Source organism: Anomaloglossus baeobatrachus, chromosome 4, assembly GCF_048569485.1.
Source record: "Anomaloglossus baeobatrachus isolate aAnoBae1 chromosome 4, aAnoBae1.hap1, whole genome shotgun sequence".
In the NCBI taxonomy this organism is placed as follows: Eukaryota; Metazoa; Chordata; class Amphibia; order Anura; family Aromobatidae; genus Anomaloglossus; species Anomaloglossus baeobatrachus.
This window is the reverse complement of record NC_134356.1, coordinates 439,057,328-439,201,506: the sequence shown is the minus strand read 5'-3', so window position 1 is coordinate 439,201,506 and position 144,179 is coordinate 439,057,328. Positions and strand designations below refer to the sequence as shown.

The window sequence follows — 144,179 nt, the reverse complement described above, 5'->3', positions numbered from 1 at the left end:
TTTTTTGGTGTATGTCTTTATTTTCTTTATCTTACAGGTTAATCGTGGAAGGTATCTCGGGGAGACGCCTGCCATGATTAACCTAGGACTTAGTGGCAGCTATGGGCTGCTGCCATTAACTCCTTATTACCTCATTTGCCACCGCACCAGGGCAAATCGGGATGAGCCGGGTACAGTCCCGGGACTTTCGCATCTAATGGATGCGGCAATTCCGGGCGGCTGCTGGCTGATATTGTTTGGGTGGGGGGCTCCCCATAACGTGGGGCTCCCCACCCTGACAATACCAGCCTCCTGCCGTATGGCTTTACCTTGGCTGGTATGAAAATTGGGGGGAACCGCACGCCGTTTTTTCTTAATTATTTATTTAATTTACTGCACGATACAGACCCGCCCACCAGCAGCTGTGATTGGTTGCAGTGAGACAGCTGTCACTCAACGTGGGGGCGTGTCTGACTGCAACCAATCATAGGCGTCGGTGGGCGTGGAAAGCAGTGAATACTAGATAGAATAATGAGCGGCCGGCTTTTTCAAAAGAGGAAAAGGCGCCGGAGCTTTGTGACAGCAGTGCAGCGCCGCACTGGTGATCGGGGATCGGTGAGTATGTGAGAGGGGGGGAAGAGGGATTGACCGACATCGACAGACCTCACTCATTTCCAGTGTTTTCTGCAACATGCGATAAATGTATTTAGAAAAACGCATGTCACTAGGAGGGTGTGTGTGCCGTCCATGTAACATTCGTTTTTTTTCACGCACCCATAGACTTTCATTGGAGTGACTCGCACGTGAAAATCTACAAAATGCAGCATGCTGCGATTTATTACTCAGTCCGATTTGGACTGTAAAAAAAATAGCAGATCGGAGCTGCCTCATTGATTAATGATTGGTCCGAGTGCAATGCGAGATTTTCTCGCATTACACTCGTGCGAGTTAATCGCAAGTGTGACTCCAGCCTAAGCCAGAGCTTGGAGTGAGGAGGCTCAAGAGGATGTGAGCAACGGGTAAAGAGTAAAAAAATGTGCAGAGAACCTGACAAGTGGGTTGCGGGTCAGCAGGTCAGGTGAGCGGTGAGGTTTTTATTTTGTTTTTTACCTTTGTGGATCAGTTTTCTTCCATTTTGCTAAATTATGGCGCAAATTACAAATAATCCGTATTCTGAAAAATATGATGTTTTGTAAAATTTGAGGAGAATGAATTCCACTCAAACATATTTGCTTATTTCTAGCCTTGTCATTAAAATGTACATTACCATAGTTCAATGGCAGCCTGGCTTTCTTATGGCCAACTTTAAGTAGGACCATTCCGGTTGGGTACACCTTGTTGCGGTGGGATGGCTTTTAGGCTTTTCTGATCAAAAGAGCATTAACTAAGTACCCTTTGTTCTTTACAAGTACTATTACTGTTTACTTATTTTCGTACTATAGAGGTATATGCTCAATTTGTTTTTTTTTTCTTGGGTTTAGTCCTTGAGTCAAGGAGAATACTGTTCTTCACTGTCAATTAGCAATAATGAACTTGGCCATGGTTATTTAACTTTGTACGTACACAACTGTACACTTTTAGCTAGGCCATGAATATTTATATAAAAGGGCTTTTATTTTAGCAGACGCCTATTTCTCTTAACCTCTTATAAACATGCACTGCCAGAGCAGGAACACCTCATTCTGTGGAAAGCTATATAAATTAAATTCCAAGCAGAACTAGCATTTCTGCTGATAATAGGTGGCTCACAAAAAGCCCCAAAATCTTTTGCAATGTAATAGCAATTATGGTATATAACAATCCATGTAATATTTAATATTAATATATAAATGTAAGTTTTGTGTGTTTCCTTTTGGGATTACAACCAAAAAAACTAAACTAGAAACTGGAATGTGAACAACATATATATGAATCAGGCATCCTCAATTGAAGTCAACGATTGAATCAATAAGAGTTGAGTTTGTAAGGCAACGGTACGAAACTATTCACACAACAGGAATCCTCAGAGAAAAACATTTGTACAACTCTGCGACTTGCTGTTGGGCAATTTTTCTCTCCCTTTTCTACACTAAAATAAATTGATGTCACACTGATGGTAAATAAAACAAAAAGGCAAAAAAAGTGGATGAAAATCTGATCCAGAAGAGTGATGAAAATCTGTATTTTTTAACAGATAAAAAAGAACATTTGAATAAGATCTTATACTTAAAGGGAAGGTTCAGTGAAAAAAAATTAAATAACTGAAAAAATGTAAAGTATTAATGTTTTGTTTAAACATTATTTGTTTTTAATTGAGCAAAATATAAAAAAAAAATTAAAAGTTTGATATTTTCTACTCTTAAACACTAGGGGGAGCATCTGCTGAAATCCTACAGAAATCCTACTGTAGAAATAGCTCACATTACAGCTGCAGTAAAAATGGGCAGAATCTACTCTCATATGTGTGATGTCACGGCCCACTCTCCCGTTTTGGGTGTTTCCAAAAGGATAAGACTTAGGAGGATGAAGTTTAGGGACACAGTGCGGAGCCATTTTGTTGGTGACCGCAAAGTGATTCTAATATGTCTAAAGTGTCACCAAGGACAGTTGGCATAGTGCTCCACTGTATACTGTGCTCCAATGTATACTATGCCCTATATACTCTGCCACCATATTACTGTGCTCCGGTATACTGTGCCCCAATATTCCTGTGTTCCACGTACTGTGCCCTGATATTTCTGTGCTCCCATATTTCTGTGCCCCAATATTCCTGTGCCCCGATATTTCTATGGGCCCATATTTATGCGCCCCATATACTGTGTCCCCATATTTCTGTGCCCCCATATTTTTGTGCCCCCATACTTCTGTGCCCCCATATTTCTGTGCCCTGATATTTCTGTGTCCCCATATACTGTGCTCTGACCACTGAAAGGAGAAATAGCTGACACACTAGGCTGACATGAGAAGCTGCCGGACGGGATTGGAAGTGCAAGGTGATATGCGGCGAGGTGGTGCGATCTGCAGCCTGAGCCCGGCACTGCACTACAGATGTCATGCTGCGATCACCACTCCCAGCCGCAGGCACTCACCTTAGACCTCCGCCCCCAGCAGTCTCTACTGTCAGCCTGGTGTCTCAGCTGTTTCTTCTGTCAGCGATTACAGCACAGAGCAGTGAGGAGCGGAGGTGGTGAAAACACATGGGGAGGGTGAGCTGCTGGGGGAGCGGTGATCGGAGTGCGACTTCCACAGCATACCAGGATCAGTTATGGTGGGATCACTGCTGCCTGCCAGTGGTACTCAACCCATTCCAGATCTCCGCTCCCGGCACCCCTCCTCCTGTGAGCCTAGTGTCTCGTCAATTCCTCCTGTCACAACTCGACTGGCGCTGAGCACAGAGTGGGTGACAGGGGGAAAGTGAAGCACACAGCATATGCTGTGGGATCCCCAGAGGTACTGGTGGTCTCCTCCCAGAGCTGTGATCTGGACAGCCCAGGGAGTGTGTTCAGGTCACAGCAGGGAGCAGACACAGTGTAACAGATAGGGTTGGACACCAACTATCAGCCCTTATGCCCTAGGGCTGTCGTATTTGAGGTGAGTACCTGTCGTTGCACACTGCAAATCCAAGATGGCAGCCCCCAGTGTTTGAGTAAAAATAAAATAAAATAAAAACTAAATAAACAATTAATTTAATTTTGTATTAAAAACAATTGATTCCATAATCACTATTATTAATACAAAACTAAAAAAACACTGTACCTTCTCTTTAAAGGGAATCTCAGCAGGTTTTTGCTATGTAAGCTGATGATAGCATGCTGCAAAACATAGAATTCAGAGATGCCTGTCTTGACAAGGTTCGATGTATTGTTTATTGGCTATGTTTGTTTAAGCAGCAGGACTTCTCATTGCTGGGACTACAATATCAGGTGCACAGCAGCTGACACACCCCCTCCTCTAATTGGCACCTCACTGTCAATGTACAATCTCTATAGCGAGCCTGGTGTGGGCGGGACAGAACTCTCAGCTCTGCTACATGGCTAAGGCTCTGTTCACACAGTGCATAATTTCTAACCACAAAGATGCAGCTTCCAGGTGTCAGACCCCCGCCAATGTGATACTGATGACCTAAATCCTGGACAACCCCTTTTAGTAATAGTAACCAGCCATTCATAAATGAACCTATGTAGAATACAAGCTACACGGCATAAACCACACAGAGATCTGGGTTTTCTGCATTTATACATTTAAAAGCATTATACACTATTAAAAATAATGTAACAAAGAATAACATTTCTACATAGAAACACTTTCAAAGTAACATTAATGATGGCATCCATAGTAATAAAACTACTGGTATGTGCTCATTTAGTTTGTTTAGTAGAGCAGGGAAAACACTGTAATGTAAGCATTTCTGCTCATACAAGTCCTTTATAGTTAATTTGTGCAGGTGAACACAGAATAAACAATTATGGTTCCTTGAACCACATTGTCTCCTGTGGAGAAGAACTGTAAATGTTAAAAGTGCAGTATGAATTGGAGCATATCAGCCAGTATCATCTGAATGCACAGCATCCCGCATTGTCCACAATCATGGGCCCTGGCTGCCCCTCGGCCTCCATCTCCAGCCTCACATGGAAGCTTCTCAGGATATGCTGCTTCTCCTTCTGGTCTGAATTACTTGTCTTCTTTCTGTGTTATCCTCCACATCACTTTCACAGTTTCTCTGAAACGAAAGAAATGAGAACAGTGCTTCAAATATATAAAAATTGATATCCTCTATGTAAATGATTGCTGTTATTCGACTATTGCTGCTTTATCTAAATTTCTATTATAAAGTAACAGCTGTTCATGACGTCCACCATGTAACCATTGCTAACCACTGAGGGGAAAAATCCACCAAACATACCACGTGATATTTCCAAAGACTTCACTTAATAAATACTGATTTATTGTTTAACCTAAATATGTTTGGGCTCGTAAGGAGGGTAATTTGAGTAGAACCTCCTGGGCATGGCAGATTCTTATTTACTGAAAATATATCCTTGAACTGTTCTGAGCCAGTGAACTAACTGGCCACACTAGTTGATTTACTGCATAATGTTTTGTGTTTGTCACTGGCCCTTTAAGTGACGGTCATCTATGCTGGAATGCCTGTCCACAGCCCTCATGAGTGATAGTGGAAGAGACAAACGTTCTTGTTATGTCATATTTAACATTGATTTTAAATTTCTTTACCACAATCCTAAAGTGTAACTGCAAAGCCTTCTATCTCAATTTGTGTGCCATACCCATGACTCTAAAGGTACCGTCACACTAAGCGACGCTCCAGCGATCCCACCAGCGATCTGACCTGGCAGGGATCGCTGGAGCGTCGCTACATGGTCGCTGGTGAGCTGTCAAACAGGCAGATGTCCACAGCGATCAGAGATCAGCCACCAGCAACCCATGTAAGGACGCTGTGCTTGGTAACCATAGTACACACCGGGTTACTAAGCAAAGCGCTTTGCTTATAGTAACCCGATGTGTACCTTGGCTACATGTGCAGGGAGCAGGGAGCCGGCTTTTGAAGCTGCGGACACTGGTAACCAAGGTATATATCGGGTAACCAAGCAGAGCGCGTTGCTTGGTTACCCGATGTGTACCTTGGTTACCAACGTCCGCAGAAGCCGGCTCCCTGCTCCCTGCACATTCAGATTGTTGCTCTCTCGCTGTCAAACACAGCGATGTGTGCTTCACAGCGGGAGAGCAATGACCAAAAATGGTCCAGGACATTCAGCAACGACCAGCGACCTCACAGCAGGGGCCAGGTTGTTGCTGGATGTCACACACAGCGACATCGCTAGCAAGATCGCTGTTGCATCACAAATCCCGTGATTCAGCAGCAATGTCGCTAGCGACGTCGCTTAGTGAGACGTGGCCTTAACTGCACTAGCCTTGAGAGGGGTACTGTATGTTCGGCAAAAAGCCACACACAAAATTGACTGACTTAGAGCAAAACTGGGTGTGGTGTATACAGAGATGTAGACCTCTATGTTCTTGGGAAGTAATGCATGCATCCCTTACATTCCCTGAAATTGGTGGCAAGGACATCAAGTCCATTCTCGGTCCAGGGCCTGACTAGGAGTAATATGACCATAATACCGCAGCAGCAAAAGCAAAGGAATCCAGAAAGTGACTTCATGACTTACAGATGGCATTTTATTTTAAGGGGTTCTCCAGGAATAGAAAAAAAAACAACTAAACTTGATTGTAATAATAATAATAATAATAATAAAAAAAATCTTTATTTCTATAGCGCCAACATATTCCACAGTGCTTTACAATTCAGGAGGTTCACATAAGACAAAAAAAGACAACCCTGTCCGTGAGAGCTTACAATCTACAATGCCATGGGGGGGAGGAGGTTCAAGTGCTTATTTACAATGGCAGTCCAGCCATCTCAAGGAAATGGGGGATAGATAATGGCTGCCTGATTGTGACTCACATCACACTGCCCGTACCGGCTGCTAGTCCTTCTGACAGGAGCAGGTCAGCTGCATGTATTTCCATGCGATGTGATGTGATCCTTGCGCGAGTCACATGCCAGTGTGACTCCAACCTTAGAACGTAAAAGGATTTGGTCACTTCATCAGCTGTTAGTGCAGCTTTCCTCACAAACTGCACTTTTGTCCATAAAATTGGTTGCGGATGGAGAAACATGCAACCAGACCACTCCATCAGCCTCCTCCAACTGTAAAACACCTCACACTGCTTTTCTATCTATCAGATTGAAGCATGTCTCTACTGAAATCTGATCCCAGATCTCTTCTACACGTTCACAATGTTGCTGCATACTGGTCAACTAACTTGGGTATGTATACAGTTTTTTCTTCAACTCTACCCACAAATGTTCAATTAGGTAAAGGTCTGGGGACTGTGGGGGCCACTCCAGCACCTCTACTTCATTGTCATTGAATCATTTTTTCACCAATCTTGACATATTCTTAGGTTCATTGTTCTGCATGAACGCAGTATCGTCCTTTTCATACCCATAGTACGTGAGTGTACAAAGTAACTTGTCTTGTAGGATACTCACATATAACTCAGTACTGAGACCACCATCAATCTTGGTCAAGTATCCAACGCTTTTAGCTGTGAAACAATCCCATACCCTCAGGCTTCCGCCACTAAACTTGTCAGTTCCTTCAATTTCTCAATCAGTTAGCCCCAGGGCCGTATTTACCATTAGGCACCCGTGGTCCCGTGCCTAGGGCGGCAGGATGGAGGGGGCGGCACCTTCTAGCAGTAAAAAAAAAAATAAAAAAAAAATTTTTTTTTTTTTACACATTCATTAAATCCGCTGTATTTTCGGAGGGGGGAGGGGGGAGAGGCGCACCTTTATTTATTTGTATCCGCATCAATTAAGACGCGAATGCAGACAAACTGCGGCGGCCGGGCACCGAGAGCTGATTGACCCCGGAACTGCCGGCACCTGCACTTCCGGGGTCACAGGCACGCCAATCAGCTCCTTCCTCTGTCCTGCATCCAATGCTGTGTGGATTTCACATGCAGAGCTCACAGCAGGACGCCGCAGAGGACGCCGCGATGGAAGCCGGTGTCAGAAGAGGATACTCACGTGAGCCAGGAAGATGACGGCGGGCCCTGGAGCAGGTAAGTGCTCACAGAGCTGAAGATTCATAAGGAGCGTGGAGGTGTCTCAAATGCAGACTGGAGATCTGCATATGGGGTGGGAGGAGAGAGGCTGATACTGGGGGAGACTTGGGGGAAGAGAAGCGGATACTGGGGGAGGCTGGGAGGAGAGAGTCTGATGCTGGGGGAGGCTGGGAGGGGGGAGGGGCTGATGTTGCGGAAGGCTGGGATGGGGGCAGGCTGACGCTGGGGGAGGCTGGGAGGAGGGAGGCTGATGCTGAGGCAGGCTGATGCTGGGGGAGGCTGGGATGGGGGAGGCTGGGATGGGGGGAGGCTGATGCTGGGGGAGGCTGGGAGGAGGGAGGCTGATGCTGAGGGAGGCTGATGCTGGGGGAGGCTGGGTCTTGGGGAGGCTGATGCTGGGGGAGGCTGGGAGGAGGGAGGCTGATGCTGGGGGAGGCTGGGAGGAGGGAGGCTGATGCTGAGGGAGTCTGGGAGGGGGGAGGCTGGGAGGAGAGAGGCTGATGCTGTGGGAGGCTAGGAGGAAAGAGGCTGATGCTGAGGGAGGCTGATGCTGGGAGAGGCTGATGCTTCGGGAGGCTCGGAGGAGAGAGGCTGATGCTGAGGGAGGCTGATGCTGGGGGAGGCTGGGAGGAGAGAGGCTGATGCTGGGGGAGGCTGGGAGGAAAGAGGCTGATGCTGAGGGAGGCTGATGCTGGGAGAGGCTGATGCTTCGGGAGGCTGATGCTGGGGGAGACTGGGAGGAGAGAGGCTGATGCTGGGGGAGGCTAGGAGGGGGGAGGCTGATGCTGGGGCAGGCTGATGCTGGGGGAGACTGGGAGGAGAGAGGCTGATGCTGGGGGAGGCTGGGAGGACAGAGGCTGATGCTGAGGGAGGCTGATGCTGATAGAGGCTGATGCTTCGGGAGGCTGATGCTGGGGGAGACTGGGAGGAGAGGCTGATGCTGGGGGAGGCTAGGAGGGGGGAGGCTGATGCTGGGGGGAGCTGATGCCGGGGGAGGCTGGGAGGAGGGAGGCTGATGTTGAGGGAGGCTGATGCTGGGGGAGGCTGGGAGGAGAGAGGCTGATGCTGGGGGAGGCTGATGCTGGGAGAGACTGGGAGGAGAGAGGCTGATGCTGGGGGAGGCTAGGAGGGGGGAGGCTGATGCTGGGGGAGGCTGATGCCAGGGGAGGCTGGGAGGAGGGAAGCTGATGCTGAGGGAGGCTGATGCTGGGGGAGGCTGGGAGGAGAGAGGCTGATGCTAGGGGAGGCTGATGCTGGGGGAGGCTGATGCTGGGGGAGGCTGGGAGGGGGGAGGCTGGGAGGAGGGAGGCTGATGCTGAGGGAGGCTGGGAGGGGGGAGGCTGGGAGGAGAGAGGCTGATGCTGGGGGAGGCTGGGAGGAGGGAGGCTGATGCTGAGGGAGGCTGATGCTGGGGGAGGCTGGGAGGAGAGAGGCTGATGCTGGGGGAGGCTGGGAGGAAAGAGGCTGATGTTGAGGGAGGCTGATGCTGGGAGAAGCTGATGCTGCGGGAGGCTCGGAGGAGAGAGGCTGATGCTGAGGGAGGCTGATGCTGGGGGAGGCTGGGAGGAGAGAGGCTGATGCTGGGGGAGGCTAGGACGGGGGAGGCTTTTGCTGGGGGAGGGAGGCTGATGCTGGGGGAGGCTGATGCTGGGGGAGGCTGGGAGGAGAGAGGCTGATGCTGGGGGAGGCTGATGCTGGGGGAGGCTGGGAGGGGGAGGCTGATGCTGGGGGAGGCTGGGAGGAGAGAGGCTGATGCTGGGGGAGGCTGATGCTGGGGGAGGCTGATGCTGGGGGAGGCTGGGAGGGTGGAGGCTGATGCTGGGGGCAGAGAGGCTGATGCTGGGGGCAGAGAGGCTGATGCTGGGGGAAGCTGGGGGAGAGAGGCTGATGCTGGGGGAAGCTGGGGGAGAGAGGCTGATGCTAGGGGAAGCTGGGGGAGAGAGGCTGATGCTGGGGGAAGTTGGGGGAGAGAGGCTGATGCTGGGGGAAGCTGGGGGAGAGAGGCTGATGCTGGGGGAAGCTGGGGGAGAGAGGCTGATGCTAGGGGAAGCTGGGGGAGAGAGGCTGATGCTGGGGGAAGTTGGGGGAGAGAGGCTGATGCTGGGGGAAGCTGGGGGAGAGAGGCTGATGCTGGGGGAAGCTGGGGGAGAGAGGCTGATGCTAGGGGAGGCTGGGGGGAGAGAGGCTGAAGCTGGGGGACGCTGGGGGGAGAGAGGTTGATGCTGGGGGGCTGGGGGGAGAGAGGCTGATGCTGGGGGAGATGCTGCTGGTGAAGGCAGGGGAGAGGGGCTGCTGCTGGGGGAATGGGAGAGAGGGGCCAATCCTAGAGACAGAGAACAAGGGTTGAGGGATAGTGCAATGACAAAATCGATGGCGGGGGAGTGTAAGGACTCAGAATGAGAGGGGGGGCAGCATTGGGAGCTCATTATGGAGAAGGGGCAGCATGTGTGGGCAATGTAGGGGAGTCAATATCAAGAGTGGGGTAGTGTGTGTGTGTGTGTGTGTGTGTGTGTGTGTGTGTGTGTGAGGGGTGTCTCAGCATAAGCGTTAGTATGATGGTCTTAGTATGATGAATGGGGCAGCATGGAGGTGTCATTATGAAAAAGAGGAAGGCAGCATTAGGAGCTCATGGAGAGGGTCAGCATGCATGGGACATTGTGAGGAGGTAACAGCATGCATGGGAAACTGAGGAGGGAGCAGCATGCATGGGACATTGTGAGGAGGGGCAGCATGCATGGGACATTGTGAGGATGGGGAAGCATGCATGGGACATTGTGAGGAGGGGGCAGCATGCATGGGACATTGGGAGGGGGGACAGCATGCATGGGACATTGTGAGGAGGGAGCAGCATGCATGGGACATTGTGAGGAGGGAGCAGCATGCATGCGACACTGTGAGGAGGGGGCAGCATGCATGGGACACTGTGAGGAGGGGGCAGAATGCAAGGGACATTGTGAGGAGGGGCAGCATGCATGGGACATTGTGAGGAGGGGGCAGCATGCATGGGATACTGTGAGGAGGGGGCAGCATGCATGGGACATTGGGAGGAGGGAGCAGCATGCATGGGACATTGGGAGGAGGGGCAACATGCATGAGACATTGTGAGGGGGGACAGCATGCATGGGACATTGCGAGGAGGGAGCAGCATGCATGGGACATTGGGAGGAGGGGGCAGCATGCATGGGACATTGTGAGGAGGGGGCAGCATGCATTGGACATTGTGAGGAATGGGCAGCATGCATGGGACATTGTGAGGAGGGGGCAGCATGCATGGGACATTGTGAGGAAGGGGCAGCATGCATGGGACATTGGGAGGAGGGGGCAGCAGCAAGCATGGGACATTGTGAGGAGGGGGGCAGCATGCATGGGACATTGTGAGGAGGGGGCAGCATGCATGGGACATTGTGAGGAGGGGGCAGCATGCATGGGACATTGTGAGGAGGGGGGCAGCATGCATGGGACATTGTGAGGAGGGGGCAGCATGATGTGAGGTCAATGTGCAGATCATATTTCATAATTGAGGAAGGTGTGGTGGGTATAATTTATAAGGGGGGGCAGTGTGTAGTTTATTAGGGGCAGTGTGACAGTCACAGTATATAAGTGGGGACGGTGGAAATATTTTATACTCATGCTATGTTTTGATGTGCCTGTGGTGATTCCCATTGGAGGGGGGGTTAGTGCCCTTCGTTTCTCATTGATACTTTTTCAAGTGTTTTACAGAGTAGATCTGCCTTAAACAGATGTCGTGTGCGAAAACTCAGTGTTACGTTGTCACTAAGGGGCGCGACCACTTAAAGTGCCTAGGGCAGCATGAAGGCAAAATACAGCCCTGGTTAGCCCCTTTCTCCTTTGTTTCTTCCAGACTCCTGTGCACCCATCAGAGCCTAGTCTATTGTCTTTTGTATCATTGCTCCAAATTACCTGTTTCCAATTTTCTACTGTCTTCGTACTTTTTTGAATACTCGAGCCGACGCTTCTTTTTGATATTGAAGTTGAGGCTTTTTCACTTTTTTCAGGCCCCCATGCCAGACTTGTGTAACATGCATCACACAGTGCTTGTATCGACATCTGTGATCTCAATATACGAAACATACGAGCCACCTCTACTGTGGTTGTCACGCCAGAACTGATAGACCTTGTGAGGAGTTGACTTGTTGACACCGATATTTTGCCTGAACGTACACCTCTTGGCTTTTGAATGAATGGATGGATGGACTTCATTTTGTATTCTTCCAACTTTCATGGCACCCCCATAATGCGGTTTGGCAATTTTATTGGCCGAGAGACCGCTATGAGCTGAATGATGCGGTTTGTCTTTTCTTGGGAAATCTTCTTCATGGCTGCTCCTCAATTCAAACCAGCGACCTTTCACTTGGAAATCAATCTAATAACACACTGAGCTGTTAGGGAATGTGAGAACAGGTTGTAATGTGTAGTACACCGGAAGAAAACGATTTTTCCACCACCAGGAGCAAAAGTGACATGCTGAGAATCTGCATAACTAATTATATGCTAAATAGTTGAAAGTCAAATTTATGTATGAGATAGCCAAGATGATTGTCTATAAAAGAATGGTAGTCTCATGTTCAAAGCACTGTGAGGTAGCACGGTCGGCTGCGCAGCAGAAGACACGGGATCCAGGCATCAAGGTTCACAGCACACGGTTTTAATGTCCAAACAAAAAGTCCATAACAAAATACATGTGCCTCTCCAGCAGAGGGCTCAGGAAGTTCTGGTCACTTCCCCCACACCCGGCACACCTGCCCTCGTTCCTGTTTCCTTTTAACCCTTCCTTAAGCCTGTAGGGAAACAGCATTAACCCTATAGTGGATTTACTTTCTATCATGGAGTGAGCACAACCTGGGCGAGACATACCGGCCGTCATAGATAACCCCGGTCACAGTCTCACATACCCCTCCCCTCAGTTCAAGCGTGCGGGGTTGAACTCCAGCCATCAAGCACGGGCCGCGGGACAAGGCATCGGCGTTGCCCTGCAACCTACCGGCCCGGTGTTCAACCGTAAACCGGAAGTTCTGCAGAGAAAGGAACCACCGGGTAACCCGGGCATTCCGTTCCTTGGCGGACCTCATCCAGACCAGTGGAGAGTGATCCGTCACCAAGCGAAACTGCCGTCCCAGCAGGTAATAGCGTAGGGACTCCAAGGCCCACTTGATCGCCAGGCACTCCTTCTCCACTACGCTATAATTCCGCTCGGGAGGGGTGAGCTTCCTACTCAAGAAGGTGACGGGGTGTTCCTCCCCCTGAACCACCTGAGACAGCACTGCCCCCAGGCCGACCTCCGAGGCGTCAGTCTGTACAATGAACTCCTTCCGGAAATCAGGGTTGACCAGAACGGGCTGTCCGCACAGGACCCCCTTCAGGGCCCGGAAGGAGTCCTCGGCCTGCGGAGTCCACCGCACCATGACGGACTTCTTGCCTTTGAGAAGGTCCGTCAAGGGGGCTGATAGTCCCGCAAAATCCTTTACAAACCTCCTGTAGTACCCCACGATACCCAGGAAGGCCCTAACCTGCTTCGTGGTCAGGGGTCTAGGCCACTTCTGGATCGCCTCAACCTTGTTAATTTGGGGCTTAATCACTCCTTGGCCTATCACGTAGCCCAAGTAGCGGGCTTCCGTGAGTCCCAATGCACATTTCTTGGGATTGGCTGTCAATCCGGCTGATCGAAGCGCGTCCACCACCGCTTGTACCTGTTCCAAGTGGGTCTGCCAATCGGAGCTGTAAATAATGATGTCATCCAGGTACGCTGATGCATACGCCTGGTGGGGTTCCAGCACTAAGTCCATCAACCTCTGGAACGTGGCCGGAGCGCCATGTAACCCAAAAGGCAAGACAACATAGTGGAATAGACCCTCCGGCGTAACAAAAGCGGTTTTCTCCTTGGCGGACTCCGTTAGTGGCACCTGCCAGTACCCTTTGGTCAGGTCGAGCGTGGTAAAATATCGCGCCTGTCCCAGCCTATCAATCAGCTCATCCACCCGGGGCATGGGGTAGAGATCGAACTTGGATATTTCGTTCAATCTCCTAAAGTCATTGCAGAACCTTAAGGAGCCATCGGGTTTTGGTATTAGGACAATCGGACTAGCCCATTCACTCCGGGATTTTTCGATGACCCCCAGGCGTAACATTGTCTTTACTTCCTCCGATATGGCTTGTCGTCGAGCCTCCGGTACCCGGTATGACTTCAGGCGTACCTTCAGGTGGGGCTCGGTGACAATATCATGTCGTATCAGACTGGTCCTACCGGGCAGCTCGGAGAAGACATCGGGGTTCTGCTGAACCAACCGTCTGGCCTCTCGCCTCTGTTGCTTGGTGAGGGCTTCTCCAATCCTTACTTCCGGTTCGTCCTCTCCGGAGGTCGCTGGAGCCGGATGTGAACGACCCGAAGAGGAGGGAGGTGGGGAAAAAACAGCCATCAGGCTTTCCCGTTCCTGCCAAGGTTTTAATAGGTTGACATGGTATATTTGTTCAGGTTTCCGCCTACCGGGCTGCAATACTTTATAGTTAACCACCCCTACTCTTTCCTTTATCTCGTAGGGGCCTTGCCACTGAGCCAGGAATTTGCTCTCCGCCGTGGGGATCAATACCAACACCCGATCCCCGGGTTTAAAGGTCCGCACGGTGGCTTGTCTATTGTAGCGGCCGCTTTGCGCGGCCTGAGCCTCCTGTAAGTGCTCCTTCACAATTGGCATGACCGCGCTTATGCGGTTCTGCATACCCAAAATGTGTTCAATCACACTTTTATGGGGGGTGGGCTCTTGTTCCCATGTTTCCTTTGCCAGGTCCAACAATCCCCGGGGATGTCGCCCGTATAACAATTCAAAAGGCGAAAACCCCGTGGATGCCTGTGGCACCTCTCGTATGGCAAACATCAAATAGGGAAGCATCATATCCCAGTCTTTCCCGTCTTTTGAAATCACCCTTCTTAGCATGGTTTTCAGGGTTTTATTGAAACGCTCGACTAAACCGTCCGTTTGCGGATGATACACAGACGTACGCAACTGCTTGATCTGGAGTAGCCGGCATAGCTCTTTGGTCACTTTAGACATGAATGGGGTCCCCTGATCCGTAAGGATCTCCTTGGGCAATCCCACCCGGCAGAACACAGCAAACAACTCCCGAGCTATAAGCTTTGCTGCAGTATGTCTGAGAGGTATCGCCTCGGGATACCGGGTGGCATAGTCAACGATCACTAGGATGTGTTGGTGCCCTCGAGCGGACTTTACGAGGGGCCCCACCAGATCCATCCCTATCCGTTCAAAAGGGACTTCTATAATGGGTAACGGTACCAACGGACTGCGAAAATGGGTCAGGGGTGCAGTAAGCTGACACTCCGGGCAGGTTTCGCAGAACCGTTTTACCTCCCCAAAGACCCCGGGCCAATAGAACCTTTGCAATATTCGCTCCTGCGTTTTCTTGACCCCTAGGTGGCCACTCATCAGGTGTTTATGAGCCAAGTCGAGGACCCGCCGGCGATGCGGCTGGGGCACCACCAACTGTTCTACCCCTACGCCCCGTATTTCATCTACCCGGTAGAGTAAATCCCGCTTAAGAGCGAAATGGGGGTACCTTACCTGGGCACTGGGCAGCTGTGCCACCCCGTCAACTACTGTCACCCGACTCCGGGCATGTATTAACGTAGGGTCCTGGAGTTGGGCTGTCCCAAACGTATCCGGGGACGCCTCCAACTCCGGGATGGGCTCGACCGTCTCAGCCTCTCCTGCCAATACCTCTAGGGGTGACCTATCGGGTTCACACTCTGTCCCTATCATCGTGACCCCTACGGCAGGTGTCCCGGATTCAGGATTGTAGGGCTCAGGTCCCGGACCGACCAATATCTGAGGGGACTTAGGGGGTCCCCTCCATAAAGTCCAAAAATAGGGCAGATCCCTTCCTAGGATCACGTCATAAGGAAGAGTGTTAAGAAGTCCCACCTCATGTTGCACCTGACCGCAAGGTGCTGTGATGGTGACAATCCCCGTGGGATAGTCGTGGCGGTCCCCATGTATGCAAACCACCCCCACAGTGCGTCCTGTGGCCTTTACTTTAGCTCTCAAGGTGGATCGCACAAGGGTCACTAAGCTTCCGGAATCCAACAATCCTGTAACCGGACATCCATTCACCTGTATTTGGCACAAGTGGGGCTCTGTCTCTGGGGAGACCAGGTCAGCGGTACACACCACCTGAGCATACATTGAACCCCGCCGGGTAACCCCACAATCCATGGGCTCCGTGGTCAGGGGACACTGGGCTTCCATATGTCCCACCCGCTGGCACCGCCAACATCTAATAGGGAAGGAAACCCCCTTGACAAGTTGTCGTTTAGGGTACATGGCCTTCCGGACCTCAGGAACGGCGGGCGCGGCCTCAGCCAGGATGGTAGCGGACTCCTGTACCGGTGTCGGCGGTGGGTCCTTGGCCCTAGGCTTGGAGGGGCCGGACCGACGGGCGGTACGCAAAGTCTCAGTGTCCCGTATCAAGTCCTGCGTAGCCACATGCCGCTCTACCAGGGACACTAATTGGTCCAGGGTACTCGGGTCACCCTGTCCTACCCACCGTTGAACGGTGACGGGTAAAGTGCGCACAAAACGATCCACTACTACCCTTTCCACCATTTGCGCCGGGCTCAGAGTGTCAGGCTGCAACCACTTTTTTACAAGATGTAATAAGTCATAGGCCTGGGAGCGTACGGGTTTGGCTTCCTCATAGAACCACTGATTTACCCGCTGAGCCCGTACATAGGTATTCACCCCCAACCGAGCCAGTATTTCGGCTTTCAGGGTCACATAGTCAATGGCGTCCTCGGTACCGAGGTCCAGGTACGCTTTTTGGGGTTCCCCCCGTCAGATAGGGCGACAATACCTCAGCCCACTGCGGGGTCGGCAGCTTTTCCCGCTCGGCCACCCGCTCAAACACCGCCAGGAACGCTTCCACATCATCACCCGGGGTCATCTTTTGCAACGCTTGTCTCACCGCTTTCCGGACGCTGCCGTCGTCACCCGGTCCCGGGGTTGTTGCTGCCGGTCCGGCACGGATCGACTTGGCCAGGAGAACCATCTGTTCTTGGTGCCTTTTTTTCCTGCAATTGTAAGGCTTGCTGCTGACGTGCATTGGCCTGCTCCATCTGTTCTTGGTGCCTTTTGTCCTGCACTTGCAAGGATTGCTGCTGACGTGCATTGGCCTGCTCCATCTGTTCTTGGTGCATTTTGACCTGCACTTGCAAGGATTGCTGCTGACGTGCATTGGCCTGATCCAACTGGTCTTGGAGTTTTTTTTCCTGCACTTGCAAGGATTGGAGCAGGTGTGCATTGGTCTGTTGCTGCTGTGCATTAGCCTGAGCCAAATGCTTTAGTATGTCCTCCATGGCGTCGCCGGGTTTGGGCTGTAGTATAGCCGCTCGAATCCAGGACATGCGCAGCTGGGTCACCAGGGATGGATGCTACACCTCACCGGCTGTCATGCCCGCCGATTCTCCACCATATGTGAGGTAGCACGGTCGGCTGCGCAGCAGAAGACACGGGATCCAGGCATCAAGGTTCACAGCACACGGTTTTAATGTCCAAACAAAAAGTCCATAACAAAATACATGTGCCTCTCCAGCAGAGGGCTCAGGAAGTTCTGGTCACTTCCCCCACACCCGGCACACCTGCCCTCGTTCCTGTTTCCTTTTAACCCTTCCTTAAGCCTGTAGGGAAACAGCATTAACCCTATAGTGGATTTACTTTCTATCATGGAGTGAGCACAACCTGGGCGAGACATACCGGCCGTCATAGATAACCCCGGTCACAGTCTCACAGCACGTAGTGGATGGTGAGATGGAGCCTGAAAGTCAAGTTGAAAACTTTGTTACCCTTTTGCTTGTCAGTGTATTTCCAGTATTAGATCAGACAGACATTGTGAACAGCAGTGAGAACAGCCTCTTCTTACCACTACACCCCTGGTATCTCCAGTATTAGTTTAGATAGACAGGTTGGATAGAAGTGTGAGAAGCCTTTTCTTACTTCAGCATCCCTTCAATAATAGATCATAGCGTCATAGTTTTTCATGTTGAAGGTAGATATACGTACATCAAGTTAAACCTATAGCCTAACATGTTGATCCAGGGGAAGGCAAAAACCCCATGAGGCAGCTGCTAATAACCCCATTTTAGGGGAAATATTCCTTCCCAACTCCACATACGGCAATCAGATTAGTTCACTGGATCACCCATCATAGAATCTAGTAACAATAACCTGAAATATTATATTTTTCAAGAAAGTCATTCAGGCCTCCTTAGACTTTTGTAGTAGATCATCCATTACAATACAGTGGAACCTCGCTTAACGAGTAATCCACTTAACGAGAATTTCGCTTTACAAGCAAAGCTTTCTGTAAATTTGTAACTCGGTTTACAAGAAAGCTTTGCTGTACGAGCAAAATCATCACCGCACAAACGTCCGGTTCCGTACATCCACCGCGCTCTGACTCCACACAAACACACACAAGCACGCACAAGACACATACACACGCACACACATACAATATTATGCTCACCTTACCTTCCGTTCCACTGCCGGCCTCATGGTTCTTGTAGTCCGCCGGTACATCGCGACATCCTCGCGGCGAACTACAAGACCCAGGAGGCAGGCGATGGAACGGAAGGTAAGGTGAGCATAATATGTGTACCTTCAGTTCCATCGCCGGCCTCCTGGGTCCTGTAGTTCGCCGCTCCACTCCAGGCTGTGCATCGGCAACCATAGCGACGAAGCAGGAACTTCCTCTGTCACCGCTACTCAAAGGCAGCATGCTGGCCAATCAGAGGCAAGCGGCTCATGCCTTTGACGTCAGCGCTCTGGCAGCGGAAGTTCCTCCCTTGTCGTTATGTTAACCCGATACACAGCCCGTACCGGAGAACAGCAAGTCCCAGGATACCGGCGATGGAACGGAAGGTAAGGTGAGCATAATATATGTGTGTTTGTGCGTGCTTGTGTGTTTTTGTGTGAGTTTGTGTGTATTTGTACGTGTTTGTGTGTGTTTGAACGTGTGTGGAATGACACAATAGGGGACCAGGATGGGACATTTAACAAGTTGTGGAACGAATTTTCTGCATTGCAATGTTTTCCTATGGGAAATCTTGCTTTGCTGAGAGAGTAACTTAGTTAACAAGCACACTCCCAGAACGGATTGTTCTCGTTAACCAAGGTTCCACTGTATTATGTGGCAGAGTTCCATAATCTCACTGCTCTTACAGTAAAGAAGCACTGTCTGTGACTATGATTAAACCTTCTTTACTCTGGATGTAGAGGATAGCTCCTTGTCACCGTTGCTATTAAATTTCTTCAGGTTTCTGTCAGTGTAACAGGCTAATGGCTATTTTCAATGTACTATGGCGATTACCTCCCAAGGTAAAACAAGTGTTATTTACTAAATAAAAGTATTTAGCAATTTATTTATAGTCCTTGATTCCTCCTTATTACTGGAGAACTCCTTTAAATATACAGGTAGTCACAGCTCTAACCCTCACTAGCATGGCTTGAAAGCGTTAGTGCAGAGTAATGGGAGCTATAAAATGCAAGTATTAATGAGCCTTTACTTCCACAGTAAAAATCTTTATAGGCAGAATATTTTTAAGGCCGGAGAAAATGAATAAAGCAAAGGATAAAAAGAAATTCTGCATCATTTCATGGAACATTCATTAGCAGACCAGAAGATGTGTGGGTGTTTTTCATTTCTTGAGTAATTAAAAGTGGTTTATGATGAACTTTTTAATGAGTCACTTTTAGCCAAAAGGCACTCATGTTTTTCTTACTTGGGAAGGCATACTAATGTAAAAACTTCCATAATAAAGCCAGAAATTTCCTTATTGTCTTCCATAACTTACTCTAAAACAATATGTCCAAGAGTGGACATGGAAAGAAGTGGGCCCCTGTAAAAGAACAGTCTATGGGCCCTTTGCAGCCCAGTAGCTCATCATAATGCACAATTCCATCTGCTTTGGTAGCAAAAGTGGGCCCCTTAGCTTAGCGACCGCCCCAGATTCTGTTGTTACCTAATGTGCTGCACACTTTATTATATGGCAATGATTCTGCAATGAAAGCATTGGAGTTGTGGTCACATCATTAGAGGGTGGGCTGAGTTTCTATTGATGACCCTATTGCTGTATATGACCCTTTCTATAGATACAGGTCAAAGACTGCCCGTGCATGCTCACTATAATACTTTGCTCTGCCCTCAGCAGGGTAGAGCAAAGTGGGCGTGCGCAGGAGAGCAATGGAGGCCTCTGTGTGGATGACGTAGGAAGCGTCAGCCACACTGGGCTGGGCAGGATGACGGCGATGGAAGAAAGATAGGAGGCGCTGGATCAAGACCCGCGACGCATATTGGACTGTCCCACGCCACAGGTGAGTATAATAAAAAATGTTTTTTATGTTATACAGATCGGCCTAGCCTAGGCAGTTATATACAGTATTCTAGAATGCTGTATATAAGAGCTCACTGGTGGTGGCCGCAGGGAGAAATCTTGTGACAGGTTCCCTTTAAGTTATTAGTGGTAAGATCGTAACATTTACTTTACCGTCATTTGAGAAAAATCATTCCCTAACTTAATTCTAAAAGATGATGGTAGTACATATGATATAAAATTAAATTACCAGTGTCATCTTTTCTTCCTCAAGAACTTTCTTCTTAAGAGAACGACTCAGATGATTGCATAGAGATACTACACTGTAAGAAAGCTGGGGAGAAAAATACATATTAAAAATAACAATTCACCAGATATTATTCAGTAACAGCTAGTGTATATCACATATAATAATGCTGCAGAACATTCAAGTACAAAGAATGGCACCAAGAATGCAGTAACTGCCAAACTCATAATCTCCTAGGAGGAAGGTCTCCATGCATCTTCAGTTTGTGGATATGTCAGAACAATTTGTGCATTCCAGCTAGTGTTATATTTATTTTTCCACTGGATTATTGTTTAAAGTGAAGACATACTAGTGTAATGTTATAAATCTATTGTTCTTTAGATTACTAGTTCATCTTCATAGACAAAGATAACACATTGTAAGTACCCTGTTTTTCCAAAAATAAGTCCTCCCCAAAATATAAGCCCTAGCAGGAATTTTCAGCATTTTCAGTCTAAGGGGCACTTTGCACACAACGATATCGCAAGCCGATGCTTGCGATGCCGATTACAATAGTCCCCACCCCCATCGCAGCAGCGATATCTTGTGATAGCAGCCGTAGCGAACATTATCGCTACGGCAGCTTCACATGGACTCACCTGCCTTGCGACGTTGATCTGGCCGGCGACCCGCCTCCTTATTAAGGGGGTGGGTCGTGCGGCGTCATAGCGACGTCACACGGCAGGCGGCCAATAGAAGCGGGCGGAGATAAGAGGGACGTAAAGATCCCGCCCACCTCTGTCCTTCCGCATAGCCGGCGTGAGCTGCAGGACGCAGTTAGGAGATGTTCCTCGCTCCTGTGGCTTCACACACAGCGATGTGTGCTGCCACAGGAACGAGGAACAACATCGTACCTGTCGCAGTCGTGTAATTATGGAATTCCCAGACACTACACCGATGATACGATTACGACGATTTTGCGCTCGTTAATCGTATCATCTAGGATTTACACACTACGATGTCGAGTGCAACGCTGGAAGTGCGTCACTTTCGACATGACCCCTCCGACATCGCACCTGCGATGTCGTAGTGTGCAAAGTGCCCCTAAGGCATAAATATAAACCCTACCCCTAAAATAAGCTCTAGTTGCGGTTCACTAATGAAGTGGCCATGCAGCTAAAAAAAGTTAAATACTTCAGGACACTTCATTATAGAAAGCAGACACTCCCAAAATAAAAAAAGACAGAAGACCCTGCAATCATACTCACCAGACCCCGATCAGGAGGACATGCAGTGGAACGCACAAACGCACAAACACATCAGATCATCCCCACAATCAGATTGCACACAAAAAACATCAGATCACACACACAAACATCAGATCGTACACACAATCACACATCAAATTATACACACACACTCACCACATCCAGCGATACCGATCGCTTCCTAGGCATGGAAGTCAACAAATATTAGCCAAAATATAAACCATTCCTTACAACAAGTTTGTTTGAGGCAGGGATCCCAAAATTATATCAAATTTAAGGGTTTTCCATACAGTGATATTGTTGGGAATCAATGACCAAATGCATTGCAGGTGCTCCAGTCGTGGAACTTCACCGAGGACAGTACAGAATTCTCCTTCTATGAGATTTACAAACACTTGAGAGTCCTGTTAGCTGAACACTAGGTTAGCTGACAGTTATATAATTTGACTTCCCTCTAAACATGTTTACTCAGCAAAGCTGAGAATTTCTGCTTTTTGTTAATGATAAGAGGGAAATAAACCTCTTGCAGAGACCTCTACCAGGTGCTTATTTCTTGAGCAGGGGTTTGGCATGGTAAATTCATTCTCTCCCCTAACATCTGTCCTCAGGGAAGAGTTGAGAGAAGCAAATTTATATAAGATAATGGTTCAATTGAACCAAAATCAGATCAAGCAATCTTTTACTGTTAACTCTAAAGGGTGCTTTACACGCTGCGACATCGCTAGCGATGTCATGCACGATAGCACCCGCCTAAGTCGCTGTTTCGTCATGGGGGTGATCGCTGCCGTAGCGAACAATATCGCTACGGCAGCGTCACATGCACATTCCTCCTTAGCGACGTCGCTGGAGACACCGAAAAATCTCTCCTTTAAGGGGGAGGTGCGTTCGGTGTCACAGCGGCGTAACTAAGCTGCCACCAAATAGCAGAGGAGGGGCGGAGATGAGCGGCCAGAACATGCCGCCCACCTCCTTCCTTCCTCATTGCCAGTGGACGCAGGCAAGGAGATGTTCATCATTCCTGCAGTGTCACACATAGCGATGTGTGATGCCGCAGGAACGACGAACAACCAGCGGCATGCACCACCAATGATATTATGAAAAGGAGCGACGTGTCAACGATCAACGATTTTTGAAGTTTTTGCGATCGTTGATCGTCGCTCCTCTAACTGTCACATGCTACGATGTCGCTAATGACGTCGGATGTGCGTCACAAACACCGTGACCCCGACGATATATCGTTAGCGATGTCGCAGCGTGTAAAGCACCCTTAAGATGTTATGTTAAAAAGTGAAGTCACCAGCTGGACATCACCATGAGATGACTCTAAAGGTCCAGTCACACTAAACAACTTACCAGCGATCCCAACAACGATAGGGATCGCTGGTAAGTTGCTAGGAGGTTGCTGGTGAGATGCCACACTCGACGCTCCAGCGATCCCACCAGCAACCTGACCTGGCAGGGATCGCTGGAGCGTGGCTACACGAATTGCTGGTGAGCTCACCAGCAACCAGTGACCAGCCCCCAGCGGCGCGTGGAAGATGCTGCGCTTGGTAACTAAGGTAAATATCGGGTAACCAACCCTTGGTTACCAGCGCACGCAGCTACACGTGCAGAGAGCAGGGAGCATCGCACACTGAGCGCTGGCTCCCTGCTCTCCTAGTTACAGCACACATCGGGTTAATTACCCGATGTGTGCTGCAGCTAAATGTGCAGAGAGCAGGGAGCAGCGCACAATGCTTAGCGCTGGCTCCCTGCTCTCCTAGCTACAGCACACATTGGGTTAATTAACCCTTAATTAACCCGATATGTCCTGCAGCCATACCTCCCAAGTTTTGAAGAAGGAAAAGAGGGCCAAAGTTTGCGGCGCGCGTAGCGTAAATTTTTTAGGCCACGCCCCCTAACCACACCCATTTCACAGTCACGCCCATATCCACTCCCCATCCACACCCATTCAGCAAACTGAAACTGCAGAAGCTGTCCGTGATCGCTCTGAGCCACCACAGATGCGCAAGCGCTGGCCATATGAACCACATTACCTATTACCGCAGGCGCAAGATTATGGGCGGCGCTGTGATTGTCATCAGCAAAGTCATCCAAGTACCCACCCATAATCTCGTGCCCACGCTTCTCACTCTGCCTCCACCGTTATGCGCAAGCACTGTCCATATGAACCATGTTACCTATTACCGTGGGCGCGAGATTATGGGCGGCGCTGTGATTGTCATCAGCAAAGTCATCCAAGTACCCGCCCATAATCTCGTGCAAGCGGTAATAGGTAACATGGTTCATATGGCCAGCACTTGCGCATAACAGTGGAGTCAGAGAGAAAAGTGCGGGCACGAGATTATGGGCGGGTACTTGGATAACGCTGCTGATGACAATCACAGCGCCGCCCATAATCTCGCGCCTGCGCAATCACCTGAAAAAGCGTTCACATGCGCAAAACTTCGGGAGGACAGTTACATGAGGAAGGCGTCCTTGTGTATGTAAATGAGCAATGGGGGACTGCGTAAAGCGGCAGGAGGGGGAATAACGGACGCTAGACAGCCCGCCCCCGTGACCATAAAAAACATTTGCATACAAAAAGGTAAGACTTCATAAAGTATTTTTGTAGGTCTCAAAGGGGGCACAATAACAACAGGAACCTTTCTAGAAGCAGCCCAGGAGCTGCAGAGGGGAATCTATTACTTTCATTGTGAAATTTCTGCTGACAGGTTCCCTTTAACTGGTTGGGGAGCCAGGATAAAGCAGAGCTGAAGTTGTTGGGCAGCTAGGACCCAGCAGCTCCACAGGCAGGAGACCACTGATCGGTAAGCTAATAGAAGCCTGCAGATGTAACTCTGCATAGGTTATTACTGGCCAGTGCTATCTGCAGGAGAGAGAAGTGTTGGTTGCACTTTCTCCTCAGCTTCCTGATTCCCCGTGTGTCTCCAGCAGTGAGAAGCCGCACACGGGGAGTCAGAGAGAACAGCTGCAGGGAAGCTCCGGGGCTGGGGATGTCGGCTCTGGGGGAGGGGGGGGGTCGGCTCTGGTGCAGGGGATCCACTCCGGGGCTGCGGATGTCCGCTCTGGGGGAGGGGGGTCGGCTCTGGTGCAGGGGATCCACTCCAGGGCTGGGGATATCCGCTCTGGGGGAGGAGGGGGCTCGGCTCTGCTGCTGGGGGGGGTCGCTCTGCTGCAGGGGGTGATTCATACCTCAGCAGCAGTCACAGGAGTTTCAAGGTGCGCGCTCGACTCTGTAATGAATAGAAGGGAGAAACAGCGAGGCGGGGCTACAGTGGGTGGGTGGAGCCACGGGACACTCAGGCCCATGGGCGGGACTCGGGATCAAAGGCTCAAAAGAGGGACTGTCCCGCTGTATCCGGGACGGTTGGGAGGTATGCCTGCAGCTACATGTGCATGTACATGTGTAAATATCGGGTAACCAAGGACAGGGCTTCTTGGTTACCCGATGTTTACTGTGGTTACCAGCCTCCGCAGAAGGCGGCTCCTGCTGCCTGCACATTTAGTTGTTGCTGTCTCGCTGTCACACACAGCGATCTGTGCTTCACAGCGGGACAGCAACAACTAATAAATGGCCCAGGACATTCAGCAACAACCAACGACCTCACAGCAGGGGCCAGGTTGTTGCTGCATGTCACACACAGCGACATCACTAGCAACATCGCTGCTACGTCACAAAAGTTGTTCGTTAGCAGCGATGTTGCTAGCGATGATGCTTAGTGTGACGGGGCCTTAAGCTTCCCATACACTACAGATAGCTGTTGGCAGAGTAATACTTTGGCCGATCATTCAGCTGAAAGCTATCTTATCAGACTCCCCCTATATAGGAGCTCTCCTGTGTTCTCTATCAGATAGCCACTGGCAGGTATCTCTGGTGGCAACTTACCTGCTTTAGAACAAAAGGATCCGTAGTCTGAAATCAGACATGCCAGATCCTAATCTCCCCAACAATCATCTATCTTGGCCAGGGCTGCCACTAGGAATTTCAGGGCCCCATACTGGCAAAAGTTCGGGGCCCCCTTGAGGCTCCGCCCCAGCTCCGCTTCCACCCCATGAATCTTCCACAGTCCCACCGCCACTCTTGGAAAACTTCACTTCTGCACTACAGCCTCACCAATCACACATTAACCCTTCACATTGAACACCGTATCACACACGCAGCCATCAGATTTTATTTTGGCCAAAAAATTTTTTTAAGCCTGCCTCCACGACAAGGTAGACTCTTTTGGCCGGGCTCTACTTTACTCTAACTTTTTTTTTTAAATCTAATTTCTTTGGTATATATTATTTTTCATATATCTATTTTTTTTCTTTAAGGGAATGTGTCACATACAGTTTTTAAACTAACTGAAACCAAATTGTGATAATGCAGACTTGTGGATTTAGACCTAACAACCCCTTCAAAGGGAATCTGTCACCAGGTTTTTAACACCTAATCTGAGCGCAGCATAACATAAGGGAAGAGATCCTGATTCCAACGATTGTCACTTATTGGGCTGCTTAGTATAGTTTTGATAACATCACTGGTTAATCAGCAGGAGATTATCATTACAGGGCTACTTGTCATGTTGCAGGTAGTCCAGCATATTCATGAGCTCTGTATAACTACTAGATCTGCAGCAGAGAAAACATGGATTTTATCACAATGAAAGCAAACAGCCCAGTAAGTGACACACCGCTGGAATCAGGGTATTTGTTTCTACTTTACGCTGCTCTCAGATGGGGGAGCAAAAACCTGCTGACAGATTCCCTTTAAGGCTCTTTCAGCAGATAGATAGATAGATAGATAGATAGATAGATAGATAGATAGATAGATAGATGGATGGATATTTGGCGCCCCTGTGGCTTCAGTCACCACATGGTACTGCACCTCACTTAAGGTGCAGTACTCATCCTGGATCTAGAGGAGGTCGGTACCAGTTCCACAACACAAACTCATATATGCAACCAGGTTGCCCTCCCCATTGGGAACCAGGCTAGGGTCGGGTCTTAAGCTAGTCACCAAACATGGGGGGCGGCCACCCACTAGTGACAGGGAACCGGGGGAGGAGCAGCCACCAGGGGGAGTTAGGAGCTTACACAACAGTTAGAGTGTTCTCCAGCAGGAGGGAACAGGAGTGGGACCGGAGCGATTCAGGGTGCAGAGCCTTAGGGTGGAACAGGCTTCACCTTGTATCACCAGAATCTCCAGGACAGGGGGATTGCAAGTCCCTCTGACCAACACGAGATCCCGGAGCACAGTGCCACATAGAGTCCGGAGTCGTGATTACAGTCAAGCCCCACAGCGGCCCCGCATCACCTACACACGGGACAGGAGCTAACACTACACGAACCGGGATCCCCAAGCAGCATCAGGCCATGGGGATCCATCTGTAAAGGCGCAAGAAGGAAGGGCCCATCGACCACCGTACCGGTTCTAACCTCCAACGGATTCGGGATCAGCTGGAGCCCATCACGGCTGGAACCACAGCAGCTGATTCAGCCTTTTGATTGCCGTCGCCTCGCGCTTCGGCACCAACGGCCACTACTCTCCTCATCATACTCCCCGGAGCCCCGCTCTACCTGTGGGGAGCAGAAACATCCTTGCTGCAACACCATCCACCCCGGAGGACAGAGACAGCAGCTGTGGGTAATCCCTGGCCATGTACCACAGGTGGCGTCACAAGACTATCATCCTCATCATTCCCCACCATCATCCAAATCCCCTTTTATTGTACACCTCGGGGCCAAGAAGCCGGGCAGGGCCACCTGTGACATCCCCCTGACCCGACATCACCGGCCCGGCGACGAGTAACATTTAACTCCTGCCCCGTGGGTGCTACAGATAGATGAGAGACGGAGGGACAGCGGGACGGATGGACAGCGGGACGGATGGACAGCGGGACGGATGGACAGAGGGACGGATGGACAGAGGGACGGATAGACAGAGGGACGGATAGATGGTGGGGGGTCTCACAGCGGGTGGGGGGGTCTCACAGCGGGTGGGTGGGTCTCACAGCAGGTGGGGGGGTCTCAGCGGGTGGGGGGGTCTCACAGTGGGCGGGGAGTCTCACAGAAGGTGGGGGGGTCTCACAGAAGGTGGTGGGTCTTACAGCAGGTGGAGGGGGTCTCACAGCAGGTGGTGGGGGGGTCACAGCAGGTGAAGGTGGGGTCACAGCAGGTGGGGGTGGGGTCACAGCAGGTGGGGGTGGGGTCACAGCAGGTGGGGGTGGGGTCACAGCAGGTGGGGGTGGGGTCACAGCAGGTGGGGGGAGTCACAACAGGTGGGGGTGGGGTCACAGCAGGTGGGGGTGGGGTCACAGAAGGTGGGGAGATCACAGCAGGTGGGGAGATCACAGCAGATGGAGGAAGGTGAGAGGTGGGAGAGGGGCAGCAGATGACAGAAGGGGGCAGCGGCTGATGGGGGAGGGGGTGGCAGATGGAGGGGATGCAGCAGATGGGTTCAGTGCTGCAGCCGGCAGCTGAAGGGTGGGGACTGAGGCAATGGCGGCGGCTGAAAGGAGATAGTGTCTTTAAACTTACCGATCGCTCCCCTCACCTTCCACGGACGCTGGAGTGAAGCTGAGGGGAGTGGTCACCGGCCTCAGATCCACAGTGATTAGAGAGATCGGTCACAAGGCCAATCTCTCCAATCAGAGCTGGGGGCGGGCGAAACTGAGGTCATCCAGCTCCAGCCAATGATCGGTGCTATAGCTGCACTGATCAGGGCTGGATTTTAATGTTTTAGCCATTTTCATTGGTTGGAACATTACAGTGGCTGTGATTGGCTGACGAACGCCGCTCAGCCAATCACGCCCTCCTTAGGTTCGGGGAGGAGACACCACCCCTCCTGAGGTCAGGCAGATGGCCCCTCCTCCCCGAATCTAAGATATTTGCAGCGATCGCAGCCACCAGGGCCACGATCTCACCATGACGTACTGGGTACATCATGGGTCCTTAAGTACCAGGGAGCTATGACGTACCCAGTACGTTTTCAGGCTCTAGGGGCCCGCTCCTGCTTGGGGCCCCTGTGCGACTGCAGGTGCTGTCAGTGCAACGTCCCCACCCCCTGCCCATGGGGCCCAGTGAGCAGAGAAATGAAAGGGGAGGTGCCCGGGCTGTCAGCGTGTCAAGGCCCCGCCTCCTGCTCACTGTATGACCAGCCCGCCCTGCGAAGTGTACTGTCAACGCCCCCTGCGCTGGGGCCCGGGGAGCAGAGGAATGAAAGGGGAGGGGCCTGTCAGCATGTCCGGGCCCCCCCTTCTGCCTGCTGCTCACCGGGCCTGCTACAGGAGTTCCACTAGTAATGCCCTGATGGCGGCCCTGATCTTGGCCCCAATACACAATAGACTAATGTTGATGAGTTTAGTCGACTTTATTGGCAGTCTTTTAGATGAGATATGCTTAATTCATGTTATTGTTTGACAATTATGATGGTAAAACATAAAAATTGTAAAGATAAAGAGTTTAGTACTGGCCTACACTGAACAAAAATATAAACGCAACACTTTTGTGGTTTCTCCCATTTTTCATGAGCTGAACTTAAAGATCTAAGACTTTTTATGCACAGCCATTGAAGAGGAGTGGACCAACTTTCCAGAGGCCACAATTAACAACCTGATTAACTCTTTGCGAAGGAGATGTATTGTACTGTGTGATGCAAATGGTGGTCTCATCAGATACTGACCGGTTTTCTGACCCCCTCCGGACCCTCCCAATACTGTAAAACTTAGAGTGGCCTTTTATTGTGGCCATCCTAAGGCACACATGTGCAATATTCATGCTGTCTAATCAGCATCTTGATATGCCACACCTGTGAGGTGGATGGATTATCTCGGCAAAGGAGAAGATCTTAAGGCTACTTTACACGCTGTGATATCGGTCCCGATATCGCTAGCGTGGGTACCCGCCCCCATCTGTTGTGCGACACGGGCAAATCGCTGCCCGTGCCGCACAACATCGCGCAGACCCGTCACACATACTTACCTGCCCAGCGATGTCGCTGTGACCGGCGAACCGCCTCCTTTCTAAGGGGGCGGACCGTGTGGCGTCACAGTGACGCCCAATAGAAGCGGAGGGAAGGAGATGAGTGGCCGGAACATCCCGCCCACCTCCTTCCTTCCTCATAGCGGCCGGGAGGCAGGTAAGGAGAGGTTCCTCGTTCCTGCGGCGTCACACATAGCGATGTGTGCTGCCGCAGGAGCGACGAACTACATCGTTACTGCTGCAGTAACGATAATTGAGAATGAACCCCCATGTCACCGATGAGCGATTTTGCATGTTTTTACAACGATGCAAAATCGCTCATCGGTGTCACACACAGCAACATCGCTAATGCGGCCGGATGTGTGTCACAAATTCCGTGACCCCAACGACTCCGCATTAGCGATGTCGCAGCGTGTAAAGCCCCCTTTAGGCTGGTTTCACACATCCAGCTCTCCTCCACTTTATCAGGTGCGGCGCGCTCCCGTACAGTGTTTACATTACAATCGCCGCTCTGCAACTTCTTGGTCACATGCTCCGGTCACATGACAGCATGTGATCGGAGTTTGTTGCGCGGCCATTGTACTGCATACAATGTACGGGAGCGCGCCGGATCCGACAAAGTGAAGAAAAGCCGGATGTGTGAAGCCGGCCTTACTAACACAGAATTAAACAGATTTTTGAACATTATTTGAAAGAAAAAGGCCTTCTGTGTACATAGAAAAAGTCTTAAGGGTGCTTTACATGAGACGATCTATCGTGCGATAGATCGTCGGGGTCACGGTTTTTGTGACGCACATCCGGCATCGCTTGTGACGTCGGGCTGTGTGACATCTCTGAGCGACGCAGTATCGCTCACAAATCGTGAACCCCGGGAACGATGACCAGCAGCTTACCTCCGTCCGCGGCACCCGCCGGCTATGCGGAAGGAAGGAGGTGGGCGGGATGTTTACATCCCGCTCATCTCCGCCCCTCCGCTTCTATTGGCCGGCGGCTGTGTGACGTCGCTGGGACGCCGAACGTCCCTCCCACTAAAGGAAGTGGACGTTCGTCGCCCACAGCGAGGTTGTCCAGAAGGTAAGTACGTGTGACGGGGGATAAACGAGTTTGTGCGCCACGGGCAGCGATTTGCCATGACGCAAAAACGACGGGGGTGGGTACAATCGATTGTGAAATCGCACAATCGGTCGTCCCGTGTAAAGCAGGTTTTAGATCTTTGAGTTCAGCTCATGAAAAATTTGAGCCAAAACAAGTGTTGCATTTATATTTTCGTTCAGTGTAGTTTTTAAAAAAGATTTTAAAAACAATTTCCTATATCTTTTCTGCCGGATCTAAATATGTTAGTTATCAGTAAAGCAATGTGGTCACTGCTGTCAAACCACTGAACTTCTCTGTCAAACTGAATCCACCCCCATATGCAACTTAGAATATAGTTCCTGCAAGTAATAAACTGTTCTTAAAAACAGATAATATACCTGAGTACAATGCAATAGTTTACTTACATTTCTGGGTTTACTATTTATTTGATAAAATAGGAAAAATAACACAATCATTTTGATATAAACGGTAAATTGGCTAACAGGTCTGGATTTGTGAGAAAGAACACTGCTTTGTTATGGAATATGAAAGCATAGAACAAGTATTTTGACAAGAAGGCAGGTAGGCCTCCACGCCAAAACGTCACAGCTATATGCTTTTTTGATGTGTGCCATGATATGATTTGATGGTGCCTTGGATCCTTCTTGCATACTTGAATTCTTGAATAGGTATGAGTGGAATGCACATCCAAGGTAAAACATGTCTACCTTACATAGTGCACACAATGCAGTGGCATGTAAAAGTTTCAGGTCAAAATTACCGCTATTATGAACAATTAAGAAAATTGAAGATGCAATGATCTCTAAACTGCATAAAGTTAAAGATGATACATTTCCTTTGTATTTTAGGCAAAAAAAATATTTTTAACCAGGGGCGTAACGATAGTGGTTGCAGAGATCGCGACTGCGACCGGGCCCAGCAGGGTTAGGGGCCCGGCATCTGCCCTGCAGAGAAGCAGCCGGCTCCTTTCTGTGAGAGAGGAGCTGTGCTGTTCAGTGGCAGTCCACATGGCCGCTATGGGAACCGTAAGTCAGGGGGGCCCGGTGCCAACCCCGTCGCCCGTCATTGCACAAAGTAATGATGAAGGATGGAGCGGAGTGCTCCATTCCATGCTTGATCATTCTCCCCCTGTACTTGCGCTCGACATGTCAGGCAGCAGAGTGCGGTGATGTAATTACTGCGCGCCTGCTGAGCTGAGACTGCAGAGAGCGGGACACTGACCAAAGCTGCGGAGGAATGAGGAGAGGTGAGGACTTGTTTATTTTTTTTAATCAGTGAGTACACGGTAGCCAGAGGCCTATGGGGGTGCACTAAACAGTATGGGGGCTACATAATACAATATGAAAGACACCTTATACATAGACTAAGGGGGTGCATTATAATACATGGAGGTCTATGGGGTGCATTAAATGGTATTGGGGCTGCATAATATAATATGAAGGACTATGCGGCTGCATTATAAAACATGGAAGACTATGGGCCTGTATTATAAAACAAGGAGGACTATGGGGTTGCATTAAATGGTATGAGATCGGCATAATGTAATATGTAGGTCTATGGTGCTGCATTATAAAACATGGAGAACTATTGAGCTGCATTAAATGGTATGGGGGCTGCATAATACAATATGGAGGACTGTTTGATACGGTAACCGTGGAAGGTTACAAAAAAAATCCCATTAGTAGAAAAACACCAAGAAAAACAAGAGTACAGTGGAACCTCGCTTAACGAGTGACCCAGTTAGCGAGTATTTCGCTTAACGAGCAAAGCTTGGTGTAAATGTATAACTCAGTTTACAAGCAAGCCTTGCCGTATGAGCAAAATACTCACCGCACACAATTCCGGTTCCGTACGTCCACCGTGCTCTAACCCGCTTCTGCAGTCCGCACAAACACACACAAACATGCACGCACACACATACTATGCTCACCTTACCTACCGTTCCATCGCCGGCCTCATTGTTCTTGTAGTTCGCCGCTACAGGATGTGTATCGGCTAACCATCGTGTCGAGGGAGGAACTTCCGCTGTCAGCCGCTACTCAAAGGCAGCGTGCTGGCCAATCAGAGGCAAGCGGCTCCTGCCTTTGATGTCAGCGCTCTGGCAGCAGAAGTTCCTCCCTCGTCCTGATGGTTACCCGATACCCATCTTGTACCGGCGAACTGCAAGATCCAGGAGGCCGGCGATGGAACGGAAGGTTAGGTGAGCATAATATGTGTGTGTACGTGCATGTTTGTATGTGTTTGAGCATGTTTGTACGTGTGTGGAATGGCACAATAGGGGACCAGGATGGGACATTTAACAAGTTGTGGAACGAATTGTCTGCATTGCAATGATTTCTTATGGAAAATCTTGCTTTGCTGAACGAGTTACGTGGTTAACAAGCACACTCCCAGAACGGATTGTTCTCGTTAACCACTGTAGTTGGAACCTGAGCTGACCGCAATCCCCTAACTATCAGACCACACAAGAAGTAGCCGTGGAGCGTTCCTAAACACCTAGACGCCACGTCACAGCCGGAGAAACTAGCAACACCTCACAGATAGAAATGAGGAAATCTACCTTGCTTCAGAGAAGTCCCCAAAGGAATAGCCAGCCCCCGACATATAGAGATTACGGTGATGTAGGAAAACACGATACACAGATAGGAAAAATAGATTTAGCAAAGGTGAGGCTCGACTACCTAGATACAAAGGAAAGAAAAGTAAACTGATTACGGTCAGCACAAAAACCCTGCAGAAAAATACCAATCTCCTGATAGTAAAGATGGCCCTGGAGGTCACACCCACTATATTAGGTACTCTTGTAAATAATGGGAGAAACAAAATACCAAAAAGAATACAAAAGTGCAAATAATCAAGTTTGACAGGGAGAATCTCCCTTTCCTTGCAGAAGAGCTAGCAAAGGGGGAACCCCCATGATCACCAAACTAGAAAAGCAAATCTTCACCTGCAAGAAAACAGATTCCATACAAAAAAAAAAACAAAAACAAACACCCTAAGGTGTAAACCAGGAAGCAAAGCAAAAGCTTGTAAACTTATCTGCAGAGGTCTTGCACAGGAAAACAGGGAAGGACAGAACTCCAAGCCAGGTTCAGAGACTGAGGATAATTCAACTATCACCAGCACCAACAAGGCAAAAAGTGATCTCCTATATACACCAGGCTTGTCTGCAATAGGACTTCCTTAATTCCCAATTAACGCAGACACCTGTCTGAGTCAAAGACTCAGACTCAGCTTCACTACCATTCCTGGCCACCAGAGGGAGCTCCAAAACAGCACCCACACAGACGACATTCACAACAGAGGACTATGGGGCTGCATTACACGGTATGGGGGCTGCATAATATAATATGGAAGACTATGGAGCTGCATTAAATGGTATGGAGGACTATAGTGTGAAGAATAATATATAGAGGACTATGGGATGCATTATAATATATGGAGGGCTATGGGGTGAATTATGGATAATTATGGGAAGTGCATTATAATAATTGGAGGACTATGGTGGATTATACTACATGGAGGACTATGGGGGTGTATTCTAATATATGAATGGTTATGTGGGATCCATTATACTATATGGAAGGCTATGTTGGGGCCATAATAGTATTTGATTGGTATGGTTAGTACCTACAGTAGTAACACCCCCTTTGGCAAGTATCACAGATTGTAAATGCTTTTTGTAGCCAGCCAAGCGTCTTTCAATTATTGTTTGAGGTATTTTAATCCATTCTTCCTTAGAAAAGTTTTCTAGTTTTGTAAGATTCCTGGGTTATCTTGTATGGAGTGCTCTTTTGAGGTCTAGTCACAGATTTTCAATGATATTCAGATCAGGGGACTGTAAGGGCCATTGTAAAACCTTCAGCTTGAGCCTTTTGAGGTAGTCTATTCTGGATTGTGATGAGTGTTTAGGATCATCATCAATTTGTAGACGCATCCTCTTTTCAATCTCAGCTTTTTTACAGATAGTGTTATGCATTCATCAATATTTTTTAAATTTCATTAAATCCATTCTTTCCTCTACCTGTGAAATATTTCCCATGCCATTGGCTGCAACACAACCCTAAAGCATGATTGATCCACCCCCATGCTTAATGGTTGTCGAGATGTTATTTTCTAGGAAATTCTGTGTCCGCGATCAGTGGTGACATCACTCAGGTGATTTGCGGTTATAGCTGGAGGACCGTGGGAACATCCAGCTGTGACTGCAAATCACCTGAGTGATGTCACCGCTGATCGCGCGGCTCAGTCCTGCCTGAACCTCACAGCAGGCGGTCATGTTCTATGGCTGCTTGGTGTGAAATTCAGATATGTAGCAAAGCTGGAATCGTCGCGGGACCTTGTGTGGATTACGTCGAACCTGCAAGGGTGTTTTGGGGTTAATAAATTGATGAAAAAGAGTGTGATTTTGTCTTTATTTCAAATAAATGACTTTTCGGTGTTTGTTTTTATTAACTTTAACTTACAGATTAGTAGTGGGGGGGGTTTAGACGCCTCCCATCACTAATCTAGGGCTTAGTGGTAGCTGTGAGCTGACATTAACCCCTTATTACCCTGATTGCCACCGCACCAGGGCAATCGGAAAGAGGAGGGTAAAGCACCTGGAATGTCACATCTGATGAATGCGACAATCCTAGGTGGCTACAGGCTGCTATTTTTAGGCTGGGGATGGCTCAATAAGCATGTGTCTCTCCAGCCTGAGAATACCAGCTCCTAGCTGTCAGACTTTATTATGGCTGGGTATCAAAATTGGGGAGGACCGCACAAAGGTTTTTAAAATTATTTTTTTAAATATTTAAAAAAAAAAAAAAGAGCCACATGCGTTTTTTCCTATTTTGATAAACAGCCAAGATAAGTACACGGTTTGGGGCTGCAGCCTGTAGCCGTGGGCTTTATCTGTGCTGGGTATCATAATATGGGGGGACCCTACACCAAATGTTTTCTTTATTTATTTACTTTTACACTACAATAGTGACCCGAAGACAGTGCCTGTGATTCGTTGCAGTCAGACGCTGTGATACAAGTTAGGGGTGCGTCTAACTGCAACCAATAACAGATATCAGGACAGCCGGTGGGTGGGGAAAGCAGTGCATATTTGATGGGTGATAATGCAAGGCCCCAGAAGTGAAGGAGCGGCTGGGCACAGGCCCATCACTCGGGCACAGGCCCATCACTCGGACATGTTTGAAACCACGCAGATCCGCCCATCACTAGCTACAAGCAGAAGAAGTGAGAGAACGGCAGCTCAGTACCAGCTGCTGAATGGCTGCATGGCTCACATGGTTTATAATGGAACATGAACCCCAGCAGAACTGGCACCGACACTGTTGGAATGTTGCCAGTGCAGGATATGAGTGTCATGAGTGTTTCGTGCACATCTGAGACTTCGGGGGATATGTGATCAGAAGGTCACGGCGATTAGTTGATTGCAGATCCTCTTTAAAGGCCCTCATCATTTATCCTGAGTAGGAGCGTATTTATTTCCATTTGTTGCTGAAAGGGTAAGATTTCTTTTCTATCCTGCGGTGACTGATTTGTACCTGTTAATTTCAGTTGCAGCCATGCCCTGATGCTATATAAACTCAATCCTTGCTCTCTCCTATGTCGGCTATAATTCATTCTATACTGACCACTTTGAAGGAGCCTCTCTCTGGAGAAGCTTAAGTGTTAGTTTCAGTTGCATCTGTGAAGTTCCTGCTGGAGACGCCAAGGAGTGCTATTTGTTGTGTCTTTCTCCACCTGTTTACATAGGTAAGGATGGTTGACCTCGGGGAGATCAACATCAAACACCGCGGAGACACCATAACATGTTTCTCGACGCAGTGACACTAGAACAAGGCCCCCCTGGGAAAATATGCAAAACAAGAATGCCGCGGAGACACCATCACATGTTTCTTAACCTTGGCAGGAAACTAGCCAGGTCTTTCACCGGGAAGGAACAACCATGGGAAGGGCAGTCTCCAGTCAAGGAAACCAAAACATGGTATCCATCCACATACAGCTTTTTCTGGTATTTGCTCTCATCAGTGTGGAGTAGGAAACTGGCTAGTGGGAGGAATGCCTAGTATGAACATTTTTGAAAATTTCTCCACCCGTTTGTCTTACCTTTCTCATGTTGTTTTATTGCAGTAGTCAGACTACTGTCTCAGTGGCCTTCACACTAGTCAGAGTGAGTTCAGGGCCAGTGAGGGCCTAGGCACAAGACGGAGCACAGGGGAAGGGCCCATCTAGGGATGTTAGGGAGTGCAGGGATCAGACTCAGGTGAGGGTTAGGTGGTGACCCCATCTTCCCTGGTGACCCCCTCCTGTTGCGCTGCATTTTTTCATAAGCTTGGAACTACTTAATTTAAAAAGGGGTTCTCCAAATAGTGAAAATCCCTTTAATAATTACAATAAATTATTTTTTTATCCCTTTATACCTATTCTGCTTGTTGCAAATTTTTTCTTATATATTTCCTGTATACTGTATCTTCACATGAGAAATAAGGCTGACATTTCACACTTTGACCTTCACAATGTAATCAGAATTTAATCTTTCTTGTTATTAACTATGAGTAAAAGCAATTAGCCATAATCTTAGGGTGAGGCTTGTACTGCTTGCACTTGGCACATTTTGCTTCCCTTAATTGTTAAAGCTCTTATGCATGTTAAAGTGTCTCACAGCCTATACTGTATTCCTGAATTAATACCATTTAATACAATACAGTTTGCCTACATAAACTAGAAATAGTTAACTACAGGCAACAGGAGGCCTATCTGTAATACTTACTTGAACCTGAAGGAATAATATTAATAGTAAAAGGTTTTAACAATTTTATTAAATGGAACAATAATTGCCCACAGGTCTTGATATGGCTTATCACTGTGACAATATTACCAGAGATGTCCATCTTTCAACTAAATTTATCTCAGAAGCTCATCGATGTGTAAAAAAAACAAACTTACCTTTCCAGCGTTGTACCTCCTCCACTGCCCTGGTCTTTGTAGATTAATCGCCGCAGTGACGTCACATCGACAATGTTGCGCAAATCACGGAACTCCACAGCTTGGGCCATCTACATTGGCAAAGCCGCTGAGCTTGGTTATTGGCTGCAGCACTGTAAACATGATGTCACCACTGCAGCCAATCAACAAAACTGAAACGGTGGACAGGTAATGTTGGACCAGGGTGGGTAAGTATAACTCAGTTTGTTTTTTTATACATCATTGTGAATATGGGTTAAAGTTAGTTAAAGAGTGAGCAGCCTGTGTGTTTTAAAGGGAATATGTTATCAGAAAATGACCCATTGATAATAAGGGTGTGCACAACTCATGGGCTAAACGTAATACTGGGTAGTAAAGAGGTCCGGGATCAGATACCAGAAGGGCTCATAATAACCAAAAGAAGTAAGAGAAAAGTGTAGTCAGGTCACGGTCCGAGGTCAAAATTTCAGGAAAGTAGCATATCAAGACAAAGGGGCTAGGCAATCAGGTTTTTTTTAAGTCAGAAGCAAGGTTAAGCTGGTGTCACACGGCTCCCTGCTCTCTGAACTGTGACATGTAGCTGCAGCACACATCGGGTTAATTAACCCGATGTGTACTGTACCTAGGAGAGCAAGGAGCCAGCGCTAAGCGCGGCTCCCTGCTCTCTGCACATGTAGCACAGCGACGTTATGATCGCTGCTTCTGCTGTGTTTGACAGCTAAGCAGCGATCATAACAGCGACTTACAAGGTCGCTGTTACGTCACCGAAAATGGTGACGTAACAGCAACGTCGTTGTCGCTGTCGTTTAGTGTGAACCCAGCTTTAGAGGGCAGGCAACAACAGAACAGATACTAAGCACAGGAATATGGCACACAGACACCACGGAGACCACTGTCAGTCAGCTAAATAGCAAGGTAATCACTTAAAAGGTGACACCTGGGGGAAGCCCAGCAGCTGCAGTCTGTGATAAGGCTGCAAAGTAATCCTCAATTTGCATGGGAACAGCCCAACTCACTCCAGTCCCAGATTGGGCAGTGCTTTGCTGTCATTCAGAATCTTGACAGCCTAGTTAGCCCTTGCCATCTATTGAGGTGGCTGAGCTGTCACTAACAGCGTCCCTGTGACAGTGAGTGGCTGATTTGTGACAATGAGGTTTTATGTTATTTCTATTTCATAAAAATATTGATAACGGGCTTTTTTCAGTCTTTTGTATTACTACCTATAGTTTTTCTACTGGCCATTAAACCTTGAAGTTGACACATTCTTCCTGTTCTGAACTGTTGACTTTTCAACAGTTTCGTTACTTTTACAGACAGGATTAGCCCTCTATAAACAGCAGATAACACAGGATCCACCATTCACAATAGGTAATGTCACAGCTCATTTCTTTCCCCTCTCTTTACAATGACCTTTGCCCAGATCATGAGCAGTAAATACTCATATAAAGGACAATGGGCCCGGTTCACGCCGGTTTTGATGAGGTCGGGTGCTTCAGTCAGATGCTACTGATTCACGTAGAAGTGTGCTATGCCAAAAAGCTCACTCCAGTCAGGTATTGGAGTGAGATTTCTTGTGTATGGAACACCACAGGTCATCATGAATTGAAAAAGCTGTGGCATCCTGGCACCGCCGCAGTCCCGTCCCGAGAAACTTGCATGAAAATGCCAAAAGTCACAACATTTTGTGACTTTTCAAGGCTGAATTCTGGCATGAAATCTTTAAAGGAGTGGTACACTATTTGGACAACCCCTTTCCTTTTCCCATGTTTGTCCTCGTTAAAAAAAAAACAAAACAAAAAAACCCCCCACAAAAAAACTTATCTTGACCTACTGTGCTGATGCTGTTCCAGCATTCTCACTACTGGCTCTCCCGAGGCTCACATGCGGTCATTACGTCAGCCCAGCCCTGCAATCAATCGCCGCCGGCTTCACTGTCTCTGCCTTCGGACGTATAAGTAATTAAAAGAAAGTAAGAGCTCCGGCTAACCACTCACTTCCTTTTAATTACTTATATATTCAAACATAGGGAAAATAAAGCTGGCGCTGATTGTGTGTGGGGCTCCCATGATGTAAAAACTTCTTGTAAGCCCTAGAAGAGAATCAAGTGCCGGGGCTGCTGGAAAGGCACCAGCAGTGGGGGTAAATATAAGCTTTTATATTCTAACGATGGCAAACTGTCACAAAGAGTTTTACTCAAAACTTGCCGACTGTCATGGCGGCATCAGACTCTGTTCACACTACAGATTCTGATACTTCCCACTATGGTTTCTCTGGTGTTTCTGAGTTACACAGACAGACTCGGGCATCGACCAGGTGTGTGCTCATTCATGGTCAAGCTAGTAAGAGTTAACCTATGATAACCTGCTGGTTACCTCTAGAATTACATGTGGTAGGAAACCTATCAACATTTACTCTCCGACTTTTTAAGATGGTGGAATCTGTTTTCCCACTCCAACTTTAGTTTATTGCTGTGTTGGTCTATGTGATGTTGTGTCCCAATACTGCTGGTTATTATATTGGGTGGTGCTTGGAGTTGTATAATTCTCTCCTGTTGTTGTTTCCTCCCTCCTCTTTACCTCTTATACCTTTTTGTGAGCGTGCTGTGAGATAAGTTTTGGTTTTCCCTGTTTGTCTATCTCTGTTGACTTTACCACACTCCTGTCCCAGAACTCCCTTTGGGGTAGGGGGAGGAGTTATAAGATCAGGGCTGACCAGGAGCAGTATCAGACTGACGGCTCAGACATCCTCACCTTTAGGCCTGTTTCAGACGTCAGTGATTCTGGTACGTTTGTGCTTTTTTTTATACGTACCAGAATCACTGACATACGCAGTCCCTTTATAATCAATGGGTCTGCTCACACATCAGTGATTTTTCACTGCCCGTGTTTCCGTGCGGCGTACACGCGTGTCCGTGATTGCCGCACGGAGACATGTCCATTTTTTTCTGGCATCACTGATGTCCCACGGATCACGCAGTGGTGTGATCCGTGAAACATGTGCCAGAAAAAAATGTGCATATAAAATAAAAATCATTTTTACTCACCCGGCTTCAGCGGCGCTCTCTGCAGCACGTGCAGCTTGCTGCTTCTGAGCCGGCTCATTACTGTTGTGCATATTCATGAATGCACGACACAGCCGACCCGGAAGCAGCTGCTGCGGGGGTCAGTGCCGGCCGGATGCTGCACCGCGGGAGCGTTCAGCATCACAGAGAGCGGGAGCGGGCACAGGTGAGTTGATCTCTATGTGCAATCACGGGGCACAGAGAACGGAGCCCGGATTGCACTTAGACAACCCACGTGTGCCGTGAATCACGGCACACGGAGGGACATGTGCGTTTTTTACACGTCAGTGTAGAACGTCTGTGTTTTTCACTGACGTGTGAAACGGGCCTTAGAGGTAACTCTGAGATAAGGGATGGCTGGGGCCCTCCTAGTCTGAGTGCCAGTCTAGGAGCCCCGGTCCCCTGCTCTCCCCAACCATCGTGACACAAACAAGTGGAATGAGAAAGGGCTGTCCAAGTAGTGGACAACACCTTTAATGAATCGAGCCTGTTGGAAAAAGTCTGTTGTTGCCAAGAACAGAAAGTGTGAGTGTAGTATTAGGTCTATTGGCAAATGTGAAAATTGCCAGATTTCTTATTTTTTTATATAGATATGGTAGACAAGATATATAAAATTGAAAAGGATATCATCAGATAAAAACCTGATGTAAACAAGTTTCCTTAAAGTGGCAAATCTGCATGGTGGACTACCCTTGTAACACATCATTTCTAATTTCAATAATTCCTGATAATTTTGCACTGTTTGTAGTAGGTATTAACAATTTGCACTAGGAGCCAGTCAGGCAGAAAAAAAATCTTTATATGTCTCTGTAGGAAGTCGAAGGCATATGGAGATACAGTGGCAAACCATGCAGCTCTGTGGGAGCCTTTATCACAGCTTTGTACAATGAGACCGTGATCAATATAAGGTACTCAGATCCCAAATTATCCAAATTTTACCACAAATCTGAAAGTGATTTCCTTATTCCAGCAAAAATATCCTCATTATAGTCTACAGGTTTTCTATATAAAACCAGGCAAATTAAGCTTAGAACAGCAAGTAGTAAGTAAAAGACATTCAATGTGAGAATCAAGGCAAGTATCAATACAAGGAATATAGTATTAAAATAAGTTAACACCCATTAAAAAAGTCTACATAAATAACTGACTTGTGTGAAGAGTGTATTACCTTCCAGCGTCTCCGAATATATTGCTTTCTTAAATTCTCCAAGTTGATAATGGACTTTTTTCTTACCAGGAGCTGATGTTTATCTTTTGGCTGTGAGATAAAGATGAGTGTCATCAATGTGTTATTGCATTAAGAGAACAACCAGCAGAGATATTATGTGGTCAGGTTACAAGTTACAAAATATATAGCAATATAAAGGTGGCTTTACACACTGCAACATCGCAAACGACATTGCTGTAACGTCACCGGTTTTGTGACGTTATAGCGACCTCCCCAGCGACATTGCAGTGTGTGAAACGCATCAGCGACCTGGCCCCTGCTGTGAGGTTGCTGATCACTACACATCTCTCAGGACCATTCTTTGGTCCTTTGTTTCCCGCTGTGCAGCATGATCCCTAGAAAGTCTCAGGGTATGTGCACACGTTGCTTTTTTTTCCGCGCGGAAAAAAACGCACCCTCTGGCAGAGGGGAGAATAGTAAACAATGCTTTTTGAGAAACAACGCATCGAAAACGCATGCGTTTTTCATGCGTTTTTTTAGGTGCGTTTTTTAAGACTTGGGTACCTATACGTCAGAAAACCCCCACAAGTGACCCCATTTTGGAATCTGCACCCCTCAAGGATTTTAATCAGGAGTATATTAAACATTTTGAATCCACAGCTACTTCCCCCAAAATGTAGCTGTAGCAACAATATTCTCACTGTTGGGCTATGTGGCCATGATCCAGCGACACGGCGTCTAGTACCCAGTGTCAGCCTTCCTGCAGAGATGTGAGTGTTTCCCACGGGAGAACGCAGCTGCCCATGCCCACGATTTGGGTTCAGGCTGCTGTGGAGCTCTATGCTATGTGAGGTAGCGTGGTCGGCTGCGCAGCAGAAGACACGGGATCCAGGCATTAAGGTTCACAGCACACGGTTTTAATGTCCAAACAAAAGTCCATAACAAAATACATGTGCCTCTCCAGCAGAGAGCTCAGGAAGTTCTGTTCACTCCCCCACACCCGGCACACCTGCCCTTGTTCCTGATTCTATTTAACCCTTCCTTCAGCCTGTAGGGAAACAGCATTAACCCTAGAGTGGATCTACTTTCTATCATGGAGTGAGCACAACCGGGGCGAGACATACCGGCCGTCATAGATAACCCCGGTCACAGTCTCACAGCTACCTGCAGAGAACACTCATCTACGCAGCATAAATTGACATGCTGAGGCTCGGGAAGCTGCGCCACCGGTCGGTTTATGCTGCGGAGAAAAGAAGCACAGTGGGCATGAGATTTCTAAAAATCCTTCCACTGTGCTTCTACTGCACAACGCAGCGTCATGGACGCAGGGAAAACAATATGCGCCCAAAACGCTGCAAACCCCGATTGTGGGCATCCAGCCTAAAAAGCGTCAATGGAGGTCAAATATATATACAACGTCCCACCCCCCCCTGCATATTCTAAGCTGGCACCTTTAGTACCTTTCATGTGGCACTAAAGGGTGCCTAGCCTAGTTTTTATCACAAAAACAAAAAAAAAAATGGCGTGGGGTCCCCCCTATTTTTGATAGCCAGTCAGGGTAAAGCAGACAGCTGTAGCCTGCAAACCACAGCTGGCAGCTTCATCTTGTCTGGTGATCAATTTGGAGGGCTCCCCGGGTTTTTTTTTTTTATTTATAAATAAAAATAATAATAAAAAAAAAATAACATGGGGTCCCCCCAAATTAGATCACCAGCCAAGGTGAAGCTGACAGCTGAGGTCTGGTATTCTCAGGGTGGGAAGAGCCATGGTTATTGGACTCTTCCCAGCCTAAAAATAGCAGGCCACAGCCGCCCCAGAAGTGGCGCATCCATTAGATGCGCCAATCCTGGCGCTTCGCCCCAACTCATCCCGCGCCCTGGTGCGTTGGCTAACGGGGTAATAAATGGGGTTGATACCAGATGTGTAATGTCACCTGGCATCAAGCCCAGCAATTAGTGATGTCACGGCGTCTATCAGACACCCGACATAACTAATTGACAGTAAACAAAAGCAAAAAAAGACAACAAAAAATTTTTTATTAGAAAAAACACTCCCCAAATCATTCCCTTGTTCTCCAATTTAATAAAAAAAAATGGGTCCGCAGAAATCCATTTGGATGTCCCACGTCGGCTCTGGACCTTCTAGAATATGGGGGCACGTTCAGGGAACGTATCCCCCATTTTCTAGGAGGGCAGACCCTCCATTTGAGGAGAGTGGGTGCAAAAATCTGCACCCACTCTCCCCGGGTCACAGCTGCAGAGTGCCGAGCAGCCAGCACAGCTCACACTGAACACAGTGCTGGCTGTCAGCTGCTCTGCACATGTGACCGGCCAGCGTCTGCTGTGAAGGAGGAGGGAGCCGCGGGGGATCAGCGCTGCGACCGGACAGGTATGTATGACACCGGGGGGAATTGGGGTGAACGGGCAGGGCCTGGGTGCATTTTTCTGTCGCATGTCTCAAGGCACATGCGACAGATAACATAGGAGCAGGGCGGCCGGTGCGCTACTGTGCGCGCGGCCATGTTGGATTTTCGGGAGGGGGGTCGGGGGTCGGGGCGGGCACTTTGGCGACACCGGGGGCTTTGCCAGGAAGTGAGGTCAACAGGAAACCTCTTGACCTCACTTCCAGGTAAATGCCTGCGTTCTGGCGTGCCGACAAAGCCCGCGGACCGCAACAAAAAAGCAGGTCCATGCGGTGTAGCTGCGTTCTGACCCCACATCATTGATTTCAATGGGGGAGAGAACGCAGCCACAACGCACAAAAGAAGTGACATGCTGCTTTTCTTTCCGCACCGATTTTTGGCATCCAAAACGCTGCGGAAAGAAACGCAGCATGTGCACTGATTTTTCAGCTTTCCCATACACTTTGCTGGGAAAGCTGAACGCATGCAATTTGCCACTGAAACGCTGCGGTTCAAAACGCAGCGTTTCCGCGGTAAAAAACGCAACGTGTGCATACAGCCTCAGTGTGTAAAGGGGACTTAAATGTGCAGGCAGCAGGAGCCGGCTTCTGCGGACACTGGTAACCACGGTAAACATCGGGTAACCAAGAAGCCCTGTCCTTGGTTACCCGATATTTACCTTCGTTACCAGCCTCCGCCGCTCTCACTGTCAGTGCCGGCTCCTGCTCCTTGCACGTGTAGCAGAGTACACATCGGGTAATTAACCCCATGTGTACTGTAGCTAGGAGAGCAGGTAGCCAGCGCTAAGCAGTGTGCGCTGCTCCCTGCTCTCTGCACGTGTAGCTACAGCAGACATCGGGTAATTAACCCGATGTGTACTGTAGCTAGGAGAGCAGGGAGCCAGCGCTAAGCAGTGTGCGCTGCTCCCTGCTCTCTGCACGTGTAGCTGCGTGCGCTGGTAACCAAGGTAAATATCGGGTTGGTTACCCAATATTTACCGTAGTTACCAAGCGCAGCATCGCTTCAGTGCATCGCTGCTGGCTGGTGGCTGGTTACTGGTTGCTGGTGACAGCTCACCAGCAACCCGTGTAGCGATGCTCCAGTGATCCCTGCCAGGTCAGGTTGCTGGTGGGATCGCTGAAAGTCTCAGTGTGTAAAGGGGCCTTAAGGGGTATATAAGGACTGACTAGCCAGATATATTGAGTGGAGACAAGAAAAGATCTAGTGACATCCCAGAAAGTACAAGTTCCTGTGGAAATATGAAAAACTAGTCATGTTAATGTTACAAACCCTGCTATACGGAATGGTAATATACGTACACATATACATACATATTATATATATATATATATACACACACTACAGTTCCACAGTTTGGGGTCACCCAGACAATTTTGTCTTCTCTAAAAATCATGCTTTTATTTATCAAATGAGTTGCATAATGAATAGAAAATATAGTCCAGACATTGACTAGGCTAGTCATAAATGATTTTTACTTGAAATAATAATTTTCTCCTTCAGACTTTACTTTCGCCACTGAATACTCCTTTGCAGCAATTCCAGCTTTGTAGACCTTTGGCATTCTAGCTGTTAATTTGCTGAGGTAATCTGGAGATATTTCACCCGATGCTTCCAGAAGCCCCTCCCACAAGTTGGATTGGCTTGATGGGCACTTTTTGAATACCTTACAGTTAAGCTGCTCCCACAACAGCTCAATAGAGTTGAGATTATTAGCCAGTCTCAGATATGGCTTTTTCTTTGCCACTCTGACCTGAAGGCCAGTGTCCCAGAGTCACCTCTTCTATGTAGATGTTGACACTGGCATTTTGTTGGTACTATTTAATGAAGCTGCCAGGTGAGGACCTGTGAGACATCGATTTCTCAAACTAGAGACTCTAATGTACTTGTCTTGTTCCTCAGTTGTGCAGCTCGGCCTCCCACTTCTCTTTCTACTCTGGTTAGAGTCTGCTTGTGTTCTCCTCTGAAGGGAGTAGTACACACCATTGTAAGAAATCTTTTCTTGGCAATTTCTCGTATGATGGTGTTGGATGGTATATCCTTCATTTCTAAGAACAAGAACAGACTGTCAAGTTTCACATGAAATATCTCTTTTTCTAGCCATTTTGAGAGTTTAATGGAACCAACAAATATAATGCTCCAGATTCTCAACTACCTCCCAGGAAGGTCAGTTTTATAGCTTCTCTAATCAGCAAAACTGTTTTCAGCTGTGCTAACATACTTGCACAAGGGTTTTCAAGGGATTTCTAAACATCCAATACCCTTCTAACACAGTTAGCAAACACAAAGTACCATTACAACACTGGAGTGGTGGTTGTTGGAAACGGGCCTCTATACACCTATGTAGATATTGCCAGAATAGTCATTTACCACATTAACAATGTATAGCATGTATTTCTGTTTAATTCCATGTTAGCTTAATTGAAAAACAAAAATTTGCTTTTCTTTCAAAAATAAGGAAATATCTAAGTGACCCCGAACTTTTGAATGGTAGGGTATATATATATATATATATATATATATATATATCCACTATCTAAAAAGACACGTGTATGTTTTTCTCACTGTCATGAAATCACAATAACCTTTCCCGTTTTAGGTCAATTAGGAACCAAAATTATTTATATGAGAGAATAATGAGAGAAAGTGAGAGAGAGAGTGAGAGAGAGAGGGGATGTTTTAGGGAATTTTTATTACTTTCTGGAAAATCAAAAGTTTACATACATTTCATTAGTATTTGGTGCCATTGCATTTAAACTGTATGGCTTGGGTCAAACGTTTTGCATATTCTTCCACAAGCTTCTCACAATAGTTGGCAGGAATGTGGGCCTGTTCTTTCTGGCAGAACTGGTGTAACTGAGCCATGTTTGTAGATCGCCTTGCTTGCACCAGCTTTGTCAGCTTTGCCCATAAATTTTCAATAGGATTGAGATCAGGACTTTGTGGTGGCTACTCCAAAACATTGACTTTGTTATCCTTAAAGGGAAGGTATCGCGTTTTTTTTATTTTTGTATTAAAAACAGTGATTATGAAATCAAGTATTTCTAATACAAAATGAAAATCGCAGCTTATTTAGTTTTTATTTAATTCTTATTTTACTGGAGGCACTGGGGGCTGCCATGCTGGATTTGCCGTGTGTGTAACGACAGTAACTCATTCCTTTATGGCAGCCCCTGTGCATAGAGAACAGTAGTCAGGATCCGACCCCATGCAGTACGTTACAGTGGGCGTCTGCTGTGACCTGGATGCGCCCCCTGGGCTGTCCAGATCACAGCAGAGGGAGGAGATCAGCGCCATTATTGTGGAGCTCACAGCGTATGCTGTTTGCGCCACTATACCCCTGTGAACCGCCGGGATGTGTGAGTACGGGCCATCTCCCCTCCCCTCCCCCTGTTACCGTCTCCGATGACATCCCATCCCTCCGTTCTCCCCAGCCCCTGCTCTGCCCCCGCGCTACTGACGCCGCCCGTCTCCCCCGCCGTTACCATCTCCAATGACACCCCCTTCCCTCCGTTCTCTGCCCGCCGCCGCAGCTCCCCCCGTTCTCTGCCCGCCGCCGCAGCTGTGTGTGTGTGTGTGTGTGTGTGCGTGTGTGTGTGCGCGCGCGCCACTGCATGTGAGTACCTGTGTGTGTACTGGTGATACTGTCTGCAGGGCTGTGTATCTAATCCTATCGTGTGATACTGTCCACACGGCTGTATATCTAATCCTATGTTGTGTGATACTGTCTGCTGAGCTGTGTATCTAATCCTATCCTGTGTGATACTGTCTGCTGAGTTGTGTATCTAATCCTATCCTGTGTGATACTGTCTGCTGAGTTGTGTATCTAATCCTATCCTGTGTGATACTCCTGCTGTCCTTGGTGAAACTTTAGACATTTGTGGTCATCAACAAAATGGCTCTGCACTATGTCCCTACATGTCATTCTCTGTTATCTGTTGTAAATACACAGATTGGGAGGGGGGAGGCATGCCATCACACACAGGAGAGCAGACTCCGCACACTTTACTGCAGGCTGTAATGTGAGCTTTTTTTACAGTGGGATTTCTGTAGGATTTCAGCAGCTGCTCCCCCTAGTGTTTAACAGTGGAAAATATCAAACTTTTTAATTTTTTTTTATATTTTGCTCAATTAAAAACAAATAATAATATTTAAACAAAACATTAAAACATTATTACTTTACATTTTTTCAGTTATTGAATTTTTTGTTTTTGACGATACCTTCCCTTTATGCCACTTTGTAAGCAGTTTGGCAGTATGCGTCTGGTCATTGTCCATTTGGAAGACCCATTTCCACCCAAGCTTTAAGTTCCTGGCTGATGTCTTGTGATGTTGCTTCAGTATTTCTACATAATCTTCTCTCCTCATGATGCCATCTATTTTGTGCACCAGTCCTTCCTGCAGCAAAACAACCCCACAACATGATGCTGCCTCCTCCATGTTTCACAGTTGAGATGGTGTTCTAAAGGCCGCTTTACACGCTGCGATATCGCTAGCGAGATCGCTAGCATGTGTACCCGCCCCCGTTGGTTGTGCGTCACGGGCAAATCGCTGCCTGTGGCGCACAACATTGCTCGGACCCGTCACACTACTTACCTGCCTAGCGACGTTGCTGTGACCGGTGAACCGCCTCCTTTGTAAGGGGGCAGTTCATTTGGCGTTACAGCGACGTCACTAACCGGCCACCCAATAAAAACGGAGGGGGCGGAGATGAGCGGGACGAACATCCCGCCCACCTCCTTCCTTCCTCATTGCGGGCGGCCGCAGGTACAGTGAGGTTCCTCGTTCCTGCGGTATCACACATAGCGATGTGTGCTGCCGCAGGAACAACGAACAACCTGCATCCTACAACAGCAACGATATTTGGGAACAGGACAGTGTGTCAACGAGCAACGATAAGGTGAGTATTTTTGCTAGTTAGCGGTCGCTCGTACGTGTCACACGCAATGACATTGCTAACGAGAACGGATGTGCGTCATGAATTCCTTGACCCCAACGACATCGCGTTAGCGATGTCGTTGCGTGTAAAGCGGCCTTAAGGTTTCAAAGCTTCTCCATTTTTCCTCCAAATCTAACAATGGTCATTATGTCCAAACAGTTCAATTTTAGTTTCGTTAGACCACAGGACATGTCTCCAAAAATTAAGTTTTTTGTTCCTGTGTGCATTTACAAACAATCTGGATTTTCATGCTTCTTTTGGAGTAATGGCTTCTTTTTGGTAGAGTGGCCTTTCAGCCCATGTTGATATAGTACTCGTTTCACTGTGGATAATGACACAATTGTCCCAGCTTCGGCCAGCATCTTCACAAGGTCTTTTGTTCTTGGGTTGATATGAACATGTCTGATCAAATCCCGTTCATCTCTGGTACACAGAACCCTCCTTCCTGAGCGGTATGATGGCTGAATATTCCCATATTGTTTGTACTTGAGTATAATTATTTGTACAGATGAACGAGGCACCTTCAGGTATCTGGAAATTGCACCCAAGGATGAACCAGACTTGTGCTAGTCCACAATTCTCTTCCTGAAATCTTGGCTGATTTCTTTTGACTTTCTCATGATGCTATGCAAAGAAGCAATGTTTTTCAGGTGGCAGTAAAATACATCCACAGGTGTGTCTCCTATTAACTCAGATGTTGCCAATAAACCTATCAGAAGCTTCCAAAGACATGACATCATCATATGGGCTGTACCATATTCTTTAAAGGCATAGTTCTCTTAGTGTATGTAAACTTTTGACTTTGCAGAAAGTAATACAGATGCCTTAAAACATTCTCTCTCTCATTTTTCTGGCATTTGGCACACAAACAATTTTGGTAATTCTAATTAACCTAAAACAGGAGAGATTTATTCTGATATCATGTCAGATAGTGAGGAAAAACATGCATGTGTGTCTTTTTAGATAGTGAATGTAAACTTTTGGTTTCAACGATAGACATATGTATGTGTGTGTATATATATATATATATATATATATATATACATACACAGTGCTGGCCAAAAGTATTGGCACCCCTGCAATTCTGTCGGAGAATACTCAGTTTCTTCCTGAAAATGATTGCAATCACAAATTCTTTGGTATTATTATCTTCATTTAATTTGTCTTCAATGAAATAAAAAATAATAATTTGTCATATAGCCAAATTGGATATAATTCCACAACAAACATAAAAAAGGGGGTGGACAAAAGTATTTGCACTGTTTGAAAAATCATGTGATGTTTCTCTAATTTGTGTAATTAACAGCACCTGTAACATACCTGTGGCCCCTAACAGGTGTTGGCAATAACTAAATCACACTTGCAGCCAGTTGACATGGATTAAAGTTGACTCAACCTCTGTCCTGTGTCCTTGTGTGTACCACATTGAGCATGGAGAAAAGAAAGAAGACCAAAGAACTGTCTGAGGACTTGAGAATCCAAATTGTGAGTGAGGAAGCATGAGCAATCTCAATGCTTCAAGTCCATCTCCAAAGACCTGAAAGTTCCTGTGTCTATGGTGCGCAGTGTCATCAAGATGTTTAACGCCCATGGCACTGTGACTAACCTCCCTAGATGTGGAAGAAAAAGAAAAATTGACAAGAGATTTCAACGCAAGATTGTGCGGATGGTGGATAAAGAACCTCGACTAACATCCAAACAAGTTCAAGCTGCCCTGCAGTCCGAGGGTACAACAGTGTCAACCCGTACTATCCGTCGGCGTCTGAATGAAAAGGGACTGTATGGTAGGATACCCAGGAAGACCCCACTTCTTACCCCGAGACATAAAAAGCCAGGCTGGAGTTGGCCAAACTTACCTGAGAAAGCCTAAAACGTTTTGGAAGAATGTTCTCTGGTCAGATGAGACAAAAGTAGAGCTTTTTGGGAAAAGCCATCAATATAGAGTTTACAGGAAAAAAAAAGAGGCATTCAAAGAAAAGAACACGGTCCCTACAGTCAAACATGGCGGAGGTTCCCTGATGTTTTGGGGTTGCTTTGCTGCCTCTGGCACTGGACTGCTTGACCGTGTCATGGCATTATGAAGTCAGAAGACTACCAACACATTTTTCAGTATAATGTAGGGCCTAGTGTGAGAAAGCTGGGTCTCCCTCAGAGGTCATGGGTCTTCCAGCAGGACAATGACACAAAACACACTTCAAAAAGCACTAGAAAATGGTTTGAGAGAAAGCACAGGAGACTACTAAAGTGGCCAGCAATGAGTCCAGACCTGAATCCCATAGAACACCTGTGGAGGGATCTCAAAATGGCAGTTTGGCAAACTGCTCCAGATCCCTGAGATGTGAAGGGTGCCTTCTCCAAAGAAGAATGGTCTAAAATTCCAGCAGAGCATTGTAAGAAACTCATTGATGGTTACCGGAAGCGGTTGTTCGCAGCTATTTTGGCTAAAGGTTGTGCAACCAAGTATTAGGTTAAGGGTGCCAATACTTTTGTCTGGCCTTTTGGAGTTTTGTGTGAAATTATCAATGATTTGATAATTGTTTCATTCTCTTTTGTGTTTTTTCATTGCTGCAAAATAAATGAAGATAATAATACCAAAGAATTTGTGATTGCAATCATTTTCAAGAAGAAACTGAGTATTATCTGACAGAATTGCAGGGGTGCCAATACTTTTGGCCAGCACTGTATGTATGTATGTATGTATATATATATATATATATATATATATATATATATATATATATATATATATATAAAAAATAAATATTTTTTTAATGATACATAAAAATGGATTTCCCTATTTAAATGGAATCTGTCAACAAACTTTTTTTTTTTTTTGCCATGTAATCTGAGTACAGCAAGAGGTAGGGGCTGAGACACTGGTTTCTGCTGTGTGTCACTTATTAGGCTGCATGCTGTTGTTTCAATATAATCAGTGTGTCATCAGTAGAAGATTATCACTGATAGACTAGCTGTCCATGTGCATCATAGTCTAACCCTATTCCTTAGGGGTACTTTGCACACTACGACATCGCAAATGTGATGTCGGTGGGGTCATGTCGAAAGTGACGCACTTCCTGCGTCACTCTCGACATCGTAGTGTGTAAATCCAAGATGATACGATTAACGAGCGCAAAATCGTCGTAATCGTATCATCGGTGTAGCGTCGGCGAATTCCATAATTACGCTGACGCGATGGTCCGTTGTTGTTCCTCACTCCTGCGGCAGCACACATCGCTGTGTGTGAAGCCGCAGGAGCGAGGAACACCACCTTACCTGCGTCCCGGGTGCAATGCGGAAGGAAGGAGGTGGGCGGGATGTTTACATCCCGCTCCTCTCCGCCCCTCCGCTCCTATTGGCCGCCTGCCGTGTGACGTCGCAGTGACGCCGCACGACCCGCCCCCTTAATAAGGAGGCGGTTCGCCAGCCAGAGTGACATCGCATGACAGGTGAGTGCATGTGAAGCAGCCGTAGCGATAATATTTGCTACGGCAGCTATCACAATGATATCGCAGCTGCGACGGGGGCGGGGACTATCGCGCTCGGCATTGCAGCATCGGCTTGCGATGTCGTAGTGTGCAAAGTACCCCTTACACTGATTAGCAATTTACTGTCAATCTACAATGTACATAGAAAGCTGCTAATCATGGTGTGGACAGGGTTAGCATTCTGAGCACTGCTACATATACAGCAGAGAAAACTCTGATAGTGTCACAACTGTTGCACTCAGTAAACTAAGTGATACATTGCTGGAATCAGAGTCTCTACCCCTACATTATGCTGCGCTCAGATGAGGTAGCAAAAACATGGGGACGGATTCTAGATCATGCATAAGAATGGTTCTCTGCATAGTAAATATGTAAGAGAAACACGCATACCTTTGTTAATACTATGCAGTTCTGTAACAGCAGTAAAGCAGTAATAAGCAGACAAATGGCTCGTTTCTCAAAGATCTGATGTATACAGTATTTTATATATTAGAATTGTATTGTCTATGGAATAGATCAACGAAGTGTTAATTTTAGGCATGAACCACTTTTGAACATATATCTGAGTCAGATGTGTATTGACAGTAGCCTGTGAGAAAAGTTATTTAATCACACAAAGGAACAGAAAATGTACTGCAGAAGAACTTGTACTAAAATAGGTTTTGAGAACATTCCACAAATGATTCTTCGCTTCCTGCCCTCCGCTGTGACCCTAAGGAAGCAGCTGGTTCACATCAATGCTGTGTGCATATCCCTAGTACTGCAGAGAGTGGTCGTCATTCAATCAACACATGTGCCTTGGTGACCCCAAAACCTAGACATTCAGTACATTGCAGAGACTTGTACTGTACACGTCTGAAAAAAATGTAAACAGCAAAGTAGAAAAGCCCTACTAAATTTATCATAACATATGTGGCAATTTTTATTGTGAATATGGTAACAAAAATTAAAGACATTTTGTGGTGATGGAGGCTATGGCCCCAATTCATCAAGTCAAGTATGGTCTTTTTGAGTCCGATCTTGAGGAGGGGGTGGGGTGGAGTGAGAGACTTCTGCCTCTTAGGGGCACTTTGCACACTACGACTGTGATGGGGTGTACAGCAGAGCAAGGAGAGACAACAGGCCGAGGAACGATCCAACAGGTTTATTCACAAGAACACTGGAACAGCACACGATAAGTCCACGTAAAACAGATTCGGGGGCCCTTCCCGTCAATCCTCGGACCGGATTACAAAGCAATCGTCCTTACAGTAGTCCAAAGAGTTCCACACAATCCCACGGGCCGCCACACAGGCCTAGCTCCGTCCGTGTCCACAGCCACACAGGCTGGAGCTCCTGCTCCCTTCAAGTTTCAGCTCACTCTGACTGAATCTCCCAGGTAAGCAGAGTTTACACTAGTTGGACTCTAGGCCCACCTCCCCCTACTCCCAGGGATGGAAGTGCCTCAAGAGGATATAACCTTGCATTTTAGGGGGTGATTACCTACAACAATAGAAATGTACACAGAAGTAGTTCAAATAAGACAATGAACCCAGCTTGAAATAGGAATCTGTACAGCATATACAGTGAGAGGGTAAATTACATCTTCACAATCCCTCCCCCTCCCAACTTGTGTACGTACTAGGGACCTCTACAGGTCACTGGTTAAGTACACAGAGGCAGAGCGTTACTTACATGTGGCTTCATGCAGCCACGAATTGGCATCGTAGCTCTCCCACATCATTGCCCAGGAGAACAGCTGCAGGCAGACCACCCATCACCCCAACCACGCATCGCCTGACCCCAAAACCAAAGTTCAGATCCACAGTGGCTGTGGGAATAGTCCTCCATTGTCCACCAGCCAGTTCAATAACAATCCCAGGTCCTCTATGGATTGCCTCAGGCCGAACCACTCGGGGATCAGCCAGTGTGAGGAAAGCACCCGAGTCACAGAATCCAACAAGTCTCTGTCCATCCAGCACAACCTCCTGCAAGTGCTTACCTCGATGAGCAGAAGTCGTCATAACTGCGGGTCGCACCCCGTAAACTCCTGGTGGTGCAACATGGGGGGCTGAGTCACTAGGCCAGTCCTCACATAACGGTGCCACATCTTCCTCCATGGCACTGGGCTGTAAATAATTAACAATCCGATTGGGTGCAGGATCAGTCCTCATTTGAACAGCTGGGCAGGAGACTTGCCGATGCCCTGGCTGTCCACATTGATAGCATCTGAGCTGGGTCTCCCTCCATCCAAGGCGTCCTCTTGGGTAAGGGGTAGGGGAACTTGGAGGCCGGCTCCCACCTGAAGGTGCTGTAGGGGTTTGAGGATGATTCCTCCATGGCCTGGCTGGGCATGAGGCCTGCAAATGCCCGGGATGCCTACAAACATAACACCTGTGCTCTGTTACTTCCTCTCCCCGGCGTATTCCAGAAAGTGCAGTAGAAGCAACTGGAGGCACATTAACACGGGTATCAACATGTGGTGGCTTAGAGGAACGGGGAACAATGGGGACAGAATAACTGGGGGCATCCGGTGTTGTGGAGCTGTTAGGCGTCTCTCCATCCTCCAACAGAACCCTCCACTGAGGCTTGATGGTGAGAGCCTCATCAGCGAGAGCAGCAGCTTCCTCCACTGTCGCTGGTTTTCTCTCACGCACCCATTCCCGGATCTCAGCGGGGCACTGGGCAAAGAATTGTTCTTTTAGGATGACCTGCAGGAAGGTCTCCCAAGATAAGGCCTCCTCTGCCTCCAGCCAGCGATTACATATTTGTTTGAGTCTATGAGCATATATCTTAAAAGACACTTCCCCATCACAGGCTAAAGCACGGAACTGAGTCCTGTAAGTGTCTGGGGTCACAGCATAATGTTTTAGAATAGTCTGTTTAATCTCCGCATACTCACAGTTCCACCGAGGGTCCATAGCTCTATAGGCTTCAGCAGCTCCTTGGAGAGTCCTTTGAAACGAACTCCTACTTCACGGGCCTTTGATTGCAGGCTCCCCAAAGTCCAGGTCTTGTACTCTGCAGTGCTGGTTCCTGATGTTGAGCCATTGTCCTCCATTCCTTCTGCTCTGATCCCAGCGCTGCCAACCAGTTTGTGACGGGGTGTACAGCAGAGCAAGGAGAGACAACAGGCCGAGGAACGATCCAACAGGTTTATTCACAAGAACACTGGAACAGCACACGATAAGTCCACGTAAAACAGATTCGGGGGCCCTTCCCGACAATCCTCGGACCGGATTACAAAGCAATCGTCCTTACAGTAGTCCAAAGAGTTCCACACAATCCCACGGGCCGCCACACAGGCCTAGCTCCGTCCGTGTCCACAGCCACACAGGCTGGAGCTCCTGCTCCCTTCAAGTTTCAGCTCACTCTGACTGAATCTCCCAGGTAAGCAGAGTTTACACTAGTTGGACTCTAGGCCCACCTCCCCCTACTCCCAGGGATGGAAGTGCCTCAAGAGGATATAACCTTGCATTTTAGGGGGTGATTACCTACAACAATAGAAATGTACACAGAAGTAGTTCAAATAAGACAATGAACCCAGCTTGAAATAGGAATCTGTACAGCATATACAGTGAGAGGGTAAATTACATCTTCACAACGACATCGCAAGCCGATGCTTGTGATGCCGAGCGTGATAGTCCCCGTCCCCGTCGCAGCTGCGATATCTTGTGATAGCTGGCGTAGTGAACATTATCGCTACGCCAGCTTCACATGCACTCACCTGCCCTCCGGCCAGCGACCCGCCTCCTTATTAAGGGGGCGGGTCGTGCGGCGTCATAGCGACGTCACACGGCAGGCGGCCAATAGAAGCGGAGGGGCGGAGATGAACGGGACGTAAACATCCCGCCCACCTCCTTCCTTCCGCATAGTTAGCGTGAGCCGTAAGAAGCAGGTAGGAGATGTTCCTCGCTCCTGCGGCTTCACACACAGCGATGTGTGATGCTGCTGGAACGAGGAACAACATCGTAACATCGGTCATTTCCAAATTATGGAAATGACCGATGCTACTCCGATGATACGATTACGACGATTTTGCGCTCGTTAATCGTATCAAAAAGGCTTTACACACTACGATATAGCCTGCGACGCCGGATGTGCGTCACTTTCAATTTGACCCCACCGACATCGCACCTGCGATGTCGTAGTGTGCAAAGTGCCCCTTAATCAGTTGATATATTAAATAATGTGCGGCTCCATATGGATCACTCTAGAGTTGCCACGTAAAAACAACCACCACAGCTTGTCATAAACTTGACGAATTTGGGTAGCACCTCAGCACCACCCACTTCGTTGGAAATGGGCAAAAATGGCATAAAAACATCAATAGTCACAAAATGTTGCACTGCCTTACTTTGCACAACAATGTTGCCACTTTTCAAACCGTTTTATCTGAGTTTTCTGGTGTAAATGTTTGGATGAATCAATAATCAAATGTGTTTGCTGTGTTAAGGAAGGTAAATTCAGAATATGCTCAACCACGCATTTTGTAACCTTTGCAACTATGTGCAACGATAGTATTAAGGGCGCTTTACACGCTGCAACATCGCTAGTAATATCGCTAGCGATCGCACCCGCCCCCGTCGTTTGTGCGTCACGGGCAATTCGCTGCCTGCGGTGAACAATATCGGAGGAACGCGTCACACATACTTACCTTCCTAATGACGTCTCTGTGGCTGGCGAACAACCTCTTTTCTAAGGGGGCGGTTTGTGCGGCGTCACAGCGACATCACACAGCAGGCAACCAATAGAAGCGGAGGGGCGGAGAGCAGCTGCATGAAGGTCACTCCCACCTCATTGCTGGAGAACGCAGTTACGCTGTTGTTCGTCGTTCCTGGGGTGTCACACGTAGCGATGTGTGCTGCCTCAGGAATGACGAACAACCTGCGTCCCACAAGATCAACGACATTTTGAAAATGAACGACGTGTCAACGATCAACGATGTGGGGAGTATTTTGGATCGTTAGCGGTCGCTCGTACGTATCACACGCAACGACCGTTGCTAACGAGGCCGGATGTGCATCACGAATTCCGTGACCCCAGCGACATCTCGTTAGTGATGTCGTTGCGTGTAAAGCGGCCTTAACTGTGAAAATGACACAGATCGTAGCTTAAAAATATTATATTTCTTTACTATTGATTAAATATTTATAAAATGTATTATATATTAGAGTATGTGTTTGTAAAATGTAATTACTAGTATTCACAATATTTTTTTTTTTTACTAAAATTTGATTTATTAATTGGAATTATTCTGTCCATACTTTTGTCATTATTAAAGAGCACTTTTTCTTTTCACCAGTTTCAACACGTTGGTTTGGCCATATCCTAAAATATTGGCTGCAGAGCTGAATAGACTGAAGATTTTATGTTTCATTTTCTCCTCTCTGTTGTGGAGATATTAGCTTGTAAAGTTTAGGTAGAAATAAAAAAAATCAGCTCTGACATACTGCCCCTCCCCCTACACTGATTGCTGTGAGATAAAAGCTGAAGAGGTGTTAGTAATCACACACTGTTCAGTTCCGCTCCCCACACTTTGTAATCACACATAGCTCTGCAGTGAGATCAGTGAGCAAAGCAGACGGCCATTGCACATGAGAAAGCCTGTGACATGTTGTGTCATTACATGTATTAAAAAAGAGAAAATCTACTACTAAAGGAGGGCATGTTCTTTTTACCCCTGTATGTTGTTGCCTGCTTATGATTGGTCAGTCTCATACAGTATAAGAAGTACATGCTCCCAAACCTCCTTAGACTTAAGAAGTTTTACTTTTTAATCTGTACATTTCTGCACATAGTATAATTTTGTTCAACTCTGACAAAAAGTTTGAACCCACTATGACACTGTCGAAACATAAAAAGGTAGCGTTAAAGGAACCAACATACAGTATATTGGATATTTATGGCATATCTTGAGACAACCTTTTTAACATCCAAAAATTTAGTAATGTAAAAAGATGCAGGATTTAATGCATTCAAAGTATTTATTGTAATTTCCACAATTTACTCTCACGCCAGAAGCAGAATTGCACAACTCATTCCACAAAGTACAACTTCTTTCATCGTCATTACCTATTGATCAATGAAAGGGATAAATCATTCGGATTAAAGCCATGGATTGGCTAATATAGAAATAAATGAATATAATGCTGTGGAAAGAAAGATGCAATAGTGTCTTATCTGATTTACAGGATATAGTATTCAACTGGATTTGCTCAAATTTGAGAGTTGTGTAAGACACAACAATATAAGCGTATAAGATGGATAGCTGCTGAGATGCACGATGCATACAGAGGTACAAAAGATCAGCAGGTGAAGGAAACACATGCTCACTGTGCGCTGCCATGAAGAGACTTCTATAGGAAGCATCCAGGACACATCAGTAGATGGAAGCAGTTTATTTCTACGCGTTTCAAAGCCTCCTAGTTTCTTCTTCAGGAAAAACCATAATGTGGTTGTGGTTTGTGGTTTTTCCTGAAGTTGTCCAACCACATCTCTTCCTCTGATAAGCAGATAACTGTCAATAGACAATGTATACAAAGAGCTGTGGTGTGGGTGAGGTTACCTTTCTGAGCTCTGCTACATACTACATCCAAGAACTCTGACTGTGTCACAACTGCTACACCCCGTTAACTAAGTGATATATAGTTGGAATCAGGCTCACTTGCCCTATGTTATACTACCATCAGATTAAATGAGAAGAAAATAAAAACCCACTGCTGACAGATTTCCTTTAAACACTTCATTTGTAAGAGACGTGTGTACAATTATTTTATGTAAATAATGAGTCAAGTTAAATACTTTTCTAAAATTACTCACTATAATATAATTAAATGTACACTCAACATTGAAATTGCAACACTGAGAAGGAAAAGGCATGAAATTGTGGAAATAATAGGATCCATAGACATGCTACTGATATGTAAATATGTAAATGACGAAAAAATGGAAAGTAAATTTTCAAAATATGTCAATTTATTCAGTATCAGGTATGAACACGACACACAGAAATACACGCACTTACATCCTGGGAATGCTATTAGTAATGTTATTAATAGCTGTGTGAGGACTATCATTCCATGCTGACTGCACTTAGGTCAAACACATCATCAAGATCCACTGCTAGCAGCTTCCTTTGCAACTGCTGACAAATGACATCCCAGATGTGCTCAATGGGAGACAAGTCCGAGGAAGCTGCAGGCGAGGGTAGAACATTTAGACCACACAGGCTGCTCACAGTAGCACGGGCAACTAACAGCCTCGAGTTGTCATGTTGAAAAGAAGCTTCAGGGCACTTTGGAGAAATGGGTGTAGTACTGGTTCCACAATTGATCTAATCTGTACTGTAAGTCAAATGGCACATCATATTCCAAGCCTAAGGCATCAAACTGTGTCTACATAAACAATCAGAGGGTGTTTGCATGACATTGTGCTACAAACCAGACATCCAACTACAAGTGTCAGTTGACCTTATATCATTGCTCTCAAAGGCTATCCTGGTGCAGAGAAAAATAGCAAATGGGGCTGGAATGGAGGGCTATCCTCTTCAGTTATTTATCCAGCTTTTGTCTAGATCGCAAGGTATAGCTGAAGATCGACCTGGAGACAAAGTGGGCAACACCACGAAGAACCCTTCCTAAATTATGATGTGCGGTATCATAATATATAGCAGCCGGACCCCTGTAGTCTTTATTCCAGGTACACCAACAGCTTGGCTTTATAATCCTTTGGTTGTGGAACCACTGCTACAGCCATTTCTCTAAAGTGTCCCAGGAACCATTTTTCCACACAAAGGCAAGTTGCTTGTTGCTCATGCTACTGTAAGCAGCCTGCATGGCCTAAACATGCTACCATGGCCTGTAGAGTCTCCAGACTTGCCTCCAATTGCACACATCTGGGACGTCATTGGTCGGCAATTGCATACAGAGCTGCTAGCAACGGATCTTGATGATTTGTATGCCCAACTACATTAAGTGTGGCAAAACATTCTTCAGACAACCATTAATAACCTTACTGATAATATGAAAAGGTGTGTAAGTGTGTGTATTTCTGCTTATGGAGCTCATACTCAATACTGAATAAATCGAGATGAATGATTTAAAAAGTTTGTTTTCAATGTTTTATTATTTGCATATCATTAGCATTTACATTGATCCTGTGATTTCCATAATTTCATGACTTTTCCTTCTCGGTGTTGCATTTTCATTGTTGATGACTGTATATTTTTATTTCAAATCTGTTTTATTGATGAAACTGTTGTCAACATACAAATATATCATTTGTGCAATTACAATACATAAGCATCATTTTCTCAATGCCGGGATAACATCCAGAAATTGTTACATTACTAAATTTCTTGGAATTCTTCAAATTATCTTTGTGCTATTACCATACAACCACTTGTAAATTATAGGTCAGAATTTTACTTCTTTTGACTTCCCGTATCCTAATATACTCATTCTCCTTGTATGTCTATTGTCTTATGAATTATTGATAAATCTTTTCATATAAAAAATGAAACTAGAAAAATGCAGATTAATGTTCAGAAAAGAAAGAAAGAAGAGGAAAGATATAAGCATAAAGAAGAGGAAATTAGAGAAAAGGGGGGAGGGGGGGGAAGCAAGAAAAGTAAAGAAAAAAAGGGGGGGGAAGGAATGAGACTCCCCACCGTTTCTCAGCTCAAAAAGCTCGCCAAACTCTCCACAAACTCTGGGGACTCCATGAACATAATCCATGGTCTCCAAACTGTAGTAAATTTTTCTGTGTTCCCATTTAGTTCTGCTGTCAGCTCCTCCATTCTCTGGAGGTTTGTCATCTCCTCCAACCAATCCAGCACCGTAGGGCATCTAGTCTGTTTCCAAAATCGTGGGATAATCATACGGGCAGCCGCCAGGCAAAATCGCAACATGTCCCTTTTTTGTGTTTTAATAGCTCCTGGGAGCATAGAAAGAAGGGCAACCTGGGGGGATTTTTCTATTTCACCTCCGCTCATCTTTTTGTACAGGTAGAACACTGAGTCCCAAAAGGGTTGCAGCTTAGTACAGCTCCACCATATGTGTAGCATTGTACCTGTGTCTGTGCCACACCTCCAGCACACATCAGACACAGAGGGAAATATAGCATGTAATTTAGTCGGGTAATGGTACCACCTTGTGAGAATTTTATAACTTTTCTCTTGAGCGGCGCACGCCAAGGAAAGCTTGTGGGTCCACAGGTACGCTCTGCTCCAATCGTCCTCTGCAATATCCTCTCCCAGTTCCTCTCCCCACCTACAGACAAAGTGAGGTTTATCCACCCTATTTCTCTGGTTCAGCATTTTATAGATGAGTGAGATGCCATGTCCAGGTGATGACCCCTGTAAAAATATTTTCTCAAAAGGAGTAGGGGGTGTCCTCATCCTTCTCTCCCTGTCCTGGTACGAGAGGAAAGATTTCAACTGCATATATTCCATCCAGGAAATCTCTCTCCCTGTGGCCTGCATGGAAGTATAAGTTGGTAGGGTGTGTCCCTGGAGCACGTGACAAAAACGGGTATCATCCGCCCGAGTAAATCCCCCGAATCTATGGGAGTGGAGTCCTGGGGGGAACTTCTTATTACCGAATACGGGGGTAAGTGGGCCCTGCTCCTGAGAGAGAGATCCCTTTTTTATCTCTCCATCCCACATCCCCATCGCTGTCCGCGTGAACTCCATTCCTTTCGCTATCTGGATCCTACTTTCTTTCTCTAACCATGGAAGTAAATGTAAGGGAGTTCCCAGTACATCCTGTTCAATCACCACCCATTGTTTTGAATTACCATGAAAATGCCAGTCCAGTAATCTCGTTAGGATAGCTGCCTTGTAATATAACTGAAAATTTGGGAGCCCCGCCCCCCCGTCACTTTTGTGTCTGGTCAGAGTTTTAATTCCTGTTCGGGGTCTCCTGTTCCCCCAGACAAACCCAGACAAGGCTGTCCGGATCTTGGAGAAGTAACTTAGCGGTAGCTGTATGGGTATTGTCTGAAACAGGAACAGGAACCTCGGTAACACATCCATTTTTATCGCGTTTATACGCCCAAACCACGTCAATCTCTTTTTGTCATATTTCTTTAAGTCCCTGATTGTCCTTTCTAATAAGGGGAAAAAATTGTGATGTACAATTTTTGCTGGATCCCTAGGTACCATAACTCCCAGATATTTTAAAACTGACGGTTGCCACTTAAAAGGGAAGTTTTGTGATACTCTCGCAAGGTCTTCTGCCGATAAAGTCACGTTCATGGCCTCTGATTTGGAAAAATTTACTTTGAAGTTGCTTAAGTTGCCAAACTGTTCGAACTCCTTAAGCAAGGACGGGAAGGATATGTGTGGTTGGGAAATGAACATGAGAAGGTCATCCGCGAATAGAGCCAGCTTACGGCTCTCCCCCCCCGCCTCTATCCCGTGGATGCTTGTGTTGTTTCTCAGGGCGACCGCAAGGTGCTCCATGACTATGACGTATAAGAGGGGCGACAGTGGACATCCCTGTCTCGTTCCATTGTGGACCAGAAAGGATGATGATAGAAACCCATTTGTCCTGACTTTTGCTGAGGGTCTCGTATACAGGGACGCAATTCTACCCAAAAATTTCTGACCCAAACCCACCTGTCTCAAGGCTGCCATCATAAAGCTCCAACTGACCCGGTCGAAGGCCTTCTCCGCGTCCACTGAAAGTAAACACATGGGGAGAGACTGAGCCCTCGACCGAGCCATCAGGAGGAACAATTTGTTGGTGTTGTCCCGTGCCTCCCGGCCTTTTACAAATCCCACCTGGTCCGTATGTATTATCCCAGGCAGGGACAGGGCAAGTCTGTTGGCAAGTGCTTTAGAGAAAAATTTCAAATCTAAATTAATCAGTGAGATGGGTCTGTAATTTGTAACCAGCAAGTGGTCCTTTCCCGGTTTGGGGATAACACATATGTGTGCTTCAAGAGACTGTGCTACCCACTGGGAGTTTTCAGATATGGAGTTAAATACTTTGGTCATGAACGGGGATAACTGAGTCTGAAAAATTTTATAGAACTTGGGGGTAAACCCGTCCGGACCTGGGCTTTTGCCTGAAGGAGAATCCCTGATAATAGATGCCACTTCTGTCTCTGTAAAGTCTGCTTCTAGGTTTTCAACCTCAGTATTGGGTATAGTCGGCAGGGCTGTTTTAAGTATGTAATCATTTATTTTAGTCTCCAAAGCTTCTTGTGGCATATCCCCAAATTTGCCCCTTATGTTGTAAAGGTCACTATAATATTTTTGAAACTGCTCCGCTATGTGGATTGGGTTCTGAGTCAAAAGGCCGTCCGATTTTTTGATCGTAGGGATGTGACTGGGGTCCCCCCTCGGATGTAATAACCTAGCTAGTGGTCTGCCACATTTGTCCGCATATTCATACATAAATCTTTTTAGTCTATTCCTGTGGCGCTCGTATTGTCGGTCCAGAATGGATTTAAGTTCCTCTCTGTTTTTAACTATCTCTGTAAGTGTCACCGGGGATAATGTCTGCTTATGGATCTTCTCTAGGTCTGAAATATTCTGAAGTAGAGACAGAATGGTTTGGGCTCTCTCCCTCTTAATCCTAGCCCCATGTTTGATCAGAATCCCTCTCAACACACACTTTAGTGTCTCCCATTGAACAGGTAGGGTAGTAGTGTCTCCTGAGTGTATCTCCAAGAATTCATCTATTGTGTTCTGCAGGTCTTTCAAGCATCCCTGGTCCCTCAGCAGACTATCATTCAACCGCCAAGACCACGGCCTCCCAGGCCCATCCGGCATAGTGAGGCTCAAAAATATGGGGGCATGATCTGACCAAGAGATACTGCCTATAGAGGCCTGTATCTGCCATGTCAGGGCCTTCTGACTTACAAGGAATAGGTCTATGCGGCTGTATGAAGAGTGAGCCGGGGAAAAATATGTGTAGTCACGGTCTACTGGGTGTAGTGTTCTCCATACATCCACTAATCTGAGTTCCTGTATACAACGTTTAACCTTCGTTAGTTTCCTTATTGAGAGAAAGTTATGTCCCGACGTTGTGTCTACCTTAGGGTCCAAAGTGAAGTTTAAATCACCGCCCACGATCACGGTCCCTTCTGCGAATTCATCCAGTGATGACAGGAGAGAGGAGCAGGTCGTCGCCGGATCTCTATTCGGTAGATACCAATTGACAATGGTAAAGATGGATGAGTTAACATTAATTTTCAGGAATATAAATCTTCCCTCCGTGTCCACCCGTGTATCTAGAACTGTGTGCACTAGGGACTTATGGATGCCTATGGACACTCCCTTGGATTTTGACTCTGGGTTGGAACTGTGGACCCAGTTAGTGTAATATCTGTCTCTAAAGATGGGGAGGTGGCCCGTTTTAAAATGTGTTTCTTGGATCAATAGTATATGGACTCTTTTTTTGTGCATGTCAAAAAATATCTGGGAGCGTTTTTGCGGGACATTAAGTCCCCTCACATTTAGTGAACCCCAATTAATCTGCGTCATTTCAATGCGGAGGAACGGTGGGGACTCTAGGGATAGGTTCGGGGATTAGGGAGAGAGAGAGAGAGATGTGCAGGCAAGTAGGATAGGAAGAGCAGGGAAAAAGAAGAGGAAATAAAAGAGAAGAGGTAAGAAGGTCGAGAATACAAAAGAAACTACCAACAAAGCAGTAGAAACCAAAGGCAAGGAGGTCAGAGTGCCTCCCGCCTGCAAGGTTACAGCAAGACCCTAACGTCGGGTCTAAAAAGACTAAAAGTAACTGTATAGGTATAAGAGAATACCAAACTGTCTAACCTAGGGATGGTGAGACTACGCCACTCCTTTATGGCGTGTTATCCCAATCAGGGAGGGAACTTTCTACAAAGGAGCCCCCTGCCCCGGACTAACAATAAGCAATTATTCAACTTAGTTTGTCAGCCAGAGCCCTATATAATGTGAGGACACAAGGTCTAGAGAGAATATTGTGCTATACACCGTCAGGGGGTGCCCCCCCGCCCCCTCTTCCAGGAAGGCGGGAGGGAACCCCCCCCCTCATAATCAGAAAGACTTCTCTGCACGATTCCTAAAACTTAACATGGACAAAACAGAGTTTATTGTCTTTCCTCCTCCTCACTCACCTCCTCCAACAAGCCTTTCCATCAAACTTGATGGTTGCTCACTCACCCCAGTCTCACAAGCTCGTTGCCTTGGAGTAACCCTCGACTCTGCTCTATCCTTCAAGCCACACATCCAAGCCCTCTTCAACTCATGCCGATTACAACTCAAAAATATCTCCCGGATCCGTGCTTTTCTTAACCAAGAATCTTCAAAAACATTAGTGCATGCCCTCATCATCTCCCGCCTCGACTACTGCAACCTCCTGCTCTCTGGCCTCCCTTCCAACACTCTTGCACCCCTCCAATCTATCCTAAACTCTGCAGCCCGCTTAATCCACCTCTCCCCTCGCTACTCCCCAGCCTCGCCACTCTGCCAATCCCTTCACTGGCTTCCCATCGCCCAACGACTCCAGTTCAAAACATTAACCATGACATACAAAGCCATGCACAACCTGTCTCCTCCCTACATCTGTGACCTAGTCTCCCAGTACCTACCTGCACGCAACCTTAGATCCTCACAAGATCTCCTTCTCTGCTCCTCTCTTATTTCCTCTTCCCACAATCGTGTACAAGATTTCTCCCGTGCATCCCCCATACTCTGGAACGCTCTACCTCAGCACATCAGACTCTCCCCTACCGTGGAAAGCTTCAAGAGGAACCTCAAGACCCACCTCTTCCAACAAGCCTACAACCTACAATAGCCCTCAGCCCAGTAGACCACTGCGCAACCAGCTCTGTCCTCACCTATTGTACCATCACCCATTCCCTGTAGACTGTGAGCCCTCGCGGGCAGGGTCCTCTCTCCTCCTATACCAGTCTGTCTTGTACTGTTAATGATTGTTGTACGTATACCCTCTTTCACTTGTAAAGCGCCATGGAATAAATGGCGCTATAATAATAAATAATAATAATAATAATAATAATACTTAATCCCCCTGGCAAAAAAATTATAGCAAAACTGGGAGGTACATTCTATTGAGAAACAACCCAATGAATTTTTGTTTATGAACCAATAACTCCTTAAACATCAGACTGGTCTTCCTCTTCGAGGGCCACGCATCCGATCACCATCTGGGGCAGCACCCCAAACCCCCATTGGAAACACCGGCCATTCCTCTATAGGCACCAATGGAATATCCAGGGCTGCAGCAAACGATGGCATATCAGTCGGGTTCCTAAGAACATGCATTCTTCCCGCATGTCGGACCTGCAGGCGGAAGGGAAATCCCCAGCTGTATTGAAACTCATACGAACGGAGCATGTCCAGGAGAGGTTTCAGTGCTCTCCTTCTTTGTAAAGTGAAACGGGATAAGTCCTGCAGAATCTGGACTTGGCTCCCCTCGTATGCTGGTGAAACTCCACTGCGCAGCTTAAACAGGATGGCCTCTTTAAGGACATAACGGTGGACCCTGCAAATCACATCTCGTGGTCTGTCATTCTGTATAGGTCTAGGGCCAAGCGCTCTATGCACTCTGTCTAGCTCCAGGGGTTGGCTTGATGGTTCACCCAGGATCTCATTAAACATCACTTGGAGGGCTCTCTGGAGATCCTTAGGTTCAACAGACTCTGGTAAACCCCGGACCCTTAAATTGTTTCTCCGGCCCCTGTTTTCAGCATCGTCCATTGCTTCCACCATATATTGTATTTGGCAGGAGTGTTGATCCAAAATGGCCCCTTGTGCCTGAGTGGTGTCTTCTATATTCTGTATTTTAGCTGCCTGTATTTGGTTCTGAGTGTCCACTCTTTCCACCTCCCCCCTCAGGGCTGACAGCTCTGTGCGGTATGCCTGTTCCAGCCTTGCTATATATGTCTCCATATCTTCTCTGGTGGGCATAGAAGAGATGTGTGCCCGGATTTCATTAAGTTCTGTTAGCACTCCTGGTTCATGTGATCTTATTGTACTTGTGGCAGGCTCTAACTCTGCTTGCATTTCCATATCATACACACTTTGACTCAGGCTGTGTCTCACTGAAGATAGGAGATTTCCACTAGCAGGGCCCTGTTCCCCATTTGCAGCATTAACAGCCTCTGCTTGAGATTTATTATTGTCCTCCTTCTGTGACAGGGGTAAGGGCACCTCTCCCCCCTCCTGAGGCCTCCCCACTGCAGGTCTGCAATCAGCAATGGTGGGGGTTGTACCCATGCTCCCTGCTCCAGGGCTCCCCTGTACCTGGACACGCTGGCTGTCTGGGGTTATCAGCTGCCTCTCCTCCACTGCCCGGGTGCTTTCCTCCCTCTGTCTCTGCTGCTGCTGGGGCTTCCCCTGCCTCTCCATCTTGGGAGATGTCTGCAGTGCTGTCCTCTGCTTCGGCCCGGTAAGGAAGCCTCTAATTCCCTTCTCCTCTGTCCGTGACGCTCCTCTGCTGGGCCCCTGGGAGCTCTCCCTTCTCCTGCGCTGCATATCCTTTTCTTCCAGGCTCTTGGGCTGGTTTAATTGTCAGTAGTGTAGTCCGGTGGCAGGAGCTGAGACAAACACGTCCTCACTCCTCCATAGCCAGGACACGCCCCGACTGTATATTTTTATGAGTAGAACACAACATGCCATTAACTTGACCTTTCAGAATTGATCCCTCTCTCATAGAGAGGCTGCTTGTAATATAAAATTGCCAGAGGACAAAAGATAGGTGGATAGGTAGCTAATTTGCTGCTGACACTTACCTTTTTTGGGTTGTGTCTTACAGATTTCTATGAATGCTTTTCTACCAAGAGGCTACAAATTTTAATTGGCTCATGAAATTGTGTAAGTGATCTCTAAAGTTTACAATGTTCCATCAATCCTGTCAACATTGGATTTCTATTATCTTGTCTTCTTGTAGGATCAGTATTGAAATTAATTGTAATCCACATTACGATGCTTGGCCAGTTGTTCCTGGTGTTGACAATGTGCACCATGCAATAAAGCCAATATTTTGTTACCTACATTCAGAGTGATCGGTGGATCTATTTAGGTTGACTGTGGCAGAAGTTGAAACCTAAGGCTTGAGTCACACTTGCGAGTGACTCACATGTAATACGTGCAAGTCTCACATCACATCATCCGGCACAACCGCACGCTCTCCGGACAGGAGCATCTCAGCTGCATAGAAATACATGCAGCCGATCTGCTCTTGTCCAGGGAGTGTGCAGCCGTGCTGGGTGATTCGATACGAGACTTGCGCGTATTACATGTAAGTCACTCGCGAGTGTGACTCAAACCTTAGACTGAGGCTAGATTCATAAAAACAGTAATACTGCAGAGCTTCAATCCACATTGTGGTGAGAAAATCTATATTATACAGATGTATGGCATATAGAATATAGCTGCAAAATGGATGACACGATATCCGCACAAAAATTGACATGCAGTGTGAATTTTAAATATATAGGATGCCTTTTTTTGGTGGGATTGTAACTATATTCTTCCTCATTGCAATACATGGTGTGAAATCTTTCACAAAATCTGCATATAAAAACATGCAAAACTTCCACTGAAAAACATTTTATTGTCCTGTGCAGTTATACCCTAATAGTTACTACAGAAGTACGGCGTGATGCCCACATTACCAGCATCAAGATATTATTCTTGGCACAGAGGTTACTCTCTTGCAATAAATATATAGAAAATAGATTTTGCTTTGTAAACAATATATTAATCTACATCTACAAGTGAACATATCATGGCTATACAGATATTCCTACATACATATGAATATATTACACATTCATCACAAGGCCTACTAAAACCTAGAGTCTGTGTTTCTGAGATTTAGTCGTTCGAAAAGATCTTCACTGCATGATCCATTCAGAAGATTCATGAACGACTCACTTATATCTCTGTTGAATACAGCACCAAAGTTTCCACAATCATAACCCGCATTTCCTTCTTGAAATCCACCCACCAAGTCTTGAATCCTTTTAAGATCCTCTGTAATTTCTTTGTTTAGAGATTCATATCGTGACTCCAAATCAGCGTACCTTACAGCTACATTTCTTACGTTGGATTCTACAAAGTGAATGTCATGATTTAGGTTCTTCTTCATAGACTCCACTTTCCGACTCTCATATCGCAGTTGGGAGAGACTATGCCTCACATTCTCATTCTCTTCTTTATACCAGGCCTCCTTTTCATTGTAGATAGATATCAGAGCTTCTACATCTTCTTGTAGAGAATCATAGTTTGTAGCCAAAGAGCTGTATATATGTTCTGCACTAGTCAAGTCTTCCACAACTTGTGCAAAGCGCTCAAAATTAACATATGTGTTGTTGGGGGGCATGCTGGAGTGCGACTTCATGGTATATTCCTTTAATCTCTTAGCCTTCAGTTTCCGCATGGCTGTTCTCTTGTTGTCATGAATTTTGTTTTCTTCTTTGGACTGATGTGTCTTTAGGTAAAAAGGAGACATTAATGCGATAACAAGTCTATAGCTGTTTCTCAAAAGGGGTTGCACATGTTCATGCCAGGTAAAGGATGCACAGACCCTTTCAAGGATTAAATGTTGGAGAACACACCAGACCATGCTTTTCACTCTTGGTCAGTCAATAGTCCACTTCTTTTGGTCAGGTTGTAAGAAAGTGAGTCTTCCACAGACACAAAATTCAGCACAGCAAAATAGTGACCCAATGAAATTAGTATCACTCTGTTAGTAGAGTACATCAGTAGTATTTTTATCAAACTGCAACTATACTGCCTAAATAGGCTACAGCATGAATTTTCCAGATCCATAAGATTACTTTATAAATATACATAGGTGCCATACATAAATATAAAAATGGAAATCTAAGATCCATCAGATACAGTACACCTTTGGGAAAAAATATTTTCTTTCTTAAATGCATGTATTTTGAGCTAAAAAATACATTTTGCAATTGGGTTTTGTTAAACATTTTGCACCATTAGTCTTTTATAACCTTTGTGTTGCATTGTCTATTGCTGGTGGCAATATGAGTTAACTGAGGATCCATCAGTGAGCGCATTCTAAAAGTCTAACAGGAGAATGTAAAACGCTTTGTCTTTTTTTTTTTTTTCTTCTACTCTCCGTGGATTTATGATTACAGACCACATCAAAGTTAAGTGTATAAGGAAACAAAGAGCTTGAAAAATGTTTAAAAAAACAATTGCAATGATTTTTTTGCCCAAAATAGATGCATTAAAGTAAAAAAAAAATAAAAAAATCTTAATTGTGAGCAACCACTATTTTACATGCGTCACATCACTCTCATGCAAGATTGTTGTACTCACTGTTATCCATGGATGTGAAAGAGCTTCCTGGATAGTAAGACGCTTCCTGAAAGAAAGTCCATATATTTTTGGTTCATTACTGAAGTTCTTAAAGAAGACCTTTCACCAGTTTGAAGACGTGAAACTAGTTATATCATGTAATATTGGCTGTAGAAAGTGAAACGTAGTTTTTATTTTTTCAATTTTCCTCCCCGTTGCAGAGATATTAGCTTGTAAAGTTTAGATTGTAGTTTATGAAAGCTCAACTGGGCATTATCAGAGATTTGCCTGTTGGGAAGTGTAGTTCTTGCTCTAATTAGGTTGCTTAATGATAAGAAGGCAGCATCATGCAAGGGAGAAAAGAACACACCCTCCTCCCCCAACTGATTTCTGAAGCTACTGTGTAGAGATGCAGCAGACCTGAGCTATGTATCATTACAAATACTTCCAGATCTCTTCTGATGGCAGTCAGTGTGGGGGAAGAGTGAGAGCTGACAGCATTGTGAGATGAGATAAAGTGTCATTTTATAATAGTGGAAGTTTACATGCTCTGTCAGCAGATTTAGACACAAAAACTAAAGCTGACTAAAATGTTTATATGGAACATTTTGGACCTCTTAGCTGCATTTCTTGTATAAGTTGTAAGTTAGGAAATCTGCTTATTTAATGGAAAGAGCTCATTGCATCACTTCCAGGAAGAATAATCCATGAAGACGAAAGGTCATTTTGAGCACAAGAAAAGCGCTTGACCAAAGGCACTCACTCCAAATTTAAAGTAATATAATACGATTCTTTATTTATGTATCAAAAAGTTTAAAACCACACATACAAAATACAACACAGTGCAGACATATTAAAAAACACCAAGGACAATGGTAATGAAACCCAATCCAAAAAATCTTCTCCAAGAAATATATATTGTACCAGAATCACCATAGATAGTTCAAAATGCAAGACAATACAGATAAAGAGTCAGAAACTGAGCACTCCCTGAATGCAATGCCATGAGGGATCATGCACCACACTGGTAGGCAATATGGTCTTAATAGTTTATTAGCACGTGTATAAATGTCTGTTTATGTGTGGTCATTTCCTGTGATACCCACTGCCCCTGATGAAGCTAACATAGCGACACGCGTTGGGCCAGGTTCTCCACTTCCATTTTTAGATAGGGAATCACCATGATAGGAACTCTTTGCCTATGAGGCATTGCAGCTGCTGTTTTGACCATTTGGTCATAATGCTGCTTGAAAGATAGAATGTCTGTCTCACCTATTTATAAGATGGTTATTTTTCTGACTCTATCTGTGTTGTCTTGCATTTTGAACTATCTATGGTGATTCTGGTACAATATATATTTCTTGGAGAAGATTTTTTGGATTGGGTTTCATTAACATTGTCATTGGTGTTTATTAATATGTCTGCACTGTGTTGTATTTTGTATGTGTGGTTTTAAACTTTTTGACACATAAATAAAGAATCGTATTATATTACTTTAAATTTGGAGTGAGTGCCTTTGGTCAAGCGCTTTTCTTGTGATTACTATGGTTGGTTTTGCTTGACAGGTGCACCCCCTTATTCCTGATAAATTTACCATATAAATTATGGCTGTGCACTTCTAATTGTTTTTTCTTGAAAGGTAATTTTGAGACACACTTCAATATGTGGTGTTATATAATAAGGCTCACTGCACTGTTGGGTAACTGTGATGGTCTCCATGCCCTTTTTTACTGCAACTATAGCATCAGATGGATAAAAGTGAAGTCCAAGATGTTTCACTATACAGCAATACCTTGACTTAAAAGTAATACCTTGACTTACAAATATTTCAACATACGAGCTGTAAGTCTGTATTTTTTTGCTTCATGATGCGAGCAGAAATGTGAGTTACAAGCAGCATATACTCACCCTCCCTCTGATCCCCCGCAGCACAGCGTCCTCATCTCATGCAAGCAGCTGATCAGCGTGTGAGAATGGTCTGCTGATCAGCATGGAGTACTGCGGTCTCTCACACACTGATCAGCTGACTGCATGAGATGAGGACGCCACTGCAGGAGGGAGGGCAGGTATAATAATTTTTTTTTAAGTATGTGGAGTGATGGGGGCAATGCACCAGGATAGGGGCCATGTGCCAGGATGGGGGATCATATATACTAGGATGGGGCCATGTACCATGATGGGGGGCTATGTATCAATATGGGGAATCAGATATACTAGGATGGAGTTCCATGTACCAGGATGGGGATAATATACACCAGAATGGGGGCCATGTACCCGATTGGGGGGCAATCTACCAGGATGGGGGATCATATATACTAGGATGGGGGATCATATATATCAGGATATGGGATTATATATACAAGAATGGGGGCCATAATCCAGGATGGGGAGCCATGTACCAGGATCGGGATCATATACATCAGGATGGGGGGCCATGTACCAGGATTGGGATCATATAGATGGGGAGCCATGTACCAAGATTAATAGCATTTCAATTAATTTTTATGAGGAAATTTAATTTGATATAAGAGAAAATTGAGATAAAAGCTCGGTCTCAGAACTCATTAAACTTGTAAGTCAAGGTATTACTGTATTGACTGAATAGGTGACATTTCTCAAAAGGTCCTTATGTCCATCATACTTCAGATATTCGTGGACACTGTACTTAGCTGCACTTATGATTTTCTGCTTCCATAAATGGGAAGATAATACTTGCAATCTAGGAATGTATGTGAGGCAAACACTTTCACCCAAAGCAGATAGCTAATTAGTTGTATAATTATATTTTTCTTTGTTCATTTTTTGTGGTGCATCTTACTATTGTCCTCCAAAGGCTTTTAAGGAGAACATAATTGACTCCACATGGCATGTGTTTCATGTGGATTTTCTATTAATACATTTTAATGAGTGCTAAATAACTATTTCCCCCCTAAGGATTTAGTCAGACCCCTCCAACGATGAGTGATGATAGATAGCGCACATTTGGCATTGGCCTTACTCCCTTAATGGCGAAAGATGTCAACTAAAATCAAACTAAAATAAAACCTATTTCTTAGAAAACTTTGTGCATTTTCACATTCCCACAATTCGAAGTTCACTTGACTAAAATTTTACATGAACATCAACATTTACTTGTCACCTTGTGTCCTTCACAAGCAGCTTCCTGATAAAGTCTTTAGCCAAATCACTGGTGTGACTGAAGAATTCCTCATCAAACTCGTAATTAATGGCCGTAATGTTGGAAAGCGTCTCCTGTTTGTTCTCTCCCAAAAATGGGGATGCTCCACTTAACCTGAATAATAGAAAGATTACACTGAAAATAAACAGTGATGGACAGTGACTAATGGTGTGTAATAGACCAAACTGCTCTGTTTATTCTATCTATCTATCTATCTATCTATCATCTTGGCTATCTCATACATAAATTTGACTTGCAACTATGTAGCATATGATTAGTTATGCAGATTCCTGTTGCATCACTGCATTGTTACTGTTTTGCTCCTGAAAATCTAAATTTTAATTTTTATTATTTTGTTAGTATTTTGTACATCCACCTTTTGGCTTTCAAAACTAGCATTGCTCTTGATCAGATTCAAGCATGTCTAGACCGAAATCTGATCCCAGGTCTCTTCTACACGTTCCCAATGTTGGTGTATACTCTTCAACTCACTTGGATATGTATACAGATTTTTCTTCACCTCTACCCACAAGTGTTCACTTGGGTTGAGGTCTGGGAGTAAATCCAGCACCTCTACTTCATTGTCACTGAACCATTTCTTTGCCAATCTAGACGTATGTTTTGTCTCGTTGTCCTGCTGGAACAATATGTTGTCCTTTTCATACCCATAGTACTCAAGTGTATGAAGTAACTCATCTTATAGGATGCTCAAATATAGCTCAGCATTGAGTTCACGATTGATTCTGGTCAAGTATCCAATACCTCTGGCTATGAAACAACCTCATATCCTCAAGCATCCTCCACCGAACTCTGGAATTCCTTCAATTTTTCTATCTGTTAGCCCCTTTTTCCCTTGTCTCTTCCAGACCCATTTACACACATCAGAGCCTAGTCTATTGACTTTCATCTCATCACTCCAAATCATCCATTTCCGATTTTATATTGTCCACTTCTCATATTTTTTTTGCAAACTCTTATATTATTAAAGTTGAGACTTCACCTTTTTTCCAGCCATCATTCCAGATTTGGGTAATGTTCATTGTATGGTGCTTGCATCAATGTCTGTGATCTTACTATTACGAAATATATGCGCTATCTCTACTGCTGTTTGTTGTATCAGAACGGATAGACATTATGATGAGCCGCCTTGTTGAATGGATAGACTTAATTTTGTATTCTTCCAACTGTCATGGCACTCACATGATGCAGTTTGGCAATTTTCTTGGTCGAGAGACCGCTATCAATAAGCTGGATGTTGCGGTTTATCTTTTCTTAGGAAATGTTCATCATGGCTGCTCTCAATTTGAACCAGTGACCTTTCACTTGTTAATTAACCTAATAACACACTGATCTAATAGTTAATGTGAGAACAGTTTGTAGTATACAAGAAGAAAACGATTTTTCCACCACCAGGCGCAAAACAGTAACAATGCAGAGACGTGACAAGAATCTGCATAACTAATAATATGCTAAATGCTGCAAGTCAAGTTTATGTATGACATAGCCAAGATGATTATATATAAAATTAAGGTATATGTATATACAATATATATATACAAATGTATCCCAATTTCTTGGCTATGTGTATAAACTATCTTGGCATATATAGGCATGGCTATGTATAAAAATGAAAGCCTTTTCACATAAAGAAGTATAGCAAAGAAATTGGGAAATGTATTATTTAATAAAGATTTAGATATAAATTCAAAGGGGTTAAAAAAGACATAATGAGTACACACAAAAGCAAGCTGTTTTGTGCTGCCTTTTGTCTGTACTTATTGTGACTGCCTTCACATTTGGCTGAGCTCGGCTCCCTTCAGTTTAAGGCTGTTTTTAATTAGTGCTGGATCCTACCTGGCTTTTAAATTTGTAGACTGACTCACGAATTGGCTAATTTATGAGTTAAAGGGGTATTCCCATCTCCAAGAGCCTATCCCAATATGTAGTAGGTGTAATAATAATAAAATTAGCAAATACCTTCAATTGTAGGATAATTGTCCTGATTAGCTATCTCTCTTACCTCATTTGCAGGGCATTGCAGTTTAGGCATCACATAGCGACAGTTAGTTGATAGTGGTCGTAACCATAGATACGCTACTGCAATGCCCTGCACATGAGGTAAAAGACATGGCTATATCAGGAGAACTATACTACATTTCTAATTGGAGGTATTTGCTAATATCATACCTAATACATATTGGTATAGGATCTTGGACATGAGAATAACTCTTAAAGTTATAACAACAAGTATTTGTATTTATATGGCTGTAACTTTCGATATGAAGAAAACTTCTTGTCTAAATAATTTTCATTAAAGGACAGTTCCATTATTTTATCAGGAAGCAATGTACGAGGGGCTGCTGATAAGTCTTTGGCTTTGTGATTTTTTTTGTTTCTATGGTAACGAATATTACATCACATGAAAGCCTTATGTGTCTAATATATGTTTTCAAAATGTTGTGTTTGTTGCTTATGACAACAGAGTTCTACGCACGCGGGAAAACAAAATGGCGGAGTCTAATGCGATATTCACATCAACTGAGAGCAGAGGAGTGATAAAATTCTTGTTTCTGCAAGGAAAGTCCATGAAGGATATTCATGGTGATATGTCGCAGACATTGGGGGATCAATGCCCTTCATATTCCACAGATAAGAACTGGGTTGCCAAATTTAAAGCAGGCCACTTCAGCACCAATGATGAGGAATGTCCTGGACGACCGAGAGTGGTTGTTGTTCCGGAGATCGTCGATGCTGTGCACAACCTCATACTGGAGAATCCACGAATTTCAGCTAAAGCAATAGCAGACATCATGGGGATTTCCCGTGAACGTGTTTGTGTCACTATCCATGAACATTTGGACATGAGGAAGCTATCTGCAAAGTGGGTCCCCAAATCTTTGACAACAGATCAGAGAAGCATGCAACCGAAAACTTCTCGGTCCAACTTTTTTTTACAATTTACATGTATGTATATATATATATATATATATACAGTCATATGAAAAAGTTTGGGCACCCCTATTAATGTTTACCTTTTTTCTTTATAACAATTTGGGTTTTTGCAACAGCTATTTCAGTTTCATATATCTAATAACTGATGGACTGAGTAATATTTCTGGACTGAAATGAGGTTTATTGTACTAACAGAAAATGTGCAATCCACATTTAAACAAAATTTGACCGGTGCAAAAGTATGGGCACCTCAACATAAAAGGGACATTAATATTTTGTAGATCCTCCTTTTGCAAAAATCACAGCTTCTAGTCGCTTCCTGTAGCTTTTAATGAGTTCCTGGATCCTGGATGAAGGTATATTTGACCATTCCTGTTTACAAAACAATTCCAGTTCAGTTAAGTTTGATGGTCGCCGAGCATGGAGAGCCGCTTCACATCATCCCACAGATGTTCAATGATATTCAGGTCTGGGGACTGGGATGGCCATTCCCGAACATTGTAATTGTTCCTCTGCATGAATGCCTGAGTAGATTTGGAGCGGTGTTTTGGATCATTGTCTTGCTGAAATATCCATCCCCTGCGTAACTTCAACTTCGTCACTGATTCTTACACATTATGGTCAAGAATCTGCTGATACTGAGTTGAATCCATGCAACCCTCAACTTTAACAAGATTCCCCGTGCCGGCATTGGCCACACAGCCCCAAAGCATGATGGAACCTCCACCAAATTTTACTGTGGGTAGCAAGTGCTTTTCTTGGAATGCTATGGTTTTTGGCCTCCATGCATAACGCCTTTTTGTATGACCAAACAACTCAATCTTTGTTTCATCAGTCCACAGGACCTTCTTCCAAAATGTAACTGGCTTGTCCAATTTGCTTTTGCATACCTCAGGCGACTCTGTTTGTGGCGTGCTTGCAGAAATGGCTTTTTTCGCATCACTCTCCCATACAGCTTCTCCTAGTGCAAAGTCCGCTGTATTGTTGACCGATGCACAGTGACACCATCTGCAGCAAGATGATGCTGCAGGTCTTTGGAGGTGGTCTGTGGATTGTCCTTGACTGTTCTCACCATTCTTCTTCTCTGCCTTTCTGATATTTTTCTTGGCCTGCCACTTTTGGGCTTAACAAGAACTGTACCTGTGTTCTTCCATTTCCTTACTATGTTCCTCACAGCAGAAACTGACAGTTTAAATCTCTGAGACAACTTATTGTATCCTTCCCCTGAACAACTATGTTGAATAATCTTTGTTTTCAGATCATTTGAGAGTTGTTTTGAGGAGCCCATGATGCCACCCTTCATAGGAGATTCAAATAGGAGAACAATTTGCAAGTGGCCACCTTAAATACCTTTTCTCATGATTGAATACACCTGCCTATGAAGTTCAAAGCTCAATGAGGTTACAAAACCAATTTAGTGCTTTAGTAAGTCAGTAAAAAGTAGTTCGGAGTGTTCAAATCAAGAAATTGATAAGGGTGCCCATACTTTTGCACCGGTCAAATTTTGTTTAAATGCGGATTGCACATTTTCTGTTAGTACAATAAACCTCATTTCAATCTTGAAATATTACTCAGTCCATCAGTTATTAGATATATGAAACTGAAATAGCTGTTGCAAAAACCCAAATTGTTATGAAGAAAAAAGGTTAACATTAATAGGGCTGCCCAAACTTTTTCATATGACTGTAGTTAGATAGATATATCTCCTCTGGCACTTTTTTATTGTGTTTATGAAAAATCTCATATATCTATTTTTTGGCCAAGATGTCATTATATTCGCCTATTTAATTTTAATATGCAATGGATATTTTAATATTGAAGAAATAAAATGCAAGATTTTACTTATTCCTGGTGGACTTCCTTCCCTCGCTGGATCATCTATGGTTTTTATCTGTAAAGTGGGTCCCCAAATGTTTGACAACAGATCAGACCTGGATTTATCAACTATGGATGAGACCTGGATTTATTTGTATGACCCTGAAAAAAAGGAGAAGTCAAAAGAGTAGAGGCACAGTGGTTCTCCTTGTCCAAAGAAGTTCAGGGTGCAAACATCAGCCACTAAGGTGATGGCGTCTGTGTTCTGGGATAAGGAGGGCGTGCTGCTAGTGGACTACCTTCAAAAGGGTTCCACCATCAATGCAAGGTGTTACATTGAACTTTTGAACCAATTGAAGGCAGCTCTGAAGGCCAAAAGGTGCAGCAAGCTTTCCAAAGGAATCTTGTTCCTGCAAGACAACGCCTCCGCTCACACTGCCCAAGCGACCATGGCAAAACTGACAGCTGGTTGACCATCAACCTTTTCACCAGATCTAGCTCCCTCCAACTATCATCTGTTTCCAAACCTGAAGAAACACCTCAAAGGTACCAAATTTCACACCATTTCTTATGTCATGGCTGCTACAGATACCTAGTTTGAGGCACACCTGAAATCCTTCTTTTTGCTAGGCTACAGAACTTGGAATACCGATGTAAGAAGTGTGTTGACATCAGTGGAGAGAATGTGGAATAAATGTAAAGTTTCATCATCCTATCTCATTTCTTTCTGGGTAAAGCCAAAGAATTATCAGCAGTCCCTCGTAACAATCCATGTAAAGTGAAAGCATTTGAGGTTTGTATTATAAATGGACATTACTATGTGAACATGAATTAGCTAATTTTGTGTAACAAAATAAGATCGAAAGAAAGTTTTGAGTCACAAGTAAATGGCACGACCCCAGTGTTAGAATTACTCAGAACGCTGACCTACATTCAGTCTATCATCACTATAATAAATGGATCAGCAGGCTGGGTGATCTTGACAGTGTGAAATAGATAACTGCACGCTTTCATTGTTACCAACTGCTTTCTTTAGTTGCTGATCTTCTGCTAATTTGACAGTACGGGACAGTACATCAGGTGCTTTCATAAAGCAGACAGTCCAGGATGCTCTGATTTGTATGGTCAGGAAACAGAATCCACGTATATTGTCTCTTGTTTCCTGTCTGCCAATAAGTTAAGGGCAGCGGCTGCCTGCTAGATGTCACTGACAGCTCCCGGTGACACTTGCCCTTAGCTAAGAATGCATCAGCACTGGTGCAACAATGACCCCTTAGTAAGAGTTGGCTTCCTTTCCGATCTCCTGTGCCATGTACAATGTAGGCTCCCACTCCCTGATGTTCGGTCAGTAATGCCGCATATGTCCACAAATTATTAATACGTAACATGTAATACTCACAATATGTATGTGATTACACCAATGCTCCTGAAACAGAGAAACGTTATCTTAGTATACCGAACCAAAGACTCTATGGTGCTGTCTTAAATATTTTATGTACAGAGAGAAAACTCACCACATATCTACAGCCAGGCCAAGTGGTTCATAGTTCACAATTTCAGGAGCTGAAATGTAGAAAACGACAAAAGTGCCACAATAAAAGATCAGCAGAAACATCTCATCCTCCATGGTAGAAATAAACACTAAGGACATATTGAGATTCTACCGTTACAATCCTGCGTCGAGTATTTGACTCATTCCTTTTTATATGGATGGCCTTATCTCTACCACTGCAGATACTGAATATAAATATCATTTACATTTTTTTTTTTTGAAACAAGGATATTTTGCTAAAATATTGCAAATGTTTCAATGGGATTCAATCAGTTGAATTGTAGCCCAGTCTCTAAAGGCCGCTTTACACGCTACGATTTATCTGATGATATGTCGTTGGGGTCACGGTTTTCGTGATGCACTTCCGTCATCGTTAGCGACGTCATTGCGTGTGATACCTACGCGCGACTCCGAACGATCGCAAATAGGGTGAAAATCGTTGATCGTTGACACGTCGTTCAGTTTCAAAATATTGTTCGTCGTTTGGAACGCAGCAGACATATTGCTACATTTGACACCCTGCCAACGATGAACAACATCCACACGACCGCCTTGGTCTAACATTATATCGTTGAATGATGTAGCGTCGTTTGTGAGATGTGTAAGTGTGACCGCTACAAAATGACCTATGACCGATCTCGGCAAATCGTAACAACGATCTGGGCGTGTCATATCGCTAACGAGATCGCTAACGATATCATTGTGTGTAAAGCAGCTTTTAGGTTATAAGATTGTTGAAGTGGCAGAACACCATGCGATGTCACCATTATCAAGTATTGGAAGTGATCAATAGAACTCTTTCCTTTACCTTTTTTTCTGTTTTTCCATTCACAATTTTTAGTAAAATGTTCTTCTGATTACAGACAGTTTGTATGAATCCACAGCAAATGCCATAACTATCTGATAGGTGTGGATCTGATCTTTAGTACATGTATGCATAACTCTCTCCAATTCTTTATGTGGGAGCCAAACAAATGGCCTAAAACCAGCAAGTAGGTAAGAATAGTCTTTTCTAAACTAGTTATGAAATTAGTGGATGAAGAGCATTGCACCAATCACAATTCTAGAAGGTAGACATCTGCTCTTTCTGGAAACGTAAAACAGTATTCTCAAGTTTGGAAGTTATCACTTATCCATGGGATAGGGGATAGCTTTCCTAATCGCTGAGGGTCCTATTGCTGGGATCCCCATCGGTCCCGAGAACCAGAACTCTTGTAAATGGAGCGGTGATTGTTCATGCACACTACTGCTCCATTCTTTCTTAGTGGGAGAATGATTGTAGAGTTAGCTAAGTTAGTACTCGGCTGATCTTTGGCACTGCCATAAGAATGAATGGAGCAGCATTGTGAATGGTGGACCACCGCTCCATTGACACAGAGCTTTTCAGAGTCCCGGTTCTTTCCATCAGTGGGGTTCCTAGCAGTCAGACCCTGCAATTGAGAAGAAATTACATATTCTAGATAATTTCCAACATTAAAAATATCCCTTTAGGCACATTTTAAACAGGGTTTTGTTTGTAAAAAAAGTTTATATAGATTCTAAATGAATTAAAAAAAAAATACACATATTACTGATCCAACATACCTACAAATTCTGGTGTGCCAAAAATATTCTTAAATTCTACTCCATCTTCAATTTTATGCGCCAAGCCGAAGTCGATAAGCTTGATATGGGGCACAGCAATTGCTTTATCCAACAGCATAATGTTTTCTGGCTGAATAAGAACATAATTATACAAGAATTAGGTTTGCGATACTCCTTAGTCAATCATCGGCCAAACACTATTCCTCCAGACCACCCCATACATATGGCACTGGGCTTGGCAGAGTGTTCATGTATTCCATGAAAGACGAGGGCTGTAAGCCGATGTATGGTGTTGGCTTATCACCCTGAGAATGATAGAATTGTCCAGCTAACATCAAACTGACTGATTATTAATTCCATCAAATCTCAAATACATCAAATGCGTAAGACTAACTTCACAGCTAAAGTATAACGTCATCTGAAAATAATAAGACTGTCTTCATACACTGGATTTTCTTGCTGTAAGTCCTAAACAGCGGAGGAATAGGGAGTAAAAACGTAAAAGGGTTGTCCAGTATAAGGCCTCTTTCACACGTTCGTGCCTCCGGTACGTGTTTGGCAGCTTTCTCACGTACCGGAGACACGTACACATGTTGACACATGTTTTCCTATAGTTTCGGGCACACGTAAGTATTTTTGCACAGAACGTGTGTCCGTTCCGTACTTACGTGTGCCCATGTGCTCCGACATGTCCGTTTTTCTCCGGCATCACGGGTGTCACACGGAATGCAAACGGGTCACACATAACACACACGGACCACATGGATGTGTTCCATGTGACACGCACTGGAGAAAAGACATGTGTCTATTAAAAAACCCCAAACCTTTACTCACCTTCTCCAGCCCTGCAGTCTCTGCCGCTGCTGTCACTTGCTGCCGACCGCCGCTCATTATGCTCATTTAATATTCACTTCACTGCGGCCGGAAGCAGCAGCAGTGGGGAGTCGGCAGGACCGGAGACAGAAGATTAGCACCACGGACAGCGACGCCAGGAACAGGTAAGCAGAAAGTTCCCGTTCTCCGTGTGCCATACACACAGCTCACCGAGGGCAATCTGCATCCTTGACACGTCCGTGAAACATGTGCGTGATTTTCACGGGCGTGTGAAAGAGCCTTAGAAAAACTGTCTGTGGGATGTGTGTGGTATTGTAGCTCCGCTCCACTGAAGTGGTATGGGGTCATTGCCATACACAGGGACACAGGTGTGGCACGGTTTCTAGACGAAAGCAGATATGTCTTTCTAATTCTGATCAATCCCTTTACCGTTTCTCCTCTTTTTTTGGATAAAATCATGTATACAATAACTGCATTATGCAAACATGGCAAAACTATTGAAGTGATATAATGATATACAAAAAGCAACTTCATACAATAGTTACAGTATTTAGTAGGTGATTTTACCTTTAAGTCAAAGTGTGCAATTTTGCGTGTGTGCAGATAATTAACGCCTTCTAGTATCTGTTTGATAAACCTGGTAGCCTCTTCTTCGCTCAATGACTCCTTCTGAGCCAGAAAATCAAAGAGTTCTCCTCCTGAAACACTAACCAGACAGCAAACAAAGTTACTTTTTAGCACAGAGCAGGTTAAAGTGGATTTAAAATTCACTAGGCTGACCATGTTAAACTGGCCACATCATAAAATAGTAGCTATAGATCTGAATGAGACTAGAGTAAAGGCCCCGTCACACTAAGCAACTTACCAGCGATCCCAACAACGATAGGGATCGCTGGTAAGTTGCTAGGAGGCTGCTGGTGAGCTGTCACACTGCGACGCTCCAGCGATCCCACCAGCAACCTGACCTGGCAGGGATCGCTGGAACATGGCTACACGAGTTGCTGGTGAGCTCACCAGCAACCAGTGACCAGCCCCCAGCGCCGCGTGGAAGATGCTGCGCTTGGTAACTAAGGTAAATATCGGGTAACCAACCCGATATTTACCTTGGTTACCACTGCACGGAGCTACACGTGCAGAGAGCAGGGAGCAGCGCACACTGAGCGCTGGCTCCCTGCTCTCCTACTTACAGCACACATCAGGTTAATTACCCGATGTATGCTGCAGCTAAATGTGCACAGAGCAGGGAGCAGCGCACACTGAGCGCTGACTCCCTGCTCTCCTACTTACAGCACACATCGGGTTAATTAACCTGATGTGTCCTGCAGCTAGCTACATGTGCACAGAGCAGGAGCCGGCAGCACAGGCAGTGAGAGTGGCGGAGGCTGGTATCGAAGGTAAATATCGGGTAACCAAGGACAGGGCTTCTTGGTTACCCAATGTTTACATTGTTACCAGCCTCTGCAGAAGCCGGCTCCTGCTGCCTGCACATTTAGTTGTTGCTGTCTCGCTGTCACACACAGCGATCTGTGCTTCACAGCAGGACAGCAACAACTAAAAAATGGCCCAGGACATTCAGCAACAACCAACGACCTCACAGCAGGGGCCAGGTTGTTGCTGGATGTCACACACAGCAACATCGCTAGGAACGTCACAAAAGTTGTTCGTTAGCAGCGATGTTGCTAGCGATGTTGCTTAGTGTGACGGGGCCTTAACACTAGTAAGTGACTCGCATGAGTCTCACATCGCATCACCCGGCATGGCCTGACACTCTCTGGGCTGGCGTGTCTTAGCTGCATAGAAATACATGCAGCTGACGCGCTCCTCTCAGTAGAGTGTGCGGCCGTGCCTGGTGATGCGAGACTCGCGCGAGTCATTTGCTAATGTGACTCTGGCCTAATATGTAGTTTTTCATTTCTCATCTCTGTTGCGCAAATGTTAGCTTGATACGTTTCTATGCTGATTTTCAATACGACAAAAAGTAGTTAAAATACATTTTACGCTGGGGGCTTTTATTTCTAATGCAAGGAGAAAAAAAGAACGCACCTACAGAGAATGTCAGACCAGCCTTTCTATGTGTGAGACATGTAATGACACACAGCCCTGCTCTCCTCACTTATCTCACTGCTGACACCTATTGTGATTACAAGCAAGGAAGTGAAGCAATGCAGAGCTGTGTGTCATTACAAATGTTTCTTGCAGCTCTCATCTCACATCATTCATTGTGGGGAGAGGAGGAGCATAGCTAATAGTGCTGTGAGAGGATAGCTGCAAAGGTGTTTTTTATGACACACAGCTCTGCTCTACTCCCAGTCTTTCCTAACTGACTGCCCTGACATGAGAGCTGCAAAAAGTGTTCTGCTCACCTCAGTGATCTCACTGCCACCACGTACTGCGATTACAAATGGGGGAAGGAAGTAGAGCAAAGCTGTGTGCCATTAAGGTACCGTCACACTAAGCAACATCGCTAGCAACATCGCTGCTGAGGCACGACTTTTGTGACGTAGCAGCGATGTTGCTAGTGATGTTGTTGTGTGTGACATCCAGCAACAACCTGGCCCCTGCTGTGAGGTCGCTGGTTGTTGCTGAATGTCCTGGACCATTTTTTAGTTGTTGCTCTCCCGCTGTGAAGCACAGATCGCTGTGTGTGACAGCGACAGAGCAACAACTGAATGTGCAGGCAGCAGGAGCCGGCTTCTGCGGACGCTGGTAACCAATGTAAATATCGGGTAACCAAGAAGCCCTTTCCTTGGTTACCCGATATTTACCTTCGTTACCAGCGTCCGCCGCTCTCACGCGGCGAGTGCCGGCTCCCTGCTCCCTGCACACATAGCCAGACTACACATCGGGTATTAACCCGATGTGTCTGGCTAGGAGTGCAGGGAGCCAGCGCTAAGTGGTGTACGCTGGTAACCAAGGTAAATATCAGGTTGATTACCCGATATTTACCTTAGTTACCAAGCGCAGCATCGCTTCCACGCGTCGCTGCTGGCTGGGGGCTGGTCACTGGTTGCTGGTGAGATCTGCCTGTGTGACAGCTCACCAGCAACCAGTATAGCGACGCTCCAGCGATCCCTGCCAGGTCAGGTTGCTGGTGGGATCGCTGGAGCGTCGCTTAGTGTGACGGTACCTTTACACACACCTTTGCAACTGTAGCTTTTATCCTATGACACTAGAAGCTCTGCTCAACTCCTCCTCTTTATGCGGACGGTACCATGAGATGAGAAAAGTAGTTGTAAAGCTGTTTATAATGATACACAGCTCTGCTCTACTGCTCTCCCTTGGGTGTACTTACAGTAGATGGTGGCAGTGAGATCTGGGAGGAGAGTAGGACTGTGTCATTACTGTCTCACACAGAAAAAGGTGTGTTCTTTTTTTCTCCTGAATGATGCATCCTGCTTATGATTGGGCAATTTCATGCAGGAGGAAAAGTAAATGGTAACAGAGAAACCAACATATTCTGCAGCACTTTACTATTCAAAGGAATATACTATGCACAAAGAAGATAAGACATTATAGAGTATCATATAGTTCAACACATACCAAGAGGAGTGTGGCCCTGCTCGTAAGCTTACAATCTATGAGGAAATAGGGGAGGCATAAAAGATAAAAATTAAGTGTTTGTAATTTGTAGCACAGCCATCAGTATAATAAATAGGATATTCAAAAAACACTGTTTGAACTGGTCATGGACAGATACAAAGATACATGATGAGACCAGTTTATCATCAAGAGGACGGTATGAATATGAAAGAGTAAAAAAGGATGAAAAATTCTTCATTTCGTGTAGTGCTCTAATTTTGTATTCCAGGTGAGACCATCATTTTAAAGGGCAACACTTTGGGGTGGCAGTGAACCATTAAAATATCACAATATTTAATGTATACAACGTTGTCTTCTATAAAATGTTGTCTGTCAAATAAGGGATAAATTGACATCAGTTTACATGATATTATATTGATAGATCTACCATAATCTGTTTAGCTAAAGTAAAAAAAAAGTAATGTACATGGGCTAATAACGTTTGTAGGGCATTAAATATATGATTTGTGGAGATTTGAATTCTCCATTAAATTAAATTCGGAAACATATTTTATTATAACTTTGCATTGCAGTGTTCCTCATTTATTGCTCCCAAATATGTATGAATAAACCGATAGCTGAGTGTTACTATTCTCCTTACAAGTAAAATATATCTTTGTACCGTGTTAGCCAGTAGAGATAAAAAAATTGTTTAAAAGAACTGAAGTCCTCAGTGGTTGATACCTTTTAAAGGGAACCTGTCATCAGAAATTTAGCTATAAAGCTAAAAGTTCCCCCCTCTGCAGCTCCTGGGCTGCATTCTAGGAAGCTTCCTATAGATTTTGTGTCACCTTTTATCCCAAAATAAACACTTTATAAACTGGTACCTTTTCGTATGTAAATTTCTTAATTTTCCATGTGGGTGGGCTGTCTGATGTACGTTGCTGTTCCTCCATCATATTGACGCCGCCCCCGAACGCTAAATTTGAAAGTTCAGGACACCGCCCCTGGGTGCCCGTGGTCCAGCGCATGCGCTGTTCCACTGTAGCGGTGCCGTGCACTGTGTGCACGTGCGACCGCTGTGACGCTTTGCGCGGGCACGAGGTTATGGGCGGCGCTGTTAGTGTCATCAGTAAGTGCCGCCCATAACCTCGTGACCGCACTTTCCCCTATTCCTCCAGCGTTATGCGCAAGCGCTGGAGGAATGATGCCCGGACGTCCCCTCCTTCCCATCATGCTCAGCACGAGGTCACGAGGTTATGGGCGGCACTTACTGATGACACTAACAGCGCCGCCCATAACCTCGTGCCCGCGCAAAGCGTCACAGCGGTCGCACGTGCACACAGTGCACGGCACCGCTACAGTGGAACAGCGCATGCGCTGGACCACGGGCACCCAGGGGCGGTGTCCTGAACTTTCAAATTCAGCGTTCGGGGGCGGCGTCAATATGATGGAGGAACAGCAACGTACATCAGACAGCCCACCCACATGGAAAATTAAGAAATTTACATACGAAAAGGTACCAGTTTATAAAGTGTTTATTTTGGGATAAAAGGTGACACAAAATCTATAGGAAGCTTCCTAGAATGCAGCCCAGGAGCTGCAGAGGGGGGAACTTTTAGCTTTATAGCTAAATTTCTGATGACAGGTTCCCTTTAATGGCTAACTGAAAAGATGGTAATAATTGCAAGCTTTCGAGACTACTCAGGTCTCTTCATCAGGCATGGTAGCCTGATTCTATAACTATTCTCCTTGTCAGAGGTGCATGTCCATACAATCTGACGCTCGGCACTAATAGGACAATGCCAGATTGTGTAGGTACACAGCCCCAACGGGTAACACCCAGTTGTCACTCATGGAGACTAGCATAGGAATAGCACACCACAGTTATAAAAATGATACTCCAATATTGTTGATTATGAGAAATAGTTAAGTATTTTTGTAACTAGACAAGTCTGGAGAACAACAGGTTCTCTGTAAAGAAAACAATAGAGGAAGTAAAAGACATGCAATATCCTCCTGAACCACAGACGAGATATAGAAAATTTTTCAAAACCAATCCACGTTACACCGGACCTGGTGATGGGCTCATCTGCAGCTACAGAAGTGATGTGCTCACCCATTACTCTTCACTGAGCGGGGACTCATACTATAGCAAACCCTTTTTGTTCACCACTGATTAGGAATATCTTCACAGATTGATATAATTAGGTGGTAGATTTTATATGTTTTTGTCTTTTCATGGCATACATACCAAAATCAGTGTGAAAATATCCTTAGACTAAAAATGGCACCAACCAGCTCCTGCAATTATCCAAGCTCCGTATTGCAGCTAGTTCATTGTAATTTTGGCCCCTTGTTTGTGGCAGAAGACGATTGTATCACGCTGCCCATTTCAGGTTTGAGTTGAATTTACAGGGAGTGGACCATTGGTCGATCATTGCACTATTGGTTTATTACTCGGCCACACATCAAACACCTTAAAGCGAATCTGTCAGCAGGTTTTTGATATGTAAGCTTAATACAGTATGCTGCAAGGGTTAAAACTTAGAATTCAGGGATGCCTATGTTGTCAAGGTCCGATCTGTTGTTTATTTGTTGTTTGTTTAAGCAGTATGACCCTTATCTTTGCTTGGACCACAATGTCACATGTAGGGCAGTTCAACGCCCCCTCCTGTGATTGACACCTCACTGTCAATGTACAATCTCTATAGAGAGCCTGATGTGACAGCTCTGTAGACACTGCTAGATGGCTAAAGGGTGCTTTATATGCAGTGACATCGCTAGCGATGGCACTCGTGAAAGCACCCGCCCCCGTCGTTTGTGCGTTACGGGCAAATCGCTGCCCATGGCAAACAATATCGCTAGTACCCGTTACACGTACTTACCTTCCTAGCAACATCGCTGTGGCCGGCGAACAGCCTCTTTTCTAAAGGGGTGGTTCGTTCGGCATCGCAGCGACGTCACACGGCAGGCGTCCAATTGAAGCGGAGGGGCGGAGAGCAGCCACATGGAAGTCACGCTCACCTCGTTGCCGGAGGACGCAGGTACGGTGTTGTTCGTCGTTCCTGGGATGTCACACGTAGCAATGTGTGCTGCCTCAGGACCGAGGAACAACCTGCGTCCAGCACAAACAACGACATTTGGGAAATGGACGATGTATCAACAATCAACGATTTGGTGAGTATTTTACATCGTTAGCAGTCGCTCGTACGTGTCACACACAACGACGTCTCTAACGAGGCCGGATGTGCGTCACGAATTCCGTGACCCCAACAACATCTCATTAGCGTAATGGGGCCTTAAGTCTAAAAATTCAGATTGTGCCAGAATGGCTGCACCTAGTAATCTAAGTGATACATTGTTAGATTTAGGATATTTTTGCCTACATCATGCTGCCTACATCATGCTGCTCTCAGATGAGGTAGCAAAAACCTGCTGACAGATTCCCTTCAATTCCAATGTTTGAAGTTTTGATAAAAGAGGAGAATCGTTTGCAGGAAATGCAATGGAAACGAGAGATTGGAGGGACAGACGGCTGCATTGGGCCACCCTGGCTGGGGCTGCATCTAGTTACAGTGCCTACAAGTAGTATTCAACCCCCTGCAGATTTAGCAAGTTTACACATTCGGAATTAACTTGGCATTGTGACATTTGGACTGTAGATCAGCCTGGAAGTGTGAAATGCACTGCAGCAAAAAAGAATGTTATTTCTTTTTTTTTTTTTTTTTTTTTTAAATTGTGAAAAGTTTATTCAGAGGGTCATTTATTATTCAACCCCTCAAACCAAAAGAATTCTGTTTGGTTCCCCTAAAGTATTAAGAAGTATTTCAGGCACAAAGAACAATGAGCTTCACATGTTTGGATTAATTATCTCTTTTTCCAGCCTTTTTTTACTAATTAAGACCCTCCCCAAACTTGTGAACAGCACTCATACTTGGTCAAAATGGGAAAGACAAAGGAGCATTCCAAGGCCATCAGAGACAAGATCGTGGAGGGTCACAAGGCTGGCAAGGGGTACAAAACCCTTTCCAAGGAGTTGGGCCTACCTGTCTCCACTGTTGGGAGCATCATCCAGAAGTGGAAGGCTTATGGAACTACTGTTAGCCTTCCACGGCTTGGACAGCCTTTGAAAGTTTCAACCCATGCCGAGGCCAGGCTTGTCCGAAGAGTCAAGGCTAACCCAAGGACAACAATGAAGGAGCTCCGGGAAGATCTCATGGCAGTGGGGACATTGGTTTCAGTCAATACCATAAGTAACGTACTCCACCGCAATGGTCTCCATTCCAGACGAGCCCGTAAGGTACCTTTACTTTCAAAGCGTTATGTCAAGGCTCGTCTACAGTTTGCTCATGATCACTTGGAGGACCCTGAGACAGACTGGTTCAAGGTTCTCTGGTCTGATGAGACCAAGATCGAGATCTTTGGTGCCAACCACACACGTGACGTTTGGAGACTGGATGGCACTGCATACGACCCCAAGAATACCATCCCTCTAGTCAAGTATGGTGGTGGCAGCATCATGCTGTGGGGCTGTTTCTCAGCCAAGGGGCCTGGCCATCTGGTCCGCATCCATGGGAAGATGGATAGCACGGCCTACCTGGAGATTTTGGCCAAGAACCTCCGCTCCTCCATCAAGGATCTTAAGAGAGGTCGTCATTTCTTCTTCCAACAAGACAACGACCCAAAGCACACAGCCAAGAAAACCAAGGCCTGGTTCAAGAGGGAAAAAATCAAGGTGTTGCAGTGGCCTAGTCAGTCTCCTGACCTTAACCCAATTGAAAACTTGTGGAAGGAGCTCAAGATTAAAGTCCACATGAGACACCCAAAGAACCTAGATAACTTGGAGAAGATCTGCATGGAGGAGTGGGCCAAGATAACTCCAGAGACCTGTGCCGGCCTGATCAGGTCTTATAAAAGACGAATATTAGCTGTAATTGCAAACAAGGGTTATTCCACAAAATATTAAACCTAGGGGTTGAATAATAATTGACCCACACTTTTATGTTGAAAATTTATTAAAATTTAACTGAGCAACATAACTTGTTGGTTTGTAAGATTTATGCATCTGTTAATAAATCCTGCTCTTGTTTGAAGCTTGCAGGCTCTAACTTATTTGCATCTTATCAAACCTTCTAAATCTGCAGGGGGTTGAAGACTACTTGTAGGCACTGTATGCACTGTACGTTCCTAGACACACATGCAAATATTGTGATGCTCTTGAACAAACACACTGAAAAACAATCCTCCATTTATTTCCTTCCAGACGGACATCCACATAAACTGGCTCTGTATATCACTTGACCAATATGAAGTGTTTTAGGCCACGGTTCAGTTCCTATTTATCTTGGTCGCTATTTAAAACTGAATGTGGAGTTTGGTGACATTTTGATAATTTGTGTATATTTTGATCAATAAACAAATAATTGAAATGTGTTACAAGTACATATAATATAATATAATGGTAAAAGCATAACAGGACACCTCCCCCACTGATCACCAGCACCTTAACAAGGGTTACAATGTGAAAGACTTCACAATTTAGGATGAGAAGGAAGTTGAAGGAAGGAAGAGATGTATCATTTCCTCCTGGAATACGGGTTGCTCAGATTTTCCTGTCTCTACATTTGATGCTTCCGTCATCTGAACATTAATATTCCTTATGTTGATAAGTATTGTTTTCCTAGAACTTCAACATGCGAAAATAAGAGAAGTCAATAACATCAATTACTTTGTCATTAACCCTACACAAACTGATGAGTTGCTGGCCTCATTATACTTACGGACCATAACATTTATCACTGATTACATCAATTCACTGTGCCGAAAAGATTTCCCCCCATTATTAGTGTTAGGGACTCACAGCTCCAGGATGAGGACCACATCAGTCTTGTTTTCATACACATCCTGCAGGGTGATGATGTTAGGATGCTGAATATCTCGTAGGATGTCCACCTCCCGTTCTATCTCCTCCCGAGTCACTCCTCTACGACTGGCACGACTTTGCCTCTTCTTGATAAATTTGGCAGCGTAATCTATCCCAGTCTTCCTCTCTTTGCACCTTTTTACAATGGCAAACTGTCCACTGAAGAAAAAAAATGTCACTCATTATTGAAAACTATAAAGAATGAAAAATCAGAAAGACAATATCAGCACCTTTAGGCATACAAAAATGTCTTGACGAATGACATGAAAACCTGGTTTCTAAAATACCACTCAACTTCTGCTTTTTAGACTGGGTAGGATATACCGTATTTAAGCCACATGTATTAATAGTTTTGTATAGCTAGACAGAATAAAACTAAACTAGACAGGAGGAAATTGTGCCAAATTTAACAGCATGTTACATGTAAAATTGTTATTTTGGTCTTTGGGTATGTATGTTTCGCTATGTGACACCATGACTATCTTTATTCACACAACATTTTGTCCTCACACTGCTAACGGCATGCTAATAATATATATTGCTAATTTCATCATTGCAAGAAACAGTCAAAGATAAAGTGAACAAATGCAATCATATGTCAATTAAGTCTTTGCAATGAATATTTGTCAGAAGTACAGTAAGCCAAGCACAGGAGAATAGGTGAGAGCAGTTACACAGGCAGGTAGAAGGGACGTGCCATCCTTAAAATGTAGTAATCAGGGTAAAAAAAACACAAAAAGCATCTTTTAAATCTTCAACTATGCTGTACACCGAAACATACAGTGTCTTGAAAACGTATTCATATCTTGTGAACGTTTCCACATTTTTTCACGTTACACCGACAAACATAAATGTATTTTCTGAGGATTATACGTGATATACCAATACAAAAGTAGCAAGTATTTGTTAAGTGTAAAGGAAATGGAAATAATATACGGTTTACTAAATATTTTAAAAATATAAATCTGAAAATGAGGGTGTGCATTTGTATTCAGCCCCATGTAATCTGATCCTGATAAATAAAATCATACATTACCAATCGATCAATATCATTAATACCAAGGAACACACTAGAAAGGTCAGGGATAAAGTTGTGAAAAAGGGTAAAGCAGGGTTAGGGTAGAAAAAAAATAGCCAAAGCTTTGAACATCTGACGGAGCACTGTTCAAATCATCATCCAAAAATCTAAGGAGTATGGCATAACTGCAACCCTACAAAGACATGGCCGTCCACCTAAACTGACATCCCAAGCAAGGAGAGCACTAATCAGAGAAGGAAACAAGAGACGATGTTCACTCTTGGGGAGCTTCAGTGATCCACAGCTCAGGAGAGAGAATCTGTCCACAGGAGATTTATTAGCCATATACTCTACAAATCTAGCCTTTATAGAAGAGTGACAACAAGAAAGCCATTTTTGAAAGCCAGCCATAAGAAGTCTCATTTGTAATTTGCAAATAGCCATGTAGGGGACACATTTAACATGTGGAAGAAGGTGCTCAAGTCATATGAGACCAAAGTACAACTTTTTTGGCTAAATGCAAAATGCTATGTGGGTTGAAAAACTAACACTGCACATCACCCTGAAAACACCATCCCCATGCTGTGGGGATGCTTTTTTCAGCAGGGACAGGGAAGCTGGTCAGAGTTGATAGTAAAATTGATGGAATTAAATACAGGGCAATCCTGGAGGAAAATCTGTTTGAAGCAGCAAGAGACTTAAGACTTGGGTGTAGGTTCACCTTCCTGCAGGACAACGACCCCAAGCATACAGCCAAAGCTACAATGGAATGGTTTAGAGCAAAGCATATTCATGTCTGTGAATGGCCCATTCAACGTCCAGACCTAACTCACATTACAATCTGTGACAAGACTTGAAAATTGCTGTTCACAGACGCCGCCATCAAATCTCACTGAGCTACAGCTATTTCGCAAAGAAGATGTACAAAGCTAGTAGAGACATACCACAAAAGACTTGCAGCAGTAAGTGAAGCTGAGAGTGGTCCTACAATGTATTGACTCAGAGGGGTTGAATACAAATGTGTAACGCCCTGGCAAAACCAGGTAGTCACACATTAGGCCCCCGCATAACACCTTTCCTCACAGGGTTACATACAGCCGACCTGAAACCCTAGCCACCCCCCTCAGGGCAAGACAGGCACACCAGTGGGCGGGACCAGGCGGTTAGGGAACGCCCACCTAGGGGTTTAGAAAGCCCAGGGCGGGAAAACAAGCAGTGAAAAGTTGAGTTTAAGTTGAGAGGAGTGGAGGCTGGGGCTAGGTGTAGCTCCAGCAGTGGAGTAGCTGAAGTTGAACGGTGCCAGGGTTGGAGCCCTGGTACCTTGGCTAGGTGGCAGACGGTGGTCTCCGTCGGCAGGCGACGGGAAGACGGCAGCCGGAGATCCGAGGTGGACCGGGACAGGGTTGGAGCCCGCTGGTACCGACACCAGAGACCCGAACCGGAAACTGTGCACAGAGGGGGTACTTGGACCCTGAAGCCAGGACCGGAACCAACGACCTAGCTAATTAACCGATTGAGGGCAGGATTATAGGTCCTGTCCCAACCAAAGTCCCAAAAGCCGACAACCACCCACAGAGAGGGATAGGGCAACCGCCAGGGCCCATAGATCCCACGGGTCAGCGTTAGCGGGCACGGCTCCTCAGGTACACAACAAGCCAGGAGCGGAATCCCGTGTTCCATACCAGGAAGTCCAACACAAGCAAACACAGTACAGAGAGAAAAGACGGCGACCACGAGCCCGGGTGGGGAACCAGAGTACAACCGGCCGCGGCAGCCGGCCACCAGCACCTTGGTTTACCAAAAGACTTGTGTGATTCATTTAATTGTGAGTAACCAAACATCCCCTGTTACGTATGGGCGCGCAAGCCCTTGCCATCGCCATACCCTGCACAGAGACACTGGGTCCTGGGGCAACCATCCCTACCCACGGAGGGGTTAACATCCAGCTGCTACTGGCGCAACAGCACCGGTGGTGCCACCTTTCACCACACACCGTGGGTGGCGTCACAAACTGAATACGGCCAAGGCCGTACAACTACGTCCCCCTTTTCATTTGGCGTGTCTGCATGACACCCGGGTCCGGAGGATCCCTCGAGCCACACAGCGGGTCCGGATCTGAGCAGCCCGGCTGCTACAGTCGTGGGGGCGGCACAAATGCACATCACAATTTTCATATTTATATTTCTAATATATTGAGAAAACCATGTATTATTTCCTTTACACTACACAAATATTTGCTACTAGTATTGGTAGACCACATGAATTCACAGTTAAATTAATTTAAGTTTGTGGGTGTAATATGTACAAATATGAAAAAGGCAAACGGGTATAAATACTTTTTCAAGATACTAACAAGGCATTTTTTCATCTGGGGCAAAAAGAGTACCCCCTCCTCAAAAGTGTGCCTCCACCTAAAACTAAATTTGTCACCTTGTATAAAATCTAAAGTATTCTACATACTCCAGTGATATTCACATACATAGTACTATTATACTACATATTTTATAATGTATAATACTGTTAAATGATATTTATAATGCACACACATACATATCAACTTATACAGATTATATACATACACATTACAAGAATGTATATACATCATACACACAAACACATCATGCACACATTCAGTACATATTACAAACACATATATACACAACACACACACATACAAATTACACACATACATACCAACTTCTACAGATTATATACATACACTTTACAAGAATGTATATACATCGTACACACAAACACATCATGCACACATATAGTACATTTTCCAAACACATATATACACACAACACACACATACAAATTACACACATACATACCAACTTCTACAGATTACAAACACACACATTACAAGAATTTATATACTGTACACCGTACACACAAAACACACCATGCACACATACAGTACATATTACGAACACATACAGTACAGACCAAATGTTTGGACACATCTTCTCATCTCTAGAACAACTGTTAAGAGGAGACTGTGCAGCAGGCCTTCATGGTAAAAGAGCTGCTTGGAAAACAATGCTAAGGACAGGCAACAACCAGAATAACTTGTTTGGGCTAAAGAACACAAGGAATGGACATTAGACCAGTGGCAATCTGTGCTTTGGTCTGATGAGTCCAAATTTGAGATCTTTGGATCCAACCACCGTGTCTTTGTAGAAAAGGTGAACGGATGGACTCTACATGCCTGATTCCCACCGTGAAGCATGGAGGAGGAGGTGTGATGGTGTGGGGGTGCTTTGCTGGTGACACTGTTGGGGATTTATTCAAAATTGAAGGCATACTGAACCAGCATGCCTACCACAGCATCTTGCAGCGGCATGCTATTCCATTCGGTTTGCGTTTAGTTGGACCGTCATTTATTTTTCAACAGGACAATGACCCCAAACACACCTCCAGGCTGTGTAAGAGCTATTTGATTAAGAAGGAGAGTGATGGGGTGCTACGCCAGATGACCTGCCCTCCACAGTCACCAGACCTGAACCCAATCAAGATGGTTTGGGGTGAGCTGGACCTCACAGTGAAGGCAAAAGGGCCAACAAGTGCTAAGCAGTTTTGGGAAATCCTTCAAGACTGTTGGAAAACCATTTCCGGTGACTACCTCTTGAAGCTCATCAAGAGAATGCCAAGAGTGTGCAAAGCAGTAATCAAAGCAAAAGGTGGCTACTTTGAAGAACCTATAATATAAGACATATTTTCAATTTCTTCACACTTTAAGTATTTCATTCCAAATGTGTTAATTCATAGTTTTGATGTCTTCAATGTGAATCTACAATTTGTAGAGTCATGAAAATAAAGAAAACTGTTTGAATGAGGTGTGTCCAAACTTTTGGTCTGTACTGTATCTACACATGACTCACATACAAATTGCACACATACATACCAACTTCTACAGATTACATACATACACATTACAAGAATTTATATACCGTATACAGTACACACAAACACATCATGCACACATACAGTACATATTAGAAAAACACATATACACATCACACAAATTACACACATACATACCAAGAATTACAAGAATTTATATATACAGTACACATTACAAGAATTTATTTATACAGTACACACTACATACACATTAGAGAAATTAGCATTCAGAGGCTAAAATATAACTTTTAATCTATTCCATTAAAATTTAGATTAAAATATGTAATAACCCAAAGTTCTCTGGATTGTTGTCATTAGATACAACACTCACATTTCCAGAGAACCTAAGACACAACAAAACAAGCAAAAAAACACAAAATACACAACAAAATTGAGTAAGATGATTATCACTCTAATAGGGACAGTGGTCCAATATATGAGTATCTAAAAAATCATCAAAAGCAACTCAATATAATAAACAATTAGTGCACGGTGATCCTCAAAGAAGAATTCACCAATTCAAATTTTGTAGAATGAGTTAGGAATGATCTCACCCATTCTTGCAGCTTGGGGTACACAGGACTTCCTCTATATGGGTCCACAGAGCATCAGCTGGCCCTACAATTGACCCTAGGAAATCTTCATAACACCTGACACCCCAAGACTTCTGCTCTTACAAGAACAGACCACATCTAGTCCTCTCTTATGCCCCTACAATGTTCCTGGCCCTCGTCCCGACGCGTTTCATCACTTCAGACTCATCAGGGGACTTCAGTATTACATTAGAGGTAAAAGGTCCTACACCAGACTCACATAGGAGCTGAGGCAGGCATAAATGTAGGGCCAGCTGATACTGTGTGGACCCATATAGAGGAAGTCCTGTGTACCCCAAGCTGCAAGAATGGGTGAGATCATTCCTAACTCATTCTACAAAATTTGAATTGGTGAATTCCTCTTTGAGGATCACCGTGCACTATTTGTTTATTATATTGAGTTGCTTTTGATGATTTTTTAGATACTCATATATTGGACCACTGTCCCTATTGGAGTGATAATCATCTTACTCAATTTTGTTGTGTATTTTGTGTTTTTTTGCTTGTTTTGTTGTGTCTTAGGTTCTCTGGAAATGTGAGTGTTGTATCCAATGACAACAATCCAGAGAACTTTGGGTTATTACATATTTTAATCTAAATTTTAATGGAATAGATTAAAAGTTATATTTTAGCCTCTGAATGCTATTTTCTCAAATTTGAAGTGGCCTATTCTCCTACATCAGGAGCTGCTGTTTGATTTACTACATACACATTACTAGAATTTATTTATATACAGTACACACAAGCACATAATGCACACATGCAGTACATATTACAAACACATACATACAAACTACACAAATACATGCAAACATATTTCACATACATAGCACATTTCCCTTTGAATAACACATTTTAACATGGTGTTTTCTACAGGTCTGGTTGTCACACGATATTTTTCGTTTTCTTCCCAGTTCTTTACAATCTCTAGAATCTTGATTTATTTAACAGATCCACAGACCATTCCTTCTGGCACCAACTATTATTTCACATACAAAGTCACTAAACTTCTTGTTGCATTTTCTAGTACTTGATCTGAATCACTGCCATGTCTGGATGATATCATGGAATGAGTTATTGCCACTTGGCTCTCCAGATATTATTCAGTCTTATCTGTTCAAAAGAATGTGTGCATGCTCCTAAACTGCAGTAGAGAAAGCAAGAGAGGTTTGTTATTTTATGGCCACCATAAAGTGACATCCATGTGCTGTCCCGGTCTCTGATAACACATTATCCGCTGAAGTACAGTCTGCACAACACGTCAGCTGCGTCATCATACAGTAAACAGGAGTTTTCCACCCATGTCACCGCTCACCTGGTGAAATACCCGCTGCTGGTTCTTTCCTTGGTGTTTAGCAATATAGTGTACTATCACAGTGTTCTCAGTTAAATTAGAGGCACTAACATTTAACATTTACTTTTGCTAGTCTATGTCTACACCGCAAGTACAGACCTGCTGATATGTTTTAAAAAGACTTAATTCATTATCAAATAACCATTCAATGATGCTCCATATATAAAAAAGAATTAGTCACCAGATTTTACTATACAAACTGCATACATTAATAAATAGATCTCTTCGACCTGATGAGGCTTATGTACTTACGATGATAATTCATAGATAATAGCTTCAGAATGTATGCCGTTTGTATTGCAAAAGCTGGTGACAGATCCGCCTTAATAGTTATTCAACAGTCAATAAAGGCTGGAACATTCTAAGAAGTAACCACTGAGAGATCAGGCAAATTCAACATACCCAATCCTCACCCCCCACCACATCTGCCAACCAAGCATTAGCCAAGCACCCAACACTAGTTAGTTTGCTGAATAGCCTCACTGTCATAGGAGAGCATGGATGGCATTACTCAAAAGTGCAAGGCTACCAAAGAAATATTTTACTGTGAATAAGAAACAGAGACCTACGTAAATGTTACCGTGAAAATTAGCAGTGAGAGGTAAGATGATTATTGTAATACCCAAAAGCTCCCTGTGTAACATTTAAATGGTCCTGTTATCTCAGGTGTATGGCAGCGTCCTGACTCTCCTCCAATGTTAGATGTTAACGGGGTTGTCCACTACTTTGACATTGTTGGCCTATCCTAAAGGGGGCTTTACACGCTACGATAAACGTTAATGTTTGGTCGTCGGGGTCAAGTTGTTAGTGACGCACATCCGGCGTCATTAACGATATCGCAGCGTGTGACACTGACCAGCAACCTTAAGCGACCTCAAAAATGGTGAAAATCGTTCACCATGGAGAGGTCGTCCCAAACTCAAAAATCGGTAAGGGTTGTTTATCCAGGTGGTTCATCGCTCATGCGGCAGCACACATCGCTATGTGTGACACCGCAGGAGCGAGGAACGTCTCCTTACCTGCCGCCGGCCACAATGCGGAAGGAAGGAGGTGGGCGGGATGTTACGTCCTGCTCATCTCCGCCCTTCCGCTTTGATTGGCCGGCCGCTTAGTGACGTTGCGGTGACGTCGCTGTGATGCCGAACGTCCCTCCCCCTTGAGGGAGGGATTGTTCGGCAGTCACAGCGACGCCGCCGACCAGGTAAGTATGTGTGACGCTGCCGTAGCGATAATGTTCGCTACGGCAGCGATCACAAACAATCGCATGCACGACGGGGGCGGGTACTTACACGCTCGCTATCGCTACAAATTGCTAGCTATATCGCTACCGTGTAAAGCCCCCTTTAGTATAAGTCATCAATGATTGATTGGCCGGGGTCTGACATGGCGCATCCCCGTGGCGGCAGCAGCCGGCCGGAAATGCTCAGTTCCAGAGCTGCTCAGTCTTCTGATAGCGGCCGTGGCCGGGTACTGCGCATCTGCCTCCTATTGATTGAAATGGGAAGCAAATGTGCAGTACACGGCTGCTATCAGAAGATGGAGCATTTCCAGCCACCTGCTGCTGCTGCCGGTACTGAGATCAGCTAATTGTCAGAGGTGTGGGGTGTAAAACCCCAGCCGATCAGACATTGATAACCTATCCTAAGAATAGGCCATAAATGTCCAAGTAGTGGACAACCCCTTTAAGGAACAAAGGATCCAGCATGTTGGTTTTTAACATTCTTGATCCTTTGTGTTCAAGGGAACGAGTTGTCTGGCAGTGGTTTACCCCCCGCCCCCCATCTCATTAAGAATGGTCTGGCTAAGTGTGCATGTCGGGTCGTATAGAAATGGCTGTTTTTGTCAAATGAATATAGTAGGCAGTGCTGGCTCCCCCTCTCTTTATAGTACGATCAATAGGTATATACGGTTACCTCCAATGTAAAAACTCATGTGAAGGCAGGAAAACAGTGGTAGAGTTAATGGTAAGAACTTTTTAGGAGTAGTAGCTGAGCTACAGGAATATATAATGTGTTGCCAAGTATAACAACTAGATTCCAGTTTAATTATTGAATTTCATTGATTATAAAATATACTGGATTTGAAAGCAATCTGAGAACGTTTTGAAATTTCTCATTATCCTTTTACAGCCAAAATATATTTGCATAGAGTCATAAATGATAATAATCCGTTCTAGGTCAACGACTTCTTATTCCCTATCCCAAAAGGAAATGAAAAAGTAGGGGAACACAAAGCAAAGTAAAATAGAAAATGAATTTAATAAATATTTACATAATCACAAAAGTACTAACTAAATATAAAAAATCAATACTGTAAGAGAGGCCAAATTAAAGAAAAACAAGCATCAGGGAAGGACCAAGGTTATGTGGTGGCCCACTAAAAAAAAGCCTCCCCTATGCGGAGGTATCAATAGTAATATGGCATTTACAATAATAGAAGGAATATTAGTATAGGATATCAATACAACTGCACGCCACATCTATATTTCACATGACAATAGTACAAGGTGGAGGGCAGTAATAAACACCTTGAGACAAAACAAAGTGGATAGAGACCAGTAAATGTCACACTGGTACCTTTGTCATATTAAATATGATGCCCAGCCATGTGTGGTTTGCAATGCACTTTATGATGACTTCTTCTAATTATGGTAACGTAACAGATGTTTCCTCTTCTTTCCCTGTTCCTTTCTATCACTTGTACATTCCTCTTCACTTTCCGGCATTATCATAGAGAAATTATAAAATCCATAAGACAGACACCACTTTGGTCTCTGGATAGGGGACATACAACCCCCCACGCTGAACAAAAAGGAGAAATTAATTATAACTGAATAGGAAAGAGAGCTTGCAATCTAACACTCCACATGACCCCCTCAGCTTACCACCTCCTTTGGGAAACAGGTAATTAAAGACAACTCAAATGAATAGCAGATGTGAGCCCAGTCTCAGCTTTAAAACGCAAGAATACGGAGAAGTGTAGATTTACAACCGGTAGAGAGAAGAGATTACAATATCTATGTCAAGTCTCCTATCAATGAACAGATAAAATTGTGAAAAGAAAGATGCTGGTAATATCTCCTGCTTGGGAAATCCACGGGCAAAGATACTGTAAAAGTTGGGAATCTCATAAGTTTCTAAGACATATCTTAAAGTCCTCTGAAGTCCAACCCTTCTATGAGTCACTAGAGGGGAGGTGTGTGGGTGTAACTTATGTTAATAAAACGCCAATGAAAATTATGATTCTTGTTCAATGCCAGGAAGGTACATTGTCAATGTAGGGTTGTTCCACGTTCCATTGGAGTCCTTCCCTTCATAAATCTGAAGCTATTTCTGTGACTCAGGTTAATCATTTGCTTTTGTTCGTGATTATTATTATTATTATTATTATTATTATTATATGTAGTTGTATACAGTTAGGTCCAGAAATATTTGGACAGTGACACAATTTTCGCGAGTTGGGCTCTGCGTGCCACCACATTGGATTTGAAATGAAACCTCTACAACAGAATTCAAGTGCAGATTGTAACGTTTAATTTGAAGGTTTGAACAAAAATATCTGATAGAAATTGTAGGAATTGTACACATTTCTTTACAAACACTCCACATTTTAGGAGGTCAAAAGTAATTGGACAAATAAACCAAACCCAAACAAAATATTTTTATTTTCAATATTTTGTTGCGAATCCTTTGGAGACAATCACTGCCTTAAGTCTGGAACCCATGGACATCACCAAACGCTGGGTTTCCTCCTTCTTAATGCTTTGCCAGGCCTTTACAGCCGCAGCCTTCAGGTCTTGCTTTTTTGTGGGTCTTTCCGTCTTAAGTCTGGATTTGAGCAAGTGAAATGCATGCTCAATTGGGTTAAGATCTGGTGATTGACTTGGCCATTGCAGAATGTTCCACTTTTTTGCACTCATGAACTCCTGGGTAGCTTTGGCTGTATGCTTGGGGTCATTGTCCATCTGTACTATGAAGCGCCGTCCGATCAACTTTGCGGCATTTGGCTGAATCTGGGCTGAAAGTATATCCCGGTACACTTCAGAATTCATCCGGCTACTCTTGTCTGCTGTTATATCATCAATAAACACAAGTGACCCAGTGCCATTAAAAGCCATGCATGCCCATGTCATCACGTTGCCTCCACCATGTTTTACAGAGGATGTGGTGTGCCTTGGATCATGTGCCGTTCCCATTCTTTTCCAAACTTTTTTCTTCCCATCATTCTGGTACAGGTTGATCTTTGTCTCATCTGTCCATAGAATACTTTTCCAGAACTGAGCTGGCTTCATGAGGTGTTTTTCAGCAAATTTAACTCTGGCCTGTCTATTTTTGGAATTGATGAATGGTTTGCATCTAGATGTGAACCCTTTGTATTTACTTTCATGGAGTCTTCTCTTTACTGTTGACTTAGAGATAGATACACCTACTTCACTGAGAGTGTTCTGGACTTCAGTTGATGTTGTGAACGGGTTCTTCTTCACCAAAGAAAGTATGCGGCAATCATCCACCACTGTTGTCATCCGTGGACGCCCAGGCCTTTTTGAGTTCCCAAGCTCACCAGTTAATTCCTTTTTTCTCAGAATGTACCCGACTGTTGATTTTGCTACTCCAAGCATGTCTGCTATCTCTCTGATGGATTTTTTCTTTTTTTTCAGCCTCAGGATGTTCTGCTTCACCTCAATTGAGAGTTCCTTAGACCGCATGTTGTCTGGTCACAGCAACAGCTTCCAAATGCAAAACCACACACCTGTAATCAACCCCAGACCTTTTAACTACTTCATTGATTACAGGTTAACGAGGGAGACGCCTTCAGAGTTAATTGCAGCCCTTAGAGTCCCTTGTCCAATTACTTTTGGTCCCTTGAAAAAGAGGAGGCTATGCATTACAGAGCTATGATTCCTAAACCCTTTCTCCGATTTGGATGTGAAAACTCTCATATTGCAGCTGGGAGTGTGCACTTTCAGCCCATATTATATATATATAATTGTATTTCTGAACATGTTTTTGTAACCAGCTAAAATAACAAAACTTGTGTCACTGTCCAAATATTTCTGGACCTAACTGCATGTTATATTATTTTGAATATGTTTATAAACACTGCCTACTTTTCAGATTAAATATATCAAATTTAATAGCTTTGTTCCACTTGCTCTATAAAGTGCATCCTTGAATACACACTGTACACTACGTGTAACTGATGTCCAATTGGCCTGTATGAGCAATTGGTGGTGGCAGCTAGTATCAATTCTTTTTGTTATTGTGGTGCTGGCAGTGATTACACTGAGGTGTAGATATATTCCATGAGGTGGAATCAGTCATATATATACACACGGTATATATATTTTTTTAATATAATCTCACTGAGAGCTCCACAAGAATCAGCCTAGCGCCGGAAACTACTGCAGCATCATCCATTAATCGTAGGTCAATCGCATAACTCTCTTGATGATTGGAGGCAGCAGAGTACTGTTCATGACAGATATTCTATATTAATTCTTTTTAGATTGCATGACTGAATAACTTCCATGTTTCTTAAATCTTCTTCACATATGCAGAAGACACAGACAATTACTAAGAAGGTTACGCAACTAGCCTACTTTGTTCTATGTTTTATTTATTACAGACAGTACTCTCTTTAGAAACCACTATTTCTAAAATCTGTAAAGGGACATTAAAGTTTGCACTACTTAAAACCTGAAATTGACTCTATGCCAAGGTCACTGGCAGATATTTCCAACTAAAACGCAACGATCCAGGGCAAAATATTTGACTACCTACACGCAAGTCAATGCATTAATTAACATAATTGTGAAATTGGAGGGGTTTCCCATAATTGGCTTCTATCTTATCAAGAATGACGTGAATAAAGCTTCTGCTTCAGAGTGGTGCAACACAGAGATAAATATCGAAGCTCATACTAGAGATTATTGGTGGTCTCTGAACTTGAATGACCCCCACCCCACACTAATAAGATACAAATGCCAATAGTTTATAGAATGGATATATTGTTGCTCTTTTCCATAACAAAATTATTTTCTTAGCGTTACATGTAGTTGTGTTTATTGTGCTTTGTCCTTAATGAGACAGACGTAATGTAAAAGAGCACTGGACTTTGTAGTCATAAAATGACAAGACACGCACAAAGTGAGGACACTTCTATTTATTACTGCTGTTTGTCTCTACATTTCTCTTAATCACACAGATTCCACTTTTACTTATCTTATTTTGACCGGACAACCCACTTATCACCTATCTGTGGGATAGGTCATAACTTTCTGATTAGTGGGGGTCCAGCCAGTAGGTCCTGCACCAGTCAGTAGAAAACAGGATTTTTACACCTGACTGGGCACTTTTTATCCCCATTACAAACTGGTGCAGTATGTTGGATGTCCGGCTACTGCTCCATTCATTTTCTATGCGGCTGCCACAAAAAGTCGATTGCTGCGCTTGACAGCCCCATTGAGAATGAATGGACAGGCAGTCAATTTTAAAAATAAGTACATCATGTCTAAGAAATATATTTAAAACACCACACCAGCTTTATTTTTATTTTTATGGCTGTAGTGGTGATTTAAATCTAAATCCCCTGCTCCTACTCTATATTCTATACATCTTCATCTATTATTATTATTATTATTATTATTATTTATTATTATAGCGCCATTTATTCCATGGCGCTTTACAAGTGAAAGGGTATACGTACAACAATCATTAACAGTACATAACAGACTGGTACAGGAGGAGAGAGGACCCTGCCCGCGAGGGCTTACAGTCTACAGGGAATGGGTGATGGTACAATAGGTGAGGACAGAGCTGGTTGCGCAGTGGTCTACTGGACTGAGGGCTGTTGTAGGTTGTAGGCTTGTTGGAAGAGCATATCAGCATTGTTCCCGTCGGTCTTCTCCAGTTTGTGAGCACCCAGATGCTTCAGTGTTTCATGGAGTGAGCTGGAGGCCACAACTCCATATAAGTCTATGAGAGCCTTGTTTTTGCTCTCATAGATTTGCATTAAGAGCTTGTGACATAACTTCTGACTTCAGGCCAGTCAGACGATACAGTCGCAAGATGGCGCCGTGGGACGGGAGCAACACCAAAAAAAGGTGAAGACATGAGGGGGGTTGAGATTAACACCGGGTCAGAGGATTTAGATTTAGGGCATGCTCACGCTAGCATAAAACTCAGACAAGTGCAATACGAAAAAAAAGGGATTGTACTTGTACCTATGTTATTCAATTGCTGTGATAGGACATATAAATCATACAGGAATCACCAATTCAAGGCCATGGGTGTGAGAAAAAAAAAATCAGATGCCACATGGGCTATCCGTATGCTATCCAATTTTTATAGATAGATTACTATTCTGTAAAATAGGACAATGTAAATGGTCCTGAAAATGATTGTAAATGGATAATAGCTGCTTAGAAAAAAAAAATTGCACATAAGAATGACAAGTGAGAAAAAAAATCATCCTACATTTCTGGATCAAAATCTGACCGATTTTTTGTATATAGTGTAAATGTACTCTTAAAAAAAATAATCAAGCTGTGACAAAAAAAAAGGAATCTGGAGTGGTACTATATTATTGTACACAGTTCGTATTATGAAATTGGTAACAGATCTGTGGAAATATCAGAATTGCCTTTCTCTGTGTGAGACATGTAATGACAGACAGTCCTTCTTTCCACACTGATATAACTACTGAAATACACTGTGATTACAAGAGGATGATTGGAGTGCCATTACAGGGCTGTGTGCTATTACAAACACTTCTTATAGCTCTCATTTCATGGCAGTCAGTGTGATGGGCGGGGACTAGTTAAGTAGACCTGACTGTGGCGTGAAATGAGAGCTGCAGATTCATAAGTGTTTGTAATGACACACAGCACTATCCTACTCTTTTCCCACTCTTGTAATCACAGTAGATATCAGCTGTGAAATCAGTGAGGAGAGCAAATCTGATTCTGACCATGTCTGGAGGTGTGTTTTTTTTTTCATCCATGACACATTCTGCTTCTAATTAGTCAAAGTCAAGCAGAGAAAAGTGTAAAAGCCTCCATAGCAGAATCTCTGTTAACACACACCTTAGTCTTCGTGTAAATTAGCATTTAAAATATACAAACTAATATGTCTGCAACAGAGCTGAGAACTTAAAAAAAGAAAATCAGTTCTGCAGCATGTATTCCATTATGTGGCCAGGTTATCCTGCTCAATCTGATGAAAGATCCTCGAACCTTATAGCAAATCTATTCACTTAGGCCTCAATGCATTGAAGTATTTTCAGCAGATTTTTGACAGAAAAAAAACTTTGAAAAGTCGCAAAGTTTTTGTGCAACTCGAATGTTAAAGCAATGGGCATGACACGGTGTGGCCATTAAATCCTTCAAAAGTCAAGTCACTTCGGTGGCATAACTTACGCCATAAATGTACTCCAGTACTTGGAGGAACATTTCTGGTGAAGCGCATGGAGTTACGTCACTGATAATCTTCAAGCGGAAGCTGGATAAACATGATGATTTAGAAAAACCTGCACTCGCAGGGGGCTGGAACCGATGTCCCTTGAGGTCCCATCCAACTATACCATGCTATGATTGTATGAAAAATGCACCTAATTCATTTATATTGAATTAGGCCATCTTACGCCTGCACGGCTCTCATTAAGACTGGTGTATGAAATGCCTGTCTTAATGAATCAGACCACCCAATGTATATATGTCAATATACAGCACAGGTTCAGCAAACAGAGCAGGAATGTGCTTATACAACAAGCTTATATTTGTCCACAGACTATAACACTTATATTACTTTCTCGGGTTCTACATTGTATATTGTTTAGCTTGCACACACACAAATTGCCACAAAGCTAATAAAGCTCTACACTTCACAAAATACAGACAAAAATGATCAGTGGCCGGTAACACGATGCTAGCCGGCCCCTTGGGAGCAACAGAGCCTGATGACAGTCATGAGTGTGCAACGTGAAGTCATCCAAGGAATGTCAGGGACGAAATATAGTAACACCAAGTGAAGACGTAAAAGTACCTGAGAATAAAAATAACCTCCTGTATAGATAGGAAATGTAATTCTCTTGTAGATTATTAACTCAGCGTTAGTAGCCAGTGCCACCAAGGACTTGACAGAACTCAGAGTCGGCTCTGAAGAAATTCCTAAAAAATTATAGTGTTGCTTGTACAACAACCCTTTTAATGTTGGTGAATAGTTTTATAAAGAGCAAGGTGGACCAGCTTCTCCAATAAAATGAGGTCTAGAAACGATGTGTGGTAGACATCATACCTCTATGAAAAGAGGTGTGTGTGCCGCCCCTGCAGCGGTCGAACCGCTCGGATCTGGGGGTGATTACTCATGGCTCGAGGGCCTCCAGACCCGGGGTCTCGGGGCCACACTCAAATGAAGAAGGGGGCTATTTACAGAGGAGATATAGTTCGTGACGTCACCCGTGGTGTGCGGTAATAGGGAGTACTGCCGCTGCCGTTGAGAGTACTCGTGGTGATGGAGTGGGGCAGCCAGATGACGTTACCCTCCATGGGTAGGGGAAGGCCCCGGGACTGTGGATAGTGGTCTGGGGTGCAGGGGGAAGCGCAAGCTCGCTGGTTGCAGGGGTTAATCAGGTATTCACTCAGAAGAACGCAGACACTGACAACATAGTAAACCAAGTTTCTGAATGCCGCTGTCTTCCGAGGGGAGCTCTTTTGGGTCCCATCCCCCGCAGCACTGCCGCATGGTCTGTTACCTACCTCCTAGCACAGTAGTTTAGAGTGTCCTTTGTGGCCCGTCAGTTTGGAGCTTTCCGGGTCCCGCTCCCTGCTATGAGTAGCAAGAGGAACTTGCTCTCAGCTCACATTTGGGATTTCAGTGGGCTGCTTTGCTTGGAAAGCCCTATCCCCCTCGTTGCGCTAGTTCCCCCGATCTCTGAGCTTCGTTAACAGTCCATATAGGACCTGTCCTCCGCAGGTTAATTGCCGGGTTGCCTGCAGCTTCTCCCCGACCTAGGGTCTGTGTACCTCGTCATGACTTTTGTCCCAGCCCAGCTATTGAACTGTGGCTGCTGGCTATCCTCCAAGACTAGCCAAGCACCCAGTCACAATCTCCCGGGTCTCCGACTCCTCTGGGTCCAGACCACCATCTGCGACCTAGTCTCCTTTGCCCTGGGAACTCCAACTCCCAGCCTCCTCGAGCTCCTCACAGCTCGAGGGCTACCACTGTTCTGACTTGTCACCTCTCACCTCCCTGTCTGACCCCTAGGTGGGTGGCCCTATTCCAGCTTAAGCAGCCCACTGGTGTGCCTGACAGGTGTGGTGTGAGGTGTAACTAGGATTTGTGAATGCTGGTGGAGGCAGTACTGCGAGATGGGGACCCAGAACCATGGGGGTTGAGTCCTGCACTAGGAGAGAAAGATTGCGCAGTACCCTGTGATGACCTGACTCGTCCAGGGCGTCACGTGTCCGAAAGAGCTAGACATAATTTACCCCAATGTTAGCCACAATGTGCCCCCAAAGGCTATCAATAATTACCCTAAGGGTCAGTGCAAAATAATAACATATTATAGACACATCAACGTAAAAATGCCATCATTGTGCACATATATTTTTAATAGTGTGAATTTTACTATGTGAAAGTCAGAAAAATTCCAGTTGCATAAAATCTATGAGTCTATATCTATAGAAGAAAGAAGATGTACTGTACACTTAAAGAGGTGGTTCAGTACTCTGCTTTAGTGGCCACATCTCTGTAAAACTGATAGGGAAGGGTTTTTCTAAATACCTTGTTCAGCCAATTCTGCCTCTGAACGGCGCTATCGTGGTCCACTCTTCCCCATGAAGTGACCCCTCGCTTTCTGTGACCTCTGTGATCCGGTGATATCACGTCAACTTCCAGCTAACCCTAACCTAACATCACCAAGGCGGGCCGCAGTCTCCCTGACTGACTTGGTTGTGGGCGAAGTTTCACCGCTTGTTACGGCCTAGCGTCGCTCCTGCTTATAGCACTCTGCAGTGAAGGAGAGAGCAAGGAGATGCTGGGCTGTGACGCTGGGCTGTGATGAGCAGTGAAACACCACCCACAGTCCAGTCACTCAGGAAGACTGGGGCCAGCCTCAGTGTTGTCATGTTAACTGTAAGTTGACGTGACATCACCGGATCCCAGAGGTCACGGAGCCCGGGAAGTCTCTTCCTGGGGATGAGAGAACCGTGATAGCGCCACTCAGAGGCTGAATTCGCTGATCAAGGTATTTAGAAAAAGCCTTCCCTATCAGTTTTACAAAGATGTGGCCAGTACTGTAGAGTAGTGACCAACCCCTTTCATTGTAATGCCGGTAGATTTATTGCACTCTGCATATCTTCCCTTTGTCAATAACTTTCCAGCATCTGGTATTAGGTTATTTACAAATCTTTGTGTCCAGTCTGTTTCTAGACGGCTGCCAAAGTGAGGCCCTTTATCTTGGGAAACAAGGCTACGTGTCATAGCCTTGCCAATGAATAATAACAGTTGTCCAGATCCAATTAGGTGAAAGACGCTAAGCGTTCTCCGTCCATGCAGCGCTAACATGAGAAGTAACTCCTTCCACTAGAAAGCACCTTCTGAATCGTAAAAGGCTCATGGGAATCTTAATATAGTAGCAGAGCTATGAGAAGTATGTGAGTGACATACACGGTGCATGTATAGGTTATCATGTGTCTGAATAGTACGCGTAGAATCAGCAGATGTGTAGAGCACAGGACCTGCAGATTGCATTTAGGAAGTGGACAGGTCTTAATGAGCAGTAGGGCTCACGCCCAAATTACAGCTTTGTTCTGTACAAACTGTAATAGGGCTACCACAAAGCTACACGGGGCCTGTGTGTGCCTCCAATTTCATACAAAGGCATACACAAGAGAATATATTCATGTGTTCTCATAGAGTCTTTTCATCCATGAGCTAAGCTCTTAAATGGGTTGCCATCACAGAACAACCCCTTATCAACAGCCCCAAAATAAAAAAAAATATTTACTTTCCGGTGTTGCACCGTGGCCCACACTCAGTCCCTCACCCGTCTTATATAAATATTATTATGTGACCGATGCAGCTAATCAGTGGAAACTGATCAGCTACAGCTTTCATATTTTTTTTTCAAGAGGAAGGATCACTGTTCTTCCTCTCTGACAAAAATGTGACTGTTGAAGCCCAGGAGTATGTAACAATTATAATAGACAGATCCAACTTTATTTGTGATCATACTTGTAGTTTAGAGTTGCACATGTTGAAAAAAAGACATAGTATTTGACCGTTCTTGTGTAGTTGAAATACAATCCATTGCAATTACAAAAGTATGATCATTGTGTACATTTAGATCAGGCCTTTAATGTTTCATAGTTTTAAGGTTGCGAGAAGATAAAGCTTTAATCTGGAGAATTAATTTTCACTGTTTATTACCAGCTTCACTAAAGTTGAAGGACATACCATATTATGAGTCTGAAATTGTGGGAGCTATTAATGAGTTACAATCTATTGAAAGCACGTTTAACCACTTAGTGCCATATATCACACTTATTTCTATAATGCCTTCTTCAGACGTCCATATAAAACACATACATGAAAACCTGTACAAGTGGCATCAGTGGTTTCAATCCATGTGTCATCCGTGTGTTATCAGTGTGCCATTGGTGTGCCATCAATGTGTCATTCATGTATCATCAATGTGTCATCCGTGTGTCGTCAGTGTGTCACCACTGTGCTATCACTGTACTATCAGTGTGTCATCAGTGGATCATCAGTGTGTGTATCATGCGTATGTCATCAGTGTGTCATCCATGTGCCATTAGTGTGCCATCAGTGAGCCATCAGTGTGTCATCTGTGTATCATCAGTGTGTCACCAGTGTGCTATCAGTGTACTATCAGTGTGTCATCAATGTATCATCAGCATGTGTATCATCCATGTGTCACCAGTGTGCCATTGGTGTACCATCAATATATTATCCGTGTGTCATCCGTGTGTCATCAGTGTGTCATCAGTGTGCCATCAGGGTGTCATCCATGTGTCATCCGTGTGTCATCCGTGTACCATCAGTGTGTGTATCATCAGTGTGTCACCAGTATGCTATTAGTGTACTATCCTTGTGTCATTCGTGTGTCATCCGTGTGTCATCCGTGTGTCATTTTAGCTGTAATAGATTGCAAACACCATGTCACATTTGAAGCACTCCTGACCTGACAAAACAGCAGAAACCCCAACAAGATACCCCATTTTAGAAATTACACATCTCATGGAATTTATCTAGGCATATAGTGAGCATTTTTCACCCTCAGGCGATTCACAGAATTGTATAACATTGGGCTCAGTAAACTAAAATTTCCCAATTTTTCCAATACAATGTTGCTTTAGCCCCCAGTTTTTAATTATCAAAAGGGGTAATAGAAGAAAACAATTATTTGTTACACAATTTCTCCTGAGTTTAGCAATACATCATATGTGGTTGAAAACTACTTTTGAGGCACAGTGCAAAGCTGGGAAGGGAAAAAGCACTATATTGCAGTGCAGAGTTTGCTATAGTGGTTTGAGGGTGCCATATCACATTAGCAGAGTATTTGAAATGCCAGAAAAGCCTAACCCCTCCATAAGTGACCCCATTTTACAAACTACACCCCTCAATGAAATCATCTAGGGATGTGTGACGCCCCTGAACTAGTCAGGGTATCACAGGGTACTGCACTCCTATCTCTTTAGGTGCAGAGCTCAACCCCCCCATGTTTCTGCGATCCTAACCTTTGGTATTGCTCCATCAGCATTCAAATCCTAACCACACCTCACACCACACCCTGTCAGGCACACCAGTGGGTGGTCTGGCTGGAACAGGACCACCCGCCTAGAGGTCAGGCAGACTGGTGGGTGGGGCTGAGTCAGAACAGTGAGAGCTCCCAGAGTGAGAGGAGCTAGGCGTAGCAGCTCCCTGGAACAGTGGAACAGTGGTAGCCCTCAGAGTGAGGAGCTAGAGGGAGTTGGAGCTCCCTGGGAGACTTTGGCTAGGTCGCAGATGGTGGTCTGGGACCGGAGGAGTCGGAGACCCGGTCGCAGGGTATTAGAAAGGGGTGCCAGACTTAGTTTGGGAGAACGGTCGGCACCGGAAAATCTAGTAACCGAACCGGTACCGAGCACGGCGGGGTACTGGACCCTAGATCAGGGAGTAGCTTCACACAACCTGATAATTAACCTGTAGAGGATAGTGTCTTTATGAACTTTCCCCAAGAGTTCAGCGATCGAAGGCATCAACACAACGAGGGGGATAGGGCTTTCCAGCTTATGCGGCCCACTGAAATCCCAAATGACAGCCATCGAGAGCACAGCTCCTCCATTCAATTATAGGGAGCAGGACCCCGACAGCTTCAGGCCAAGGGGTCACTCAGAACATCTAAATTCTAGTGTATGGAGGCAGGTTACAGACCATCAGCAATACATACGGGAGCGGACTCCCGAACGAGCTCCCCTGAAGAGGCAGTGGCACCCAGAGACTTGGTTTACTCCTGTGTCAGAGTTTGCTTTATGGTCGCACCAACATCAACCCGGCCTAAGTGAGTATGCTGCCGTACCCTGAATCCAACCTGCACTACGCTCCCCTACACTCCCCCATCCAGAGTCCCGGGGTCTCCCCTACCCATGGAGGGCTACCTCGCTACATCTCCCCCGGGAACTCCCATCGGCAGCGGTGGTACTCCCCTTACCTCGAACCACGGTTGGCGTCATGAACATTAATCCCCTGTAAATAGCCCCCTTTCATTTTCAGGTGACCCCGGGCCCCCGTGTCCGGAGACCCTAGAGGCCACGGCAACCCCGGATCCGAGCAGTCCGGCTGCTGCAGGGACAGATGCAGTGAGCATGTTGTTGACACCACATGTGCCTCACAGAATTTTATATCATTGGGTGGTGATAAGGACTAATTAAATTGTTGCACCTAAAATGTTTTTAGCCCCAAGTTTTTATAATCGCTAATAGGAAAAAGGTGGACCACACAGTTTGTTTTGCAATTTCTACTGAGTGCGCAAATATCCTACATACAATTAGGAGCTACTTTTCAGGCACAGTGGAAGGCTCAGAAAGGAATGAGCACCATATTATACAGCAGATTTTGTGATTATGGTTTGTGGGTGGCATGTCACATTGCCAGAACCCCCCATAAGTGACCACATTTTACAAATTACACCTCTCAATTAATTCATCTTGGGGTGCAGTGATCATATTGACACAAGAGGTATGTCACATAATTTTATATCATTGGGCAGTGAAAAAAGTAATTTACATTTTTACCACAAAAATTTAGTTTTAGACCCAGATTTTACTTTTTCACATGGGAAAATAAGTAACAGCGGCACCAAAATGTGTCACACAATTTCTGCTGAGTGTGGCAATACCCCATATGATGGCTGTACAGTACTGATTAGCCACACGGCGAGACTTGCGATGGAGGAAAGGAGCGCTATTTGACCCTTTGAGCATATATTTCTCTAGAATAATTTGCAAACTTCATATAAAGAGCCTCAAAGTGCCAGAAGAGCAGAATACTCCTTCTAGGGTCCCCATTTTGGAAATGATGCCCATCTATGAATTTATTCACAGGTGTAGTGACTATTTTGACTTCATAGGTGTTTTCCAGAAACAAGCAGTAATGGATGTTGCTGAGTGAAAATTGCAAATCTGCCATTGTAGTGCCCGTACATTGTAATGCCCATAGATTGTGCCCAGCTCATGCTTCTGGAGTCATGCACCTGGTAAATTAAGTGGGCTTTCTCACTACAGAAATGCGAAACATGTGGACACTAGACATGGTTTAGGCTCATTGTGGAGCTCAGAAGGGAGGGGGGCATTTGGATTTGGATTTCCTGGATTACTTTTTGGGGGAAGCCATGGCTCTTGTCCAAAGCCTTTATGTTACCAGTAACGTGGAAGACCTCTATTTTTTCGATGACAGAACGAAGTGGAGGCTTGTTTTTTTTGTGTGAAATGAGTTGAAGCTTTTATTATTTTAGTTGACATTTTAAATCATATTTCTTTTATGCTCTTTCCTGAGCACTTTCTTTGGGGTTTACAAATAAATTTCCAAATGACGTGATTCAGATGACACCCCCAAGGGATCCATTCACTATATTGAGGCAGCAGAGTTACTCTGAACCCCTTCTGGCCTCTGTTCAGCGGTGTCCATCTTTTCAGAAGTGCACAAACATGTGGCCGACCACACTTTTATGAACGCTTAAAAAGCCGGACACTGCTGAATTATAGGCCAGAGAGAGTCCAAAGTGTCTCTATCTTCCTCATTATAGTGAATTAGCATGCAGCTGCATAGAAATACATGCAGCTGCGCGCTTCTGTCCGGAGAGCGGCAGGCCGTGCCTTGTGATGTGACTCGATTCTCGCACGAGTCACTTGCAAGTGTGACACAGGACAGAATGCCTATAAAGGCCACTTTACACACAGAGATAAATCTTTGGCAGATCTGTGGTTGCAGTGAAATCATGGACATATTGTTCCATTTGTACACAGCCACAAACCTGGCACTGATTTCCACAATTTCACTGCAACCACAGATCTGCCGCAGATTTATCTCTGTGTGTGACAGGGCCTTTAGACCATAGCATGGTCTAACAAGCCACTGTAGCATGGTAATTGGAGGTCATAATTTGACCTCGAGTTGCCATGGCAACGATTGGGACCACGTGATCATGAAGTGGGGGTCCTGATGAGGTCTCTCCCAGCCTTCTATATGCTGCAGTCATTATTGAACGCAACATTTAGGCAACTGGACAGTCAGGGGCAGAGTGGGCACCGGCCCTGGCTCTGACAGCCGGAGAACGGATATCACTTAGGCTATGTTCACACTAGAAAAATGATTTTTCTTAAGAAAATTTCTTAAGAAATTTCTTAAGAGTGAAGGATTAGTGCACCTGCGTTAAAAAACGCACCAAAAACGCACCTGAATTTTTGCCGTTTTTGGTGCGTTTTTACCGCTGGTTGTTCCCTGCGTTATTGTGCCAATTATCTATGGCAAATAACGCAGTTAGCTGCAGAAAAGAAGTGACATGCTCATTCTTTTTCTTAACAAAATCTACTGAAAGAATTTTCTTAAGAAAAAAACGCAGTGTGCGCACAGCTAATTTTTTTTGCCATAGGTTTTGCTGGGGAATGTCTGCAGAAAGGTTACAAGAATTTCTCAAGAAATTTCTGCAGCAAAAACGGACCAAAAACGCAGGTAAAAAACGCAGTGTGTGAACATAGTGAATAAAGCTGAGCTCCCAGCGGTGATCACATATGTACAGTTACTGTGCTCGCACAATCACGAGAATGTACTGATACATCTATTTGTGTGAACACACTGCAAAATAGGACGTAGTGGTAAGTCCTATATGGAGAAGGGGTTAAATTGATCTTGTTTAATTGGTTTATTGCAACAAGCTGAAAATTTGTAGATTTTGCTAATAAACCAAATTTGCAATAAGTTTGAATCATTTTGATTCAAAATATATTTTGCGGTACATATTTTTCTGAAATGAAAAGACAAAAGAAACAAACAAACTAAATAAATAAATAAATATAACAGTTTGACGTGTGTTAATCTGCAGGTGGCAGGACGGGGTCACATCTGACATTTAGCTCCAGATCACCTCCCGATACATAATAACTTATCCTGTCACCTAGCACATTCCTACAACTATTCCCCCCCCCCCCCCCCCCCACCCCCCGTCTCCATAACACCAGCTTTTCTCATCTCTTGTCCAGCAACCTCGATGTCTGATGTAATGTGGGGTTCATCTGGAAATCATTCCAAGGAAAAAAAGAACTATCCCACGTCATGAGCTATTTGTTGAAAAAGTCTGCCACTGATCAGACACAAGAAGAATAGAAGAGACGCAAGAGCTATTCATTGCTCTACTTATTACTAATTCCACCATATTCGGAAATAGTGTATATTTGTATATATTTATAGGCTGTTCTTTCTACTTCATTCGTTCCCCCTCAGTGGGGTAACCTCAGTCCACATCTCCTACTAAGATGTATGAATGGCATTTACTTGTAACTCCTATATTAGACAAAGCGCAGAGCCAACAGCTCTTCTGAGTCTATCATGTTTGACTCGGTCACCTTTGACATACTCACTAGCTGGCTCCCAATGCCTGAATACTCTTGTATTCAGTCCGTGGTGTGTCTGCAGTGTTAATCTGAAATGTTGGCATTTTTGCCTGTGCAAAGCTTTTTTCCCTGTAATGCACTGTGGTCTACATACTATAAACAATATAGAGTTTACTTTATCTCCCAAAATACCAATGTAGTGCAACCAAATAGCTAGTTTAAAGGGCACCTGTCTCCAGATTTGGCGACTATAAGCTGCGGCCACCACCAGTGAGCTCTTATACACAGCATTCCAGAATACTGTATATAAGAGCCCAGGCCACGCTGTATAATGTAAAGAACACTTTTATAATATTCACCTAGGGGATGGTCCAGTCCGATGGGTGTCGCTGCTCTCCAACTCGGCGCCTGCTCTCTCCGGTCTGCTACCTCCTCTCTGCAGCGATTGCCGTCCTTCTTCTTCTGAGGCCTGTGTGCATGACGTGTTGTCCGTCATCCGCACTAGCCGGCACTGTGGTCCTGCGCAGGCGCACTTTGATCTGCTCTGCTCAGGGCAGATCTAAGTATTGTAGTGCGCATGTGCGGATGGTCTTTAACCTTCCCTCACGTCTGCGCATTACAGTTCTTTGCTCTGCCCTAAGCAGGTCAGATCAAAGTGCGCCTGCGCAGGACCGCAATGTTGGCCTGTGTGGATGACGTAGACGCGTCATCCACTCTGGGCTGGGAAGAAGGAAGATGGAGGAGGCTTCGTACCAGAGAGTAGCAACACCCATTGGACCAGACCGCCCCCTAGGTGAGTATTATAAAAGTGTTCTTTACGTTATACAGAGCGGCCTGGGCTCTTATATACAGTATTCTGGAATGCTGTATATAAGAGCTCAGTGGTGGTGGCCGCAGCTAATAGTTGCCAAATCTGGTGACAGGTTCCCTTTCTGGGGAATCTATCATGATGATCAACCCCCAAACCCGCTTACATGATCAATTAGCTTTTTGAAAAATAATTCAATTTGTGCCTTTACTTATAAAATATGCCATTCCATAATACAAATCCACATTTTAATCCATATGCAACCCCCTCATCTGATATATTTTCTGTTTCACTCTAGTATAATTGTCATTAATGAGGTTTCTGAATATTTAAAGTGAGCTTGCAGGCAGGAAAAGTGGAACCATAAACTACTAAAAAGTGACAAAGATGATCCTAATAGGATATAGTACAGTTTTATTCATTTACATGTACTACTATATTAAAGGGGTTTTCCATATTAAGAAAAGCAGACCCCAAATGCTTTTATATACATAACATTAGAATCAGAACAGGTAGGTACTCACCATCCTCGGGGTCAAGCACTAACTCTCATCGCTCCTCTCTGTGTTTTGGCTACAACAGTGATGTCATATCAACAGCTCATATGCTATTCTATATTCAACAGCCAATCACTAAGCTCAGCGGCTCATGCTGTCTACATCAGGAGAGCCACTGAGCTCAGTGATTGCCTGCAGCGGTGATGTGAGTTGTCAATGTTATGCAACCAAAATACTGAGGCTGGAGTAGTAGTGGGCACAAGTGCTGGACCCGGGAATGGTGAGCACTTGCTCTGTTTGTTATGTTACGTATATCAAAGCTATAGGGGGCTCTTTTTTTTTTTTTTTCTTTAACCCCTTCACGACCATGGACGGATCTTTCCGTCATGGATCGTGTCCCGGTAAGCCCCGCCCCCTGCCGCGGGCAGGCGGCGTGGATCGGCACACATATCAGCTGTTTTCAACAGCTGACATGTGTGCCTACATGTTCCGAGTGGAATCGCATTCCACCCGGAACATTAACCCCTTAGATCTCGCTGCTAAAGTCTGGCAGCGAGATCTATATACGCGCGGCCATGTTTTTTTACTTACCGCCGCCCCCTCCGGACGTCACGTGAGTGATCACGTGACGTTCGGTGGTTGCCATCGTAGAACAGGGTCATGTGATGATGCCTGCTGCTATGAAGTTTCACTTTCATTCTTCCTCGGCACGGAGCCGAGGAAAAAAGAAAGTGACTATTTCTGCTGTTTACAGCTGTATAGCTGTGATCAGCAGATAGCGATCAGCAATCGGATTGCTGATCGCTATAGCCCCCTAGGGGGACTAGTAAAATAAAATAAAAAAAGTAAAAAAAAATTTTTAAAAAATTTAAAAAAAAAACAAAAAACCTAAAAGTTCAAATCACCCTCCTTTCCCCCCATTGAAAATTAAAGGGTTAAAAAATAAATAAATATACACATATTTGGTATCGCCGCGTTCAGAAATGCCCGATCTATCAAAATATAAAATCAATTAATCTGATTGGTAAACGGCGTAGTGGCAAAAAAATTCCAAACGCCAAAATTACGTTTTTTGGTCGCCGCAAGTTTTACGCAAAATGCAATAACAGGCGATCAAAACTTAGCATCTGCGCAAAAATGCTACCATTAGAAACATCAGCTCGAGACGCAAAAAATAAGCCATCACTGAGCCATAGATCCCAAAAAATAAGAGCGCTACGTGTTTTGGAAAATGGCGCAAAACGTGCGCCACTTTTATTGGACAAACTTGTGAATTTTTTTTAACCCCTTAGATACAAGTAAATCTATACATGTTTGGTGTCTACAAACTCGCACCGACCTCAGGCATCATACCTACACATCAGTTTTAACATATAGTGAACACCGTGAATAAAACATCCCAAAAACTATTGTGCCATCACACTTTTTTTGCAATTTTTCCACACTTGGAATTTTTTTGCTGCTTTCCAGTACACCATATGGTAAAACTTATGGTTTCATTTAAAAGTACAACTTGTCCCGCAAAAAACAAGCCCTCATATGGCAAGATTGACGGAAAAATAAAAAAGTTACGGCTCTCGGAAGAAGGGGAGCAAAAAACAAAAACGCAAAAACGGAAAGTGCCCCGGGGCTGAAGGGGTTAAAGTGGAAAACCCTTTTAAGCCTTATTGTAGCTTAGCATTAGTGATGTGAATGGGAATGTCCAACCTGTAGATAGTTCACAGATCGGACACTGTTTTTAGTAAGATATCATTCATGTTTTAAAATACAGGTAAATTACAAAATTGTGGGGGTTTTTTGCCATGATACTACAGTAAATCTCTGTCCCCTGGAGGAAGGTCAGGTAGGCTTGTCTGAGGATAAGCCTTGCCTGTACTGCTCTGTGGTGAGACCGTACTACTTTATTGCGCCTACCGTGAAAAAGGACTGTGTTTTCTCAATTGAATGTTTTGGCTGAAAAGCTATTTACATTATGTTGAAAGTTTATGCAAGAAAATAACTATTAACCTGTTTGACAAGGAAACTCGTACCTGTGTGGACCTCAGCAGCTACCAAACAGCTCAATCCCCCACAACTGGTGTTTGAATGTGGGCCAGAGTCCCAAAAAGCACAGGTGATTACAGTTTAAAGACCCAAAGTCCTGGGTAAAGGCAGCTACAGTATTCCAAACACAGTCTGAAGGCATGGAGGAGCTTGGTAAGCAATTGCAAGCAGTCATGTGAGGCGAAAAGTACTGGAGGCCTTGCAGAAAATGACTGCAGGATAATCTTGAGACTTTCTGGACTGTCTTTGAGAGGGTGGCAGACAAGGAGAAACTGCCCCCAAAGCAATGGGCAGAGGTCTTAACTCCATACTTTACTGCAGAGCCATAGAAAACATACTACAACCTTGTCCTGCAGGATGCCAAGGAAGGAGTACAGCAAGCTGAAAGTGAATATTATAGCACGTTTGCACGTAACCCTGGCAATCAGGGTGTAACGGGTGCACCTTTGATGCTACCAAAGGGACAAACCTCCTCGTCCCAGATGTTTGACATGATACATCTGGTGCAATAGTGCCTGCAACAGAAGACCTGTTCTCTGGAAGAGATGATGGAAAGAGTGGTAGTGGACTGATATATCCACTCACTACCTAAGTCTATGCAAAGCTGGGTTGCCCAAGATCTCCAGAATGCAGATGGCCTCATGAGCAATCTTGGAGAACTCCCTGAACATCCAATGGAGCCTGGGGTCACCTTTCTGGGATTTCCAAAAGAAGTGGCCCAAGACCATGTCTGCTGGGTGCCCAAAGAATCAGGAGGGGTCAAAGCCTGGCTACATTGTATATTGTGTACCATTGTATGTTGGAGGTGTCGTGCCCCAGGTCACATATCAGTCTATTGTCCATTTGTCTTAGAACCAATGGACTGCTCCGTAGGCCGACACTTCTTATTTTTTGCACATCGCACATGCAGTGCCATACCTCAAATTGGTGAGGGGCCTCAGTTGCCGTGTCATGGTGAATGGTGTGACTGTAACTGGAATCCTGGACTCAAGAAGTTTGGTGATCCTGGTAAAGGTTACACTTCCGCATCTGTTAGTCCCTGGGTAGTGATTGGGGGTGAGGTGTATCAATGGAGATGCCAAGAAATATCACAGGGCCTAGGTTATGTACAGACTGTGGCTCTGTGTCCCACAAAGTAGGAGTGGTGAAAGACTTATTGCATGCTATAATTGTCAGATGTGACTTTTCGTTATAACACCCAGTAGTCCAGTATGCTGCCAGGAGTCTGCCCTGGCAACAAGGTAACAAGGGAGGATTGGGAAGCATCCTCTGTACCCAATATCCCTGACCTGGAGGACTCTCAAGACAACTTTGAGACTGCCCAGCTCAGGCACTTAACGATGAAAAGTACTCTGGAAATTGTAATTATGTTGAATAGTGTTCCCCAGGAGCCAATAGTCGTTTTCCACAATTGGCCAAGCATAATGATCTGTTGTGCCGATGGACGAAAGTGAAGGGCCAGGTAAAATAGCGCCTCCTCAAGGCCCAAGAGGATAAATCCATGAAGTATAATCATTTGGAGTGAATTTAGGCCTTACCTAAAAGCAGGGACATTACGAGGTGGTGGGAAAGTTGGGAGAGGTCAGCTATAAAGTACACCAATAAGGGAAAATGTATAATTATGCATGAGCCTTTTTTTTGGCCAATTTAAAGCTCTACAGGTTTCCTGAGGTCAACTGGGAGTTTCAGACGAGGCAATATAGAACTGGCTCTCTCTAGGCTCTGAGGGGTAGGCTAGGTTTAAATCCTAGCACTACTAGTGGTGATTAGGTGCACCTGGATAGCTATGGCTAGAATTAGGCCATGTGTTCACTGGTCAGTCATCTGGAGGAAGCTGAGAAAAGTGGAGTGTGTTGAGCTGAATGATAAGCATTGTCTGTATTGGTCTATGGATGAGACTGTGCTACTTTATAGTGCCTACCCTGTGAAAAGACTGTGTTTTTTTGTTATTGATTGTTTTGGCTGAAAAGCTGTTTACGTTATGTTGCAAGTTTATACAAGAAAATGAACTTTAACCTGTTTGACATGGAACTCGTACCTGTGCAGACCTCAGCGGCTACCGAAGAGCTTGAACCTTCACAATTGGTGTTTGAATGTGGTCAGATGTCCCAAAGAGCACAGGTGATTACAGTTTAGAGACTGAATGTCAAGGGTAAAAGCAGCTACAGTATTGCAAACAAAGCCTAAAAGCATGGAGGGTTTTATGGTATGCAAAATAGGTTTATTGATAACTGCAAAAAGTGAACCCTGACAGATGCAACACCAACGTTTCGGCTTGCGCCTTTCTCAAGGTAGTTGCACGGGTCACATTGGACAACCATGGCTGAGACAGGACAGGTGCTTCACACTTTGCAGATCAAGAAATCAAGGTATTGGTGAGATGATTCAGAACGATGGTGAAGAGAAGGAGAACGCCTGTAGAAGATGAGCAGCGAGACTTGCAGCAGTGACCACCTCAGCCACTGCCACATTGCTTCTGCAAGTCTCCCTGGTTATCCTTCTCTCCATCATCGTTCTGAATCATCTTCTCACCAATACCTTGATTTCTTGAACTGCAAAGTGTGAAGCACCTGTCCTGTCTAAGCCACGGTTGTCCAATGTGACCCATGCTCTCTTGTACTTCTACATTAAGCAACAACCTTGAGAAAGGCGCAAGCAGAAACGTTGGTGTTGCATCTGTCAGGGTTCACTTTTTGCAGTTATCAATAAACCTATTTTGCATACCATAAAACTCTCCTTTTCCTTCGAGTGGTAAGCAATTGGTTCAGGCAGCAGCAACAATCCTGATAACATCCATACAATCCATTATCCATTATTTCATTTCACATTTTAAGGGGCATGGTTTACATTTCGACAGATCATCAAATGGAATAGTAAAAAACTAAGTTCTATTTTCTGGTTTACATAATAAGCATGTCACACTGATATAAGTAAGCAGCTGCAGGACTGTCGACGGCTCTGAAACGAGTCACATTATAATTTTAGGGCCTATAATCCTGTAAGAGCTGTAAATAAACCTCAGGTTACCTTCCTAGCTCATCAGCTATGATGTACAGGTCTTCCACTTTCTGCTGCTTGAACACAGCCATGCTACACCTTCAAGTCAGGGGAACTTCATTGGATAAGGCTGCGGAAAAACATATAGTTTGAGTAGTGTGAACAGTCCACAAACCAAGCGATAGTGCACCCCCTGAATTACATAGGCTGTGCTCAAATGTTTTCTCTAAAACAGTCATGTTTTATCATGCACACCTATCGCTCAGCATCAAGTATATTATAAAACAATCTGTTGGTATGAGCTAATCCTAATCTTAATTAGATGTCTTCTTATGGATCACACACTTCTACAATGAGCGAAGTGACACATGTGGGCTGAACCTGTATAGTCAGTGGTTAGTGCCAAGCGTGCTTTATGAAAAAGTGCAGGAATTCTCAGTGTTCAAGTATCTTAAAATGTTTACAGCATTTCTGAAATGGCCTGCGATTTTTAACAAGTATTCACATGTTGTGTGAGTAATCCAGAGTAAAGGAAGCTGATGTTTTCACATTATTTTCATGCTGAAATTCCCCCTTAAAGTGTGAGCCAAATGGAATTGTTATATTCCTACTATAGTAGTATATTTGGGATTGCTGTATATGGAGCATTCAATTATTTGTGACCTCTAATTTTGTTGGTTTTTTTTTGGCAGCATAAGGCTGTGTTCAAATTGTCTTCATTTACTGTGGACACTAGACAAAGTTATTGACGTATGCACTATATGGAGACTGTGATGGATGCAGAACAGTGGCATCTATATTCAATAAGCTACACTACATGGAAACAGTATTGGGACATACCTATTCATCAATGAATTCAGGTTTTATGGCATGGGTTTCTATGGCTGAACAAGTTTTATACCACCAAGCACAATGTCAAGTGTTGGATATAGTGATGTAAAGCACATCATAACATAGACACATACTTGAATCAACATTGTCCCATGTGCTACTCCATTACTTGTACTGCTTGGTAAAGCTCTCCACCAGCTGCAACTTTATAGAAAATCCAAGGAAATCCAAGGCATCAAGACAGTTCCTCTCTGTTTATCAATCTTTATTTGTCCCAGCATACAACAGAAAAAAAAATCCAATAACAACGTTTCGCCCCACAAGGGACCTTTTTCAAGCCATAAAAATTAATGTGCCTTGGATTTTCTATAATGTGGAAACATGTTTTGTTTAGTGATTCATGCTTCTCTATCGGGCAGTCAGAACAATGCCAGTTTTGGTGAACGCCAGAAGAATGTTACTTTGTTGACTGCATTATGACAACTGTAAATATTGGTGGTGGAGGGATGTTATGGGTTGTTTTTTATGTTTTTTTCTAGTCTCCTTATCGCCAATGAAGATAAAGCGTAAGGTTTCAGCATACCAAGATATTTTGGTCAACTGTATTCTTCCAACTTAGTGGGAACAGTTTGAGGAACCCCTTTTCTGTTCTGGAATGACTTTGTCCCATTGCACAAAGCAAGGTTCATAAAGGCAGGGTTGGATGAGTTTGGTGTGGAAGAACTTGACTGGCCGCACAGAGCCCTGACCTCAACCCTATTGAAAACCTGAACAGAGATTGTGATTCAGGCCCTCTCAACCAACATCAGTGACACAAATGCTCTTTTGAATGGGCAAAAATTCACACAGGTACACTCCAAAATCTTGTGGAAAGCCTTCCTAGAGTAGTGGAATTAGTTAGGCGTCCATATAATGTACAAGTCATATGCTTTTGAATAACTTTTCATGTTGTATACATTCAACAAATGCCCTAAAAGCCGATGCTGCAAGCCACATATTGGATTTATTTAACATATGAGCCTTATGAAAAGCTTATAAGCCATGTGATTAATGGTCGTGTGTGATGGAAGCCATATAGTGACTACTATGTTTAAAAATGTATACTCAACGATATACCATATTTTATGCCATACTGTTTTGTGGGGGTTTTTTGCAATACACTTACATATACTGACTAAATGGAAGCTAAGAGGATACTTTATGGTCTCTACTTGACTGATGAATATCTATACATGTGTTTAGCCTGTACGTTGCAAGCTTTAGCTTATGCACTAAACATATAGTAAAAACATTCTGTAAATCGGGTCTACACTGTCTTTTGGTTCAAGAGGATAATAGGGGGGTTCTTGTAGATATATTGTTATTTTACCCCACTACCTGCTTCCTCTACTATACAGTTCAAAGAAATGTAACTATTTTTAGACACGTCTATCTTTTTGTGCACAGAACCCGATAAGCCAGTTTTCCAGTTGTACAACTGCAATTACAGCACAAATTGGAAACATACAGACCGCATACTGTATATCAGGTATCAGATTCATGTTTGCTCTCTGACTTTCAGGAAGGTCTCACTTTTCATTTGCAGGTGATCTTGGTCAAAAGAGCTAGTCTGGATGGTCTCATCTACGGAGACATAAGGCTATGTGCGCACCCTGCATCATTTTGGTGTCCACAAAGATGCACGTTTTTGATCTCAAAAAAACGCTCCCTCGGCATGCATTTCTGACAGTGCGTTTTTTATGTCAAAAATATTGACTGGAAGGGCTCAAAAACGCTGGCAAAAACGCAGAAAGAATTGACATGCTGCATCTTTGTGGTCACCACAAAGACACAGCCAAAAAAAAAAGCTGCAACGTGTGGACGGCAAAAAAGAAATCTCATAGATTTTGCTGGGGGAAGGAAATGCATGCAATTTTGAGACCAAAACTGCACCCAAAAACATGCAAAAAAGCGGGAAAAAACGCAGCGTGCACATATAGCCTAATAGTTACGCCATAGACGTCCTGGAGGCATCTATTGTACCTTCGTGTGCCTCTGATTCTAACAAAGGCAATTTTTATTTTGTAATAATATGATGGATCAAACAGGAACAAAATTGTTGCATGCTCCATTGGACTCCGTCATATCTCAGGCTTTTCTGTGTAATGACGCTGATTAAACGTAGAATTAAATTGGGTTTGAAATTGATCAACAGAAAGATCAAAAGACTCTTTAATGTCAAAGTGGAAAAAATGCTTACAAAGCAATCTACATTCATCACAATTTATGAATATGAGTATCCCTTCCCTTCAAGTGACTACTTAGGGTAAATTATAGTCATCAGTCTATGTGGATGGGTCTCTGTCAATTGTGCACATGTGTATCCAGCAATATCCCCAATTGTTCCCTGTAGCAGAGTTCAAGGTCTGGTAATTTCCTTATAGTAGAATTACTGAAGTATACGAAGTTCTTCAGAAAGAGTTTTATAAGAACCATAGCTCACGAGAAATATCAGACATCATCACATAGCATCTTTTTACAGATACAGCTGGATTGAATATGTCTTGCTGCAAATATTATATATGCTAAAATAGCAAAAATTGTCTACTGATTTGTTCAATCCCCACTGTCTGGCATCATTGATAGACTAGCCATTGCTCACATTATTGATACCATATGTACAATAAGTGACTATACCTCCCTACTTTTGAACAATTAAAAAAAAATAGGGCTGCACCCTTAATAACAAACCCTGAATCACCCCCATTCACCCTTTCTTTTTCCTGACCATGCCCACATTCAGTAAATGTTAAAAAGTGATAAACAAATCCTTTAAGACCGTGTTCACAGCATTGCAAAATCGTCCCATTGTCCTGTTCAATTTTTTCCCCTATCTTTCTTGTGTTTTATTAGTGCATCGGTGGCGCTAGTGTTCCTCACCTTCCAGGTCACTAGCCAGGGCTATTACAGGGCCTACCAGAGTCTCAGGTATCCTGTTTGGCAACAGGTGCGGAACCTGTATAAGGATTTGCTAGGAATGTAGGGTAGAGGTTCAGGTGAGTGAAGGAGGTGTCCCATCTTTACCCTCACTAGCGCTAGGGCCCACCATTGTTAATGTGTCCCTGGTGTATTCCTTGTGTTGTGTCGTGTGCCATACTTCCACTGTCACTCGTGTGACAATTCCTGTCACATTTCGTGCATACGTTTTTCTTCAGGTGTATCAGACTACCATAGAAATGCACAAAACAAATGTTCAAACTTATATTTTTACAATAATTAGAAAACCATGTATAATTTCCTTTACACTTCACAAATACTTAGTGTTGGCATATCACATAATATCCCAACAAAACACATTGAGGTTTGTGAGTGTAATGTGAAAAAATGTGTTAAGTTCATGGGTATGAATACATATTCAAGGCACTATATACACCGGTGTGACCTGTCCTTAGTCCGACACCCAGCACCAACTCCGATCTGAAGCTATTAGCCTCAGTGGCTGCTGGATGGAATGGAGTGAAGGTTTGCAGATCAGCTCCGTTTCTCTTCTGTATGAGCTGATACGCACTACCTGGTGCTCGCTACACGCTAAATGGACCTGTTCTGTACAGCATCATTCAACAGCTGACCGGTGGAGGCGCCTGACCTCAGACGCCCTCCAATCTGATATTGATAACCTTTATTAAGGATAGGTTATCAATATTATATGCCTAGAAAACCTTTTAAATGTTCATTTACAATAATCAGAACAATCCTGAACATCTGTTAACGGTGTCAATTCACGAGATAATAAGTTTACTTTTGGTGATCCCAAGGATTGTCATCCATTGCACTTGTGGCTCTCATCAAACTTCCATCTAACGTGAAATGACTCAGACTAGATTTCCATGTTTACAGCAGAGAAAGTCCATTCCTTGATTCCCTTCAGATAAAGGTTGTGCTGCCCTTTCTGTGGTTCATTGACTAATGTAAATATTCATGCTTGTGAAATAATTTCAATCAAAGTATAGCTTATGCCAGGAATGTGATACTAAGAGTTTTCCTGATCTTTTTTTATTCTTTTCTTATAATAAAGAGTTGCTGTAATATTGTTTCCTCAGGAACATACCGCTCCTCTACCTCCGGGCTTCTTGCTTGCTGGGGGTCGAAAGGGGTGGTGCACTCTTGAAGATTTGCAGTTCAATCCAGCGACATGGTTGTGCTGCTGGCCCAAACTGAGCATTCTCCCAGGCCACTGTTTTTTTCTGCAGTATCGAAGAAGTGCAGTTGGACTGAGGTAGGAGATATTCAGCGATCCAGTCAGCTTTGGAACACCGTGACTAGGCTCTCAAGCATGGACTCTGCAACCGGTCACTGCACTATACCTGTAGCCTATACTTTTGTCTGAATACGTAATCCAGTCTGCGTGCGCTATCAGGCAGGAGATGTGTGGTCCTGTTGTCTAAGCTGGGTACTTCTTGTGCAAGGGTATGAGTGATCAGTGGGGATCTTATAACCCGGTCCCCCACTAATCTGATTTCAATCAAAAGAGCACTGAAATATACAAAATTTCTTATTTTACACTCTAATTTCTGGCTACTATATACCATGAGATCATAAACTTATTGACAACACACCTGTAGAGATAATTGTTATTCAGCGCTCACTGACACTAAATTACTATGCTCTGAATGACTGTACTTTACTGTACTTTCACAAGTGGAAACTCCCAACGACCAAATAATCACTGGAGGTTCCCTATTTTACCCCAGACTGCACAGAAAAGTGAAACTGCTTGTGTGTGGGTCAGTGCAAACGTTTATACTGTAGAGAGATCTATTTTATGTATAGGCAGAACACTCAGCCTGATATCTGCCATATATCAAGTTTTTTCTCCACCACTGCAGATGCACTGGAGCAAGTGCCAAGTTCCCAAGAGGGAAAAGAAACAGATTTGTTTAGGTGCAATTCTAGTGAAATCATGGAATACCAATATGTAAAAGGTTTGAGAGCCAGGCTTGGGGTGTTACTGGTACTCTACAAGAAAATTGTGCAGAAACCCATGTAGAATTACTGTATTTTTTAGATTATAAGACACCCCTTTTTCCCCCAAAATTGGGGGGAAATGTGGTTGCTTTCTTATAAGCCAAATGTAGTGCTGTGGTGATACAAAGGGGTCACAGGAAGCCGGCGGTGGCAGGAGTGGGGCAATGCTGGGGTCCGTGGGCTGGGAGGAGGGGTGTACTGGTGGCGCGAAGCATGCCCCATTGATCTCCCGGCAACAGACACAATGGACATCAGGAAAATGGTGCCAGAGATGGAGCATGTGCTAGATCTCAGTCTGCGCATATGCATCCTCCCAGCATCGCTCCACTCGTGCCACTGCTGACTTCCTGTGACCCCGACTCATCCCTTATGAGCATAGGCTTATGATTAAGGACTTATCTACATTCCAACTGCCCGAAACGCGTCAAGCCATGATGTTTTCATGGAACCGATGATGTTTTTCTTGGATTTTTAATCGTTGAATAAAGTTTCTACACTTTTATATATTTTTCGTTGGATTTATATTTTTCCTATCCTGGAATTGGTGCTGAGTCCCGTCCTTTCTCCTTGCTATTGCCCCTACGGACCTGCCTGTCCGGTGGACATCCTGCATCCCATCTGAACTGAGCGGATACATATACGGGTGAGCTGAATTTTTCTCTTACATCCCAAAGAAAGCAGTTGTCAAACACGTGTTATTGGTGGGTGAACCTCTACCATATACACCTTATACCCATTATTGACGTTTAGCTACAATTTTATAAATTTTTCATTATTTTCGATCTGGCTTCCTGGGAATCCATCTGAGTTGACTACACTTTGCTATTTTAACCACTCATTGGTTCCTCATATATACACACATTGTAGGTGTTAAACTAGTCTTCACCTTATTGTTTGGTATTATTTTTGGTTCTTGAGTCTCATTCTATGCGTTTGTTGTGTTCATCAATATATTTATACTTTACAATTTGCCTTTAAGTAAAATTAGTTTTTTATTTTAACAAATGCATTCCCTGCATTCTTGTTTGTTTGAGCGCAGTATTGGTATCATTATGCATTTGGTACGATATATCTTGCCGGCATGTCACAGTACACTGTACGTCTTTCAAACTTAAGACTTACTCTAAAAGAGACACAACCCATGGTAAACAGCGTGGTGGTTTCACATTGACACAACTCTTAAAGCTAACTTCACGTAATGACACAGCTTTGGCATCTCAGAACACTGTGAAGGCTCGATGTCAGGATCTATGGCCTAATCTGCACTGTGGAGATCCGGATTCTCCAAAGTTGGTCAGAGATACTCCGTTATGACACTTTGCCACAATGCACAGAATATTTGGAGGTAAACCAACTTCTCGCTGCTTGGTCCGCTTCTTCTCTTGGCAGGATAGCTCTCGACACCCCACTTCATCAACTTGACTCCCAGAATCGCTACACTAAGATCTTCCCTACATCTGGTGCCATGCCGAGCCTCCACACACATAGACCCCATGTGTATTCACAGTGCCCCATGCACAGACCATAAAACACATTCCAAATTTGAAATGCACATAAATCATACAGTATATATAGCAACACTGGGATGTCTATGGGAACGCCAGTGTGTTGGCTACCTCTTCACCAAGTCTACGTTACTAGAATTAGCTGCAAATCCAAAGTGTGCCGTGCCACAATATGATCCAAACCGCACTACACTCCTCCACGATTCCCTGATGTCATCCTCCGTCTCACAACCTTGTTTTTTTTGGAGCAATAGCATTCCTTGGAATAGTATATAAATTATTAGTCAACAGAAACATGTATATTGGGCAGGTCAATGGATTACCTCAGATTATGGTCTGCTTCAATAAGGACCAAAGAAGATATAACCATCCAAACACTCCATACTTATCAAACATCCAAGTGTCTATTTCCAGCTCTGAAATAATTGACATGTAATGATTATAGGATTCTATAAAACATCCGTGTCATAAATGTGTGATTACTACGTGCTGCGTGTAAGTGTGTAGCAATGCATTATTTATGACGGTTTGGTTCTAAAAATAATGTTTGCTTTAGGAAACACTGACACCCGCCACAAGGTGTTCTCCTTTATAAAACACTGAAGCATAGGTAAATCTACTGCTCAAATAGCAACTCCTTAATACAATATTAACTGAAATTATGGTTAAAGCCTAAACTGGGCACTGGAAACCCCTCCTGCTATAGGGGATCCTGCAAATGCATTGCATTAGGGAGCTGCCACTTATTGTATTCCCCATATGCGGTGGATCATAAAAGTAATTATATTTTCAGAAAGATTTAGTACAAGCTGAGATCCATAAAAAAAGGCAATATAATAAATAACAGAAGCACATATAAGAAGAGATAGGACCTGGACAGACTGATCCAAGTTGTTTGTTGGCACTATTGTCATGCCCTGCTGCAGCAGCATAGTGATATTAATGGCAGTGCCAGACCAGCTACCAGGCATACCCTACTGAGTATAAATAGGTATACGGGCACTTGGCAATGGACCTTGTATCTCTACAATGTACATTTTCTGAGGGAATCTAAGACACAGGTATAGGCAGCCTTACAGTGCTAAGAGAAAACCACAAGACAACATTTCTGTCAGCATTTACATCTGCTTTTGGAAATAAAAGTATAATGGAAACATCTGAACCTCTTTTGCATCTCCTTATTTCGGCTTCAGATACTCTTGCACAAATACTGACCAAAAACTGACATGTGAAAATGCATTAAAAGTCTGCAGACCCCCAGCCAGAAACACCCAGACATTTCACAATCTTATCATACAGTCTTTGCAAGAGCCTAAGCCCAACTCTGTGCAGGGAGCCTTCATGTACCCCAGACCTTACAGACCATCCCCAAGCTAGAAAGACATACCTGCTGTGCCAGTCACAGTCTCCAGAACTCACAGAGACGTCTTCTTCTCCCTCCCTCCCCTATATCTGTCATGAGAACACTTCTGTAACTGTCCGTGCGTACCCTCGCCCTAGTCATTTACATTACAGATCCTAAGGGACACCTAGCGCTCATGTCAGGTACTGCAAGCCCCATAGATAAAATGGACGTTACTATGAGGTCCTCTAGAGGATCAATGCAAATGCTACAACCGAACAGATTTCTGATTTCCTCCACTGTTAAATACATTTTTTGCATTCACCTCTTTAAAAGCTCTGTCAGACGTCAGTGACAGTTTTCAGCAGTGTATCAGCTGTTCCTATCAACGTTTTATATATTTTTATACATATATACGAGAGTCTGGCTGGCTGAGTGTGATCCCATTGAGGCAATGTGTGGAAAGTAGCAAAGAGATCAGTTAGGGTATGTGCGCACGTTGCTTTTTACCTGCTTTTTACCTGCTTTTTTGCTGCTTTTTCTTCTGCGCTGTTTAATGCCAAAATGGATGTGTTCTTCTATTCAAGCAAAGTCTATGGGAATTTGGGTTTCTTGTTCACACTATGTTGTTCAAAATGCTGCCTTTTTGTGGCAGAACTTTGGTCAAAAACTCAGCTTTTCAAAGAAGCAACATGTCAATTGTTTTTGCCATTTGGGTTTTGCACTGCAAAGCTGAGTTTTTGACCAAAGTTCTGCCACAAAAAGGCAGCATTTTGAACAACATAGTGTGAACAAGAAACCCAAATTCCCATAGACTTTGCTTGAATAGAAGAACACATCCATTTTGGCATTAAACAGCGCAGAAGAAAAAGCAGCAAAAAAGCAGGTAAAAAGCAGGTAAAAAGCAACGTGCGCACATACCCTTACTACCTATACAGTCTCATTCATTGGTATTGCATTTGGCATCTTATACTGAATAGAATTGTATAACTGGATGCTGGATATTTGATAAATTCATGAATTCATTACCTTTGATTGAAAGTTTTTCTACCGGTCAGATGATACTCACATGTGACTTATTACTAATTACATATATACTCGTCTACATTTGCTTCATTCCGGTTGTACTCATTCTGAGTATGGACTGTGATACATTGGGGGGCCATGGGTGTCTTAACCCTCAACTCAACAGCTTCCAGGCCTCCCACGAGTCTGGTGAGGGAGGCCGGGTCCACATCGGGGGAATGTTGGGGAACTCCCTGCGGCCCAGATCAGTCCTCAACAGGTTTGTGCCGGTATTGTAGAGGTGCGCTGCATGGTTTCCGGTCACATGGACGGTGGTTGTAAGAACGGCTGTGGAGTCGGTGACCCAAACCTGCGACTCCGACTCCTCAATTTCCCTTGCACCGACTCAAACTCCGACTCCCACATATATTGCTTATATTTAAGTTAAAAATGTATTGTAGTACAATGTGAACATCAGACACTTAATCAATTTTATGATACAATAATCAAGATATTTAGATAGAACATAAAATATACTTACTGGAATACAACTTTAGAAAACAAAAAACTGTAATAAATTGTAAATAAGTAATACACTATGTAATATAGATTACATATATATATATATATATATATATATATATATATAACACTATGTAATAAACTATGTAAGTGGCAAAAAAAAACAGTTTTGAACAAAAACATACTAAATAACATTTGTGCAGTCTATGAATTTGTTCTAAGAAATAGAATTGCCTCCATAAGATCCTCCTTCATAGATTACCTCAAATCTGACCTAATAATTTTAAGGCTAGGAACAACCTCTCTACACTAACTTGGGTTGGAGGCAAAGCCGTAACCACATGGGCAACATCTCTAACAATTTCCGGGTATAAAGGAATTGCCTCATGCACAGTCAGTTTTGATGAATGGTTGAATTTTTCTATTCCTTTGAGAGCAAGTGAAACATTTTTCTGAAATATGGTCAATCTGCTTGCTATAGCAGACGGAGTGAAATCTGTTTCCTTGTGGCAACGCTTTGACAAGTATTTGGATGACATGGAGCAGGCAAAGTTAAACTCCTCATCTGATGAGGATGAAGATATGGCAGCAGTAGCACTGTCAGGACCCAAGTCCTCTTGCGCCTGGCAGTCCTTTAGGCCACTCATTCTAACTGCTACCTCAGTCACAGCTTCTTTTCCTTTAGTAAGCTGTTGATCATCAAGCAGTATACGATGACTTGGGTCCACAAAAACAGCTGCCAGAAGAATTTTATTTTCCAATAGCGGTCTCTCTCTCCGTTTCATTGAAGCAGAAATGCCATCTGCGATTAACACTACTACTACTACTACTACTGGACTCGTGACACCTATATAGAAATACATGGTGCAAAGTAGTCAAAATGACTACCTCAGTAGTTCTAGTGTTAAACCTCCTCTTTGGGACAGGCAAAATAGCAAGTTCTTCCACTCCCTTATGAAAATGCCAGGAGTTAAATCCTCAGCTTGTAATTTTTTAGTCACAGTAAATGGATGATTAAGCAATTCCTTCAATTCAGCCACCTGTATCCATTAACCTTCATTTAGGGTTACCTGAGGGTTCGCCATATCTATAAGAAACTGTTTTAGTTCAAGCAATCGCTCAATCATTAACCCCTTCAGCCCCGGGGCACTTTCCGTTTTTGTTTTTTGCTCCCCTTCTTCCGAGAGCCGTAACTTTTTTATTTTTCCGTTAATCTTGCCATATGAGGGCTTGTTTTTTGCGGGACAAGTTGTACTTTTAAATGAAAACATAAATTTTACCATATGGTGTACTGGAAAACAGCAAAAAAATTCCAAGTGTGGAAAAACTGCAAAAAAAGTGTGATAGCACAATAGTTTTTGGGATGTTTTATTCACGGTGTTCACTATATGGTAAAACTGATGTGTGGGTATGATGCCTGATGTCGGTGCGAGTTTGTAGACACCAAACATGTATAGGTTTACTTGTATCTAAGGGGTTAAAAAGAATTCACAAGTTTGTCCAATAAAAGTGGCACACGTTTTGCGCCATTTTCCGAAACACGTAGCGTTCTCATTTTTTAGGATCTATTGCTTAGTGACGGCTTATTTTTTGCGTCTCGAGCTGTCGTTTCTAATGGTACCATTTTTGCGCAGATGCTATGTTTTGATCGCCTGTTATTGCATTTTGCGTAAAACTTGCGACGACCAAAAAACGTAATTTTGGCGTTTGGAATTTTTTTTGCCACTACGCCGTTTATCAATCAGATTAATTGATTTTATATTTTGATAGATCGGGCATTTCTGAATGCGGCGATACCAAATATATGTATATTTATTTATTAACCCTTTAATTTTCAATAGAGGGAAAGGGGGGTGATTTGAACTTTTAGGTTTTTTGTTTTTTTTAAAACTTTTTTTTTTATTTTACTAGTCCCCCTAGGGGGCTATAGCGATCAGCAATCCGATCGCTCTTATCTATCTGCTGATCACAGCTATACAGCTGTAAACAGCAGATTCAGTCACTTTCTGCTTCTCTCTGCTCGCGGGCGAGGGAAAACGAAAGTGAAACTTCATAGCTGCAGGCGTCATCACATGACACTGTGCTACGATGGCAACCACCGAAAGTCACGTGATCACGCACACATCACTTCCGGTGGGGGCGCCGGTAAGTAAAAAACATGGCCGCGCGCATTTAGATCTTGCTGCCATACTTTGGCAGCGAGATTTAAGGGGTTAATGGCCGTGGGTGGAAGCGATTCCACCCGCGGCTAGCAGGCACACGTCAGCTGTTGAAAACAGCTATGTGTGCCGACCGCCGCCTGCCCGGGGCAGGGGGCGGGGCTTAACGGGACACGCTCCATGACGGATATATCCGTCCATGGTCGTGAAGGGGTTAAATAAGTGCTGCCCCACCGAGTGACTTGATTGACAATTGCCCCTTTCCCAGCATATCTCTTCAAGATGGAATCAATTTTAGGGGTTCTAGCGGCAATAACCAATTTCCTCACTTTTCCAATCAGATTTCCAGCACGTCCCTCTTGCATAATATCTCTTATTGCCAGCTGCAGCATGTGCACAACACAGCGCATGTGATGAATATGAAACTGTTTTGAAGAAGCTTCAACAAGATCATCTAATTCTAAAGTATCATTTTGCTGTTCTTCTGTTGTTATATCTGTTTGTTCCTCAGTTACATGAACAGCACTGTGGCCTTCCATCTCAAACATACTGAATGAAATGGGAGCTTCTCTACGCCGCCGACCACACCATTCATCTGCCACCTCTTGCTCCCATCTCTCCCTTTGTTTGGCTGTGGCGGGCCTGGTAATTCCCTGGCGTACCAGCTCTTCTGGCACCACAGCCACATGAACCATATTTTCTCTCCCACTGCAGGGCCTGCAATCTTGAGGGCAGGGTGTCTCTCTTAACCATTGCCCGGTTCACATACACATCGTAGCCCGTGCCGTCTTCGGCTATAAAACCGTACCCTTTATCCTGATGGAAGTCTATCATAGAGCATTTATCATCGAAGTCCAGGCTCTAAGGCCCCGCCATCCACTCTCGAGCCAGGGCATCCGCCCACATCCGCTCCTCCACCACCCCTGGCTTCTCTTCCTCCTTGAAAGAGTGGTGGGTAGTTGCCCAGGACAGGGGCCTACAGTGTAGTCGCTCCCAGTCTCTCTTAGGGGCTGGCGGCCTCATGGGGTTAGGGAACTAGGGTCCCTTAGGAGCTGGAAAACGGGGTCTTGCAGGGGCCGGTTGCGGAGCTGGGAACCTTGGTCTCACGGGGGCAGATTGCGGAGCTGGGAAACTGGGTCCCATCGGGCCGATTGTGGTGTTGGGAATGGAGATCACAGAGGGGGGGCGCGGAGGGGCTGCAGCCTTTACCTCAGGTTCCGGATGTTCCTCCAATGACGGCATATCGGTATAGTTGCACTTTTTGGAACCAGCCTCTTCAGGTGAAAGTTCTAGGATGGTCGCACCGGCCTCCTGGGTATCTGCCTCCATCTTTTCCCACTGTTGGACCCACAGCTCACGGCAGACCAGGCCCAGTCCCGTGTGCGGCACAGTGTCCCAGGTGACATACATGGTGGAGTCCTTGCTCTCCTCCATCACCCGGCGCTCGCCCAGTTTCAGCAGTCGGAGAATATTTTCAAGCTCGGCGGCGCTCCCTGCGACCTCCATCAGTGCAGTAAGTCTGGTCCAGCTGTACACGTTGCTTGTGGCATCTTGCACGACCGGCTGCTTCCCCCAGAATGACGCCGGCTTGCCTGATGATGAGTACATCCTGCAGGCCCACCTCTTCCGGCGCCAGAGCCTGGTCATCTTCTACCGGACTCTCCCATAACAGGTCAGAGCTTCACTGCAGCGCCTCCCTCCTTCATAGATGGCACACCTTCAGGCCAGGTACCTTTTCGCGTGCTCGGGCGCCATCTGCTCTCAGGCCACATGTCGCTGCCATCTTGGGAGCCAAGCTGCTGTCCGCCATTTTGGGAGCCATCTTTTCTTCAGTTTCACTTTCGATCTGCAGCCCATTACTCTGTTGCAGCTCTGCTTCAACTTCAGGCGCCGTATCTTCTGCGCCCAGGGTCAGATTCTTTTCCCTGTTCAGATGCCAGATGGATACATCCTGCCGACTACGCCAAATGTAAAGTTCCAGGGAGGGGCAGTCGTGGGCAAGGGTCATGACGGTCCTCAACCTACCCCGGCACAGTATAGACACAGGGGGCAGAGCGGTGTGCGTAGTAAGTGTGTGGAGGGGATACCTGCTAGCTGCTGCACTTCTATATCTTTAGCCGCCTCCTCCGGCTCCTGTTCACTTCCATGGGCCTTGTGCCCCATGTGTTTAGGAAAGGGATGATCACCAGGTAGAACTTTCATAACTTTAGTAATAAGACATTTAACAGCAGTTTGCACTTTTCTCAAGGTAGATTTATCATCGATATCATCATCAGTTACAGTCCTTTAATCCTGTACCAGGCTTGGCTCTACAATGACGGCCACTATGGGGCGACTTATCTTCCTGTTCCTGACCCACCCCTTCAACATGATGGTGGATTGTTTGGCTCGGCACAAAACGGATGGACCAAGTTGCCCTCCCACTGCTACTGCATTCCCTAAGATAGTGACAGGTGCCGGCCTAAGGTAGGGGCGCCCAGCTTCTCCTTCCTCTGCTCCCTGGGCTTACACTTTACTGCAGACGAGCTTCTCTCTGCCTGTATCTTTTCCACTCTTTTGCTCCTTCGGACTTGCCTCTGCCAACTCCACCCTATTCACTCCACTCTGCGTGTACAACTCCTGTCCCAGGACCGTCCCTCCCCAATTAACCTCTGCTGCCCTGTCACTCCCTACCCATCCCTGATCTCTAAGGGACCCGGGAACCCATGACACCTGTTGGCAGCCAGCCGTATTACACTGGAAAGGATACACATAAAATACAATGCAATTCACAAGTATAAACCCTACAATTCCATTAGACACCATGAAGATATGGGGGTGGTAGGGCACTGGACAACCGATTACACTGGTTCAAGTCGACAATTTGCAACATAGAGGAATTTCTGCTGTGGATTTTTTTATGCAGTGTGTGGGTGAGATTTGGTAAACTTTTATCTGCAAATCTGCTACTGTAATACTGAAGAAATACGCCCTGCCACCTGGGCACATCACTCTGTAAGCGGGTCCCTGAGTGTATGTAGGAGACTGTTGAGGTGTAGGGCAATCACTTTTACTAATCAGTCGGCATCCATTTTTCTGTCCTCAACCGCAGGAGCTGTCACACAAGACGCATGCAACACCAATGATTTTTCAGCATAATTATAAAACATGTCTATATCCAACAGCTGCATACCATACAGGGTACTTGACATCCCCTCATTCCTCACTGGGGTATTTCCTTTCCTAGAAACTCCCACCATATCTGCTGCAGCAGCTTCCCTTTCCCCTTTTATACCTACAATCGTTCTGACTTTGGTCTTTAGTTCCATCATGGTCACCCCCTCTAGCTTTGTTGAGGATAAAGAATTGAGTATCCAAAAATACTTAATTCAGCCATTTCATAGACTCAGGTATATAGTTTAGTAAGATGTAAACTAACACACATATCTATGCATGTCTTTGTTCTCTTTTATTCTTTTACTAATACGTTTATATAAGTATATTGCATATTCAATGTATTTTCCTTAGACTCAGTATATACTATATGTATAGCTTGAAAATGGCCACCATTTCCTGTTCTACACCCAAGACACATGGACAATGAAATTCCTGGAACCTGGACTGACCAATCCACGGAGAATATGCAGATCTCTCTACGTCATGAAGCCCTGACCTACGATACTTGATTGGACTAAAACTTTTGTTTACACCCCTTTTACTTCGTGGACTAATTGTCCGAGAATAAAGATTTTCAGTCTTGCCTCAGCCTTGGTCGTGAGAGGAAGAGTTTTAATTGATTTCCAATTAATTATTATTCTTTTTCGCCGTGCACAAACGACATTTTAAATTTGGAACAACGATCAGATCGGAAAAAAAGGGATCACTTGTATCCCATCTTCAACAAATTGGAGGCACTGCTGAGATACCGTAAGAAAGATTGGCCGAACTTCTATCTCGGATTCGAGGGATCGTTTCCTAGTACCCACAGGCCGCCGAAACAGGAGCTGATCACTCAAAATCGCAGGTAAGTGTCATATATAATGTATATGAGTATTGCCTGCGATTTCGGAGATTTGTGGCGAAAGGTATGATCCCTGAACTGAGGAAGTGGTTGACGCTATTGACCCTTAGCGGGCTTGAATCTTTCGCCGGTAGTCTAAGAACAAAGAGACGGACCCAGACCCCATAGCGTCATAGGGTCCGTGGGTCATACGATCTGATCGTTTGTTTTTTTTATTGCTAATTGTGAACGGTGTTTTTAGCTTCATAGATAGCTTGTAGATTCTACGCTCTGATCTAGTTTTCAAAGAGTTAATTGCCTGTAGTTTTTTCTTCTTCGCTGTGAACAAAGGAAGAAGGGGGGTAGTCACGGACTGAGAGCGGGAGTTGTATTACACGCTGTGTCTGCAGTCTCTTAGACAAAGAAAGCAGGGGGGTTGATAGTTAATCACCCACTGCCTGCATTTCTTCACTAAGAGGAAAGTTTGTGTGTGTTAGAAAGCGGGGGGGTTGATAGTGCCCACATAGACGCAGCCGCTGTCTTTGTTCTGTGGAGGAGAAGGGGGGTGGAAGAGGGAAGAGGCAGACACTGGGGGTTAAAACAGCGCAGCTCTTTGGAGAGAGGAGGGGTCAGTGGAGGTGGCTGCAGCCTTTGTATAGTACAGCAAGTTGTAATGATTTGAAAGTAAAACAAGTGTCATTTTGGTTTGGATTTGAGAGAAATTAACTAGTTTATGCGTTTTTCAGCATTTTGTAATCGTTGGTTTGTTTTTTGAACAGAGAGATAAGGGAATTGGCGTGTCCCCCAGTGTTTTTTTTTTATATATAAAAAGCATCGATTTCTGTGTTTATAGCCGGAAATAGGAACACGTGGAGAACGGTATTAGTATCCACGTGTTGGACGCTGAAAAAGTGCGTCCTCTTACACGGGAAAGAGGGGGAGGGATTCCGGTGGTGGAGAAAAGTGTTTTGAACCAGCGTATTCCCCCGAGTATTAACTCATGCACTGCTATGTGAGACGCCGGAAATAGGGACGCGTGAAGGAACGGTTTTTGTATTCACGCGTTGGACGTCTAAGTGTGTCCTTATTGCATAGTAGGGAAGTGGGAAGAGGGTTCGGTTGGAACGGTCGGTCAAATTTAGCACTATGTATACTTTGTTCAGAAGGAAAACGGTTCTTCCGGAGGATGCCGAGAGCGCTAGTATTCTAGTTGGAAATCGAGAAGGGAAAAAATATACGAAAAATTGTAAGAAATTGTGTAAAATTGTTGGATTACCACCAGCTTGCAGGCTGCAGCCCAGTGTATGGAAGTCTATATTGACCGCCAATAAGGGGATACTTGAAGATAATAATCTGTTAGATACAGCAAGGGCTTGGTTTCGGACAGCTGCGGTGTTACAGAAAGAGGGCTGGCAGGAGATTGAAGTGGACCAAGGAGATGTTAAATTGTATGGTTATGTTTTAAGTGAAAAATCAAAGGTTCAAGTGATAGATTCACAAACCTCATTGCCGCCGTCTTACAATAGCTCCGCGGCCGATTCAGGCGTTGGTCCAGGTGGATGGATATGCCCTGTTTGTGATTGCCGAAATCCTGATTATTGTGGTGTTTGTTATAATTGTGGAGGACAAAGACCTCATTCACTGCCTGCTATAGCTTACAGTCCCCCCCTTTGCCTGTTGCTGTTTCTGACGTCACTAAATGTCTTCCTTCAACTGTGACCCATCGTTCTCCTTCTCTAGGAGCTGCTGTATCCGGTATTAACCAAACCCCTCCTTTGCATGCTGTAATGCAAACTAGTTTAGAGCCCTTAAAAGTAACGCCCCTGGCACCGCCCGTAGCTTCTGCCCCTCCCAGTACACCCATAGTGTCCCAACATGGCAATACTCCCGGAAGTCAGATGCCTGGAACTTCCTGTGGTGGCCATCTTGCTACACCTCATAAACCACAATTACTTTGTCCAGTCATCACCCCAGCCGGCACCTATTATAGCCCGGTGCCTGAACCCGGTTTGCTTTGTCCCAATCTTTCAGCATCCTCAGTGGCACCTCCAGTTTTGCAACCTCATAGGCCCCTACCACATACTACCCGTTCTGCACTGTCACATGAGCTTATTGATCTGGATCCACCCGGACAGGAGGGTGTTACTTATGCACAGGACGGTGTGGCTTATGATAATCCCCATACAGATGGAGGATCAGAGGATTCATTTTCTACCATATCCGAGGAGTGGGACCCTGTCTTTCAGCGTTATTATGCCTGTGCCAATGGCACCCTCCTCCTCTCAGTTGGAAAAGGAGACATCACTACCATGTCTGTAGGAGCCGTGGTTAATCCTGCTAACGGCCACCTGCGCCACTGTGGTGGCCTAGCTGCTCGTATAGTCAAGGCTGGAGGCGAATCTATTCGACGTGATTCAGAAGCCCTAGTACGTACACAAGGCCCTGTCCAACCAGGACGTATTGCTATTACAGGCCCAGGCAACTTGCCCTGCAATCTAGTCAGACATGCAGTTGGCCCACTTTATGATTCCAATCAACATGACACCAGTTGCCGGATCCTCCGAGAGGCAGTCAAAGCAGCCATTCTACACGCTTCCCAGGCCTCTCAGGTCCAGATGCCTTTACGGTCAATAGCCTTGCCCGCCATTTCGGCTGGAATTTTCGGATTCCCTATCCGAGCTTGTGCAAACGAGATTGTTAAAACCATAATGCCCCTAATCCATGGCCAGATGTTGAATTTGCAAGAAATTCGTCTAGTCGGAAGTTTGGAAGCGACTGTTAAGGCACTCCAGGATGCCCTCCAAGGATATGTTCGCCCATCCAAACCCACTATCATCTCCAGGAAACTACCTATTATGGTTGAAGATGCAAGTGATGATCAAGTACCAGTCCGGACACAGAAAGCCGTACTTGATAAGGACGACTCAGAAACCTTGATGTACATAAAGTTTACTCCTGGACAGGCAGCTACCTTAGTCTCCACACTGCCAGACCCAGAGGCCCAACCTATGCCATTTTACCGCCGTATCGTACAGATCCAGAAGATGTACGCAGCTACCTGGCAAGATTTAATGTCATTGGCCCAAATTAAAGCAGGAGACTCTTATTGGCCAGTCATGGAAGGGGCCCTGAATGATTCTCGCCTGTCTTCTGAAGAAACCTGGCAATCCGGTGTCACTTTTTGTGAACAGTTGAAATCCTGGGCACAAGATCGTTTATCTGATCAAGCCACCAGCCTTAAGGATGTGACTCAAGATCAAGCAGAGTCAGTTGAAAAATACGCTTCCAGACTCACCCAGATGTTCGCAGACCTCGGATTCTCACAACAGATTAAACCACAGGCTCAGCTTTTGTCACAAGCCTTTGTCGCTGGTCTGAGGGAGGAGCTTAGGAACAATATAATGAAGACTCGCCCGGAAATTGAAAATGCTACCATGACAGATGCTATTATTATTGCAAAAAGCTTCCAGAAGAATATGAAACCCTCCAAGAAGGCGATGGTTGTCCTGGCGGAAGAGGACTCTGAGAACCCTCAATACGTTATGTCTAATGTATCACCATTTCCTATGCAAGTATAGCCTCCTGCCATCCATCAGACTACAGCTGAACCTTCACCACAATTTCAAAACTACCCTGACCAGAGAGGAGTCAGAGGCCCTTGCTTCAGGTGCGGAAGAGAAGGACATATCAAACGGGATTGTCGAGTGCCACCTAATAGGTATTACTCTCGGAACGGTGATAGAAGACAACTAAGGAGACCATATCTGGAATCTCAACAAGTTGTCCAGAACCAGGCCCAACAACAGCCACAATGATGGTCAGGCACGCCTGAACCTACCATGGCTTCTACCACAAGTGCCTTTTCTCCTTGCTCTGCAGTCACCCTACTGGTAGATGAGAACCCAATCAAATTCATGGTGGACACAGGTGCGGCCAAAACTGTTATTAGACAACAAGACTTACCATTGTCAGTTCCTCTTACTTCAGACACTTACTTGTGTTGGTGTAGATGGCACACCAACTAAAAACCAACTTACAGTGCCGGTCCCAATCGGTCCTTTCCCTGAAGTTTTGACTAGATTCCTGGTGTCGCCTACCTGTCCCATTAATCTTCTGGGTGCCGACCTCTTACACCGTTTCCAAGCCAACATCAATTTCGACTCCGATGGCATGACGGTAACTTTCTACAATCCCAATACACCGGAGGGAATTGAAGACGTGTGTATTGTCTCAGCATTGCAAATGTATGTAAAGCGCTGTGGAATTAATAGCGCTATATAAATGA

General features: G+C 44.8%; 1 protein-coding gene across 1 annotated transcript; it reads right to left on the bottom strand.

The window, feature by feature from the left end:
* Positions 1–69,110: 69,110 nt before the first annotated feature.
* DAPK2 (death associated protein kinase 2) lies at positions 69,111–132,370 on the bottom strand. The gene is made up of 10 exons (XM_075342655.1): positions 132,275–132,370; positions 123,578–123,677; positions 92,160–92,381; positions 83,345–83,483; positions 81,944–82,073; positions 80,322–80,370; positions 80,207–80,233; positions 74,002–74,154; positions 70,884–70,929; positions 69,111–70,026 (listed from the first exon to the last, which is right to left on the bottom strand). The coding sequence occupies exons 2-10, from the start codon at positions 123,637–123,639 to the stop codon at positions 69,382–69,384; spliced, it is 1,473 nt and encodes a 490-aa protein (XP_075198770.1). The 5' UTR covers positions 123,640–123,677; positions 132,275–132,370; the 3' UTR covers positions 69,111–69,381.
* Positions 132,371–144,179: the final 11,809 nt, after the last annotated feature.

Bases quoted from the DNA above. Each gene is read 5' to 3' on its own strand.
- DAPK2 (XM_075342655.1), bottom strand. From the start codon at position 123,639: ATGGCTGTGTTCAAGCAGCAGAAAGTGGAAGACCTGTACATCATAGCT. The intron at 92,382-123,577 runs GTAACCTGAGGT...TTTTTTCTTCAG, and splicing joins ATAGCTGATGAGCTAGGAAG to TGGACAGTTTGCCATTGTAA. The intron at 83,484-92,159 runs GTGAGTCCCTAA...CTGTCTGGTTAG, and splicing joins GTGGTCCTCATCCTGGAGCT to TGTTTCAGGAGGAGAACTCT.